The following is a 144,179-nucleotide window of genomic DNA, read 5'->3' on the forward strand; positions in this document are numbered from 1 at the left end:
TTCAGACCTGACCATGTCTGTCCTTGTTTTGCTTTTGCTAATGAAACATGTAAGTTCACACACCTCTCACATCACAAAGAATCAATCAAAATGGATTTCTGGTGCCTGGAGTGTCTTGTGTGGCTTCAGAATGTTGTGATTCTGTCACAAACTGGGAGTCCCAGACACTTAGGGTGAACTCATACTGGTACTTCGTTCTGTGATCGAACATGTTTGTCTACATGTAATCCCCACAAAGTCTTGTTTGACCAGTGTGATCGCTCTGTGCCGGGCCAACCATACCGTACCCGAGGACAGTTCAGTAGCATTCGGGAACAGTGTGAGTGATAAATGTGCCCGAGCATGGAAAACAGACAAGACGTCAACGATGCGACAAGTCAGATAGCGTGATTCTCTGCACTGGCAATCAGAAGGTTGCTGGTTTAAATTCTGTAAATGCCAGGAGTTACTCTACCCTTTTGGGCCCTCAACCTGCAATTGCTCCGTCCTGGGTAGGCCCTCCAACCTGCAAGGAACACTTGGGGGTTGGTGGGCAGAATTGGCCCTCCTGCCGCCATAAATAAACCTCTGTCTGTTCCATAACACCTGAACTAGTGTGGTGTAGTGCTGAGGTGTCACCCTTTACATGGCTGCACTCGGGTCCTAATCTGGGATCCTGAGGTGGTGGGTAGAAGGCGCCTGCTCCTAACCTCTCCTCCTCTTTCTCACCATTTTTAAAGGGAGTATATAAATAAGGCACTGTATGTCTGTAATTCTTAAGGTTCATAACTAACTTTTCATATTATTATTTTGTAATGTTAAAAAAAAAAAGTTAAGTGAAAATACTGTCCTGACTAAAGTGCCACCTGCACCTCACACGACAGCCCTGGCTGGGTACATTCAGATCTTCAACCAAAATCTAGTATTATATAAAAGACAGCTAGCCCGTGTATTTTAATGTCATTTATTGAATGAACCATTAGTTCTCCAGCAATAACCGGCATTGTGTGATAAAGTAATTGCCCCCTACTCGTCATTGTTGCTCCACTTCTTTTAGCTGCATTGACTGCCACCAAACCCTTTGCCCAATTCAGTCATTCATGTCACAGTGGATGTAGTGAGAAGTCAAGCAAAATGACCCCTAAAAAGATTACAATATGCAAGCTTTCGAGGCAAGTCAGGCCCCTTCTTCAGACAAGATGTAATACAGAGACTGGAGTTCCCTGTGTTTATATAGACACCAGGACAGATACAACATTGTGAGACATCTCAGATGCTAAAATTCATTTAGCAAGAGAGGAGACTAATGTATGGTCAAGATCTTTGGATAAGATAACTGTCCAACAAAGTCTTTTGAAGTTTCTGGTGAGTTTTTCAATACAATATGAGTCTGTAGTCAGGTTGTCTGTGTCAGTCCGAGAGATGCAAACAATCCTCATATCTGGCCATAAGACTGCTGTCTCTATTTACACTGTGTTGTAATGTGTTCAATTTTTAGCCTGAGTTTAACTTGCCATTCTCATCTCTCTTGCTGTGTTACCCATAAGCCCTGTGACTTTAAAGTCCCTCTCAAAATGTCCATGGCTGTTGAAGTGGGCTGCTGCAGGAACATCTGTGTTGCCCTGTTTAATGTGGAGGTCGCTGTGGAAATTCATTCTTTGGCGGAGTGTTTGTCCAGTTTCTCCCACAGAGAGTGTAGTGTCAGGACGTTTCATACAGACAATTAGGGATGATCTGCAAGATAATGATCCCTTCCTGCGATGTTCTAGTCGACAGTGTACTTTAACTACACGGTCTGTATTATAAATGTGAACACATGTTTGACAAATCTTTTCTGTAGGCAGGGAGATGTGCCATTTTCTGTTGATTCACTTAGGGAGCTTTGGACAATTAGTGGCTGCATGTTTGGCGGTTGTCTGTTTGCCAGGAGGGGAAGTTCTGGAAATCCATGTTTCAACGTTTTGTCCTTGTTTCGCATTGGCTCAACTTCTTTTATAATTTTTCAGGTTACAGGTGACAACAAGTGGAATGCTGTTCTTGCCGTCTTTGTTTTTATATTCCAGAAGGTGGTCTCTGGGTATGGCAGACACTCCTCTTATTTGAGTGTCTGCTGTTTTGGGGGTATAACCTTGTCTGAAGAAACCTTGGAGGAATTTCAGCCCAGTCATTGTTTCTGATCCGCTTTAATGCAGAAACTTTTAACTTTACTTAAAGAACAAAATGAAGACGAAACAAACTGAACAAAAGATCAAAACACTGACTGGGTGCAGCTGTAGCAGGGGCAGACATCTGATTTGCACTGGCAACTCAGTCTGCTTTCTCTCCCTGCCATACTAAAGAGCAGCTGTTGAGCAATGCAAGATTCACTTCCTTGTCATTCATCCATGTTGAAATCTGCCCCTATTTCTGAATCGGTATCCGTGGATGTCCCAAACTCTTGTCCTCACGTCTGTGGCTCACGACAGCCCCAGTAACCACAGCTTGCTGATCCCAGTGTATTCTGAGAATCGTTCCAGTGTTTGATTTGAAAACCAGTCCTGTGGATGCAGTGGTGCTTTTACAAAACAATCTTACAATTCTTCACACTTGTCCGAGGTTGCGGCTCACTAAAGTAAATGTGTGTGCAGAACTCGTAAAGTGCGCCCCCAGTCTGCTGTCTGCTGACACTTGCACTTCCACATCATCATACAGACAGTGAGTAATAGTTCTGCTGCGTTTCACTCAGCTGGTATGTTATGCCTTAGTTTTAATTATTCAATCTACATGTATTAAAGGCTCTGCTTCTGACGGATGATGTTTTTCATTTGCCTTTGAGTTTTATTTCATTCAAGTGGTAACGTCACACAATACACGACTCAAAGCCACATTTCACATTGACAGAATTTGGCATCGCAAAGTTTGGTGCAAGAAAATTCTGTTCCACACATAGCCTTGTATATGAGAGATGATAGGAAATGCACCAAATAACAGCAGACATATGTGATAAGATACAATAGTGATATGAAAAGAGCAGGATTACAGAATCAGACCCAACCTAGTGGGGGTCATAAACTTGGGTGGACCCATGCATTGATTTTCGGATGTTTCTGTCACCCACACCATTCATTTTATATTACACAGAATCTGAACCTTAACGTATCTGTTATGCACAACACTAGGGCTCAGGTAAAGAGAGCAGCCGCATCAGTGTGGCTCATGAATGGCCAGAAGATCAGAGCTCAGCAGATCTCATTGATCACAAATCGCACTTCCTCTGCTTTATTTCAGTCCGGAAGGCGGACTGTCTCATTGTCTGATTCAGAGTTGCACAATTCATTCCATTAGCTAAATTTATCTACTGAAAAAAAATGTACATAAAATAGCCCCATTAATTTGTAATGTTGGTGGAGCAAAGTGTGACAGAGAGGTGGCGCCACTGAGACCCAAACCCTCAATACAGCTGACAAACAGACAGTCATGGGTTCAAAATAGAGGCTGGTATTATAAAAAAAAATCACATAAGGGTTTCTCTAAGGCTCTACAAACATGAATAGAGACAATATTCTTCTTTCTTTCTTCATTCTATCTCTTCTCAAACCATCCACCTCCCACCAGTGAGTGTTGCCTTCCTTCCTCTCAACTTTGACACTCCGGAGGAGGCTGGATGGCTTCCTCTTATGTTGGACCCCAGAGCACTTCCAGTGCCAGGGCAAAGCCTGAAGGAAGCACTTCCCTAAAAGTCCCAAAATGTAGGGATTGTGAATCCCTGCAGCTCCCCCTGGCCGCAGCCATGGGATAATGCTGGGCAGACTATCGGCACTACAATTCCCATTATGCCCTGTAGGGTTCCAAATGGTTACCGTAGTCCTGGGATGCTGCCATCTAGTGGACATGGGATAAAAGCATACCAAATCAGGAGCTTTCCCCAACTGCTCTTTATCTTGTCGTCCCATCCAGGTAAAGGTCCCATACTCATCCTGGCCAAGATGCCAGATTATCCTGTTTGGCACTTACAAGTGCTTAGTGTTCCTTACTCACAGATCCTGTGATTTCAACTGAAACTCCATTCCCAGTTGTTGTCCTTGCACACTCTCCCCATATCTCAGTTGATGTTCCCTGTCCCTTTCCCAGATGAATGCCAGCTTATTTTAAGGAAAACTCCAGCCAATGACGATACTTACCCCTTGTGTTTTGTACAGATGGCCAAGAAAAATATTTAATCTCACATTTTCATGGAGAATGGAGATGAAAAACATTTATGATATAGTACATGTCAATGGTGACCAATGATGTACAAAAGCAATTGATTTGAAAATGTCCATAGGGGTTCAGGTTGAACGGTCGGGAGACAACGTCAGAGAGGTGAGATGGCATTGGTTTGGACGTGTGCAGAGGAGTGATGCTGAGTATAATGAGAGAAGGGTGCTAAGGATAGAGCTGCCAGGCAAGAGGAGAAGAGGAAGACCTAAGAGAATGTTTATGGATGTGGTGAGAGAGGACATGCAGGTGATGGGAGTGACAGAGCAAGATGACGAGGACAGGAAGAGATGGAAACAGATGATCAGCTGTGGCAACCCCTAACGGGAGCAGCCGAAAGAAGAAGATGATTTTTATATATATATATATATATATATATATATATATATATATATATATATATATATATATATATATATTTGTAGCTGGAGATCCACAAAGGGACAAAATTAATCACATATCATAAAGTAGTTTTTATTCCTGAGGCTTTCAGCCCCTGCCAGGAGCCGTCATCAGAGGATAATGACTAGACATACAAGAATCGAAGGCAATATATAGCAAAATAAGGCGTGTGTGTTTAAGGTAATGAGGTGGGGTTGGGAGGGGTATTGGTCATAATGTTTTATTTATTATGAATATGTTCTTCTTAAGTTTGCATATGCTGGGTTCATGTCCAAATGTCTGTTAATGGCATTTTTGTCTGAAAGCTCAGGAATAAAAAACTACTTTATGATATGTTATTCATTTTTTCCCTTTGTGGATCTCCAGCTACAAATATGCAAACCGTATCACAGACCTTCGCTTTTATATAAATGTGTACATGTGGAAGTGTGTGTGTGTGTGTGTGTGTCTGTCCGGTCCGGAAGTGAGAGGTTGGTGGAGTCGGGGTAAGCGCTCCACCTCTGAAGAAACAGAAACTCGCTTAAGCGAATACACAAGTGAGGCGAGCACATCGGCAAAACAAAACCTTGGAAGAAACAGACACTCGCTTAGCCGCTTAATACACATGCAAGGCGAGCACAACTGGAGCAGCAGAAAGAAGAAGATGATATATATACTATGTGACACACTATGTGACTCTTCAATTCCACCCGGGGGGGTAAATGTTAAAATTATACAAAGTTATTGTCTGTCTGTATACCTGCATTGTTATCACTCTTTAATTTAATAGTGTTCTTTATCAGTATGCTGCTGCTGGAGTATGTGAATTTCCCCTTGGGATTAATAAAGTATCTATCTATCTATCTATCTATCTATCTATCTATCTATCTATCTATCTATCTATCTATCTATCTATCTATCTATCTATCTAACAATGATGAGGCAAAGACATCGTAAAGGTTTGGGCAGCCACCCGTATATTGTTCCACAGCTGAAAAATAGGTTTAAATATGAAGACAGATGTTCACTGATCTGAGTCCAAAACAGAACTCCCTGTATGGAGGAAAGATGGCGACTTTAAAGGCCAGTACAGGAAGTGACATCATCTTTGGGTGCAAAACCAGAAGTGGTGACTTCAGGACTGGAAGTGACATCATCAAAGGTGCCGGGACTGGAAGTGACATCTTCAGAGGTGCCAGAACCTGGCAGGATTTCCCAAGAATGGTCTGCAAGGAACTGAGAGAGCCAGTCAGTGCACCCTACCGCCCCCTGGTTTGTTGTAGAATTACAATTACTCAGGCCTTTTAGCTGCCTCCTACTCGCACGTGTGTGACTATATATATATATATATAGTGGAAACCAGGGGCACTCCAGCTGCCCCAACCCTGACACAGGCAGGCAGAGACACGAGTTCCAGCACAGCCTACATTTATTTACTAACGGGGAAGCCAGTCTCCCTCTCTCTCCTCAACAGCACGGTACACGGAGCATCAAACATACAGTCCCTTCTGTCTTCTTCTTCTTCTCTCCTTTCTGCCTCCACTCCTCCACAGTCAAACTTCGTTCCTCTTCCTCATGACTCTGGCTCAGCTTCTTCTATGCTGGCCCTGGGAGTGTTCCGGGTGGCCCGTTAATCAGGCCTGGAATCACCCCCAAAAGTGGGGAAAGCCCAACGTAGGGCTCTGGTGGCCCCCACAGAACTCAACCGGGCTGTACCAAACTCCTGCTCCCAGCCTGCCCCTTGGGAATCCCTGGTGCCACAGCCCCACCTGGAAGGCTGCGCTCTAGCATCTCTTGGGAGGTAGTGTCTTGTATATGCTCTGTCCCAGTTCCAGGTGGTGTCCCGGCAAGTTAATGCCCGTGGCCACCCGTCACACTGTGTACAGAAGATTTCCTTTACAGGTCCTTCCATCCAGCTATAATAGATAATATATAATATATAATAGGTATAATATATCATTTTCATTTCATATATCATACATATACAGTATATCATTTTCTGACAGGTAAGTGTCTTTGATTTAAGCTGTTCCCAAATGTTGGACATGCACAAAATGACAATTTCTGGTTAAATCACTAAATCCACGGTGTGCCTTTCCACACTCTCTAATTTCCCTTCACCGTTCACATCACAAACATCACACCATAGCATAACACACACAACATCACATCCTGGGGTAGACATCTGGAGCCTATCCCAGCAACCATCGAGTGCAAGGCAGGAACAACCCCTAGACAGGAGGCCAGTCCATCACAGGGCACACACACACACACACACATACACACACATCCGGGGCCAGTTTAGCAGCACCAGTCCACCTAACCTGCCTGCCTTTTGAGGAAACTGGAGCACCTGGAGAAGAACATGCAAATTCCATGCAGGGAGAACTCGGGACATGAACCCTGGTCTCCTTACGGTGAGGAAGCAGCAATGCCACTGTGCTACCGAGTGATTACAGACACATAAACCTCTTATACAGATAAAAAAATAGAGTATGATAATAAACAAAAGTTTCAAACTGCTTCCTGTGGCAACTTCACAAGCATTTTGGAAAGTTTTTAGACGTTTTTGAATCTCACATGAGGCCAACTGCACATTAAGTGCACATCGCTCATCTCTGTTTAGGCTACTTGTGGTCAGTCTTGGTCGCGTCACTAAGACAAGACGGGGCTGTGCCATTAATAAACACAAACCTTGAGGCTTCTTCCTGGAGCAGCTGAGTCTCGTAAAGTTGAACCAGTAAACAGCTCAAGTCTTTTCAGTTGGATTATTTACTTTGGCAAAAAACGTAATAAACGTAAGAAGCTTTAGTGATATGCAGTACATGCTGTGTCTGAGTTTATTTGAAGGAGATTGATAAACAAACCTCCTGACAAGCTGTAAAAATAAAGAAGAGCGAGGGAAATGTCAGCTTAGCGTAACATTCAGGTGCGCTCGGCGTCTCGCTCAGCTGGTTTGAATGTTGGAGCGTTTTGTAAATTTCTTGTCAATTCATATAGCAGCTTGTGCAGTATGTCTGCAGTGGAAGGGTGATGTACCCTGTTAGCTATTATGGATGTAATTAGAAATCAAGCAGAATGACCCCTCTTATTGGATAACTGAACTGATTACAACATGCAAGCTTTGGAGGCAACTGAGGCCTCTTCTTCAGGCAGGATGTAGAAAGCAAGATGACGAAGGGACCTGAGTTGCTCCTTTCATATTGTAATCTGTTCAGTTAGCCATCAAAGCAGGAGACAGAGCTGGAGGTGGCAGAAATAAAGATGTTAAGGTTTGCATTGCTATGAGACCTAACTTAATCTGTACACGTTATTTAGACACAACTTAAAATTTGACTACATGCTTAGAAATAAAATTTAATGACAAATATAAATTTAGTAACAAGGCTTACACGTTATTAGAGTACATGTCAAATGTCAATGCAATGTCCAAGTGCCAGTCCCCTAGTAGCCCAGGAGCTTACACAGTTCGCTGCTTTTAGCAGCCACATCATCAGCAATACTGTTAGTGTCAAGTTTGGCTCTGATGCTTTTCTTCACCGACGTCAACACGAACACCTCAAGATGTTCTTGCGTCATTGTGCTTCTCAGGCGGCTTTTGATTCTCTTCAATGCAGAGACTGATCTTTCACACGGCACTGGCGACACAGGCAGCGTTCGCAGGAGCTTGTAGGCAAACCGAATGCTCTTGTAAGCCTCAGTTAAGAAGTTTAACTGGAGTAGCACCTTGGAGCAGCAGAGAGGATCATCTTTACAAGACTTGCAAGTTGACACAGTTGTCCCATCTTGTTCACAGTCTCTGTCGTCATCATCCTCCACAGTATAAGCGTCTGCTACTGATTGTTTAAGTGTTGACCACTGCTGTCCAAAGCTTTGCAGTTCTGTTCGTAGTTGTTCAGCACTAACGCTATCATCAAATCTGAGCAAATGTCTATGCAGCTCTTCCATAAATGTTCTGTCCTAATATGAAAAATTCCTATCCTGTGCTTTATAACTTTATTTCATTGCAGCTGAAAACCACTAATTATCGCTCATGCTGATGACCAGAGAACAATAAAATGCATAATCCATCCATCCATGTTCCAACCCGCTGAATCCAAACACAGGGTCACGGGGGTCTGCTGTAGCCAATCCCAACCAACACAGGGCACAAGGCAGGAAACAATCCTGGGCAGGGTGCTAACCCACCGCAGAAAATGCATAATACATAATCTATACTAATCATTAGTACCAAATTTAAATACTAGATATGAGATCAAATAAATTGCAATAATGTATATGCTAACTGAAATGCATTGAAACAGAAATCGGCAAAAGGCAGTTTTGACCAAATTTTTCGCTGCAACGTTGTGTACTGACAACTAAAACAACTTGATGATGTAATGTGGTATATTATATTGAACTATAGAAATCGCAGTACCGAGAAGTATAGAAAAGGGCAGAAGGAGTTGCATTGCGTCTTTGTGGACTTGGAGAAAGCAAATGACAGAGTGACAAGAGAGGAGTTGTGGTATTGTATGAGGAAGTCGGGAGTGGCAGAGAAGTACATAAGAGTGGTACAGGATATGAATGAGGGAAGTGTGACCATGGTGAGGTCTGTGGTAGGAGTGATGGAGGTGGGATCACATCAGGGATCGGCTCTGAGCCCTTTCTTATTTGCAATGCTGATGGACAGGTTGACAGACGAGATTAGACAGGAGTCCCCGTGGACTATGATGTTTGCTGATGACATTGTGATCTGTAGTTAAAGAAAGGAGCAGGTTGAGGAGACCCTGGAGAGGTGGAGATATGAGAGAAGAGGATGAAGATCAGTAGGAACAAGACACAATACATGTGTGTGAATGAGAGGGAGGTCAGTGGAATGGTGAGGATGAGGGAGTAGAGTTGGCGAAGGTGGATGAGTTTAAATACTTGGGATCAACAGTGCAGAGTAATGGGAAGTGTGGAAGAGAAGTGAAGAAGAGAGTGCAGGCAGGGTGGAATGGATGGAGAAGAGTGTCAGGAGTGATTTGTGACAGACAGGTATCAACAAAAGTGAAAGGGAATGTCTACAGAACGGTAGTGAGATCAGCTGCGTCATATGAGTTGGCAAAGGAGACAGAGGTGGAGGTGACAGAGTTAAAGATGCTAAGATCTGCATTGGGTGTGACGAGGATGGACAGGATTAGAAATGAGGACATTAGAGGGTCAGTTCAGGTTGGACAGTTGGGAGACAAAGTCAGGGAGACGAGATTGCATTGGTTTGGACATGTGCAGAGGAGAGATGCTGAGTATAATGAGAGAAGGGTGCTAAGGATAGAGCTGCCAGGCAAGAGGAGAAGAGGAAGGCCTAAGAGAAGGTTTATGGATGTGGTGAGAGAGGACATGCAGGTGATGGGGGTGACAGAACAAGATGCAGAGGACAGAAAGATATGGAAGAAGATGATCTGCTGTGGCAACCCCTAACAGGAGCAGCTGAAAGAAGAAGAAGATAAATCGCAGTACCGGACAAATAATGTTTAGTAGTTTAGAAAATTAATTTTAATGTCAAATAGTAACCAGTACATAAAATTTATATCATGACCAGACCAGAGTCCGCGGCCCACTGGACATTGCCCAAATGCTCTAATGGCCAGTCCGCTCCTGTATCCAGGTGCAACATTAAAGGGGCCGCCTCACTCCATTCGGGGATCCAGAATCAGGAGGCAAAGGACCAAGCTTGTGAGTAGAGGAATGAGGCTGGCAGAGAAGAAGAAAGACAAAGGAATAGAGAGAAAAGGACTGAGCTGTGATTGTTTGTGACTGTGCACACTGCTGTGTAGAGAAACAAAAGAGAAATAAATGTGTGCTTTGGGACTCGTGTCTGCGTCTCTGTCTGTATCCTGGCTGATCGGCACACCATGTAGAAACGCTAGTGTGGACGAGGATTCTCTTTGTTTAGAACTCCATTTTTTAAATTAAATGTCTAAATGTTTTTCACCTGATTGTTTGAAAAGCTGGCCAACGCACAGTAAATGCGTGCCAAGTAATCGAAGATGGGAAGGCAATGGTCGATGCTGGTAATTGCTTGACTTAACAAAACGTTATAACATCTGTCCAGTATTGAAAAAGAAAAACAAACGGTACAGAAGACCCTCATCAGAAAACAAGGCACAAGAGGATGTGCTGGCCAATCTGGGGGCCTGAATATACTCTTAGATAAATAGAAACAGTCAAATCAGGATGTCTGATGCCATTTGAAACTGCAGATAGAAGCAGTTGAGCTTCTGGGACAGCGAAAAGAAGAAACTCTCTTTTCCTCTTTTTCATAATGAAAACTAGATTTATTTTGCTTACAGTACTGAAACAGCAAATATAAAACAATTGTGGCCAGATAGTCAATTAACATGCCATATGTGTTTCCATATGAGGACCATTTGTGTTTACCGTTTTTCACTTTAATTCTTACCATTTTAATCAGAGTTGTGCTGGTGCGGCATATTCAGTACTTAACTTCAAGTTAAGCTGCATATCGGAAACCTGACATTCGACTGTAAAGAACAAGCCACCCAGTCAGTCAGTCAGTCAGTCATTTTCAAACCCGCTATATCCTAGCACAGGATCACGGGGTTGTCCATGTCTTTGGACCGTCGGAGGAAACCGGAGCACCGAGAGGAAACCCAGTCCACACAGGGAGGACCCGGTAAGCGAACCCAGGTCTCCTTTCTGCGAGGCAGCAGCGCTACCACTGCGCCACCATGCTGCCCACAAGCCACCCATTTCAGGCCTAAAAGAACCACTTGAGTGTCCGCCTGCTTTTGTGTAATCAGACGTGCAGATGTTCAGTTTCACTGTCCCCTGCTGAATTGGAAGTTGCTTGGATACATTTTTCCATCTGCTCATTTTTTCCATTGTAATATCTTGAGTTATGAAGGATTATATGCATAGCATAGAGCGCTTTTCCTGTTTATTTCAAGTTTAATTTACAAATGCAGAGCTCTGTATTCTGTTGCATGAAGTTCTCCCCTTTCTGTTTTAACAAATTTTGGTAAGTTAATCGCTTCAGATCTTCAACCAAAATCTAATTTTTGATGAAGTGTGAACAGATAACATTTTTTACAATATATGAACAAAGCTGCCCAACTCTAGCTGGCATTGTGTGAAAAAGTAATTGCCCCCTGGTTAAACCAATCTATGTATTATAGTTCCTTTCATTATCTATAATAATTAATAATTTTAATAATTTTTTTGCATTTATATAGCGCTTTTCTCACTACTCAAAGCGCTTAGCAATTGCAGGTTAAGGGCCTTGCTTAAGGGCCCAACAGAGCAGAGTCCTTTTGGCATTTACGGGATTCGAACCGGCAACCTTCCGATTGCCAGTGCAGATCCCTAGCCTCAGAGCCACCACTCCGCCATCTATGCTTATACTATCCTTGTAGAGGGGCATTTTGGTGGCAGCATCATGCTGTGGGTGTCTGGTCAGAACTGAGAGCCAAATAGAGAAAGGTCCATGAAAAAAATCTTCTCCAGAGGGCACATCATCTCAGACTGCAGGCAACATGACAATGACTTGCAGTATAAAGCCAAGACAACGCTGGAGTGGTGTCCATAGGATGACCAGACTTCCCATTTTTTTCTGGTACAGTCTAGTTTTAATGCATTGCATCCCAGAATATAACCAAATGTCCCATTTTTCCTGTTTTTAATCATCCAAGACTCCAAGCCTCCCACCCTTTGATATAAAGTACTTCTATAAAAGACACACAAAACTTCCCACGCTTCGATCTCACCCGCGTCTACCACACTCACTGGAATAATGAGTTGTGTCCCGTTTTGGAGCAATGAAACATCTGGTCAGCCTGCTCAAAGAACACGTGTGGAGAGACCTGAAGATGGTAGTTTAGTCCCGATCTCCCCTTCCAGTCTAATGGAGCTTTAGAAAATCTCTCAGAAGGAATGAAAGAAACTGCCCAAATTCAGGTGTGCAAAGCTTGTAGAGACTTACCAAGAAGACTCAACGCTGGAATGGCTGTCAAGGGGGCTTCTACAAAGTAGAAAATTAAGGGTCTCGATACTTTTCTGAAAGAGATATTTCAGTTTTGGATTTTTAATAAATTTGAAAACCTTTCTGAAAACAGTTTCTCACTTTGTCATTATAGGTTATTGAGTGTAGATTAATGGGGAAAATGACAGATGTCTCTATTTAAAATAAATCTTCAACATCATAAAATGTGCAGAAAGTGAAGGGGTCTGAATACTTTATGAATCGACTTTAAGAATTCCTCCGTCATTCACTATCATGATGGCTACTTTAGAATGCTGAGATGTAGAAGTTTGTCTACTATTTTAACCGAATTGCAAACAATTAAACCATGCATCACTTTAAAGAGCCCAGCATTTAAGGTCCAAGGTGCAACAGAATGGCTGAGACTGCACCTGTGCACACCTGATTGGCGAGAACATTAAAGTAACCAGGAGAACCTGCAAAGACGCTGCACACACACACACACACACACACACACACACACATACACACAACTTTTCTTTCTGCTTAAGAAAATTATTAGATTTCAGATACTTGTAATGGTGATATTTGTGACTAATTTCCAGAGATGCAGTACAATACTTGTCCATGTCTGATCAATTTCAGGGATTAATATAGCGTACCAAGCACCAAATAGATAGATAGATAGATAGATAGATAGATAGATAGATAGATAGATAGATAGATAGATAGATAGATAGATAGATGTGCAAGGCACGATATGATAGATAATAATAGTAATAACAATAATAATAATCCATTACATTTATATAGCGCATTTCTCAGATAGATAGATAGATAGATAGATAGATAGATAGATAGATAGATAGATAGATAGATAGATAAGTGCATTACTGAGTCACATTTGCCACTTATTTAATTTCTGGACAACAGCGCCATCTGCTGGTCCATTGTCTGATTAGTTGCATAGGGACATCACCGACACTTAATCTCATTTCTATTTGTGTGTAAAGGTCCGCTCCTATTGAAGGATATAAAGAAATATATTTATGCAATAAATTATTAGAAATCGTGATATAATGGAATAACCGAAGTAGTAACAAAATACAAGCTACTTATTAGGCAGGTGACTCACTGACCACATTGGATTACTTCGTCTGCAAGCAGAACATGAACGCTTCACTTATGATTATCTACTGTATAGGCTTCAGTCATGACATTGTGTATTCAAAGGGATTTACTAGAAGAACCTTTTTGCTTTTATATAATATTACTCACTGCTGTAGGGGAGTTTTCTAAAGCTTTAATTCATTTGTAATTAACGTGTGGGCAGATTAAACGTTTTCCATGGCAGTCACAGGGAGTTTCTGACTACTTTTATTACAGGCTTAACTGCCTAACAAATAATAACAAATGTAAACAGTAATAATTGTAATATGTTTAAACCTGCCGCTACATTTCATTTGTTTTTTGTGAGAGGAAATTAACTTGCTCTTTTTATTACCAATTTCAATAATGTTCTAACTAAAAGGATCGTGAGGTTGTACCAAGGATCAAAAGAAGAGTATAAATGTTGAAGTAACCAGGCAGTAAATAAGACAGAAATCGAAGTTTAAGTCAGAAGTTTGTAGATCTAAATGCGTTTTTTTTTTCTGCTCTTCCCCTATGCTGGGGTCTTGCGTTTGACTTTTAAAGCGTACCGTTTGTCCTTCCGCAGCCACCGTAGCTCAGCCTCGCGTACCCGCGCTTAGCGGGCTTTTAAAACAGCGCGAAAGTCGAGCCGCGAACCAAACTTCAGACGCGAGGAGGTGAGCTGGTGGCATCGCCAGTCTGTGAATCCGAGGCAACTTAATTCGTCGAGTGTTTATTCATTTATTCGTATTTGAACAGAAGGATGTCTAAAATAAATTTTCGCTGAAGCTTCAAGCCGAACAAGAAGGCTATTCGCTATCAAATCTTCCAAGATTTCCAGAGGTCAGATTTTTGTTTATGTTTGTGAACGCTTTAAATGGTCCATCACAAGGCGCGGCTTTAACAGGTCATTTGCAGTGTTATATTGGTCGCAATCGATTTTTTTTTGCTGTTTAATATTCTTTTGTTTCTGTTTTCTCTTTCTTAATTTGCTGTTGCTGTTGTATTTTATTGTGACGGTTCAGGAGGGCAATGAAGAGCTAAATGTACTTCTTTAATATTATTGTAGCTGCGTTTCTTCAAGGTTTTTAAAATGGTAGAGATACTGAGATGGAATTTTATAATACAAAAAAGGCTAATTTTTATGGTGTTACTGGGTTTGATATCAATTCTTTACATTAGTTATTAGGACAGTGAAACTGTCATCTAGCACAGCGCCTTCAGAAGACATTCAGACCCCTTCACGTTTTAAACATTTCGTTTTGTTGCTTTAGTCTGATGCTAAAATCACTCACATTTTTTCTTCCTTAATCACATCACACAATACTTCAGTATGACAAAGCGAAAAGAGGAATTTAGATTTTATTTGCAAATTTTATAAATATCACAAGTGTAACGCAGAAAGCTGAATGTGTGTGTGCTAATTAATCCACACTGTGGAGTCCTGTCTCGGCTAAATTCCGCACTGATTCCCTATTTGTACAGGCAATGTGCCATTCTAGGATTTAGCTGGTGCCCCCACCCAGGGTAACACCTGTTACCTTTCCTGCCTGTCTCCGGACCGTGGTCGGGGTGACGCAGGGGAGCTTCTCCTTCCTCGTGTTCAGTGGTGTGAAGCTCCAGGGCCAGAGCAACGTGCTCTGGGGTAAAACCCTGGCCCTGAGTTCCCTTGTCCTAATTTTCAGCAAGGAGCGACACAGAAGGCTTGAAGGCTCCATAGTTAACTTTATTAAAAATACTTATTAGGTGCTTGTTTCAAGTTGACAGAGACCAACACTAAGAGAGAGTCCCGCTACAAGCCAACACAACACAAAAACTTCCTCATTTTCATCAATATTCAAAACTCCACCCCTCAAACACCAATAACTCCACCCACATTCAGTATGATCGGGATGTCAGGCTGCTATTTTAAGCTCTGATCCCAACACACCGCGTTCCTGTTAGTTTAGCAGAAAGTGCACTTTGAGGCTGCTCTCCTGGAATTTATTCTCTATTTGGTTTCTCTTAATTTTCTATTGTAGACTTTGGGTGATTAAGCAGTTGGCAGTGCTGTGTCACAATGTCAGTGTCCTGGGCTCCGGTCCCATCTCAATTCCTGGCTGTGTGGCTTTTGTATGTTCTCCCTGTCTCCATCTGCATTTTCTGTAGGTAACTCAGTTGCGTCCCACATCTCAGACATGTAGAGTTTAGGTTGCTTGACTCAAAATTGATACCATAAGATTTGTGTGTGTGTGTGTGTGTGTGTGTGTGTGTGTGTGTGTGTGTGTGTGTGTGTGTTTGTGCATGTGCGCCATGTGGTGGACTGGCCTCTTTTCCAGGGTTGTCTTCTCGTTGCTAATTTGCTGTTGTGTTTAATTGTAATGGCTCAGGAGAATAGAGATGGGGATCTGAATATACTTACATAATATTATTTAGCTACATTTCTTCAAGGTTTTTAAAATTGTACAGATACTGAGTTGGAATTTTATAATACAAAAAGGGTTAATTTCTTATCATATTTGTGGGTTTGATATCAATTCTTTATGTTATGAGAACTGTGAAACTGTCATCTAGCATAGCACCATCAGAAAATATTCAGACCCCTTCACTTTTTACACATTTCATTTTGTTGCTTTAGTCTTATACTAAAATCACTCACATTATTTTTTCCTTAATCACATCACGCAATACCCCAGTATGACAAAGTGAAAAGAGGAATTTAGATTTTTTTTGTAAATTTTATAAATATCACAAAAGTGTAACGCACAAAGCTGAATGTGTGTCTGCCCGGCACACAAATCCACACTGTAGAGTCCTGTCTCAGCTAAATTCTGCACATATTCCCTATTTGTACAGGCAATGTACCATTCTGGGATTTAGTTGGTGTCCCCACCCAGGGTAACACCGGGTACCACTGTTAGTTTAGCAGAAAGTGCACTTTGAGGCTGCTCTCCTGGAATTTATTTTCTATTTGTTTTCTCCTAATTTTCTGTTGTAGACTTTGGGTGATTAAGTAGTTGGAACTGCTGTGTTACAATGTCAGAGTACTGGGCTCCAGTCCCATCTCAGTTCCTGGCTATGTGGCTTTTGTACATTCTCCCTGTCTCCATGTGCATTTTCTGTAGGCAGCTCAGTTGTGTCCCACATCTCAGACATGTACAGTTTAGGTTGCTTGACTCAAAATTGATACCATAGAGCAAGGTTTGGGTTTGTGTGTGTGTGTGTGCGCGCCATATGGCGCACTGGCCTCTTTTCCAGTGTTGTCTTCTCGTTGCTAATTTGCTGTTGTATTTTATTGTGACGGCGCAGGAGAATGGAGATGGGGATCTGAATATACTTACATATTATTATTTTAGCTGCATTTCTTCAAGGTTTTTAAAATTTTACAGCTACTGAGATAGAATCTTATAATGCACAAAACAGTTTCTTTGTTATGATATTTCTGGGTCCTACCCAATGGTGCTAGTATGTTCTCAACTCTGTATTGCATTAAGAGAATTCAGAAGAATCAACAAATAAGCCAATGAACTGATACATAAATAATCCTCTAATGCAGAATTAATTGTGTTCACACATTGCTGAGTATCAAGTAATTTTTTTTTTTGAATTCAGAATGTCCAAATGGACACCTAGATATAAGGTTGAAAAGCTGAGACATGGTACAGTTCCTCAAAAAGCTGTTCCGCTGTGCTATAAGCATCTGTCTACTCTGAGGTCCATTTAAGGTGTTAAACTAATTTTTCAGTCGCTGGATAAAGGATTGTCTAGGCCAGTGCTTCCCAAATTCGGTCATGGGGACCCACTTTGGCTGTAGGTTTTTGTTCCAACCAAATTCATAATCAGTAACAACACCCGCTAACACTGATCTCAATTAATTAGCAGGTCTTTATTTTTTACCTCTTATTCTGCATTCAGAAAATGTAGTAATATTTCTGCTTTTGCTATAGATTTAAACGCTTAACTCTCTTTTGTAGATTTCATTCTATTTTGCCCTTTCCCTGTGCAGTTTCCCCCTATCTTTGTGTCTTATTAATGACAATTAAAAATGAGCAGAGCAGACACCCAGGCAAACAACACTGAATAATCAAAGGCTGCAACTACTTTAGCGTTAGACTCACCAATTACTAAATAATGGAGATATATATATATATATAATTTTTTTTTTTTTTTACCTAAACTTAGTTTTCTAATTTCTATATTGTTCCCAAAACACAGAACTTGGGAAATAACAATTCACTTAATTAGCCCAGGAGTCAAATTAAAAACAGAAGCTAATTGGAACAAAAACCTGCAGCCACAGTGGGTCCCCAGGACTGAGTTTGGGAAGCACTGAGCTAAGCATTTTCTGAATACTTGGTCAATGGGAGATGCAGCATCAGGGTTAATCCAAGGCACACACCATCACACAAGGCCATTCTGGCAATGAGAAAGGTAAGAATAGACTCCACGGAGGTTGTGACCAGGCTACAAAGTGAGCAGTGGTCCTTGGAGCTTGGAGGCCACCAAATAAAAGTTAAAGGTTATCCTCCATACTTGTTTTTCATAGCTTTTTAGAATTTGTAATTAAGGTTTAGTGCTGTGCTGCATAACACAATTTGCTCTCATCATTAGAAAGTCACTGATAGTAAGTCCAAACACACATCAAAGCACACAAGCTTGTTTGAAAAAATGGCAGACTTTTTCCAACAACCTGCTATTTCACTTTGTGTTGAAGAATCATGCAAGCTACAAAGTAATTGAAACAGTAATATCAGCATTAATAGTGTAACAGTTTCAAGTAAAATGAAAAATAGAAAGGTCTAGGGAAGCTGCTTTTCTTTGGATCCAGAAGTTGCTATATCCAGGCATGGCTGCATGCGCCAGCAACAGTGTGGTACAAATTGTGACCTCAGAATCCATCCTTGTCATCTAGTATTTTAAGCATGATTACACACTCAAATACACACATAATGTTCCAGTTAAAGGATAAGTTTGATATTTTTCAAGTCAAAGTTATTTCTATTCAAACATGGTTTACGTGCATTTTCCAAGTGAAATTGTGTTCTAAAGTTAAGCATTTTCTATGCATTTTTAAAAAATATGTTGCTCTCACTGGTGCTTTACAATAGAGGCTAATGGGGCATCACTGAAAAATAAAAGCCTAAAAACTTACAGATGAGGCCAACATGTTTTGATATACAAATCTATTTATTGCATATTCCTGGTAATATTTTTCTCATGGTAAGGATATGTTTTCTATTGGCTTGTGTAAATTCTCACATAAATGTGGAACAACCATGTGGCATGAAATGTTTACTGTGATTTGTTCATTCAGGGAAGTAATGCCCCTTTTTTGAAAGATTATTACAGAAGAAGACAAATGCTGAAATGGCCTGCACACAGGTCTTTTAAAATGGCTGAAACTGTTGAGCCTAAATTGGTTTATGCAGGCATGATAATGTTATTTTAATTATGGACACAAATCCCATCTACCTAATGGTTAATTCAATTACTGGAATCAGTTCTCAAATGAATTAATAAAGTTGATCTGTCAGGTAAATGGTGAAAAGTGCAACAGGTACTCAGAGACACCTAAGTGGAAGTTATGGGGAATTGCATTTTAGGCAAACACACAAGCTGTACACATGAAAGATCACTGGGAATCTGGGACAAATTTTAAAGTTGTGGAGATCCTTTACTAGGGTGGAGGAAAATAATTATGTCACCAAACAAGTTTGACAGACTGTAGAATCTTTGTGTTTGCTAAATTAATTATGCTCTTAGGATTTTGAATCTGTTTGTGTATGTGCACACTGTTGGACTGCAGTTTAATCTGGTGAGGAAAAATGACCCTTGCTCTTGTGCAAAAGGAAAGCTGTTTAGCAGAAGGGGGACAGTATGTTCTCCTGTGAAGACTATGTAGTCACACTAAAAAAATACTATTTGACAATGTATATGCATACTCAGCAATTCTTCCAGGCTATTGCAGTGCCTCTCTGCTCCAGGGACTTGAGCTCAACTCTGGGGCTGTTTATTATCTGTGTATGGGTATCCATTGTAAATGTGGGCTTTGTCCCTGTTTTCTGGATTCCTCCTGGATCTCTGATGAGTGCAGGTAAAGTGTCAAGGCAACTCTGATTCAGCCTGATGTGAGTGTGCCTTGTGATGGACAAATCCTAGATAGTCCAAGGTTGGTTACTACAGCTGAGGTATGCTGCTTTCCTCTGTAAATCAGTTTTTTAATAAGAGGATCACAGAATGATTAAATACCTATTAAATATATACATAGTCGTATCTGCTCTACACTGTTGATCAATCAATCGTCTCTCTTGAGATTGTCTAGGGGCACCTTTAGAAAAACAAAACTTTCCTTAATAATACTAGTACTATTTTTCAAAAGCATTGTGCGATATTGCTCATAAAGTACATTCTAAAGTGACAGATATTTTGCTTGTCCTCTTGTCCTGCTTTTCACCTGTTCCTAACATGGCTTACCTTTAAATGAGCTGAGCTAACTGTAACTCCTGCCAAAGTAATCTTGTGAATACCATCAAATAAGCTGGAAAAACTGGTTTATGGTATAACGTGCTTAAAGATATACAATGTATGTGTGTTTTTGCATTATTTTATTAAGGATTATATTGGTCAGGGTGTGACTTAGTTGATGCTGTTGGTAAAGGCAGGTCTAATTTACATACCATGTCTAAGATGCTGCTGCTTATTAAACTATATAAAGTTGGTGTAATCATAGTATGGGTTGAATTTTAAACATGGCAGGCAGGATATTTTAGTGGTGGGATGCCAAACATGAAATTGTGAGATAGCGGGTTCAAATCCTTGCGCTAAAAGGGAAAGTTTGCAGAGAGTGTCCAAGAATCACATTTTAGAACAGGCACCTGTGCCAAGCAGTGTATATAATGTGTTTCGGAATGGGTTTAGCAAGGAAAGGCCTCATATGGTGTTGAATTAGTAAGAGACCTCCATTCATGAAAGGAGAAATTGTGAAACCCAAAATTCTTATCTTTAAACTGAATTTTTATTGTGCTCATTAAAGTATTTTATTCTCCTCATCATCCATAGTTACTGCTGATATCTGTAGAACTGAAATGTACTTTCACTTTACAAATATAACTTGTTTGCTCCATATAAAATGAGTGAATAATTTCGCATCCACTTAAGCCCTTTTGATGTCACTGAAATAAATTAGCAGTCTCATTTGTAATCCAACTGTCACCAGCTTTGTTTTCTCAGGCATGGTGGACCTTTAATATGCAGACACAGCCTGCATGATCCTGGTTCCACTGTTCTGTAATTCACACGCTCCAGGTTCTTTGTACATCCAAAGTAATCCTGGAAGGAGACATGACGCCATGTCTGGTGGCTCAGGAGGTCACAACACTTGTCGATCCTCCTCCCCGATGACCTGTCTTCTGTTTGCAGAAGGCACAGCAGCACTCTTGTCTGTAACAGTCTGTCCTTTATGGGTTCAGTAGCGCCTGTGCTCATCTGTTGCTGTAACGATTACATCCATCCAAATTCTCATAGCCTCTGGTGTTGGAGCAACCATGAAAAAGAGTCTGTCATAAGTCTTTACGCAAAAGGTCAGTTTGGGGTGGGGGCTCTAGGAGAGAAATGAGACAAAAATTAAACACTAGTAACACAGAGAGTATATAAAGAGCACTGTAGGAGGTAGGCATCATAAATGTAAATAGTATATACAGTAGGAGAATGCACTGTATAACTAATTAGTATAATCTGAACAACACACTCTATACAAAGACAAATGCTATTTTTATTATATACTCACTGGCCCAGTGTTTGAAAAACCGTAAATTCAAAAGAGTGCCACTGCAGTCCACAAGGCATGGTTTGAATGTACTAATTAAATCCATTGCATTATTTATTCCAATGGAAGGTATACACAATCAAAGCCATAACTTAGTAAAGAAAAACTAAATAGAAAAATGATTGGCAATAAAAAGAATGATAGAGGAAGTACAAGGCTCATTGGAGCACATTGACGGTCACACATTGGGAAATAGCTAATGGTCTGACATGTTGGCTGGGTGGAGGTTGAGGTCTCAAGCACTGGTCCTGGGATGTCTGCATGTCCTCTTTAGAACTGTTAACATTATTTATTTACACAATTTATTTCTGCTCTCATTTTATTACATTACTAATGTTGGATCACCAGAATGATTAATGGACTCAAATGAGATAGTGGGTGACATCACTGGGCATGTCCAGGGTTATCTTACAAGACAATTAACTGTTTATGGACTTCTTATTTTTTTTGGAGCACAGGTAGATTAAGTGACACGCTCAGGGCCACACAGTATGAACTAAACAAGCAACCAATGGGTTAAAGTCTAATGCCTTAGCCATTCATGTACAAGATGTTTCAATGGCATTTGCACATCTTAGATGTTAATAACATACACTAAAATAGTGCAGCCTGACAGAATTTGAACTCCTTTCAGTTTATTCTTGTCCAACACTCTGTCTTCACTGCAGAAAGTCTCATAGCTCTGTTTTTAGTTAAAGTCTCCAATGTTCAAGACATAAACCAACTGTGCCATAAGAAACACCAGCAGGCAATGTCTGTTTTAGTATACACAGTTTCCTAGGTACACTAAACTGCTTTCACACAATGGCATTATGAAGTATAAATCGTGAATACCAGCATTTCTGCCATCAGTTAGTGTCCAGTTGAATGTTGGAACAGGCAAAACCAGCGAGCTTAGTGACTTTGAAGGTGGCATTGATTCTTTCATCACTGACTTTTTTTCACACAACTATTTCAAGTGTTTACTGAGAATGGTGTGAAAGGCACACAACTACAACTCCCAAAGATCATGTTGGGTACTGATGTTGTTAGCAAAATGAAAGAGTGTGCACCAAAGCATCAGAACTCAGCTGATGAGGAAAGGCAAACAGTTGTTTGGTCACTTGAATGCGTGACCTCCTTTGCATCATACTAAGGGTTTAAAATTTAATGCAAAGCATAATGCGCCTGTGGAGTCATCTTGTTTGCTGTCAACAGTACAGGTCAGAATTATGTGGCTTTTTGAGTTTTTTCAGCTTTACTTTTTTAATAATACTTCTATTTATCCATTTTGGCCAAATGTTTTGGTCTTTTTGTTTGATTGCTTTTTGGAATAAATGTATTTTGAGCCAGGATCAGAAGATCTCTGAAATTGCACCAACATATTTATAGTAGCTGAGTTTTTACTTTCCCATTTTAAGTTTTGTATATACTTCCTCATCCCCACAAAGTCTCCTTTACTCAAGTTAAAAGGCTTGATTTTGGTGTACATCTGTGTGTTTTTAAAGATTATCTCAAATTTATCCATGTTGTGATCACTGTTGCTTATAGTATCAGTAACGTCTGTTCTTGTTACCCTGTCTTTACTGTCTGACAAGATGGGATCTAGACAAGTGTCACCACGTGTTGGGCTGGAGAGAAACAGAGTGAAACAACAGTCATTTATTTGCCATCTGCACCATTTCAGTTTCCTCTTTTGTATTCCCAATAATAGCTTCCCAATCAATGTTCGAAAAGTTACCTTATTTGGTTAAATAATATATTACAGGAATTTGGCAGCCTGCATGTAACTCCAATAACCAGATCTCTGTCTTTTTACATTACTAGCTTAATCCACACTGATTCTGATTTGTTTGCTTCTTCCGTTTTGAAGATGTTGGCCTGCATATTATTTTTCATGTATAGCGCCACAACCCCTCCTTTCCTTCCTTGTCTATCTCTCCTTAAGCATCTGTTGCCACTAATATTATAGTCCTCTCCGTCACTCTCTTTTAGCTGTGACTGTGTAATTTATACAATATCGTGGCCCAATCATATACATACACACACACACACACAAGGGACCAATTTAGAGTCACTAATTAATCTAATTCAAACATGTCTTTGCAGGAGGAAATGTACATGAAAACCAGTATGTTAATGGAAGAACACCACACAGAAATCTACCAGGCACAGGGTTCAAACGCAAGGCTCCAGATCCATGAGATATTGCCACTGACCACTGCACTGCCATGCTACCCATCACACATACTCATTTACTGATTTAATTTTTTTCAGTCTTCTGAGAGAACAACTCTTTAGACTATAGTAGTGTGTGGTTTTCCATTGTAGGGGTACCACAATAAAGTAAAGTTCATAAATTGAAGGATACCTTTGTGGCACTGCGTAAGTGATCATAGTAAACCTCCTCAATGGCTTGGAAATAGATGACTCCTTTCAGCTTATTTTCTTCTTTGTCTGCAAATTAAATTACAAATATGCAAAAAGCAATTAATAAAATGTGTCTCTGTGTGGCACTGCTCCTGAGATCCAAGTTTCAATATCCCAGTTGGAGCACAGGCAGGTTGAATACAATATAATTTATTTTTGTGTAGCCCAAAATCACACAAGAAGTGCCGTAATGGGCTTTAATAGGCCCTGCCTTTTGACAAGAAAAATCTTTAAGGGAAAAAAACGGAAGAGACCTCAGGAAAGGCAATTCAAAGAGAGAGACCCCTTTTCAGGTAGGCTGGGTGTCAAAAAAGGGGCTCAATACAATACACAAAACAGAGCACAAGTAATCCTCAATACAATATACTAGTGCAATAGAAATATTGCAAGTACAGAGCAGAATTCAACAGTACATGATATTACATAATACAATGTGTTCAGGGTCCCACTAGGAAGTCAGAAAGGAATGGAATTAGCAACCACTGGCTTTGCAGGGCTGTATCTAAATATAAAACATATTTTAAATGATTACAATGATTGTGTGGTCCACACTGTTTGTACTCTTCTCACTGTTTGCTACCACAGTGTAAATATTTCAGTGTGCAGTGTGTGCTTTTCAGTATATGGTGTAACGTCTCACCATATGGTGTATGCACAGTTAAGAATGATTTATATCCTAAACAGAACCTCACATGTGAGCTGAAGATGATGTGGCATTTAAATTGTAATACAGTCTAGACACCGTATGAGGGACAGTTGAGCATGAAGGGTTTAAAACAGCTTTTTGAAAAATTAAATAAATGAATAAATGGCTTCTCACCAGAAAAGTAAGCCAGGCGCTTTTTGTCTCCATCAAATACAAACCACCTCTTCCTCCATGTTTTGATCTTGCCTCCCATCTTAGTGAGAAAACCTTTGCATTTACGATCTGAGACACTGACGTGAGTGCACATTTCTACTCCGTGACCCAGGGACTCCAGGTGGGACCTCAGATTAAATGTTGAAGAGCTAATTAGAGAAGCAGGTGGCTCCATGTCATCCTGAGGGCAGAAGAAAGTAACAAAGATAAGAGAAGCAGAACTGGAGTGGCCATATCCAGCCTCATCAACTCCATTCAGCACCCCAAAGAGGCATGTCAACGTGCTGTTGATCATCTTAAGAGGTGCAGTCAAATCAAGATTGAATTAGGGATGGTACAAGTCCAAATGTCCAAGAACATGTAAATAAACTAAGTTCCCCACCAGGAATGAAAGTTCTACTTATGTATCTTTTTGTTCATCTGCCTGTCATATCTATTTATCTATCATAATAGCTGTGCTGCCAATCTAAGACGGTTTGAAATCTAAGTAATAAACGTAGACCTCAGTGTTAACATTTGCAGTGCACCATGCAATACATGTCTGTTATGTGCCATTTGGTATGGAATTTATAAAAGCAGTGTTAATGTTTGTGATGTGTCATCTGTTGGAATGACAAATGTAATACATTTTATTGCTAAAAATGTTTGAGATACTCCATCTTTTGGAATGGCAGAAACATAGCAACCAAATGGACACAATTACAGTATATTTTTATTAAGGTGGATCATGCTTTTCGTATCCATCTGTTTTACATTTAGTTCCTATTTCGTGTTAATTATATAGTGGATTTTGTATATCTTGTTCTTATAGTACCTTTTCTGTGTATCTGTATAAAACATAAGACCATACCTCAGCATTGAGATCAGGCAAGCCATTTAGAGTCTCTGGCGGAGGACTTGAGATTGGCTCCTCCTTCTTGGCATCTTCTTGGGCTTGACGCCTTGCCTCCTGAGGATGAAGAGACAAGAGACCACAATGACCCATAATTCATGTACGGGGTCTTTGTGCATGTGTGTTGGTTTTCTTTTTTTTTTTTTTACCATATCATTCTGGAAAATGAGCCCTGTGTAACTCTAGGCATCTAATAATTTAAGGAGCAAGGATCACTTTAGACCTCACAGTTTTTGAAAGTCTGAGATTAAATTTGTCCTCTGGAAGCAAATCACACTCCATTTAATTACTTAACATGAGTTAAAGTTCTTTTTACTTATCGTCTCACTAAGCACTTCGACTGAAGCAAAGGAATGACATGTTTTGGTTGATCAGCTATCAGAAAATGTTTCTCCTTTTAACTTCCTTCTTTCACAGTTGTAAAAGGTGCTGTTTATTTTGATTTGTGCCCAAAGCCACACCCAAAGTTCCACCTTCATTGGAGCCTCTGCCAACCAAATTAATCACTGATAAAATCAGCCATGTGCAAACCCATATATTTTTAAAAATTCACATGCTAGACAAAAGCAAGCAAGCAGCTTAAAACATACACACTTATCTCAGTATGAGGTAGCTACAGACTGGCCCTATTTATATGGTAAAAGCTGGGCATATGTATTATGTTTTGCATGGCAACTTACTACACTTAAACCAACCAACTGTAGCATCATCTTTTTAAGAACGCCTTATGAGGGCCAAGATGTTATTCCTATGAGTAGCCCATGGGCTACTCCCACCTGTGCAAGGTTTTGGGCAGCAGTTTGCTCACCCCTGCACTAGGCCATGTTAGGCTTGCCTTCAGGATGAAAGGGACAACCTTGAATGAACATGTAAGCATTACATGAACAGCGCCTGGGCTCCATAGACCTCTTGCCCATCTGCCTTCATTTGTATACAGTATTTTCGCTAGAGCATTTCTGTCAACTAAATAGAATTGGTCCTTCTTTCAAGAAAAATGGACTTGCTGATAACTTACCTTGGCCTTCAGGAGGCGCTCTTTCTCTGCCTTGGCCTCCCGGAGTTTACGCTCCATTTCAGCTATGCTTGGGATGCCAGTGCCATCCCTAAAAGATAATGAATACACTATCAGTACATGGATGTTCAGTGTGTCCACAACACTCCTATTTCTAAACTTTCATCTGTACTTTTGACAAATTGTCATTGTAGTGAGACAAAGGAGAATACAGTTATGAAGGCTTATAAACCCATAATGATTTAAGGCTTTGATTGATGTCTTTTGTCAATGTTTTTATCACACACTTGTTTACTAACACATGTAATTGCTTGATTGATTAGCAAATTGAAGCGTCCTTCTGAGCTGCAAGTGGCTGAATTATAACCAGTTGTCTGGCTTCCTATGCATTGGGTGAAGTTCAATTTGGGTCTCCTATAGAAGCACATTTTGAAGATGTCACCTAGCATTTTTTTCCCAACCAGTTTCACAACTAGTGAGTCATTTTATCGGGTTGTTTAATTGTCCTTTCTCCTTTTCATATTTTGCATGTGGGAATGTGTAGTAGTGTAAGGTTTGCATTTATAAGAAATACTAGACAAAGAGCCCGTTTCGACAACGTAAGATGAAACGGGCACGAGTTTGTGTCAGCAGTGTATAAAGAACAAATGATAAGTAACGAAGAAGTTGTTTTGTAATGATTGTAGTCCGCTTTACTCATTACTGTACAGGCTTGTACAGTTAGTTTATGAATTTTCCAGGACTATAGTAAATTATTGAATGATGAAATTCTAGTACAATATGGAATAGTAATAAGTATAAGCACCACAAACCTGATATAGGTGTATTGAATGAATGTGTAATTGAATCAGAATGCATAATTAGGCCTCGAGCTGTAGTCGAAATCACCTTTCAGGCCTCTAGAGCTTTAATCGAAGTCGCCTTTCTCTTTGAATTTTTGCAGTCATAAATCTGCCGCCTGCCGCGATGTTGGGGTTGGATGTCGGTCTCGTAAGGTTTTTCGGCCAGCTGCGCAGAAGGCGACTGCGCATTTGGCTTCGGACGGACGTGAGTGAGTGAGTGAGGAGGCAGGCGAATTATGTATTAAGATTAATAGTTTTGGTATATCTTTCAATGCTTAACTCTGTTTTGTCCTTTTTCTTTTTTAATTCACTTTTCTGTGTAGTGGGCACTCTTAATTGTATTCATCTAATGGCAATTAACGACCATTTAGGGAAACACCAGTGCAAAAACAGAATGCTAAGAGCAGCTGTTTCAGTATTAACGCTATTGGGTGTTTATTAGTAAATCACAGCTTTATAAAACAACATTAAAAAATGTTAAAAGTAAGTAGAATGGGTTCTTAACTATCTAATACAGCCATTCTTGCTTCATATTACAGATATACTTTGTATTTCCAGTTAAATTTTTGGATTGATACAAAAATTTAAAAATACAAACTGGAAACTGGCAACTTCTTTAATTAAAGTAGAAGTTGAATTAGCAGGAGAAACTGGTTGTCAGGAAAACCTGCAGCCACAAAAGCTCCCGGGATTTAACTTAAGAGCCACTGCTATAAAGTTTAGTGCCAGCACCACATTTAGAATCGCTGTACCTTTCCACTGCTGTTGTCCTGCAGGGGGCTGTCTTGTGTGACATCTCGCCAACGACTGACACTTCAGTGCAGTGAGAATTGCTGGGAGGTGACTTAGAGTGAGGACTTCTCTGTAGATTCTCACACTGTTGCTTCATGGCCACTTGGTTGTGAGGTGGAGAAACAGTGAGTGAAGAACTGCCATTTACAAGCGAGCCTAGAAAATACAGACAAGGTTGTATCGTGATTGGTGTTTTCTCCAAAGCAAAACTGTGAAGCTTCCAAAATTCTGCCAAGAAGCAGGCCGGTATCTTCACTGGTCTTCCCAGTAGAGGCTCACTTAGTTCAGCTGGGCCCCAAATACCAACTGCTAACTTCAGCTGGAGCAGACCCAAAAATGGAGAGCTTGCAAAACAACTACAAATAACACAAAAATCAAGTGAAAACCCCACAATGAGGAGGGTCACCATAAACCTGCGGCTTTATACAAATTGTTTGTTGCTCTTTTTGTAATCAAGTAACTGATTTATTATAAGAAATCATAAATAAAGTACAAAAGCTCAAAAAATTAATAAAAACAGATGCTTAAAGCCAATCCTCTGCTAACAAGTCCCAATACAAGATCCAGAAACCATAAAGCAAAGACAGAGCAGTTATATCTAATCTAATCTAATAATTAAAATAACAAAAACGGGAAATCCAGAGAATAACACTAAATGTAAAGAGGAGAGCACACCAACACCAAGTGCATGCAATGTACCATGAGGGACTGCAACTCCCCTCAGTCTTTTTAAATTGCTGGAAACAGACCCTCAACACAGATTAACAGGTGGCCCTGTCTCTTGGGGAACATGGCAGAACAAGTATCCACACATAACGAATAAATGAATAAATAACATCAACATACAGTAAATGATATAAACCAATGGCATAAAAAGGTATTTAAAAGGTTAACAGATTGCTAATGCAGATAGCCATCAAAAATGAAAAATCTGTTTTACATGGATAAATGAATGCCTTGTGTGGTGTCTGTCATTGCTGAGTTTTGTAATGGGATTTGTAACTCTGGAAAATTAGCCAGGGTGAGAAAATGACAGACTGTTTTTTTGATTAAACAAACAAGATAAGTAAGTAACTGAGGGAGTTGGGGACTCAGAGAGACAGATGTGAAAGGGACTATATAAGAGATAGGTAGTAATTTATTCATCTCTCTTTTTTCTGATATGTTTAATGTCCATTTTCTGGGTTTTCCAAATTTTGGGGATACAAACTCTCACCTAGCCCAGAAATACTAATGGATTACGACAATAGAAGCCCCGAAGTACTTCTGGGCTGATTAAAGAACTTAAATTCTCCGTCTGACCCAGAAGTGCTGGCAAGTCACAAGGACAGAACAGTAGAAGCACTTCTGGGTCAAGAACTATAGAAAGGACTGCTGAAGACCCAGCAAGCGAGACGGATTTGGGAGGTGATGCACAAAGCTTGCTGGGAGGTGTGGAGGAGATATACTGTATATAGAGAGAATTGTGCTGTATTGTGTTGGTTATTGTGTTCATTTGCCTGTTCATGGTGGCTGTAGTGCTTTGGGCACTGTTTTCAAGAAGACAAAATATTAGAATACTTGTACTTGGTGCTTTGAACCCGTGTCCTGTACGTTTATCTGTTGGGTTAAAAGGGGCAACAGCGACCCCTAACGTCCACAGTATGCATTTAAAAAAAAAAAAATGTGGGGCGAACGACAGACCTCACTATGGTGATGGCACATTCTCTTTACTGGAACCCTTCTTTTGGCTTTCAGTTCTCGCATCTATTTCCAGCAACATCACAGGAACCTTCTGTTTGCCAAGGTATCCAAGGTAATGTTGTCTTCAGGACACAGAACTTATTCAGTCACATTAAATTCTCATAACAAGTCTCCATGCCCTGACATGGAGGTTGCTTCCTTATCCACCTCAGGTCCTGCCATAGAGTGCCTGGTCTGGAGAGTTAAGGGCCATACTTACCCTTAATAAAAGGATAAGTGTCTGTGTGTCAGTGTGGTTGCTACTATATGTCTCTGTTATTGCAAAAGATGGCGCATCAAAAACTTTTGTAGTAATAAAATGCATTGCATTTGTGAACCCAATAGATGGCACATTAACAGATATTAATGCTGGTTTCACGACTCCATACCAAATAGCATATAACAGAGACATATGCATGATGCACTGCAAACGTTAATGCTGAAGTCGACGTTGATTACTTAGATTGGTAGCACATCCACTTATAAATAACGACAAATCGGTTCACTGCCTTTAAAGGTTGTGTGCATTGGTGTTACAGCAAGTAAATATCTTTGATATGAATAAGGAAGTGTGGTGCAGTGGTTAAGGCTTTGGACTTCAAACCCTGAGGTTGTTGGTTTCAAATCCTGCTACACCACCACTTCATCTCCCTGTCTAACATTATGAGGCCACTGTGTCTTTATCCCTGATTTGGTTCAGTTTAATTTAAAGCACTTTTGTTTAGTGACTCTAAAGTATTCCTTTGCTATCATTTTATGAACATGTTTGCAATGTTTTGATGTAAAATAAGTAAAAAGTTATACTTTATGATTTCCCATTAATGGACTTTTTTCAGTTCAAGTTCCAGTTTACATGCAAAATCAGGTAACAGAATGTGTTTGTAACCTGAGACCCCCGTGTAATAATAGATTGTTATATTCTTACCATGCAATGACACCGGTCTGTCTGAAGGCCTGCTGTTCTGCTGACTCCGTCTCCTCTGTAAACTGGAAGTGCCATTCATATCAAGCAAAGGACTCTTTATATATATATATATATATATATATTAAAAGAAAAAAAAAAAGAGAGAAACAAGAGTGTCGCTTGTCAGTTGAGTTCTGAGATTTTCACACAATGGCACTGAAGCAATAAACATGATGTGAAAAGAAAAAAAAAAGTTCAGCAATCATCAGATCAAGTGGGCGATGAAAAATTTCCCTTTGGCTTGTCAAATGACATGAAGCAGCAAGTTGAGTGTAGGGTTGGGCTCAAGTGTTGCAACAGAGGGCGGGCGAGTTCAGCTCTTCAGCACGTTGTCTTTAATTTTTATGTAAGAACTGCTGAGATGCGAGTTGCATTTCAAGGTCAGCCATTGCCTATGTAGGTGTAAAAATCCACAGGTGTGATCGCCATGGGTCCTGCTGTAGAGGGGATCTTGTGGAGAGTCACATGGTGAATAATTGAATGATTCGCTTTCTCGGTTTTGCTCTTATTGTTTTGACGAAAGATAGGATTGCTTTCAGGTTAACGAACTGTACACATCTCCCTACATGTTCTCCTCAGGTCCTTTACAAAAGTCTTTCTGTCTAGCTTGGGCAGAACATTTTCTTTTTCTCGTTTCTGAAAATGTTGCTTCATTCTTTGCATTAGGATTCTCAATTAAGGTTTTGGATTTGTAAAGTATATCCAATAGTTTCTCACAGTAAGATAACCTCATAAAGAAGGATAAAATGACAGAGCAGGTATTGAACAATGAACCAGAGCATCCTGTATTTGGTGAAACAAAATCAATGTGCAGCAATAAATTATTAACTGTATAAGAAATACAAAAATAATGAACAACACTAAAGTCTGTATCATAAATGGACTTTTTCATTTCAGAAATAAGCAGTTGTTCATAAGTTTCATTTTCAAAACCCACTTAGTCCTGAGTAGGGTCATTGGAGTGCTGAAGCCTATCTCAGCCAGAATAGGATTTATGCATAATTTTAAAAGTCATACTTGAGCCACGTGACCAGGTTTTATTATGAAAAACATCGACAATTACAACATTTGTGTTTTAGTTATTACTGTGTATTATTTATACCTAAAAAAATGTTATGTTAGAATTAAGAAATTCAGACACTAGTACAAAATACCTTTTATTTTATATATAAAAAAACACCGGCTGTTTTTGATTTGGATTCTTAATTTTGTATTACTCTTTAAAAAATACAAGCATTGTAATCGCACTAGCGGCAAATATGAATTTGTTAATAAATGTAATTTCAAAAATAAACGTCTCTGTCAAGACTGCAGCAAAAGTACAAGAGGAGAGAGCTCATATAAGGAGTCTCTCACATATTCTTGTAGTTCATTAGGGGACCGTGGAGGGGAAAAAAGTCAGAGAGCAACTGCCCTGGAACTTAGTGTCTCATCCAGTGGTCTCCGTTTGCCACCGGTGGGTCACGAATTGATTTTTTTTTTTTTTTTTTTTTTTTTTTTTTTAAGTGGGTCGCGGTAGGTGTTGAGTGCATCGCGGCGAACTCATGAACGTAAGAGTCGCCCCTCTGACGGTCGTTCTCAAATCACTAAGGAACCCCAAAATCCTTCACCCTCCCCCCCCCCCCTGGAAACAGTCTTGTTTGAATCACCAAATAAAAACAGTAAGAGTCGCAAAAAAAATTACATGGGGAAACGTAGGTCGCTGCTCCAAAAGTTCGAGAAACGCTGCCCTAGGCGAGAGTTTGATTTTATCCACGAGATGGCAGCAAAGGCAGAGAGAGGTGAACTGAACGGTGCCATAATGGTAGAAAAATGAGGCTTGAAATACGCGACGAACACAAAAAGTGTTACGTAGTGTTGGTAACTCGGATTCTACACTGTCAGGTAAGGATTTTAATTTAAGAGAAGAAAATGACACCAAGAGTGTGCTGGATTATCCCCAAGTATGTGTGCAGGATCGCGACCATATCACTCAGATGAGCTTTCTGACTTTATGTTCCCGTGCCAGATCTTAAAAGTCGCAGATTTGTTTTTTTTTTTTCCTGATGCGAACCTGAAATGACTCCATACTTTTGAGTTATTTAGTCTTTGACCCTTCACCGTATTTACATACTGCGCCATATCACAAAACTTCGTTAATGTTAATTACTCTTAGGCAATAAAGTGATGTAATATGTAACAAGGCAATCGATTATTATCGACGACTACTATTAGCTGTTGCAGCCCTGGTTCACTGTGTAAAAGAAATAACGATATTAATTGCTCTGGTTTTCCCTTCACTTTCCTACATACGTAAAAAGGAGTTGCGCGAGTACCATGGCTTTTGACTGAAGTGAGTTAGGACAGTTTGGCAGTGTTATGTCTGTTCTGTTTTAAGGTAGCTTAGGTGGTGTTGTGATTACCCAGAGCCTGGTCATAAGCCTGTATGGAGTTTGCATGTTCTCTGTTTATCATAAACTCATCCAAAACCTTAAATATACACCTGCAGGTTAATAGAGGAATCTAAAGTGGCACAAAATGTGCACTTGCCATGTGAAGGAATGGCATCCCCTTTAAGGCTGCTTCCTGCCATACATGCTACCAATGCTAAGAAGAGATTGACTGATCCTAATCAGTCAGGCTTCAAGGGGGGGGGGGGCATTCCACTGAGACAGCTCTACTCGCTGGTTAGAGCTACCAACATGTCATCTGTCCTCATCATTCTATATCCCCCCTCTGCCTTTAACACAGACAACCATCAGATCTTCCTCGCCACCTTCTCTGGGCTTGGCATTCCTGCAGATCCTATTATGCGTAAGGATGATAAGAAATATCAAGGGTGTACCAGGTAAGCACTGGGATGCCCCAAGGAACAATGCTACACCCTCTCCTCTCCTTACATCTTGTATTAGATAGATAGATAGATACTTTATTAATCCCAATGGGAAATTCACATTCTTCAGCAGCAGCATACTGATACAATAAATAATGTTAAATTAAAGAATGATAATAATGCAGGTGAAAAAACAGACAATAACTATGTATAATGTTAAATATTAACATTTACACCCCCGGGTGGAATTAAAGAGTCGCATAGTTTGGGGGAGGAACGATCTCCTCAATCTGTCTGTGGAGCAGGACAGTGACAGCAGTCTGTCGCTGAAGCTGCTCCTCTGTCTGGAGATGATACTATTTAGTGGATGCAGTGGATTCTCCATAATTGATAGGAGCCTGCTGAGCGCCCTTCGCTCTGCCACAGATGTTAAACTGTCCAGCTCCATGCCAACAATAGAGCCTGCATTCCTCACCAGTTTGTCCAGGCGTGAGGCGTCTTTCCTCTTAATGCTGCCTCCCCAGCACACCACTGCGTAGAAGAGGGCGCTCGCCACAACTGTTTGATAGAACATCTGCAGCATCTTATTGCAGATGTTGAAGGAAGCCAGCCTTCTAAGGAAGTATAACCGGCTCTGTCCTTTCTTGCACAGCGCATCAGTATTGGCAGTCCAATCTAATTTATCATCCAGCTGCACTCCCAGATATTTATAGGTCTGCACCATCTGCATCATTCATTCACCTAGCTGAGGTGGGTACATGTCACTCCTCTTATTAGATCACTACATTGGCCCCCTGTATCAGCACAGATTAAGTTCAAATCCTTGATGCTTGCCTATACAGAGTAGTCAGGAGGTCAGCACCTATATATATATATATATATATATATATAATATACCAAGACACTTGTGAGGTCCCCTGCAGCTTCGTGCCCCACTCTGGTCTGCTGATGAATGGGTGATGCTACTTTTGCGTGGTATCAAACCCCACTCCAGACTGTTGTCATGTGTAGCCCCTAGCTGATGGAATGTGCTGCCCACCTCCTTCTGAACTGCTGACTCCCTCAATGTGTTTAAGTAGTCTGAAGACTTTCTTGTTTGGTGAACTGCTGTCTAACTGATGATATCTTTGATAGGATCTTGTAACTACAGAAGTAGATCTCACTACCATTTTTTCTGAGTTGCTCACTTGCGCTGATCAGTTTTGTCGCCTTTGTCCTGTAATGCTTCATTCTAAACAGGCCCCAGACAGACTGATATTTACTCAGTTATATAAGTTGTTTTGCATAAAAGCATCTGCTAAGCAGTTAAAAGGACAGGCTCTGTCAGTTGAGTTCAGTAAATGGACAGATTCGAACGAACCAAAGTGAGTGGGACTTCATTCCATGGCCACTGAAGAAGCAGCATTTCTAGCAGCTTACCAGACGAGACCCACACCAACACAGAGCTCATAGGCGCCTACCTTCAAAGAGCTGGGAACGGACAGGCTGGTGATGGACAGCACACAGGGCGCTGAGCCCGTCAGACTGGTGGTCACTTCAGTCTTCTCCTTGAGTAAATGCTGACAAAGAGAAAGTAACTGAAATCAACAACATGGACCAGCTGGCAGTCGCCTTACACTTGACACCGCCATGAGCCCCGGGGAGATGCAAGAGGCGAAGCACTAATGTGTCAGAACAGGAGAGCCCAACTTCAGCCGAAGTCTCTTGTCGTTTGCAATGCCTCCCGGCACGGGACATTTAGGTGGCAGGCACTTTGAAATGTGACACTCGGCTCAGCCAAAAGCACAGACAGGAACTTGATTTTCCTGTTCTGTTTTCATAATTATTTTTCTTTAATGCAGTGATTCTTTTTAAATGCATTATTTTAGAAAAAATAAGACAAAGGTCTCATTGTTATTGGGGTTGAAGTCTGAAGAGCAGGTCACTGATTATCCCTCACACATACAGTGGACAGGAAAGAGAAAATAAAACCAACTTGCATGTGACAAAGAAAACAACGGCAGCGTTGAGAGCTTATCGCAGCCTCATTCTCTTCACTTCTCCATTTGAACTTGCAGCTGCTGTCACTGTGCCTCACTTCATTAGGTTTCTCTTAAACTTCAAGCTGCATAGAACTTTTTAGATTTATTAGCACCTGATCTGTGGGTGGTGACTGTCTTGGGCACAGTGCTGTCAGGATGGGTTCCAGACAATGTGACCATGGGTTAGATTAAACAAGTGAAAGGCACTATAATTAGAGCTATAGACAAAAAAGTAAAAATTGGCCATATGAATAATAAAATATAAAGGTTTAATATATACAGATACTCCTAGATATGATAGTCATTATATAAACTGGAAAATGTATGAAAAGCATTATGTTTGCATGATGGGAAAAAAAGACTCCGTATGCAAATCAGCCATATCAACAATAAATGGAGAAGGTTCTATATAAACAGATAAATATGAAACAGGGAATAATGGTATAAAAAATATATAAAATTACATTCTCAAACCTGCTTTATCAAATTTAGCATTAGACGCAAACCAGCCCTGGATGGGACACTAGTTCACTGAGGAGCCCAGTCACCAATTTAAGTCTCCCCTGCAATTTAAAATTGCTAAACAAACCAACGTTCACATCTTTATAGGGGTGGAAGAAGAACTGCAGGACCCCCTGGGGGGCAACTGACACAGATATAGGAGAACATGTAAAGGAAGAAAATAAAAGATTGAAAGTCTCTACAAACACAGACAGACAGACATGAAAGATGCGCTATGTGACAGAGGTGGCACAGAATGCATTGTAGTTTGTCCCATATGCAGTATTAATAAAATTCACTTTAATATAAATTGTTGTATATAATCAAGTAATTAATGCAGCATCAGTTCTATAAACGCGTTGTAATTTCCACTCAGATTTAAATGTAGGAGAGAGAGAGAAAGATAAAACAAAGTTTATCACTCTTACACAAATTTAGCAAATAAAGTAAACGTATAAGTTTTTGGAATATGTTGATGTGCTAAGAGTACATTATTAGTTCAAACAGCAGAACCAGTGGGCGCCTTACATGCCGTGCACTACGCCATGCTTACCATGTTGAGCATTTTCACCGCCTCTCTCTTGTCGTGGCTCAGTCGTCGGCTCTCGGCTTCGGCTTGCTGGCTGATTTGGTTCACAAGTTCCTCCAGTTTTAATACGCGCTCCTGGAAACAAAACGAGCTTTAGTGTTTTTGCGCTGTGGGCTTCACGCGTCTCGGTTTCTACGTGGCTTTCTTCTGTCACAAGCAGGCATTTAGTAAACTCGTGACTCGGGCTCCACGGACTCCAAGAGGACTGAGGGTTTGTTGTCATTCACGCAGCAGGACAGGACAGAGTGTCAGCCTAGCGGTAGACGTGTGTGTGTGTGTGTGTGTGTATGTTTAAGGGACGTATGTGTGTGTCAGAGAGACGGTTCAAAGGTGTGTAAGCGTTTACGTGTGTGTATGTGCGAGAGATGAAGAGAAGAGTGTGTGTGTGTATCAGAGAGACGGAGTTTAAGGGGCGTGTGTGTATCGCCGTGTTTAATTAGTGAGTGTGTGCGTGTGTGTGTGTGTGTGTGTGTGCTCGTGCTTGCTTGTTCCTCTTCGATTGCTTCAATGTCTGCCCATGTGACTGTTTCATGATTAATCATGAGCGACCCGCGTCTCTCGGATAATCCATCTTGTAAATCAATTAGTGATATAACGTAATCCAATCTTTGAATTTTACTATAAAGTTTTGAATTTACACTCTAAAATTAAGATAAAAGGGCTGATATTTTAATGTAAACGCATATAAAGCATTGACCCTACATACAGTAAAAGTAAAAAAAGAAACCATTTTTATTTGCTCAGTACACTATGCAGACATTAAAATAATTCAAAATCGTTACAAAGTGTCGTTCAATGCTGACTGTGAGGACATACAACTCCAGTTTGAAATGTCAAACTAAAAGAAATGGGAATTTACAGAAAAGAGGAGAGATGGGCGGATTAAACTCGGAAAACAAAGTGTGCTGGTGAGTGGAGTCTTCTCAGAACTGGCTGTTGTTAAAAGTGGTGTCCCCATGGGGTCAGTGCTGGGGCTGTTGTTCTTTATAATATTCATAGATGATCTTGATAGGAATATAGCAAACAGACTGGTTAAGCTTGCAGATGATTCCAAACCAGGAGGATGGTGGGGTAATGTAGATTTGACGTAGTCATTACAAAGAGTATTGGACAGAGCACAGGTTTGGGCAGATTTGTCGAAGATGAAATTTATTTTAAATTAAGTTTATCCATTCAAGGTGTCTTGACCCCTAGCCTTTGTTTTTCATGCCTCTGATTCTTAGAGAACATTTATAAAGAAAGCCACACTGAGGGCTGATTCAGAACTTTTCCTTTTTTTTCTAAGCTCGTGATTAGCTAAAAATAAATAAGAATGCAGAAGTGAAAAGAAGCTTGATATCCCCCATCAGACAGTTCCACCTACGCCGGCATACTCCCAAAGCGTCTCGACAGAATTTAGTCCATCGGATTTCCCAGCCGATGGTCCACTTTGTTGATGGTATGACAGAAGTGATGAGGGCTGACTCACTGAATTGCGCCTTTCTAGTTGTTGCAGAGTCATATGAAACAGAAAGTCAGCTGAGGGATGACACAGCTTTGAAAAAATCCAAAATCTGGGACAGAATTTAATAAGCAGTGCTTTCTTGGAAATTCAAATTGACTTTGCCGTGGGCATAAAAATCTACTGAGACTAATGCTTGGCACAAACGAGAAAATGTGGGAGACCCTAAACAAGATGTGTGATGCAATAGCTGGGGGTTCATTTCTGGCTCAACTAACTTTTCTTTAAGTGTTTTGTTTTTATTCCTTTAAATATTCTTAAGATAAGCTTGTGTTTTCATTCTGTTTATTTTTTACGTTTCTTAGTAAATAGCATTTGGTTGATTTGTCAACTTTTATTATTATATTATTATTCTAATTAGAGTTATTTTGTTGATGTTTTCAGGTTTCCCTAGACATAATTCAGAGAGGTATATGTCTAATTGGGGGATTTTGGGGTCATAGAATGCAAATATATCATCAGTTTTCAGTTAAAGAGCAATATTGCAAAGTTTAGATTTTTTTAATCATTTTTTTTTTATTTGCTGCTGTGAACGCTGTTTTGGAGGCTGTACTTCAGCTGTTTCTTTAAGCTGTCACGGGCTATGTCAGATTTGCTGATCACAGTCACTGATCTTGTCGCTACACCATGTCAAACTACACAACTGACAATTGAAGCCCATGTTACATTTACCAACACGAATGCTGATTTTTCAGTGCAGTCACACTTCCCCTTTTTTTTGCAGCCCATACCGTGCTGCCTGATGGAGCCAATGATGCGTAAAGGGTTAACAACTGCGGCGAATTCAGGAGCTATCTCTGAGCTTTATTTTTTCTATGCTGTTGTGGTATGTAAAGCACAAAAAATTCTTGTCACTAAACTCCATGCATTGTACTTCTGTTGAATGTTCACTTGTTCCCAACTCTCGCAGGAAAAGTGCCCGTCAGTCCAACCAAAGAGAAATTCAAACCTGCTAGATTTTATCCTAGCCAGTCACACACTATTTGGTCTCAGTCACTGGGTATGTCACATTAGACAGTCAGCTTCATGGAAGCACACCACTGACTGCTTTTGACTGGCCAAGATTATGTAAAGGAAGGCTATGACTGAAAATTGCTGGAAAAGTTGTCTAATGTGGCATAGCCTGTAGCGATCCTTCTCAGAATTCTCCGGGAAGCACAACATGCATGTTGTCTTCATGTGACTGTATTTATATCAGCACAGGGATTGCTGCTGTAACTGAGATTGATAGATAAACCTCTATTCATGTCTGATAAAACTCTTTGTATTTTTGTTTCATGGAATATTGAATTTAGCTTCTGACTTTTTTGGTTTACAATTCTGGTTAACCGTTTCATTTTTGACTGTCTGATCAGTTAGTTTTCTGGTTTTGACCTTGGTTTGTTCTGACTACATTTTGCTTCCTGATTCTTAAATCAAATCCTCCTTGCCTCTCCCCGTGTCAGTATAGTCATGTTGTCTATGTTGAGAAGCGTTCTGTCTCTGCAGCTGTGGGGCTGCCTCCCTCCGTTATTATGGGACTAGCAGGCCATAAGCTACAGGTAGGGGCGCTGACTTTGATTAATGTTTGTTTGGCTCTCCCTTTTGTCTTTTGGGCATTTGGATTTTGACCCCGATTTAGATTATATAAGAGAAGTTTTAGGACTTACAGGTTTCCAAACTCTGCTATTGTTTTTGATTGTGATATTCTTATATCTGCCAAGTTGTTTTCCCCACCTAAGGTTAAGTCATCCCTGATGGAGAATCGCAGGAATTGGCAGGTAGAGGGGTCCTTTCACCGGATTGGCTGGCCCAGTGCTGTCTCAGCTGTGGAATGGCCAATAGGGGGAGGTAGCTTGATGGCTGAGGTCTCCAGGACTCTTACCAAATCCTATTATGTGATATCATCTACTGTTGAATTCTACTCTGTACTTGTAATATTTCTACTGCACTATTGTATTGTATTGAGGATGACTTGTGTTTTGTTCTGTGTATTGTATTGTCCCCCTTTTTTTGACACCCACTATACGCCCAGTCTACCTGGAAAGGGGTCCCTCTTTGAACTGCCTTTCCCAAGATTTCTTCCATTTTTTCCCTACTAAGTTTATTTTTGGGAGTTTTTCCTTGTCTTCTTAGAGAGTTAAGGCTGGGGGGCTGTCAAGAGGCAGGGCCTGTTAAAGCCCATTGTGGCACTTCTTGTGTGACTTTGTGGCTATACAAAAATAAACTATTGTAGTGTATTATGAACTTTGAGTTTACCCCTGTTTGGCAATGTTCCTGTTTATGCCTTTTTAAAGTTTTTGATTCAAACTTTTAAATATATTAAAGAACATTATTTTGGACCAGGAGTTTAACAGATCCTGTCTCCCTTTATTTTGAGGGTGTACTAAGTTTTTTTTTTTTTTTTTCTGCCTGTTCATTTTGGATTTTTGCAGGCTGTGAAACCTGCATTTTAGTTTGGGACGAGGCAGATTTGTACTTTTAGGCCTCACAGGAGTACTTAGAGATACATTTTTGTGTAAAGCCTGATAGCAAATCTTAACAATGACAGCTTTCACTAGTTTTTGTCCTCTAGTCTGTCTTCATTTGCTGTAACACACATAATCAAAGATTACGTCCACAAATGCCATTGCACGTTAGAAAATTTATACACATAATTCGGATGTTTACTGACTCGAACAGGCAGAATATTTTTATCAAAAAAAAAAAAAAAACCAAAAGATATGCAAAGTCAAAAAACTAGCTGAGGTGAAAACCAAGAATCAATAAAGCCAAAACGAGAACAAAAATCAAAGGTCAGGAACAAGAGCCAAAAATTCTAGAATCGGTTATTTAAGGGTCTGCACTTGCCTCTCATTAGAGCTCCTTGAGTAGTGAGAAAAGCACTATATAAATGTAAAGAATTATTATTATTATTATTATTATTAGGTGTCATTCAGAAAAGTTAACACAAAACACCAAGTGCAAGACAAAAATCAGACCAAAAACTTTCTTCACTAGCTAAATTTCCTTTATATAAATACTTAGTTTGTTTGATTTAAATCCGAAAACTTGGGCAACAACTGCTGTGCATTGCCATCTTTTATAATGGTCATATGCCACTCCCACATGACAGGAAACAGACTTTGTTTCCTTAAACAAAAGACAGCTTCAGAGGAAAGTGAACTCAAAAAATGCTGGAATGAGGTCATCAAAAAGATGCACAAAAAATGAACAACGGGAATAATTAAAAATGAAAAATGAAAGTTAAAAAATTGTAAAATTTTAACAAGAGCTGATAAAGACACCTACCTTTCTGGAGTTGAGCCGGTGTTGCTGCTCTGAGACCTCGAGAAGGATGCGTCTTTGAGAAGCCTCTCTTTCCTCCTCCCAGCTGCTCTCCTTCTCCAGTTGTTGAAACTCCAGGTCTTCAAAAGCCTTCACGGCAGCCTCCAGAGTTTCAGTCTCCTAAGAAATAGATCAGTATGGTCACATACAGCGTTGCAAGCGTTGGTGCATAGAGGTATGTAATTGCCCCTCATGGTAAAGCACACACACTTGATACCAACAGTCATCTGCTTACAGATCAGAGATAATTGAGGAAATTCAGAACTGTGGAACAGTGGAGCTGCTGACCAGTCTGCCTCTCTAACATCAGATAACATTCTTAAACCTTCTAATCCTGTTCAGAGTGGTATAAATGTTAGCAATATACAGTCAATTCTTGTTATCCACTGGGGCTACTTTCCTGAAAACCCCAGTGGATACAAAAGTTGCAGATGCTGAAGCTTTGATTATAAGGGAAAAATGGGGTTAGGTTCCAGAGGAATGCCAGCTCGGAGTGGGGGGTGTTTTTTTTTTTTTTTTTTTGCAGATGTACCAGCCGATCACTCTCATTCCTTGAGGCTCGGTAGTGATCTTTCCGCAGATTCATCTATGAAAACCCTGTGACACCTTTTACTTCCTCGATAGTTAAGTTCAATCATATTCTAGGTGCTCCACCAGAAGCCGTGATCGACCACAGGTCGATCGATCTGAAGACTTCACTGAAACGTTTAGTCGGTAGTTGCGATGGACAGTGTGTATAAAGGCTGGTGCACAGAAATGTGCTAGATTGCCCTCTTTTATATACAGCATATTCTCACTACCTGTGGATTCTGTACCCATGGATTTGGTTATACAGTTTTATAAAAGTATAACCCATTTTGCAATACCTGCAGTCTAATCACACCTATCCACAACCATGCGCAGCAGCAAACCGTGAGATGGGCTCTCAAACTAAGAACTCTCAGTAATTGCGGATCATAATCCTCACACTGCTTAAGACTCTGCCCTAGAATCCTGCCTGCCTTGTGCTGTACCCATCTGCTGGTTTGTGTTCAATTCTGTTGTATGTTACATCTCTACTGCCATCTTCACTACTGTGAAAACCTGTGGTCTCTGGGTCTGTACAGTTCTGTTTGGCAGTGTGTACGTTATGTCATTCTTCTACTCATTTATTTATTTATAAATCATCTTTTTGTTTTGTTGCTGGTATATGCTTGCTATATAAATATAATGAATTATTATTATTATTACCTACACCCCACCTGCAACTGCACCACAAGAATTTCACTATAGTCCCACAGTGTATGTGACAAAGATCCAATCTAATCTAAGAGACTAGGAGCTGGCTGTCATACACAAGCGTACAGGATGTGTCCAGCATTCAGCTCCCTTCTTCCACTGTGTGGCACGCATCACCTTTTTCTGAAGTGTAAGGGTTTATCAAACAAAGAAGAAAGAAGAACCTCATTCAGCTTCTTCTGCTTCTGCTTCCTCAGTGCCTCTGGAAGTGTTGCCAGTTGTTTTCTGCTCTCCTTGAGTTGCTGCTTTAGCCCTTCTAGCCTCTGTCGCTCCTCCACCAGCTGGGCTTTCTCCTGTAGTGAAAATAACAGTAACACTTAGGTGACCCGTATCATCTCCTTCTCTCACCAAATACTATGTAGTGCACTCACTGATCTCTAAATACCCATCCATTCATTTTTTCTAATTGCTTTTTCAAGTAACATCGTTATGCCAAAATTGGCAGGGTGGTGTGCTAATCGGTGACGGGGTACACCTACTGGGGTAATTTAGGGTCACCAGTTAATCTCAGAAAGAACATACACATGCCACACAGAGGGCATCTTAGCCTTCACTTGAAAAACAGTTGAAGTGCTCTGCCATGCATGTTCATTTTACACTCAATTCCCAAATGTTCACAACTAGCTCAATTTCTTAACAGTGATCAAGATCCACAGCTGTCGTCGTGGGGGGCCATGTCCTTCCAAGCAGACAGCTACCCTCACCCATTAATTATTTTCTTAATGAGGGAATCAAAACATCATTCTTGTTATAGTATGACCCCCAGGTGACATGAGAGGATTTTACAGAAGTCCTATAATTTAACAATATTTTAGCCCAAAGACACGTGTTTGGGGCTTTGTGGGCATATGAGTGGATATCTGACATATGGTTCATGCAACAAGAGCATACTGAGATTTTTTCAAGGGCGTCATCATTTGATGTTTTTTCAGCCTTGATCTCCATTGAAGCCAATTATGTCAGGAATTTTTATATTAGTTTTCCATAAAAAACTGTTTTCTTGGCCCTGCGTGGAATTTACATGTTCTCCCTGTGTCTACACGAGTTATCTGGTGCTCCAGTGTGGGAGTGTCCGTTTTCTCACCCTGCGATGGACTGGCACCTTGTCCAGGGGTTGTCGATGACTTGCGCCCTATGCTTTCTGGGACAGACTCCAGCACCTCTGCGTCTTTGCACAGGATTAAGCGGGATTAGAAAATGGATGGATGGATGTGTGGAAGATGGATGGACGGGTAAAAAAATGCGAACGACTCCATGCACTTGCAATTATATTTTCTCTCCTGTAGATGGCTCCCTCTTCCCATAAACGATGTCACATTGCTGGTCGGCTTCGCTTCATTTAACATGGCTTTGTATTTAAAGTTCTTGCTACTGGCGCCTTTGTCTCATTTCACAGCTTTACAACGGAAAATACGTTGCAGAAATGTAACCACTGAAAACGGATGGAAGAGTATTGCTGTATAACTAATTTAAGAAAACAAATTTGAGAATATAAAATAAAACACACCAAATTTAAATGTTACAATGAAATGTTACTGACTGAAAGGGGAAACGTGAATGGGTTTGTACAGTAGTGTGCAGTTAGTGCTGTAAGTTAAAAGTTATATTAAGAGAAAAACTGCTCACGCACAGACCACCCTCCTGGTTTATATTCCTGAAGACACGAGCTGTGTTGACGTTACATTGTTTTTTCGAAATCCCACTCGTCACTTCTCACCTTCCCACTACGTTGTTTTCACAGGAAATTTCCAATCGGCATATTGGGAGAAGCACGTGGTCGGTGTTGATTGGCTGCTTGGTCCGCACAAAGCAGCAGATCAAATATTAAACGTATTTATAAAAGCAGACTAAAGGTGATTAGCATACAATTCGTCTGCCATATCCTGTTGACTTGGTTATTTGGTTTTTATCTGTTGTGTTCAAATAAAATGCAAAGCACGTCTTGTAGTAGTTAAGTGTCCTTGTGCCACCATGAAACAACGCAGCTCCCAGCTGAATTGTTTCATTGAAATTTACTACCCTTCTTCAATTACATTTCTCGGGAAAATTCCACTATCGTTACTATAAATAAAATAGAGCGCGATGCACGCCTTTTAGAATTTTGAAAAAGTCCAATACCAAAAAAAAAAAAAAAAGATACCCAAGTGCCCCAGCTGGCCCCGCCCCTTACGGACACCTAGCAGCGGATCTCTTGCAGGTCCGGATCGCGGACTTTACATTAAGATTACATTTACATTTATTCACTTAGCAGATGCTTTTATCAAAAGCGACTGACAGAAGAGGTCGGCACAGTCAAAGTAACATCAGTCTGGGTAGGAGTGCAAGTAGGGGGGCATGTAGAGCATGCATTGCATAAAGGACTCCCAAGAACACCATGGAAGTTGTAATGGTAATAATGAGTTGGCTTATATCTGACTTTTTCTTTCTTTGACTGTTTGAATTAATTTTGCAAGCAATTCAAATCCAATATGACTGTGTTTCGATATCTATGCTGATATTTCAGTATTAATTAAATTTCAATTTATTAGCCAGAAATGACCTACAAGACAAAAAACTACATGCTGATTTCAAATAGAAACCCGAGGACACTAGCGGGAACAAGAAGTGGAGGAGTTTCATACAAAATAAGGGTTTCACAGTATTTAGGGGGTATTCGATTATGGCAACATCTGTCTGGAAGACTTGCTAGGAAAAATACACAACAGAATACAAGTAGCAATTTGGCTTATGCTCCATAAAGTCTGTGTTATGTACACAGAGGGGTGCCAATTATGTACAAAAAATGGGCAAGCATTCTGAACACAGAGAGGGGCAAAGGTCATCAATGTCCAGTAGTACTGTGTGTGCTGTCACCCAAAGGGTCACCATTTATAAAAGCTAAGGAGCGCATGTCCCATACATTTTGTGGTATGTACACAGAGCAGTGGCATTTTTGTAACTGAAGGGGTGTGCGCTCCAGACACTGTGAGGGACAGGGACATCAAAGTCTAATACTGACTACTGAGTGGGCAAGGGGTGGCCCTCCCCGCAGGGCTCCAAGTGGTCTTTGACTGGCGCTGAACCCTTTTGAGATTTGCTTGTACTTTGAATGAAATCAACCTTTAGCAGCGCAATCAGCAAGGCCTGCAGTCGTGTTGCTGTACTGGCGGTTTATTGTGCCGTGTCTGTCTGTACAGATTCTCTCCCGTTATTAAAATACTGAAAGGATATTTGGGTGTCTCCCTTGTGATTTCCAACTGATTAATTTTATATTAATTTCGAAACCAAAATCTAAGACAGTAATGATGGATTACTTTTTGCAGAAAACTGAGTAACTTTGAGAGAAGGGTTTTACTAAGCTGATGAGTTCAGACATCCAGCACTGTGGAAAATTGTCACTTTGTCCACACAGGCAACCTTGGATTTGCATGTGGAGAATTGTGCATTATGCTGTAAAGCAGGGCTTTGCCATCTCCACGTTTACATGTCTTCACTTTTAGAGAGAAGGTGATGAAGAGACAGTAGAGTGAATAGTACTTCATACTTTAGGTGAATAAATACATCTGTAGATCTATATTAACACAGCCCTGCCATCCTGAACTGGACATGTGCCATAACTCTGCAGAAAGCTGCACTGCCTGGCTGGTATGTCTCAGCCGATATGAGGTCCTACCGTCCATCCATTCATGCCAGAGCAATGGGGGTAGAGCAGGAGGAACATTCTGGATGGAACGCCAGGCTGTCAGAGACCCTCTCACTCACACATGACAAGCCCACTCATACATGAGAAAAAATAGACAGGCTCTGCACAGAAGGTGACCAGGTTGGTTATCAAAGCCGGAGAAAGAAGTGCTAACTACTGTGCCACCACACTGCAGTCAATGTGTAACATTAAAGGCAAAACCTGAATGAAACAAAATTTCACATATAGAATACATTTTGAAATAAGTAACTCATGAAATACAAGGCTCCCCCTACAATCTGTTTCTTGGGTATCATCTGGGTGGATAAAGGACGTGGTTGACCAGCAATGAGCTGGTAAGCCAGCATCAACTAGGACAGCATTTCCCAAACTCGGTCCTGGGAACCCAGTGTGGCTGCAGGTTTTTGTTCCAACCACATTCCTAATCAGCAAAAATACCTGATACCACTGATCTCATTTAATTAGCTGTTTTTTTTTCTTTTATTCGACATTCAGAAAAGCATAGCAGAATGATTTTTACATTTATAAGGCATTTAGAAATATTTTTATTTTTGCTATAGATTTAAATGCTTAACTCTCTTTTGTTGATTTCATTATATTTTGCCCTTTCTCTGTGTTATTGAAAACAATTAAAAACGAGCAGAGCAGACACGCAGGCAAACCACACTAAATAATCAAAGGTTGCAACTACTTTAGTGTCAGACCGAATAATTAATAAATAATGGATTAATTAAACAATTAGAACACCTTGAAAAGTAGAATGAAAATCAGGATGAAAATACTGTTAAAAAGAAAAAAATAAATCCTTCCCATATAACTGCTTGGTACATTTTAATGTTTTTTTAACAAACTTAGTTTTCTAATTTCTATATTGTTCCCAAAACACAAAACTTGGGAAATAACAGTTTACTTAATTAGCCCAGGAGTCCAATTAAAAACAGAAGCTGGTTGAAACAAAAACCCGCAGCCACACTGGGTCTCCAGGATTGAGTTTGGGAAACACTGAACTAGGATGTTGAAATGAAGGGGATAACATGGGAGGAAGCTGCTCAACTGACAAGGGACCCGACACAACGGAGGAGTCTTGAGACCCCATGTACCTCAATCATCACAGGAAGGACCAACTAAGTAACCAAGTCATTCATAAAAGGCAAGTGTGGTCCTCACACTAGGTATTTCTGCCCCAGGCTCACCTTCTCCCACTCGACTCTGTAGCGCTCCTCTATGTCTGCCAGCTTCTTCTGCAGCATTTCCAGTCTCTCCGACTCCTTCTTGAGCTCAGTTGTCTCAGCATGCAGCTCGGCCTCCAGCAGCGCTTGTTCCATCTCCATCTGTGGGAACACGAATGGGGTGCAGATCCAGGGTCAAGTCAAGCCTGATGTCTGTTACTCGGATTGATCTTTTTATAATAATTCAGCTGGCATCTTTACCAAGAAAGCAAACACAATGAAGTGTGAGGTGTAAATGGACCAATGGGGAAAACATGGAGTGGCATCTGGCCATTTGATCTCAAGAGGCTTTACAGCATAAGTGAGATTACAACTGGGCATTGAATATTTAAATTAATAAGAGAAAACTGAAGCCTCTCTAAAGAGCCGGTGCCAATCCCAAACACTCTAGGGCACTAATTAGAATGGCACACTTGGGCACAATCTTGAGAACGTAATCCAGCACACCTGCATGCCGTTTTAGTTGTGTGAGGAGATCCCAAGTAAAAGCCCACAGGTACAGGGGCTGAACATAAAAAAATCAATTTGAACCCATAGCTCTGTGCCACCTACCCCTGCTCTACCCTGATTTCTATACAGCCATTCATTTCTTTAAAGGGGCACAAGGCAGAAACCTTCAGGGGGTCACCACCGAAGGGCACATATATGAGGCTAGCCTTTTATGACCAGATTTGAGAGAAAACACACCAATGCACAAAGGGAACATGCCAACCTGAGACCAGAATTTAAACCTGGGCTTTGAAACTATGAGGCAGCAGTCCAGACCACTGACCCACCTGGCAAAAGTTATAGAGAATCCTAATAGGAATGAGAGGCCAGGATGAAAATGTATGAAACATAAGTTTCTAGGGTCATTACTTTCATATAAATACATAAAAGCGTAATTTATTTATTCATTTTTAAGTATAAACAGACATTTCCCCTGCAGTCTCCATAGACCCTTTCCCAGGCATTAAAGTTCACTGCCTGGTGGTCTCTCAAGACGGCACACAAATAAACACCATGTTACTAAATTTAAAAAGAAAGGAAAAAAAAAACAAACTTGGAACAAGGCAGAGAAGTCCAGCAAAACCAACGTCCAGTAAACTGGGGTCTGCCTCGGCTTTCACTCTATCTTTGAGTCCAAGAAAATGAACATTTGTGTTTATGTGCTTAAGACAAGGCAAGCACACTGAGCATCCTGTGTGGAATGGAGCAAGAAGAGAGGAAATCACTGGAGTGTTACATGCTGGGAAAACCTCTTTGTGGAAAAGGCGCTATATAAGGTCACAGCCTTCATGCTTCTCTTCCCTACTTTACTCATTCAAATTCAAACAATGGGTAGTGTGTAATCAGTTGTACTGTAAAGGACTTGTAAGGCACTGTAGTGCATTTATTAGGGAAAGGCGCTATATAGAGTCAAAAGGTGTTCAGTTTAGTCAGACTGACTGAGAGACTCTGATCCTGTAACTTACTGGGACAAATAGGTCTCTGTAAATATTTGAAAACTATTATCAAAACTTATTCTGTTACAAAGGCGCTACATAAAGTCCGAAGGTTCCCAGTTCAGTCTAGAGCTCCAACTCACCAAGAAGTCAGTAAGGCATTTAAACTGCCACGACTTGAATTTTTGAAATCTGCATTCCTCCATACTTTACTGGTCTTATTAAAGATGCTTAAGTGTGCAGTTCATGGAAAGGCGCCACATAAAGACCCATGAGTCACTGCTGATTCATGAGCTTTGACTCACTGAGTGACCCTGAGCGATTTCTGAAAGTTGGAATCCATTATTGACTTTAGAAAGGCACTATATAAAGTCACATGATTTGATGTTTGACTCCCCAAGTAACTAAACGAATCACTTAATCTGCCATGATTTGAATTTTTGAAATTTGAATTCCATTGTAGTCTGCTGTTTAAATAAAGTGCTTTGAGGTTTTATTAATTCTGTAAGGGCGCTATATAAAGTCACTTGTATTACAATTGCCTCACTACCAATGAATCACTTAGTGACCCTGAGTGAATCTGCCAGAATATGATTTTTGAAATTTGAATTCCATTGTAGTCTACTATTTTCATAAATTGCTTTGAGGCTTCATAAATTATGGAAAGGCACTATATAAAGTCACATGGTTTACTGTTTGACTCCCCAAATCACCTGAGCAAGTCACTTAATCTGCCATCATTTGGATTATTGAAATTTGAATTCCATTGTAATCTGCTGTTTTCATGAAACACTTTGAGGTTTCACTAATTATTGAAAGGTGCTATATAAAGTCACATGCGGTACAATTCCCTCACTACCATTGAGTCGCTTAGTGGCCCTGAGTGAATCTGTTTAATCAGCAAGGATTTGGTTTTTGAAATTTGGAATTCCATCACATTCTATGTTTACAAACTTCTGCTCTGATTATTTCATTATGGAAAAAGCGCTATATAAAATGATGAATCACCAAGGCTCCCAGAGTGAATCACTTGATCTGCCAGGATTTAGATTTTTGATATTTCAATTCCATTGTAGTCCTCTATTCTCAAGTGCCTTGAGGTTTCATTAATTCTGGAAAGGTGCTATATAAAGTTCCCTGTGCACTACCTTTGACTCACTGAAGGGTCTCTGAGTAAGCCCCTCTGTCTGCCGAGACTATATTTTCAGACTTTACTAACAGTCTGATACGTAGCGTTGGGTAGACGTTACCTGTAGCTGTTTTTATTCCCTGTTATTTTCCATTTAACGGCCGTCCTTTGCAGATTTCTCACTTGGCCGCTTTTCACTTTAGTGCCCATCCCACACATTTTGATGCACTGACACGTTGTGCCTGCTGTTCAATGAACATTTCTGGTAACTGCCTGCTTAATTTGGAAACCGTCCTAAGAGCTCTGATAAGCAGATAAGCCAAGACCTCTCCGTCGCCTTCACTTCTATTTTTAAACGGCTCATTTTTCCACAGTTGGGAATGTTCGTTCCAAGAAAGAAAGAAACAAAGAAACAAATGCAGGACAAGAATGAAGCGGAGAAATACAGAGAAGAGAGAAACGACTGGAAAAAACAGATTGTGGAAAAGAAGCCAAAATAGTAGGAACCAAAGGCCATGAGAGGCTAACGAAGAAGCCACTGGTCTGGTCACAGAAGCAAACTACTGGGATACCCTGGGGAGTTACGGGAGACAGAGCACTGTGCCTGCCAGGGTGGGTGTCTGGGGTTCAACTACAACATCATGTCCTCCACTGTCTGCCTGTGTGCATTCTTTAACTCTCCACAAGTTGTGTGTGCATTTGATTAACTGGCAGATCAATGTACACCTTGTGGGTGTGTGCCTGAGCGCACCCTGTGAGAGACTGGTACCACATTCAGGGTTACAGAAGGGCACTTCAAGTGCAGAGTCAGCAGTGACAATTTCTGTGCCACCTTCTCAAACACATCCAAACAAAACAAGCCTGATGTATTAAATGTAATGGACATCAAAACCAAGGACTGTAACTGTAACTGGAGCCGGGCATGTTGATTTACCGGGAAGGCCAGTGCCAGCAGCTGAACTGGCATCCTTGAAACCCTGTGCCACTCCTCAGACAGGAGTCCATATTAGTGGTTAATGACTAATCAGCCCCCCTATACCAAAGCCCATCCAAGTGATGCGACTCTGTGGTGCCATCTTCTCTGCCACCTTCTCAAGACCAATTTTCTGATTAGAATGAGCATCGTGCCAAGGTGTGTAACTGGAGTCCAGAAATGTTGATTGACTGGGAGGGCCAGTGGCAGCAACTGAACCTGGCATGCATGTAACCCAGTGCCTTAACCACTATGGCCCCCTTCTCAGATAGGTGTCTCTATTAGCAGTCAATGACCACCATGCCCTCAGACAGACTCCAGGTTGGCCAAGTGCTGTGAGTGAGCGGTGCCATTTTTGTGCCACCTTCTCCAACACATTTGATTGAATATAGTTATTTTCTTTACTGTACACTGTGCCAATATCTCTTTACTGGAGTTGAGCATATTCAGTGGGTGGGCAGACAGTTACCCATAGCTAAACTGGCATTCTTGTGGCATATAACCCAGCACTTTAACCAACAGGCCAGGAGTTCATATTCACTGTTAAGGACCCCCAAACAGTTGTTGTGTAGGAGGTTGATGACGCTGGGTGGCTATCTGGATTGTCCTCCTCATCCTCCAGTTGATATCCCACATCCCAAACATACCCACCCTGGGTTAGCTGGCAGTGCCACATTCACTGTGTTGGGGGAGTCAGAGGGTTTGTGTGAGTGAGCCCTCTGATGGACTGGCACCCTCTTCAGGGTCATTTCCTCCCACAACTGCAAAGATAAACTGGGCCCTGTGATGGACTGGTATCCAGGGCAGGCTCCCGCCTTGTGCCCATGCTAGGCTCTGGTACTACATGACCCTACCCGGGATAAGCCAGTTTGGGAATGTTGTCATTTTTTTTTTTTTAAATGGTGCAGCTCAGGAATTTGCACTGCTGCATCCCAGCTGAGAACCTTCTAGAAGTTCCCACCTTACATTCCTTACATTTAATGGCTGCTGGGAAAGTCGGCCTCTTTCCGTCTTCTATCTTCCCATAAGCCGCCACAATTCTTTTTTTTTTTTCTTTTCTAATATTTTTTTTGAGCAGCAGACAAGCTGCTGTGATTAAGAGCATTTGGAATAAACAAGCCTGGCCAGTGATGGGCAAGTCCAAGCACGCTGCACCGGGTGTCCTCCAGCAGTTCCTAACGAATCCTCCTGGCAATATGACAGCTAAGACACAAACAGCCACGCCAACCCATCAAATGACAGAGGAATCATTGAAAACAGAAACCCAACGCACCATCATCAGCAAAGGGGCACAAAACAGCAGCCCACCCTGAACAAGGTGCCACTCCATCCCAAAAAAAGAGACCACCGCCATTCAGGGGGACAGTGCTAGAAGTCTACATGAACACTGGGAAAGCATGCAGCCCCATACAAAAGGGCAGAGATGTAGCAGTGCCAACTGCTGTGGCACCTAATCAGATGTACCCAAAGCAAAGCAAACACAACTGATTGAATAAAGCAGCTTTCCTTAGTGCATACCATGCCAATGTCTGTCAGCATGGAGCAGGAGCCCAAATATGTGTGCCAAGAGTTCAGCTGGCATCCTTGTTTCTAAAACTGGGTTCCTTAACCATTAGGCCACCCTTCCTAGACAGTAGTGCCAATGTCTGTAACTGTGACAGAAGCTCAGGCTTGTTGATTGCCAGGGAAGCCCAATTCCAACAATTGAACTGTCATCTTTGTGGCATACAACCCATCACCTTCACCACAATGCCACCCTGCTTGGACAGGAGTTTATATTTGCTGTTAATGACTAACGAGCTCCCAAATAGAATCCAAGCAAAGGGCAGTCAAAGTGTTGGAAGTCAGCGGGGCATTGCCTGCAGTGCCACCTTTTCAAAAGTGTTCAAAAACAGTGAACTCATTGAAAATAGTGCCTTTCTTTAGGGCATAGTATGCCAATGATAGATGTCTGCTTACGTAGCATGGAGCTCAAGCATGTTGAGTGACTGGACAGCCCAGTGCTAATAGTTAAAATGGCATCCTTGTGGCACATATTCCAGCTCCTTAACCCTTAGGCCTTCCGTTTTGGGCATATGTGCTGTTAATGACCAATGAGCCCCCAAACACAGTCCATGCAAAAGGCAGACCAGGCTCTGTGAGCCAGCAGTGCCATCTTCTCGGGCACCTCCTAACACGATGTATGTAATGATATAGTGCATTTCCTTGGTTTTCATGTAAGTGGATCCCAAGCATGTTGATTGACTTGGACGCCCAGTGCCAACAGTTGAACTGGCATCCAAGTGGGATACTGTATAACCCATCCCCTTAACCACTAACCCACACTTCTCCAGTAGGAGATCATATTAGCTGTTAATGCCTGACAAGCCCCTAGACACCAATACAAAGGGTAGTTGGTGCCATCTTATGTGGGACTTATTCAAATGCCCTCAAACACAATAAGCCTTTATTTAAATACAATGAAGTCTTTAACAAAGCGTGTTGCTGTAACTGGAGCTTGGGCATTTTGCATGACTGGACAGGCCAGTGCCATCAGATGAACTGGCATCCTTACGGCATATGACCACTTGGACACACTTCTCAGTCAGGAGTTCATATTAGCCATTAACGACCAGCAAGCTGTCAAACAGACTCCTTACAAAACCAGAACAGAGTGCTATGAGATAGCAGTGCCAACTGCTGCGCCACCTTCTTAAACATGTCCAAATGCAATTTGTTTAATAAAGTGCCCTTCTTAAGTGTACACCATGCCATTGCCTGTTCATATCTCTCAAAGCCCTTATTAGCCATTCATGACCAACAAGTCCCCAAAAGGCTGCTTTCAAGACGGGCAATGACCACGTTCGGCGGGTACCTCAATTCTGTTCTCGGTCCTCTGCTGCTCCAGGTCAGCAATGTGCCGCTCCAGCTTGGCTGCCAGGGTGGTCACCGGGGGATGCTGAGTTAGCTTGTGGCTGCTGGGCTGCTTGTGTCCAGTCGTCTTTTCTGGCTGCAAGGGGACAGCAGACAGTCACCGTCACTGGAAACTTATGAGTGGACCAGGTGTGATGGGCATCATATGCTAACTGGCAGCTTTATACGTGTTTTCAATTGAAGAAAAATAATGAATGTGGTCACTTGTAGGTTTGAGACACAGGAAGTGCTGGCCATATGAGACAAGTCTTCTCCTCAACTAGGGGCCTGGATATTTTAGGTAATGTCATGGGGGTCACGCATGGTTAGCATTCTTAAGCTTGTAGACTCTCGAGTCACTGATACAAACAGCAGCCTTGGAGTGAACAGGCGGGCAATCAGCGCCAGGGCCAAACACCAGCCATGTGAACTCTGTCAGAACAGCTGAAACTGTTTTGGGTGAGCCAGCCATTAGGACCGAGAATCACAAGCTACTCATTAGAAGAGAATTTAATGACTGGGCACTGGGCACTGGGCAGCATGATCTGCTGGTGGGCTGTGAGTAAGTAAGTGAGTTAGAGGGGCCCATTGTGGCATACTAATGGCCTCAGGACAGGAAGGGCAAAATAGATGGCTGGTCAATATTTAGGTAAAGCACAAAATGGCAGAATATAATCAAGTGCCCCTCGAGTGTCACCCTGTTCTAGTGCAGACAAAACAGCCACTTACTGGTGCCCTGCTGCGGGCGCTCTCCGTGCTGCTCGTCTCCTCGTTGTCGGTGTCCTCTCCGGAACTGGACTGAAAGCTCACGCTGGATTGGGAGGTGGGGCTGGACTCGGAGCTCAAGACCACACCTGGCGGACTTGGCAGAGGCTCCCTGACGGCCACATCTGCACGTTTGTCCCACTGGCTCTGCCTTGATGGGGACGGTAGAGGGCTGAGTCCAGACGTGATGACGGTCATCTCTGTGGCCTGCACTGCCATCTCCCAGAGCACCATAGACTCAACTGGCCCGGCTGGGCTGAGAAGCGATCTCAGTGTGGAAAATGGAGGACCCTGGGGAAAAAAAAAAACATAACATGGTCAGTTGTTCTTTGCATGTCGTTCTCTTTACATCCCCAGATGGTTTCCAGCGTATTTCACAATGTCAATATAAAACAGAATGCCACTATGATGGATGGATGGATAGATAGACAGATAGATAGATTTAAAAGGTATTGGAGAAGGCAGATGGTAAAGGCCCAATATTTGACAGACAGATGGATGGTATCTTTTACATCTGCCTATCTCATCTCATCTGAGACCACTTCTCATGGTGGGGATCATGGGGGTACCTGGCCATGCAGGTCAGCCCAGTGTTCTCTGTCCCCATCCTCAGTTTCTAGCTGTCGAGATAATTGACAAAATGTAGATTGTAACTAGATGTGCAAGGTGCAACATGTATAATAAATAGATATGAAAAGTATTATATATTAAACAAAGAGAAAACCCCCAGTATGTGACAGATTAATAGGTGAAAGGCACTGTATAATTTATTACCAAGCATTATCTCTCTCTCTCTCTCATATATTATATATATATATATATATATAATACATACATACTAGGGGGCTTCACTCGCCAACCCCTGTGTTTGGTTTACCGGATATACAATTTATTTTTTGTATAGCCCAAAATCACACAAGAAGTGCCGCAATGGGCTTTAACAGGCCCTGCCTCTTGACAGCCCCCCAGCCTAGACCCTCTAAGAAGACCAGAAAAAACTCCCAAAAAAAAAACCCTTGTAGGGGAAAAAATGGAAGAAACCTCGGGAAAGGCAGTTCAAAGAGAGACCCCTTTCCAGGTAGGTTGGGTGTGCAGTGGGTGTCAAAAAGAAGGGGGTCAATACAATACAGTACAGTACAATACATAGAACAGAATAAATCCTCAATACAGTATAAAAATAATTCTTGAAGTACGGAGTAGAATTTCACATTAGATGATATCACATAATATTATTTGGATTTGTTTTAATTCCTGGAGACCTCCTTCATCAAGCTGCCTCCCCCATTTTGCCATTCAACATCTGAAATAGCGCTAATCCAATGAATGGACCCCTCATTCCCACGTCCCCATTCATCAGGGATGACTTTACTTTAGGCAGGCAATCTACAATTTAAAGAGATTGTTATTTTCTTGTGACTTGTTACATATGCATTATTTTCACTTTTACTTTAAAAACTTTTGTAAAAACAATACTTGTTTCTTAATTTCGTGCCCCGCATGTGGTCACATCTCTTTCTTCCCAGACGTATAATACTGCTTGTGTTGTGAAGGGCGTTGCGGCTGAACGTACGTTAAGAATATGCCTTTGGATCATCTGCTGTCTTTTTGCTGCTTGCTAGCTGCCTCTTCTGCCTGTCGCATGTCGTTGTTTTAAGAGTACATGATGCTTGCCAGCCAAAAGCAATCCAACAACTGCTAGCTTAGAGGTATGTTGACTTGTTTTAAATGATGGCTCACTGCCTGGTCTCGCGTGATGTTGTAAAAGCAATACCTGTCTTTTATTTCTGGCCCCAGGCGTGGTTGAATTCTTTCTTGCAGGATGTATAACGCTGCCGCGCTGCCCTTCGATCTTTTAAAGCCTGTACAGCCGTTGTCCTTTTTGCTACGACCCTGGGACAATCTCTTGGCAACAAGTCTCATGTTTACGGTCCCCGCGAGACGCACCGTGGCAAGTCTCCTTGGTCTCGCGGGTCTTTAAAATGTCTTTAGAGATTATCACGTATTGTAGCCTTGCATTTGCTTTCCATTCCAGGATTTTCTTTTATATATAGAGAGATAGATATATATATATATATATATATCCATCCATTATCCAACATGCTATATACTAACTACAGGGTCACGGGGGTCTGCTGGAGCCAATCCCAGCCAACACAGGGCGCAAGGCAGGAAACAAACCCCGTGCCGGGCGCCATCCCACCACAGGGCACCCACGCACCAAGCACACACTAGGGACAGTTTAGGATCGCCAATACACCTAACCTGCATGTCTTTGGACTGTGGGTGGAAACCCACGCAGACACGGGGAGAACATGCAAACTCCACGCAGGGAGGACCCAGGAAGCGAACCCGGGTTTCTTAACTGCGAGACAGCAGCGCAACCCACTGCGCTACCCATTCTCTCTCTCCCCCCCCCCCCCCCCCTCCTTTTGCTTGAACATTCCAGTTGATTTTGCGACTTCCCTCACTGCGCTAAGTATCAGTTCGCTTGCAGCACCGATTTATTTGTACGAATCCAAGAGAGAGGGCGGGGCCCTCCTGACTCCCGCGCCAGCCTGCGTTCAAGTCGCTCTGCCTCTCGCCACCTCGCCTCCGCTTAGCTAGCAGTATCTGTTTGTTCAGCAGACATTATCACCACGAGATTGTTAAGGAGTAACGTTTGACGTTTTTGGGAGAGAGATCAGAGCTCCGTGTGTTTTAGAGGGTAGCTGCAGTTTGGCAGAGATATCACAACCACGTGCTTTCTTCCCCACGCCGGTGACGCTTTCCCTCAGAGCTGAACACCATCAGACACAGTGCCAACGTTTGACGTTAGAGCATACCTACCTTCCGCTTGGCCAGAATTACTTTGCCAACTTTTTACATTTTTGGCAAAGAGATCACAGCTACATTCTCGCGCCTGATAGCAAAACCAAAAATATTACATATCAAGAGTTCCTCGTAGTACTAGGGTGTTGTACCGTGTTAGCCATTATGAATGTAGAGAAAAGCCAAGCAAAATGACACCTTTTATTGGCTAACTAGAAAGATTACAATATGCAAGCTTTCGAGGCAACTCAGGCCCCTTCTTCAGGCAAGGCCTGAGTTGCCTCGAAAGCTTGCATATTGTAATCTTTCTAGTTAGCCAATAAAAGGTGTCATTTTGCTTGGCTTTTCTCTACAAGAGTTCCTCGGAAATGAAAGCTTTCAATATAAATTATTCTTAATACAATTTTATTAATTGTTTTTATTGATTTTTGAGTTTGCCCTGTTTCACGACAACGCGGGCGGAACTGGAGGGGACAGCAAGTATATACTATATAAAAGACAATGATAAAGAACTATGTAAAAAAGTGGTAGATAGATATCAAAGGCACCATTTGTATTTTTTTATTTAATAATATCTATCAATAATTAATCCTCCTATTAATCATATAAAAAACAATACATGACAGTATCTTTCACATCTGTCTATTCTTGTAATATGTAATATTATGTAAGAAACTTGTAAAAAGCACTACATAAAATAGATAGATATAAAAGACATGATATACAGTATATTAGATTGGCAGGTAAAAAAGGCATCATACAGTATATAACAGCATTATATAAACGACTGGCAGACACATTCAAGGCACTATATATCACAGAGAGACTTGGAATGGCACTATGCATAATTGATGTGAAAGACACTATATGACAAATTGTATATTTTTATATGATACATGATAAGAAATACTATATAAAAGACTTTTAAACATACAGTAAGTGAAAGGCACAACGTATCATAGATGTGAAAGGCATTATACAGTACATAACTGACAGACTGGAAGTGAGAGACACCACATGTCATTTGGACCAGCACTGTATAAATCTGATACCCTAGGCATTTTATATTAACTATCCATCCTGTAAAAGGCACTGAATGTTGATTAGCACATGCAAGTAAGAATTTCACTCTACACTGTAAAGCTTATATGATGTATTGACATGAAAGGCACTATATAATGTATTTGATAGGCAAATAGCAGCGGATGTGAATGACAGTATCTGTAATGCGTAGATATGTTGGGCACTACATATGGCAGTTGTGCCAGCGTGTAACTTGTGTCTTACACTCTCTAAGCTCCTCTGGATGTCACTAACAATCATACGCCAGCCGGACACCTGAGCGCCATGTGGCTGACTTCAAGCACCTCTGCTCTTTCTTTCAGTCTGCTTGTTTAGTTCCCCCTTCTTTTAAATTTCAGCAAGGTCTTCCTTTGTTCAGGTCTCTCATGGCTGTCATCCCTGGCAGAAAAGGCCTTCATCATGTGTCTCTTTTTAGTTTGTATATCGTCGCCTCAGTCAGGACTCTCTGCTTGCCAGGGGGACCCGACAAGATTAAAACAAAAAAACGACAAAAAAAAAGAAAGAAACCCAAGCGGCACCTCGGACAAAGGAGGGCATAAAATATTCAAAAGTGAAAGGAAGATGACAAAGTGTCATAAAGGAAGGAGTCATAGAATATTCTAGTTTGTAGTTTCCAGCCCCACAGTTGTTGTTTACGACAGATGGACAGCATGAGAACATGACACTGTGCTGTGTGTGTGTGTTGAGTGTGAGGACCCCAGGCGTCACTCGCTTTTATCAGAGCCTCTTTTATGGCGCCTGCCTGGTGTTCAGCTGTCCAACCAAGGGACCAGAACACCACTGACATGCTTACACTGAGGTCAGATCTTCAATTTCACTACATATTTAAAGTTATCCACCTGACATTCAAAAAAAATAAAAATACCGCCGTTCATTTATTGCATTTCACAAAGCGACATGGTAGGTGCCCGCACATCACAGATCAGGGGTCCAGGGTGGCCATCCTGGGTCCACGCTGTCTCTATGTGGAGTTTGCACATTCTCTCTGTGTCTTTGTTAGCAGAGCTGATGATGTCAAACTGGCCCTTGTGGGTGTTTGCTTTAGTGGACACTGTGATGGACCGGCACCCCCTCTAGGGCTGTTTTCTGCCTTGCAGCCAGTGCTGCTGGGATGTGCTCCAGCGTCCCACACCCCTGATATGCTACGCACTTACACCTTCAGCCCAAGTTAAATGACAAATGTCAGGCAGTTGTCACCGCATTGCCCGCCAAGTCATTCAGGCTTTAATACATTAAATGTACCCCACAGAAGTTCGGCTACAGACGGCAGTGGTCGACAGTCCCATCAGAGGTCGTGCAAAAGTAAAAAGCCCCCCCCCCCTTATCATTCAACTTCATATTAAAATGTTGAGAACATTTCAAGTGCGGTTTGCGCTTGTGGTCCGTTCGATCGGCGCATTGATAGTCTCCTAGTCAGTAAGTGACAGTGTTTGGTCAGTGTCGCATAGCTACCAGTGTCACAGCAGAGGATGTGAGAGTCATTGCTGGTGGAAGACGAGGTGTGACTGCTAATACCGATTTACAGATTAGAAAAGGAGAAGGTGCGTGGAGTGTCAGACACTCTGACCAAAAGCGGTGAAGGAAGGGCGGGCGTAATATTCTCGTTAGTGTGGGACCAACACGATCAGCAGATTGCTTTCAAACGCTTCTGTTGGTCTCCCTTGACTGTTTAGGTCATGATAATTCATATTAAGCCCTTCGTTTATTACTATGGCACCCACGGAAAGTTTGGATATACGGCCGCCTCGCCGGTTATTTTCGATCGTCCGACAGCGGCCAGTAGGGGCGGGGCTCCCAGAATTCTTCAACCAATCACTTAAGCCTTCGTGTATTGATAGGTGAAAGTGACATCTTAAATTTAAAGGCTAATTTCATTTTGCGTATGCTGTAATTGCATTAAAAACATAAAAATAAGGGATAGAATAATGCATTTCGTGATATGTTACATAATTAAATAAAATGAAAAGTAAAAATAAAGCATTGTGAAACGTGAATATATAATTACATGAAATGTGAGTATAAATGATTAAATGTGTCATAAAATATGTTTTTATTACTAATTTCTTAATTTATTTCTTTAATGATTTCTTCATTCGGGCAGTGTGGTGTAGTGGCTAAGGCTTTGGACTGCAAACCCTAAGGTTGTGATTTCAAATCCCACTATTCATGCGGTGTGACCCTAAACAAGTCACTTCACCTGCCTGGGCTCCAACTGGAAAAACGAAAGAAAGAAATGTCACCAATCTGAGATACCTTAAGTCGCCATGGGCAAAGGCGTCCAAATGAACACAATGTGAAAACGTTCGATGTATAACAGCGTGGCCAAGAGTCCGGAGTGACACGCAGTAACATGACTTTCTGAAATCGGCGTCATCCAAATGAGGACCGGGGGGGGGGCAACATCATTAAGTTCAAGGGAGAGACCAACCCTGGACGGGATGACCGCCCATCATTAGGTACACACACAAACAGGAACGATAAAGGCAGACAGGCACTGGAGGTAAAACGCACGCAGTCACAGGGAGCGTGAATGCCACAGAAATTGTTTGGGTTCAATAACTTATTAGAACAAGAAAAAAAAAAAGAAAATGAGTAGTAATAACCGGTTTGGGATTGTTGCAGGTTTCACTCACCAGAAGAGCTGCATGTGAACGCTGCGAAGCCCTCGGCGCTGACACCGCTTTCGTTTTCACGAGATGGACGGCCGGCTGGTGCTCCGCTCCAAACTGTCCGTTTTAAAGTGGAGAGGGCTGAAATCTCAACACACCCTACAGACACACAAGCACACACACACGGTGCAGCTGGCCGAGATGATAACGCGCCGGCTTGCTTTCTACTGCTGCTTCTGCTCCACGACTGACTGCTTTGCATGCACACGCTCGAGTTTTGCTTTGCTTTGTTTTGCAAATGTTCCGCTCGTCGAGTTCCTATTTTCAGTTCTCACACTTCTTGTTTGGACAGTTTAGCCGTCTGCTCCGTGCGAAGAGTAAAAGCGAAACTTGTCGTGGCAAAGCAGGGGTCCAAAATCCAGGGGATTTCCAATGGGATTTCGAAGCTTAATTTCAAAACAGTCCTACATTCTGCAAAAATTACATTTGCAAAGTTTTTTGAAAAAACGAACAGTTCCAGTAAGTAGAGAGGGTCATCGCTGCGGGGGGTATACGTGAGGAAGAGCCGATGGGCCTGTAGCAGCTGAGAAATTCCTGCCGTGCTGACATCGCGATTAAACAAGATGAAGGGCGCACTGAGGAGACCCACCATGCCGTGACAGTGGCCTCTCACTTTTTATCTTATCGCTGACTACAGATCAACCATCATGCTCTGCTTCGTTATCAAAGTCCAGCTGACCTCCAATGGAAACCAATCAACTGCCATACAAATCAATTAGCGGACTTTCAGAATTAGTATTGTTTGATGTACAATAACGGGGATGAAGAGAAAATGACGTATGCGTATCTAAAAAGGGTTGAAATCTAAATAATCAACGTTGACCTTTTGCAGTGCACCATATATTAGAATATATTTTGTAATGCATGTAGTAATAGAATGCATTGCATTTGTCAATCCAACAGAATGCAGCTACGTTATACTTGCTAATATAATGGTAGAAATAAAAACTAAGAAAGTCGTAGCCTTTTCAGAGGTTTTTGCTTTTCATCGATCGGGACTTTCGTGATCTCTCCAGCTTCATCTTAAGCAATCTTCGACAAGCCGCTCATTTTGCCTGCCCAGATACTCTTTGACGGAACCGTAACGAACTGAGGAGACTTACTCGCTGTTGTCAGGTCCTCTGACTTTACCATCCTAAAAGTGAATGTGAAAATCCAAACTGGCGCAAAATCAGCATCAGCAGTAGACCACCGAGCTGAGGACGGAATGAGCGCCGGGCGCCTTTCCCTTTTCAGGTTTTCTGGTTTATCACCAGTCCAAACGGTTTGTGTTAACAGGCAGTCCGTGTTTAAGCAGATCATCCAAGTGGACGGCAGGTACGGCTCAGCGCTGCAGGGCAAACTGGCCAAAGTCAGGTAGTGTGAGGTGTGCCATCAGGACAGACGAACAGCCGACCAGCCGCACGTCTGACGGCCATTGTGTACGACGAACACTGACTTGTCCTGGGGGGGTTATGAAGGGGCAGCGCACTCCGACAGCGGGTGTCTTTGAGTATCAAGTATTTAACTATAAATGGAGGCCAAGATGAATGAGGAATTTGAACTTGATGAGCACAACGTTTTTTTTTATTTTGTTTTTTTCATTAAACCCAAATCACCAAATCAAGTCAAGTCAAGTGGCTTTGTTATCGTGCCATCCACACACCGCATTGCAGCATCCAGTGGCACGAAAAAAACAAAACCAACGTGGTGCAGCATACACATAAACACAGGGCAAGTTCAATACAGGTGAAGAACTGTGCTATACTCTAAATAAATATAAACATGAATAATAGGTGAATGAATAGATATTAATACATTGAAATAGATAATAATAAATAAACAAGAACAACAAGTAATAATGCAAAGTAGAAACAGATGATCTGTATTTAGATACTAGGAGCAGAACTTCAAAGACCTGCATGAGCTCAAAGCTAGAGAGGTTAAGACAAGAGGCTCTCTAAATGTCCACGAGTCCTTGAGGAGTTCAAGTTCAGATGAGACAGCAGGTCTACACTGCCTGATTACAGATTTGTGTTGCCTCTTACACGGGGGCACCTGGACGGCAGTACTTTGGAATGATCTGCTTGATTATATTGTCCAAGTCATATTCATTATGGGGCATTTTACATCTATCTAACATTATACAGTGCCCTTCATATCTGTTATATAGAGCCTTTCACATCTGTTTACCTCTAGATATCTAAGGTAGAATATATATAGTGTCTTTCATATCTATATTCATGCATCCATCCATTTTAAAAATCTGCTTATCAAGGGCAGGATTGCAGGCAAAATGTAGCCCATGACAGCAGGCGTCAGGTACAAGGCATGTGCTTGGACTGCGGTAGGAAACCCAGGCGTACATGAGAAGAACAGGCAAACATCTTGCAGAGAGCAGATAGGACTTGAACCCCGGACTCCTTGTTGTGAGGTAGCAGCGCCAACATGCCACCCTCCTATCCATGTATTATTGATAATTATACAGTACCTTCTCATAACCATTACACAGTACCTTTCACAGTTACCTATGTATAGTAATTATATAGTGCCTTTTTATCTATGTCTATTATATAGTGTCTTTTACAGCTGTCTGTTTATAAAAGCTATGTAATTATTTTCATATCTATCTACTGCACAGTACATTTGCACATCTGTTTATAGTGGTCGTTTATATATTTTTCTATTATATAGCACCTTTCAAAGCTATCTATTTATGAGAATGATATAAAGCTTTTCATATCTATAACATCTAGAGTACTTTATAGATCCATCTACAGTGATATTATAGCAAATTACATATCAATTTTTATTTACAGCACCTTTCACAGCTGTATATTTATAGTAATGATATAAAGCTTTTCACATGTATGCATTATGGAGTATATTTTCACATTCATTTGTGGTTATTATGTAGTGCCTTTCATATCTATGTCTATTGTATAGTGTCTTTCCCAGCTATTTATTTGTAAAAATTATATAATGCTTTCATATTTTAATCAATTATAGAGTAGTGTTCACATCTGTGTATGGTGACATATATAGTGCCTTTCACAGCTTCTTTGCTAGTGATATAATGCTTTTCATGCTTATCTGTTAATGAGTACACTTTTTTATGTCTGTGTACAGTGTTTACACAGTGCCTTTCATATCCATGTCATTTATATAGAGCACAGCTATTTATAACCAGAGCACACAGGCCTGGATTTGAACCCATGTCCCTGGAAGTGTGAGGGCAGAAACACTAACCTCTGTGCCACTTGTCTGTTGAGTAGCCACTGAATGAGCATGAGAGTGTGATCCACCAGACCGGGTTATAAATAGATGTCTTGTACCGTCATGCAGCTTGATATTTTGACTATCATGTCGGCAGCACCAGACAGTGCCAATTAAGAGTGAGAAGAAGTAGTGGTGCTGCCAACCTGTGTTGAAAACAAAACGCACATCTGAGGAGATCAAAATGATCGCTGCCATTGAGAAACTGTAAATAAAACACGGGGGCCCTCACATGCCTCAAACTGTTCTCCGTGCGGGCATGTGAACAGCAGCCAGTAACAAGCATACAGCTGGCATCACGGGGGGCATCGAGCTTCACCAAAAATACGCTTTTAGGGAACAATGGAGGTAAGACAGCAGGACAGGGATAAGATGAAGATGTGAATGAGTTCTGCGATCAGATACTGAACAGAGATTAATAATAAGGATTAGTGTCTGTCTGTGTCTGTCCAGTTGCTTTTTCTCTGTCATTCCAGCAGATGGCGCATCACAATCATTTTTAGTACTAAAATGCATTGTCTTTGTGTTTTCAACAAATGGTGCACCACAAACATTAAACACTGCTTTTACAAATCCCATACCAAATGGCATATGACAGAGACAAATTATGTTTTCCATTCCAACAGATGGTGCATCACAAACATTTGTAGTAATAAAATGCACTCCTACAACTGTCTTTGATGCACTATCTGTTGGAATGACAAATGCAATGAATTTTATTATACATGAAATGCAAAATTAATTCCAATTGATGGTGCACTGCAAATGCTAACACTGCAGGTTTACGTTGACTACGTAGACTTCAGCTCGTCTTAGACGGGTAGCACAGCTAGTTCTGACTTTAATATGTCAGTCATTCTCCAACCCGCTATATCCTAACACAGGGTCATGGGGGTCTGCTGGAGCCAATCCCAGCCAACACAGGGCGCAAGGCAGGAAACAAACACCGGGCAGGGCGCCAGCCCACCGCAGGGCACACACACACCAACACACACTAGGGACAATTTAGCATCGCCAATGCACCTAACCTGCATGTCTTTGGACTGTGGGAGGAAGCCCACACAGACACGGGGAGGACCTGGGAAGTGAACCCAGATGGGTCTCTTTACTGCGAGGCAGCAGTGCTACCACTGTGCAAAATAAAAAGTACAAAATGCTTGCCTTCAAAGAACAGTTATGTTTCCCTTCTAAAAGCCGCTCTGCTTGCTCAGCGTATTTTAATCCGAGTGCCAGCGCTGTTGACCCAAACAAGTCACCCAGCAGGTCAGTCATCTGCGGTTAAATTTTAACTCGAATGGAGTTTAATCACTCAGGCGGGTCTCCTGCCAAAATTCCAGCGTGATCCTCTGAAAAGCCGAATGCACTCATGAAAGCCGAGGTGAGGGAGCACAGGGCATGTCCTCACCACTCAATTGTCCCCTCCATCTTCTCGACGCTCTTTTCAACTTCCTAAGCAGACTGGGGTACACCCAGGCACATAACTGATGATGCCAACCTCCTGTTATTTTTTTTATATTTTAGTGACTAAAAGTTAAACTCAATTCCCATTCAGGGTGGGCTCCTGCCCTTCACCCTGTGCTGTTGAGAGAGGTGCCAGCTCCTCTTACCCTGAAGTAGATAGGCTGGCTAGAAAACTGATGGCCCCTTTGCATTGACCTGCATGTGCACATTTACCATAAAGATTTACTTGCATTTTATTTTTCATAAGACATTTACTTCACATAGAACGGTGTGACAAGAGTCTAATTGCTCAAACGACGATAATGGGTATTAAAGTTGGGTGCCAAGTGCCCAAAGTTCAGTTCAGAGTGCCAGATGGTTCTGGCTTTTATGTTGGCCTCAATCAGTGACTTGATCTCATGAAACATTTTGGGAATATGAACTCTTAAATATCCCTGATTTTGTACTCTTTGGAAAAGCTGACCTCGGCTGAGACCACCTTGATGCAGTGACACTGTTGGGGACAGACCTCAGACGACCTGGCCGTGTATGTGACGTATGAACTGTTTTATTAGAATTTGCATGCTGCGCCATTCCCCAGAATGCTTGAGTCAAGGGACTGAGGCCGAGATGCCTTCTGCATGACATTTGCATATTCTCCTCATGTCCATCTGGAATTTTTCAACATGCGCTGCCTGCATGTCTTCACTCAACTCCAGCTTTACCTGGTTAAGTCTGGGCATTTGTGATGGATTGGCATCCCATTCAAGTCTGCTCCCTGCCTTGACCACAATACTGCAAGTTCCTCAAGTCAGTAACGGACCCAGAGGGGTCAGAAAATCCAATTGTGGATCGATAAGCAAACAAACTGGCAATAACTAAAGCAGCCACACGGCTTAGCCACTAGAGGGCAACACTGAGTACACAACCCACTCTGGTGATGCCACTATGATAATAACTTAAACCCTGCACTGGTATAGCACCTTAAAATGGTACTCACTGGAGAAGAGCCCACCATCTCAGGAACTGAAATGGCATTTGTTTTTTGATTTTTTTTTCTTTGTGGGCTTGTGACTCAGCGATGTGGCCAAGTTGGCAATAATCTTACAGTAGGCATGCATGGAAGTTCTGCGCATGGCTTCTGCTGCTCTGTGATGTGAAGCTGGTCTCACAAAGCATCAAATGTTTAGCCGCATTCTGAATTTCCAGGGAAGTACTCGGTGAACAAGTTCAATGGCGAACACAACCTAATCGCTGTGAAAAACTCTGGGGTCAATTCACTGATCAACACTCAGTGGGCTCCATTTCTCAGGATCCATTTCTGTGTGCTGTTGTCATTTAAACAGTTGTGGCTTTGCAGTAGTTGTTCTGTGGGAATTAATATGTTTTTGTTTTGAAGAGTTTAGTGTAACTAAAAATTCTGTATTGATATATTTTTTTTTTAAATATTATCTTTATGAAAAAATCTGTTATAATTGGTATTGTTTGTGCATGTGTGACTTGTGATGGGCTGGTATGTCATCCATATCATCAAAAGGTAGATGGATTTAAATTGGTGTTCAGAATAGACATGCACATTAAACAAACAAAAAAGTTCACGTTGGTATGACTGGACTTCTAAAATGTTTTTTTTTAATGAATATATATTTAACACTAATAAAAATAAAGTTAAACCCACTCATAACAAATTTAGACCCACCTGTTTATGAAAATCCTGGCGCTGCTACTGCTTGGCAATGAGGCAGTTCACGCTATGAAGTGTTTTTTGTATATGAAACGAGTTCTTTTGGTTTTGAAATGGCTCCTAATAAGTGGAGAAAACTGAAATCTTTAAAGCGTAGTAGGCAGGATACATAGAGATCTGAACTCAGCCTGTGTGACTGTAAACAGCATTAGTCCTTCTAAAATCAGGAAACTCACTGGCATTTCACAGATCTGTGATCTCCTCATCAGCTCCTGGTTATTTAATGAATGAATCTAAATAAATAAATAAGGGATCTTTCTGGAACCTTCATATGGATGCTTCTCTAGGGAAACAAACTGTTTGCCCCTTGGCAATGCTCCAAGGGGAAAAAAAAAACACTTTTGGTTCTAATTGGCACCTTTCTCGTCCTGTGGTTTTCCATGCAGTTCCCAAAGATCATCACGTTATCTGATGACTCACGTGGTGTTACCATTTAATCTCATCTCGTACTCGTGTGTTTCGCATACTTGGGGAAAAGTCAGGAGAAGTTACTCCCCCGTTATCCGTTATGCCTGCAGTGGCCAACTCAGGGTCACGTGGGCTACAGCCTCATCTGGCCCACCCTACTAGCATCACACAGCCAAACTGGTGGTAAAGAGTTTTAAGTGTTAATATAATTCTTAATGTTGGGGAAGAGCCGGGGGGTTACAAGCATGAGAAAAATATAAAGTTGAAGGACACCATCGTCGGCAACTGAATTCTGGAAACGAGCTTCCACAACTGACTACCAACCTCCACCCCCACACCCCCCCACCCTCGCCATCAGAAACCAACTTCTGCACACCCACCCCCACCCCACACACACAATCAACCACCTCACCAGTCCAGAAAAAACATCCTTCTCAACCAAAACTAAAGGCCAAAACACCCCAGGGAACAAACTTCTGCAGTCGACCACCGCCTTACATTAATGTAGCACCTTGGTCTGAAAATTCATGGACGCTCCTTTTGTACCATGGAGCAGGGGCGTCAGTCAATCACCTGAGGGGTAAGGGGCGCGCACTCCACACACCGTTCATGTAACTCACGCGGTGCGCACTCTGCAATCCACACAAAGTGACACTATGGATCTCTAGGGGCACGTAGTACAGACACCGGGGGGACAGCACCCCTCAGTCCTCAAAGTATAACTATAACAACATTTATTTCTGTGGTACATTTTCATACAAGTGCTGTAACTCAAAGTGCTTTACAAGATGAAGAACGAAAAAAGACAAATCTAAAACTAAGATTAGGCAATGCTAAGTAACAAAATGGCCACAATAAACACCAAGGGTCACCGTTTATGTAAGTCAAGTGGCACATGTGCCGGACCTTCATGAACCCGTCCACACTGCAGACACCGAGGGGACTTAGCCCCCCTTGTGGCCTTCGACAGTCACTGGGTGTCAGACTCAGGTCCTGAATGGTCCCTGTCCTAATTAGTAAACTGCTGCTAAGTTACTAAAGTCAAATTGACTTTAGAGCTGGTCAATCCATAAGGTGACATAGGCGGCTACCAAGGGTGCCATTGTCTGAGGGGGGCCATTTATGAAAGTTAGGAGTCAAACTCTGATGATCTTCTGGGCACCATTTATGAATGTAAAAGTACGAAAGTGCAGACACTTTGTACCTCAAGGGCCGCACATGCCCTAAAGTCCAAAGGGGTTGCTGAAGTCTAATAATACTGACTACCCACTATGGACGTCAACGTCTATCCAGCTGGCCCAGGGCTCCAAATGGGCTTCAGCTGGCACTGATGGACTTGCTTATTTACTTTCTTCCTCATCCAGTAGCCAAAGGATAAAAAGATACAAGGCAAGTCAACAGATGACCATCTAACTCCGGGGTCTCAAAGAGTCTGTGGTCACTCCAGTGAACCTCCTACAGAACTGAGAATAAAACTCGTTATTTAATTCAATGGCCTCACTCTGCCATATCAGGCATTTTCAAAACCTTTTGGTTTTCTTTTTGCTGTGATCGCCAGCACAATGTTTTATGGACCAAAGCACATCTGTTATTTATTTATTTTTTAGATATTCACTTTTTCTTTTCAAATATTTTATTGTCGTGGATGTCTTATGATGGCCACTTAGATGCCAGTGGGATCATTTCAGCCTCTATCGGCTCGCTTTGCAGCTCATTATTGTGGGGCTGCTTTTTAATGAAAAATAAAATAAATTAATTAATAAAATGCAAGTGAATTTTTGGTGGCAGGATTGGCACACCAGCCACTGTAAAAAAATAAATAATAAAAAGTACACTGCTCCGTCCCATCTGAACACAGTATGTGTGGAGGAATATTTCAGATAAAATTAAAGAAAGAGAGAGAGAATATTTTGGAAAATGTGTCAACGAACAAAAACACAATCATATGTGAGCAATGGATAATTACACGTTTTATTCAATAAGTTTTTCTTACAGGTGGCGCAGTGGTAGCCATGTCTGGGGTCTCCCTGAATGGAGTTTGCAGTTTTTCGCGTGCCCACGTTGGCGTCCTCCCACTGTCCAAATCGTCCCACCGTGTGTGTGTGTGTTCACTCTGTGGTGGTCTCGTGTCCTGTCCAGGGGTTATTCCTGCCTTGCGCCCTGTGCTTGATCGACTCCAGCCTCCTCGCGACGATGGTTTCGATTAAACGGTTTTAAAAATGACATTACATACAGCAATTCGGATACAGCGGGTTGGAAAATGGATGGATGGATGAATAAGCAACAACGTTATGCAACTAATTATTGATGCTCAAAACTTCATTGTGTTTCTACAATTGTTTCGTACTTACGTATGTATTTATTTAATTTTGCCTGAAATATCCATTCCTAAGTACGCTCCATTAGCAATAGTAATCGGTTATTAATAAGGATAATGGCTGAATGAGGCCGCTGCCCAGGAACTGAGTGTGACGCCCGTTTTCTAAAAGAATTAGTCACTCAAGTAATAAATAAGTAATGTGTTTGGGGGGTTTTGTTGGGGGTAACTTAAGCACCTGATTTTTGGCCCCATCTGCTGATCTTCGGCAGCCCACACCCAATAGATCCCCACTCCGCCGTGTCCCCTCGCTTTTCTATATGTCATGCATGTACGACTCGCGCGATAGTGTTACAAGTTTGGTGGTCGTTCGTTACAACTAACGACGCGCCTGGTTGCTCGTACAGTTTTACTTGAAGCATTCCTGTCGTTTTCCTCATCAGTGACGTCACCCCGCCGCCGTGCGCAGGTAGGTCGCGCAGGGTGGGCCGTCCGCTCACACCCACAGACACAAGGCAGACAAGCGTCCGCTGGCCGCGGGCTAAGCGCGCTGCTGTTTCTCAGTTCCTCCTTATTCGAGCAGCTCTGCGACCTGATCGTTGTTAAGCTTCCCACGTTTATTTTGTTCTCTAACGTTATTATAAGCCCCAAGAGTTCACACCGCTAGTGCTTCGTGGCTCTTTTTTTTTTTTTGAAATGAGCACCTACCATATCGCCTCAGAAGGCAGAAGCGCACGCTGGGGCAAAGCCGGGCAGGCTTACACAGAAAAAAGCCCCATTGAGACAAATGACAGGATCCAAGAAACCCCTGTGAACGTGGAAAGGTTCCCACGGCTGACGTGCTGAGCGAAAACTAAACAAGCAATTGTTCCAAGCGAATAGAGTGAAATAGTAACAATCCTAACCACAAAACCAGGCTTTCATTAACCATAACCCCTACAGCTTTATTAAACTTCCGTAAATAAAGTGTCCTGTTGCAACTGGCAAGGCTTGTTTTCTCTTTCTGATGCTACTTTCTTTTCTGGGTGGTTGGCACTGCTGCTTCCTATAGAGACTGGCAGCGGTCCCCAGCCTGGAGTTTGCATGTTCTCCTCTTGTTCAGTGGGTACCTCGGTTTTCCCCTCAGACAAATGGCATCACATTTGCAAGATGCAAGTGTGCCTTGTGATGGCCTGATGCCCCATTTATGCCAGTATTGCTGCCACCTGCGAGTATATTGCGACTGTATGCTTCTTTATAGACAAATATAAAATAAAATTGCATCGCCAAACTACTGTATATGCAATACGCTATATCATGGATGTTGTACTGAAACATTTAGGAATTATTTTTAAAAGCAAAAATATCCTTAACAGTGATATCTATCTATATTATTATTCATCACTCCAGATCATGGGCATTCATACAAACCATAAGTGATGCAATATCATTGTTGTCCCTGACGCCTTTTGTCCAAGGTGACTTACAAAACCTGTGAAACACTTTGCTCCGTTTTTCCAACTGCAGTAGAGCCATGCAGGTGAAGTGCCTTGGTCAGGGTGACACAGTGGTGTTAGCTGGGGGATTTAAACCCACAGCCTCGGGGTTTGAAATCTAAAAGCCTTACCCACTACACCAATCATGCCTGCCAAAAATCCTTACCAGTGATATCAAAGCTCACATTTATTATATTGAGTACAGTATTATTCGTCACTACAGATAATGAGCATTTGTTCGAGCAATATGTGATATGATGGGGCAACAGGGGGGCACAGCGGTTACCACTGAGATCCACGAGGCTGGGTCCAAAATCTGTATCCGTGTGTTTAGAGACTATGGGAGAAACGCATAAAATAAAGACATTTGGGTTTGGCTAACTGGCGATTTTGATTGGCACGACTCTGCTGGGGCTTTGTATGTGCGGGGCCTGCCATGAACTTGCGGTCTGTCCTGCGGGTATAGACCCCTGTCCCCCACGACCTCAATTTAGACTAAGCTGGTTTAAATATGTACGTACCATATATCACATGAGACCCCACTAATCTTAATAATTTAGATCGGACCCGGTTCCAGGGAATCATTTAACAACCTCCCCAAAACTATCACGTCAAGTGCCCCCCACCCCCAGGCCATCGTGCGTAATGTTATCTGGTGGAGTTTGGGACTTCATCAAATTAAACACCCCCAGTATTTCAAACGCCTTCTTGATATTTTGCTCCGATTTATGGTTACTGTGCAGATAGAATGTAAAAATCAAGTTAACTTGTAACTGCTTTTCATTTCTCCCTGAAGACACGTCTGCGATCTCCGGACTTTCCGAGTGACCGATCGCCTTTCCTCCCTCCTGTTCAGCCCTGCTCCGCTAAAGCCGCGCTACTCACCTCACCGAGGGTGTCGTTGTGTCTGTAGTCGTTAACGCCGCCGATGGCTTTTCAGTTTTCAGCGAGATTGAACTCCTTTCTTTGGCGCAGCTCTTCACGTCCTTGACTTTTTTCCGACTTGAACTTTTGCGCCTGTGTCGAATTTCCAAAACCTGCGCGCTTAGCCACGCCTTACGTCGCCCCCAACACACACACACACACAGAAAAAAAACTCCACGTCATGTGAAGCGAAACTCTGACAGCCTGACGCGCCGCACCGTCTCAATCTGTCACTTGGGTGGCTTTTATTTGACTGCTTCCTCTTGCGAGTCCGGGGCAAAGCAGGTGGATTAGGCTGTAGAAAAAGGGGCGGGGCTGGAAAAGGAAAAAGAGCGCGCATGCTCGGGCTGCTGCAAGTCCGCCGATAAGCCGAGTCGCTCGGGGCTCCTGTTTAGTTCAAGCGCGCGTTACTTTATTGTTAATATTACCTACAACATTTGTTTCCATCTCTTTATGCAATTGGCGCACAGGCAGATAAAGCGCATCGGTTACAGAAGCGGGATTTGAATCAACAGCCTCAAGTTATGAAGTCCAGTGACTTAACCACTACGAAACACGCCCTGCTTTCTTTTAACAGAAAACTCCAAGAAAGTATCCTTACATTGATCTACACCGGATTCAGCAAGTCTTCAGACCACTTCACTACCTGTACACCGTATTATGTTGTAAATTTAATTTGAAATGGAGACATTTGCAATTTTTGCCTATCGATTTGTATTCAATAATCCATAATCACAAAGTGACATGTTTTCAGAAATGTTTGTAAATTTGTTAAACAATCAAAAACTGACACCTCTCCTCCATAGAAGTATCTAGACCGTTCATTCATTACATTGCAGAAGACCCTTTGGCAGCAGTCTCTACAAGCTTGGCACACCCGGATTTGGGCAGTTGATCCCATTCTTCCTGGCAGATCCTCATGTTATCAGAATGGTTTGCAAATGAATTAAAAGTCAAAAACTAAAATCTTGTTATTCCTATAAATATTCAGATCTTTTTGCTGTGGCACTTCAAGCTGTGCTCAGGTGTATCCTGCTCGATCCTTGAGACATGTCCAGGACTTAACTGGAGTCCACCTTTGGCACGTTGAATTCATTAGACATTGTGCAGAAAAACACAAAACAGTTTTATACCTATTTATAGAAGGTCCACAATTCACACTGCATGTCAGGACAAAAACCAAGCCGTGATGTCCAAGGAACTCTCCGTAGATCACCACAATCAAACTGTGGTAAGGCAGAGATCAAGACAAGGGGATCAAAGGCTTTCTAAAGCTTTGAGAGCTCAACAGTTTTGAAATGGATGAAGTTTAGAACCACCAGGACTTCTTCTTAAAATTGTCTGTCCAGCCAAACTGAGTACCACGGTTAGAGGAGCTTTGGTAAGGGGCTTTTGTTGGGGGTAGGGGGAATCCAATGGTCACTCTAACAAAGCTTCAAAAGTCCTCAGCTGAGATGGGGAACCTGTTGGAAAGACCACCATCTCCACAGCACTCTATATATCAGACGTTTGTGGCAGATGGAGGCCATTCTTTAGGCATATAAGAGCTGAAAGCACTCTGAGAGCATGAGGGGACACAAGATTCTCTGATGTGATAAGACTAAAATTTAAATTTCTGTGCAGAACTTCAAGCATGATGTCTAAGACCAGGAACTGCTCATCACCTGCCTGGTATCATCCCAGGGTGACGCGTGGTGGTGGTGGTGGTGGTAGCATCATGCTATGGAGGTGCAGTCAGTGACAGGGAGACTGGTCAGAACTGAAAGAAAAATGAGAACTCCTTGAAGAAAACCTGCTCCAGAGTGCACACCACCTCAGACTGGGCTGACCCAAAGCATACAATCAGGACAATGCTGGAATGGACTGGAGACAAGTCTCAGAGCATCCTTGAGTGGTCCAGCCAAAAGCCCAGACTTAAACATGAGTGGAGAGACCTGAAGATGGCAGTTCACAGACGCTTCTCACCCAATCTAATGGTGGATCTACTCAGGAAGATTGGGATCAACTGTCCAAATCCAGGTGTGCAAAGCTTGTCGAGAGTTCCTAAAAAGACTCAAAGCTCAAATTACTGCCAAAGGGGCTTCTACAGAGTACTGAATGAAGGGTCTGAATACTTCTAGGAAAGAGATTTCAGTTTTTATTTTTTTTAAAAATTGCAAACCTTTCTGATCATATGTCGTCACTTTGTTATTATGGGTTATTGAGTGTAGATTGATGGGCAAAAATGGGATATTGTATCCATTTAAAAATTAAATCTACAGCACCATAAAGTGTGCAGAGAGTGAAGGGGTTTTAAAACTTGTTAGACGTCTTCTCTACTAACGTTCTCATGAAGGTGTCACAGTGTGATGAAATGTCACAGTGCAGGTCATGATGGCATCATCACCAGCAGTTTGCCATCATCAGACGTCTTTAACTGGCCAGGGACTGACTGAATCCAGAATGTGAACCCTATAGAGTTAGCTCTACCATTTAAAAACAAAGCCATGTTGTTTTTGGTGCCCATCTCCGTATTCATCACATTGCAAATGTTAGTCCAGTTGATTTGCTTTTTTTAACATGTCTGACATTTTTATAGCTAAAAAAAGACGGAATTCAAACTTACTTCTTATTTTGAACAGGATGTCCGTTGAGTTGCGTTTTAAATTCTGTGAGCAAACTGGAGGTCCTAAACATTCACAGTGTGTCCGTCTTCGGGATTTGATTCACTTTAAATGATTTCCAGATCTCGTTCTAATTGGATATTTGAATGCATCAACGCACAGAGAGATTGCAGTTAACCAACACCGGGACCCACGTTCTAGAAAATGGGTTTAGTATCATTTTGTTTTCTTTGTCCCCCCCGCAAACCCATAAGAAAGGCAGAACTCAATGATGAAAGAGCAGACTGGTTGCACATTACTTGGGGTGATGGCCACCTCATGGAGGCTGGATTTGTGTTCAGCTTTCAGCCACAGTGCTCTCACTTTTAGATCTCCACATTCTTCTTCTTCTTACCATCTGCAGTGTGGATTTCCTCAAACAAGTGGAATAGCATGTGTGGGCATGCCATGCAGTAGGATGGCACCCTGTCCATCGTGCTCAACTCTGCCATGATGTTAAACCCGACTCAGTGGGCATAGAGAGAGAGAGAGAGAGAGAGAAAGAGAGACATTGAGGCTCCACAGTCTTTGGAGGGTCTGAAGGGTGAGGCGTTGGCGTCTTTCTGGTAGGCAGACTACTCAAGGGTTTAGTTTTGTAAGCTGGGATAGACTGTCCATCTGTCCATCCTTTCCTAAACCCACTTAAACCAGAGTTGGGTCATGGGGAGTTGGAGCCAATGGACACAAGGTTTTAGGGTGCCAGTTCCTCACAGGGTACACATTTGCACATAATGAGCTTGTTAAGAGATGCCTGAAGCACATTCATTCTCCACCCACCTCTGCCTTGACACAAAATAAAATGGGTCTCCATTTATTGATAATGTAACACCAAACTGATTCTTTTATGTGAAGATCAAAGCTTGGTAAATCCCCATAAGTACGTTAAGAAAGAAACCACATTTCCGGGGTGCACTTACTTTTGCACATGGCTGTTCTGTTTGCTTGTGCCTCTGCAAATTCCCCCCCCCCCCCCCCTTGTCTCCATTCCTAAAAAAAAAATTTGAATATGTGGCAATCCATTCGAGCGCAATCAAAATTGGCAGAAAAAAAACAAAACGTCCTTATCTGGCTGTGGAGCAGCTGACTAAAGGCCTGGCGCACGCCCTGCTGACTCACCTTGGCACTCAAGTCTCCTGGGTGTCCTCCTGCCAGTCTGTGCTTATCCTTATCTGCCCAACCCGTGGCTCAGTCAAAGAAATGGAGGCCTCTCTTTAATACTCCACTAAGGCGTCTTTTGTTTATAGACTTGGGGACTGGGAGAAAGGGGACTGGGGTGGGCTGAGAAGGTAATAAGGTGGCTCAGTGGTTAGAAGTGATGCCACCCAGCTCCAGGAGACTTGAGTTCAGTTGCTGCCCTTACACTGTGGATATGTGGCATCTGCACATTTTCCACGAGTCTTTGTGGGTTTGTGGTGGGCACTCCAGTTTCCAGGACCCCAGTTTGGATAAAAAGAAAATCCCAATTAAACATCTTAAGATTGTTTGTACTGGTAACAGGAGTTGAGTTCCAGCCTAATGTGCCACTTGTCCCATGTTGCTCTTCATCCCAGGAGGTCCTCTGCTTGCTGTATACTGTGCACAGTTTACAAGTCACCGTACCCCAAGTAAAGCCCATCTGTATTCTTAAGTCATGTATTAGGGATGAGAGGCCCCAGTCACTCAAAGAAAATGCTTTTCTGTATTTGGAGTAGGGCTGCACGATAACAGAAAAAATGATTATCACGATTATTTTGCTCAAATTTTTATCACGATTAATAATGACGATTATTCCTTTGGTAAATGAAGTCTATGACCAAAGCAGTGTAGCCTCGGCCAGTTATTCACAGATGCTGCCCTAATCATATTAGCTGCGTTGTCCGTTGTGATGCACACAAGTCTTTCTTCCACCAAGCCCCAAGCGGACATCGCTTCTTTGAGGCCCACTGCAATAAACTCCGCTGTATGGTCCTTGTGGGAAAAACGAAGTTTGCAAAAGCTTGCTTTTCATCTCAAACTCGCTGTCAATAAAATGAACTGTCAAGCTCAAATACGGTTCCGCAGTTCTGCTTGACCATAAGTCGGTCGTGGCAGCAAAATATTCAAGGCTGAGCCTGAGAATTTCTCTTTCTATTTCTTTTCGGCATTTCGCATACAGCGAGGGCAGCACAACATTGGAAAAATGGTTGCGTGAGGGAATGCTATATCTTTTATCAAGTGTTGCGATCATTTTGTTAAACCCCTCACTGCTCACGGTGTTTATTGGACACACATCCTTGGCTATATGGTACATGATCGCCTCTGTTATTTCCCGGTGTCTTTGCGAGCTAGGCAGATATGGTATTGCGTTGAACAATGTCCCTGATATTGTTGTCTGTGTTGTGGATGGCTGGTAATTTTTTGTTGTTGCTGTTTGTGCCTTCAGTCGTTGAAATTCTTGATAGTGTACTTTGTGGTGGCTTTTAAGGTGGTTGATGAGGTTTGTTGTGTTACCTTGGGACGTTTGGACGGAACAGGAGCAAAGTTTGCACAAGACTCGTACCTGATCAACATCACATTCCTCGAAATCGAAATAGTTCCAGACAACTGAGTATGACCCCTTTTTTAGGAACTAACGATCGCACTTCTGCACCTTCCTTACGTTGCTCCGCCATCGTATGTTTATTCTGACTGACTGTTATTGCTGCTATTGACTTCTACTGCTTCAGAAAGCGCTTGCAATCTAGACGCAGTAACGTCATAGTGACGCAGTCCAATCCGTAAACTCAGCCCATAAAAAACAGTTTGGTCTTTATACTGTAAAATCGCAACGAAATTTATTAACTGATCGTGGGTCATAAATATCGTTATCATGAGAAAAAAAAAGATTAATCGTGCAGCCCTAATTTGGAGTTTGGCACACTATGCCACCTGGGTTAGATTTTTATGCCATTTATTTTGCTGTTTCTTCCACTTTCTCAGGTGTGTGTGTGTGTCGACTCCCCATGCCAGGCTGGGAAAGAAACCCACGTCCATGGAGCTGTGACTGCCATGATCATCTCCTGGCAGCCCCAGTAATGCCACGTGAAGGAGCTTTAAAGAATGATGATGACGAATCGCTAATCTAACAACCCCTGCTCAAGTGGGCACAACAACAGTCAGCAGCCCATGAGCTCACCAGATAAGCTCTTAGGAAGCCATGGCTTCTAGAAATGTGCAACGTCACTGAGCCCTGACTCACCATCAAGACAAAAGGTCATTGAACCAACAGGAGTTCATCATTACGCTGTCCCCCCCCAACCCCCCATCCTCAAAGTGTCCTCCACAGGTCCGTTTTCTGACCCTCATTATCTAGGACGAGGTCACGGAGAGTCTACACATGAAGGGTGACGCATGGCGCTTTATAACACGTCAAGAGTCAAACTGGAGGGTGACAAAGACACTCAGAGAAAGAGACTGAGCTGTCTTCCACGCAATCAAGGCCACCACAAGCTTCAGTTGAACCTCACGTCACTTTATTTATTTTTTAATACACTAGGGAACATGGGGATCTTTGGTATAGCACTGCTTTTCATTCTGCCATGTCACTGTGTCCAGCACTGCACTTTCCAATTACAGACTTGTTCATCACTAGCCATGTCACTTTGTCGATCAGAAACCCAATAATGGGGTGAAGGTGCCTGCATTCCCATCGCTTCGGCCACATATGACTTTCAGTCGGCCTGTGCAAATGTCCCTCACTGGCACAGCCATCCCTGTCCGCAACCCTGCTCGCTGTGAGAAGGATCTAAAGCCTCCGCTGTGCTTCTCCTGTCTGCATCAACGCATGTCTTGTGAAGGGTCCAAGGGTGAATTCTGTGGCCGAGGTAGCCTGTCTGACCGATTCATGGGAGCATGAGCTCTCGATTGAGACCAAGGCCAAAAATCAGGCCTCAAAGCCAAGGGTGTGCGAGGTTTTGTGTGACAGACAGACCACCCTTGGTATAGTGGATAAATAGATAGAGAAGGCACTACCTGCATATAATAGACAGTGTGATAGATAGTTGTGAAAGGCACTATAATAGAAGGAAAGACACTAATAGATAAATAGTGAAAGGTGCAATGTAATAGATAAGGCACTATAGAATGGATAGACAAACACATAGATAATTGTGAGAGGCACTATATTATAGATGGATAATGGTGAGAGGTACTATAGAATAGATAGATAGATAGATGTGAACAGCACTACATAACACATAGATAAAGGTACTCTATGATAGTTGGATAAGGTGCAAAATAATAATTGTGAAAGGCATTATATAATAAATGGATAAATAGATAAAGATCCGGCACCTTCACTTCACTTCTTTTCATTTGTGCAGTTTTCCCACTGATAACGGATTCGTTTTCAAGATGACTTTGGCTCTGCTGCTGTTGCCACACCTCAAGCCTTCACCGTCACTTCCACCTCATTTCTGTGCTTATTATTTCCTGCTTTCATCTTTTTCTTGCTCCTCTAGTGTTTTTGGTGTTGTGTTTTCTTTTTGTAATTCCCATATGTTCTTCTCTTCTTTTGCTGGCCATTCTTCATCCCACGTTTGGTCCTTTTTTTCTTCCTTCCTCTCATCATGTCCCCCCACTATTGCTCTTTAAATCAATGAAGACACCCTGCCCTTACTTATTACTGCCTTCATGTTTCACCCACTTAGTGCTCTCCTGGTGCGCTAACAGGACGATGTAGGTATTTGAATATGTAGAAAGGGACAACTAAATGCCAAAATAGGTTAAAGTTTTATGTTTTTTTTTTTGCGTTCTTTAATTAGATAGACATAAAACTCACCCACCCTTCTTTATAGCCATAGCCCTGTTGCACCTTCCTACCTGTACCCTCAAAGCCTCTGATTGTTCCTTCACACGTTTGTGTGTTACTGGAGTTCTCAAAGCTCCAACTTGTGATGTTTCCACTTCTTACTTCAGTGCACTCACATGAGTTTCAGGTCCGAGTCTGGGGAGAAACGTGTGGTGCTGTTTAGGACATAAATCCTACTTTGACAGCACACACATGTATACACACACACACACATACACACACAGACTCTACTGGATACTGAACCAGATACACTTTGCCCTGACGTGTATACACTGCATACTGAAATGCTTTCATTCCATACTGAGGCACATTAACACCGTATACTGAGATGAATGTACTCTGCCCTGAAACGCTGACTATACTGACATTGAAATGTACATGTAATGTTGCAGATAATACTCAATAAATAAAGAAGAGTCTTAGACCATCATTATATATGGACTCCAAATGCCGACTTTCTTTATTGACACCTATAAGTTCTTGTTGATGAATCATGGCAGACTGAAGAAATTTAACAGAGAGCTTCATTTAATCCTGTGGTGGGCTGGCGCCCTGCCCGGGGTTTTGTTTCTTGCCTTGCGCCCTGTGTTGGCTGGGATTGCTCCAGCAGACCCCCGTGACCCTGTAGTTAGGATATAGCGGGTTGGATAATGGATGGATGGATGGCTTCATTTAATCAGCTAGGCTCATTTACATAACACATTTGAAAATATGTTAATTTTCACCAGATGGAACGGTCCTTATGGGTGACACTGCAGTTGTGACCCGCTGGGCTGGCTACTTTGAGCAGCTGTGTAAAAGTGACCCTCCCTCTAGGATGTTGGATATCTCTGAGTCCATGGTTCTTCAGGCTGATTCCCAGTCTCACTGAGATGGCACAGGTGGTGAACCAGCTGAGGACAGGGAAGGCTTCAGGGATCTGTGGTGTCCGGGGTGAACTTCTCCAGGCTGGAGGCAATAGCTGTACTCTTGGCATTGCAAGCAATCTTTGCTTCCATTTGGGAGATGGGCTTCATTCCAACCAACTGGAAAATGACTCATTGTCCAAACTGGAAAGGGAAGGGAGATCGCCTGGATTGCCACAATTTCAGTAGGCAACACTGCTTTTGGGTCCAAGTCTTTAGAGTCCTGGTGCTCCGTTTGTGAGAATGTTGCTCATGGAGTCCCAAATGAGGCACATGACCTGCATTGTGATGGAGTGTTAGTTACGGCACTACAGCCATGCGGCGCCATTAACTGAGGTTAATCCGGCTCATTGTTGAGGACCTGAGTGGCTGGACCAGGCCAAGGGATGCCCATGTAACACCTGGCTGTGGCAGATAGATGACCATTTCCGGAGGGTGGGGACTGGACTGTGCGTCTGCCTGCAGGGTTGCTAACCAGGATCCCAAGCTGTTTTGTTGTGTGGCGGGTGTGCCGGCGTGCGGTACCAGTGCAGGTTCCCCAACCTGACCTGCCTTAGATACAAGGTGTGTACTCCATAAACAGACCTCTGAATGAAGTGTTATGTAAAATCTCAAACAAGTTACACATAGAAAAAGTCCTCCAAGTACAAGAAATACAACTTCTCATGTACATCATCTTGTTTGTTTGTCCTGGGACACATGTCAGGATGTCCGAGTTTAACAAGCACATAGTTTCAAGTATATTTTACTCTTACTTTTCAAATGCACAGCATTATGGGAATGCGTCTTTCCTGTTTATCTTCTACACTGAGTTCTCCAGAAGTTAAGTATTAATAATATTTTAAGAAAAAAGCAGGCAGTTTGCACGTTTTGAGCACACGAGTGGCTAACGGACATATGGATTATGTGACATGAGTTACACAAGGATTTTTTGCTTTTTTCACATTGTTTCCCGTTGGTTGCCATTATGTTCACTACACCATAAGCATTTTTCTCTTGTTTTGCCTGAAATTACGTGATTAAAATTTTGGCCACCACTACAAACTAAATGGGGTACAAGTAACTGGCACACCAAACCCGCACATTTTGGAAGAAGGAAGGAAAACTGGACTGTTGGCGCTGCATAAATGCAAGGAAAACAGAAGTAAAGATTTAGCTGACACTTGACGTCTTGACAGGGAACAAACAGGCCATCACTCCTGACGGCGTGGCTTACTTGTGTTTGCAGACTAAACACCATTGTTTTACTGGGCCTGTCCTGACATGAGCTGTAATGCCACATTACCATTTAATAATCACAGCTGACAAGCAGAAAATGTTTATTAGTGTATGGTGGCTCAGACAGCTCCACCAATCCAGTATCACATGTTCATCTTGCACACCAATTCAAATGATTTTTGTTCATCACAACTTCACTGACTGCAACTCCGAGCCACAAACGAAAACCCTTCCAATGTCCACCTCAAGTCAATGTGGCTTTTCCTTCTTCCACATCTCAAGATACTTAGTGATTCCATATTGGACCACATGTGGACACAGATGGACTGGCACCCTTAACCAGGCTCTTTCCTGCCTTGTGGACATTGCTGCTATGATAAGGTCCTGCCCTGCTCATCCCTGAATTGGACTGAGTGGCTTTGAGAAAGAGTTTGGTTTAATATTCCACCTACACTTTCACCCAAAGGCACTGAGGAATGCCAAGCACCATGCAGTACCTTCTATGTTGCTGCCATACTGTAGGTCAGGAATGCCACTCAGTTTTCATAGAAGCAGAACTTCCCTTTGAATTTTTCCAATCACTGAGTTATGCAGCTTTGGTCAACGGACATCTCTGAATGTTCCAAATATGAGCGAGTGCGTGTCCCCTCAAACATGCAGTCCTGCATTGCACACAATTCTCCCAGGACTAAGGCTAGTGGCCAAGCTAGGGTTAGTAACTAATGTTTTAGTGCTGGGTACCTTGGTGGCATTGGGGCTCTGGTTACAGTCACTGTAATGTAGGGTGGAAAAAACGTAAAGACCAGAAAGAGCAACAGATAAAAATACTGGAGGCTATGGGGATGAAGTGCCTAAGAGTAATACGATTAGGAGTCTGAAGTCTTAATGAAGAATACAGGCAGCAGGTGAAAATAAGGACTATTAGAGACAAAATTGAAGAATTGAGATGGTATGGGCACATGCAAAGAGTGGAGGATGGATATTTAGGGCAAAGAGCAGGAAAAAAAACAAGGAAGAGATGGACAGAGTAAATCAACCAACATCGTCAAGACATAAATATATGCTTAGAAACAAACGGAGAGGCAATGAGAGCAACACTAAGACATGCTGACCCCTCACAGAGAAAGGGAAAGAGAAGAAGTTGCAGTGGAGACCTTCGTTTAGGTGTGTGCTGTGAATTTAGAAAGCTTTCTGAAACATAACAGGCGAACCTTCAAGGATGAATGGCATAATGACATGCTGAATAAAATATCACTATTATTATTATTATTATTATTGTGTATTTGGCAGACACCTTTGCCCACAGCAACTTACAAGATCAGCTTTCATTACAATTGTTTCTGGAAGACTTTTTTTAATACAATGCAAGCACAAGCACGTTAAGAAGTTGTCATTTTGTTATTTATTTATTGTCATATTTCATGATACATTTATTTATTTGTGTATTTGTTTAATTTTTCAGAAAACATTCCCCCAAAGTCCCAGAATATAAAACCGATTGGTGATTATTACGTGGCTAGCTCACCTGAAAACACTAACAATGTGATCGTTGTCATTTCATGAGATGTGTCTTTTGTTGAGCTCAGCGGGTTTTCTCTTCATGCTGCTGTGTGTTCTTAACTGCACTCATCTACTGGGATGTCTCCCATAATTGGTCACATTTTATAATAACGCCTTCATGAGACAATAAACAATTCACATAAATTCACTTCATGTACCCAAGAGCTGTGATTTGCTTGAACGATGGGACTTTAATTGTATAAATACATTTTAGACTCCTAAGGCATTGCTGTGCTCCAGTGAAATGCTGTGACGTGTTAATTCACCCCATAATCATTGCCAGATGAATAATATTTAAAATACTAATCATGGCCAGATTAGACTTTGTAATATTTTCAGAATTCCTCAGTGATTTTGTGTAACGATTAGTGAACTAGTGATGCTTCTTACTTAATCAGCAGCATTGTGGCAAGTGAAACCCCTTAATGCCTGAACAGCAAAGCTAAGACCCCATCAGTCCCGGGGACAGCAAGCTGCTTGTTTTCTGCACATAAAACCAAAGCTGCCCCCATGAAGGCAGAATTTAGTTAAGCTAGTCTTTAGAACAAAAACTGAACAAGAACTGCTTCAAATGGCACACAGATACAGAAAGAAAATTGTGCCAGCTTCTGAACTCTGTTTTTAAAAAGGCTTTTTTTCTAGTGAAAGAGAATAAGAAACAAATTTTTTTTTAAAGTATAGAACCGATTAAACAAAATGATTTCCCCATTTTCTCTCTGGCACCACATACTTAAAAATGTGTTCACTTTAAATTGCTGTTGAAGAAACTTGGCCCATTACTTGTCCTGGACACCACACATGAGATTGGCTGGAACTGCAAAGTCTGTAAAGAAGAAAACCACAAGATCTTTACTGTAGGCATCAGGGTGGACAATCCCACAACATGTAGTGACAACAACCATTCAGTTCTGTGGCCCATGCTTAGCCCACCTATCCCCTTTTTCTGAATTTGCTTCCTGTGTTAAAAGGCTGTTAAGAGCTCAACACTATTTGGCCAGCAGAAACAAAACCTGGATGCTATGCCACTCCACTGCAGGTGAAACACCTAAGTGCCCAAATAGAGGGCAAAGTAATGCAGCATTTACATCATCAGAAAGGGGTTGGAGAATTAGAGAAAATGCAATCTCCACACCACTAGAGGACTGGGAGTCAAACCCAAACCCAGACTCAAACACTCACTGGCAGCTTCCTCCTTTACCATTTAGGTGGAATCTCATCATGACTTTACTATAGTTGCTATATTTCACCTTCTCTACATTTAATATACCATTTAATCTAACCTGCACTATCCATCTTCCTAACCTGCTTATCCACAGCAGGGTTGCAGTGCAGTCATATGAAAGATTGAAATATTTTGTGTAGTTAAAAAGGTGGCATATGATCAATAGCCACAATATGATCAGTACAAAGAATGAAAGACAGACAGACAGACAGAGAGACTGACTCACCGACAGACAGACAGACAGGCAGACAGACACACACACACACGTACATCCTTAGTAGTCCCTGTTACCTTGGGGTTATCAACTTCCTCACAAGTATAAACTTCAATGAAGTTCAAAGCATTTGCTGTTTCACTGTCTGTATATTTCAGCTCACCTTCACCATTCCTAATTCTCTATGCCTCCTCCTTGACTTTACAACTAAAGTATTGAAAGAATCTTTTTGGGTGGTCTTTCGCCTTTTCTGTAATATTTCTCTCCAACCGCCCGTTAGCCTTCCTAATGTCCTTTTTACTGTTGCCCTCGTGCTCTCAAACGCCTTACAATCAGCAATGAAGTTAGTGGTCTTATACGCCTCGTCTATCCGTTCTTTCCTTTGAAACTCATCCTGCTTCATACATAAAACACTTTTATATCTGACCCATATCTCATCAGCTGTGTCAACATGTAAAAGGCTATCAGATCACAAATTTAAGGGTACATTTTCCACAAACATTAATATGTTTTTCTTTACATAGAAAACTACAGACAAATGGAGTAAATAACGAAGCAGTGCGGTGGACAGTGGGACTTTAGGGACTTTCAGAGCTCGACTTGATTAAATTTTCGAAGATTTAGGTGGATAAGACTGGCGAGCTTTGTTGGGCAGAATGGCCTGTTCTCGTTCAGATTGTTCTAATGTTCCGGCACAGTTTATTTTACTTAGGCTTTGCTAAAGTTTTTCCCTACCAAAGTTAAATTTAACTGTTTTATTACTGAATATGAGCTCTGCCGAAACACAGAATCGTAATCAGTAGATTTGCCAGGTAGGTACTGTATAATCTGCTTGATCGAAAGACAGACAGACATGAATTATTTGATCAACAGATAGGCACCATGTGATTAACAGTGTTGGGGTCATGCATTAAAAGTAATGCATGTTACGTAGTCAGATTACTTTTCAAAGTAACTGCACACTAAACTTTATTGAACAAATACATTACTGCAGTACTATTGAAACTTGTATCTGACACTCCAAAAAAAAAACCACTGAGTTATATAGCAGAAATATTTGGGGACATCCTGCACACGTGTGCTCTGGCAATCTGGTGACATCTACTGGGGAAAAAGTGAAGCACAAGTGTAGCATGCAATCATGTAACAAGAACAGAACGGCCTTTCTATTCATATACATTTAATCCTGCATGTGCTGAGGGGTAAATTGAACCAACCCAGTTCAGGGTACCAGGGAGCCACCGATTATCACAGCAGCACTGATGTAAGGCAAGAAGCAAATGTGCTGGACACGTCTGGTGGTCGTCCTCTGCAGAGTCAATTGCACAGTCAAGAAGAAAAGAGTGTGCTGCGTGCAATTCAGTAAGAGAAGCCTATAAATAGTCAGAGTTTTAAGGTAGCTATTTCCTAAAGATTTGTTGAAACAGTGTGATCGGGTGGCACCCCTATATCAAATCTTGGGAAAAGGGGATGGGTATTATTTACTTCACGCTAAATGAAGAACTACAATTTTTTATAAAACACAAGAAAATGATTAAGTGTAGCTGTGTTTCTGGTCAGTTTCATTAAGGTTCATGTGTGGGCTTAGGACTTAATAACAAATATTGGCCATGAAAAAAAATCAGGAGTGGTCTCCCCTTGACTTTCTAATATACTCAGATATGGGGATGGATATTTGAGGAGTAAACAAGGCAATGATTCTATTTTTATATTATGTACATTAAAGGACCATCAACAACAAATCAAATCAAATTAATAATATATTGAACAATTATTATAAAAGTAATGTTGAATAAAAGGTAAAGTACCACTTCCGGTTAACGGAAATACCCCAAAAGTTGATCGAAATCTACGTTTTGTACTTAATACCTGTATACAAAATTTGGTTGACCTAAGTGAAAGCATACTCAAGTTATTGTGTTTACACACACACAGTTCCAAAAATGGTATTTTCAGACTCAGGGAGGTCTAAAACGTTGAGATTCATTTAAATCTCAAGATCGAATTTTTGGAGGATTCCAATACTTTCCCTATACTTTGTATACGAGAAAATTGGAAAAAAATCAAATTGTCACTTAGAGGATCTGTACAAAACTTTTTCAAAACTTGGCAGGATTTCATCGATAACATTTTAGAATAAGCATTTCAATTGAGGAGGCAGATTCTCTCCCCTCATTTTTTATTCATTTATTTATGTACATATTTTTACTATTATTAAAGTTTTACTCTGTTGGCCCAGGTCTCTTTCTCGTGGGTGGGGGTTGACTTGTTTCAAACCTAGTTTTGTTAAACTTGACTTGCTTGTATGGAATGTTATTTGATTGTAATAAAATTAATAAAATTTTTTGTTTTGTTTTGTTTTTTGTGTTTTAAAGTCAGGGAGGTTTAAAACGCTGAGGTTCATCAAAATCTCAACATCGAATCTTTGGTCGATTACAATACTTTCCCTATATTTCGTATACGAGAAAGTAATGCAAATGTAGCACAATGTAATAATTTACATTTCATAAGTAGCTATGTAACATATTTAGTTACATTTTTTTTGTAAGTATCAAGTAATTTAACAAAGGTACTTCTAAAAGTAACATTCCCCAACACTGGTGATCAATAGACAGATGGTATATATAAATAAAATGTATTATTACACTGCAAAAAAATGCATATACAAAATCTAGACAAGGAAGATTTTAAATGGGAGCTGTTTTGCTTTTATTTAGCAAAAATATCTGCCTATGGGGTAAGCAAAATTTACTTGACAAAACTTCTTAAAGTAAGCTAAAAAATTGTAAATGCAAATTTTTTAATAGCTCAATAGTTCTTAGAAGTACTTTTCACTTACTTTAATTTTTTTCAGTGTTATTATTCCCTAATCTGTAGACAGATTGTCACTATATGATCAGTATGGAGGCAGATTAGACAGACAGACAGGCAGGTCCAAGGCACAGTGTGATCAATAGACAGACAAACTCAGACATGAAAGGCACCACATGACAGACAGACAGACAGACAGACAGACAGATGAGCACAAGTACTGCAGTATTTCCAAGAATATGGCGAGTGTTACCTATTTGGTCTGGCTTAGGAAGATTCAAATTATTCATGACATAGACAAATTCCTTCTCTTTCAAGATAAGACGTGGATTTAGTCTTTTTTCCTCATCTACTGTTGAGACAGTGCTACCTGAAGAACAAACAAATGGCTGTTAATTATTATGCTAAATTATGAAAAGTCAAAAATTAATTGTAAATGGCAAAAATCTCTTGGTTTCCTTCCTTTTTACCTGTATAGTCATGAGCAGGATATACCAGGCATTCACCAGGGAGCGTGAAAATCTTTTGATGGATTGACTGGTACAATTTATTTGGTGAACCTAAAAAGAAAAGAAAAGAAAAGAGATTAAACCTGTTGACAAGTTACTAGGTTTGAAATCCAAGATGTTTAATCACACTGAGAAAAAAAATGCAGAACACATGTATAAAACGGGAGCAACGCAGCGAGAAAAGCCACCTGACAGTAATTAACTGACTTGAGACCACTTGGCTATCTACTGTATCAGTTTACCCAACAAGCTTGAAGGACTGAAGGATCTTCTCTTCTGTCAAATTTTATGTAAGCTTACAGACAATAACATTGCTCTAAACAAATGTAAATGTTAATGCTGAGGATACACAGCAGGTCTTCATTGCAGTTTTCTTCTTAGTTCCTGTACTGGCACACCAGCCTCCTGTCAGACACACAACCATCTGGAAAAAGTTGCCATTAATTTGCTCTGTAAAGCTGTCAACACTCACAATTCTGAGTCCTCATCATTGTTACATTCACATACAGATCGATAAGAAGATGCCATAATGAAAGACACTTGCCTTGCAGTCCTGAGTCTCGCTTCAAACTATTCATCGACATATGCAAAGATGGAGAGCAGAATCCACAAAAGTCTCTCTCTGGGTTTGCTTTCCAATTTCCTTTGATAAAATCAATCAAATTGAGGATGATGGGCTGCCTCTTACTATGTCCACTTCTCTGCTGTTCTTCCTGTGTTCACGCCTTGAAGTTCACGATGGTGCTTTGTTTTTGTCCTCACTGAGCTTTACATCAAGTTGTTTACTCTCCCGGTTGGCTCCCTGCAGTGTTCTCTATTCTTGAGGTCAGGTCTTCCTCATCTCCAAGTTTCTCTTCACGTGTGTCAACATTGGTTTTGCTGATTTTCTTGTAGCTGTTTTTATTAAATGTCAATTCTGTTCTCAAGTTTCAGTCTCTCATCAAACAGTCATCTTACTTCTTTTGTAAAGTGTCTTGTGATGGTACATGGGTCATTGTCTATGCCTCCTTTCTCCTTCTTCCTCTTTCGAAAATGCGCGGTCTTGGCTTATAATGTACACAAACCGGAACTAAACAGGAAAGCCCACCTCCTAAAGGGTCAACTGCTGTGTTTGGCGACGTCCTTGCCAAAGCAGTGAGGGAACTCTTTTTTAAGTAAATATACATTTTATACACAACAAAAGGTCAGACAAATGCAACACTTACAAAGACTAAACAAACACTATTGACATTTTATGTAGCCCGCTACAACCTTAATGGAAACTCTGAATCTGAATGTCAAACATCAAGCTAACTTGACCTCGGTATTCTATGTGACACGTTCCAGGTGACCTTCTGCGGGGCACGCAACTCAATTGACCTTAAACTAGTGATAAACTCTTTTATCAACTTTATTTTCAAGATCTCTTATCTACCAATCCATGAATTTGTCTCAAAAGAAATATTTTGGCCGACAGACTGCTCATCGGATTGGCGGGGTTAAATGCTTGAATGACAGGGACCCGATAGAAGGGGATGGGGCAGGTGCCTCTGCTCTCTACAAGCCTCAAGAACATTCAAGATGACAGGTAGAGATTGTCAGACAGAGGATACAGAGCTCTGAGCAGGAGATAAGAGTTGTTGTTGCTGAATCAGGGAGAGTGAAAGAGACAGCAGATAAAACAACAGTGTGAAGGGGCGGACGATCAGATACACCAGCAGTAGTAGGGGGAGAGCAGGAGAGTAACAGGGTCTTCTTTTACCATCATTTGTAACAGTGAGAAATGCACAGCGACAATATGTTAACTTATCTCTGTATATTTCGTCTGCAAAATGAATAATCGCAACTCTTGCTGTCTCGATACTTTTCTGGTTTAAATAAATGTGAGAAAGATAGTGCTAAAAGATCTTTAGTAGCCTACCAGCTTTAAATCAGGCAAAAGTCATCAACAGCAAAGGATTAAGCAATAGGAAAAGGTTCAGCCTGTTGGTCTTGATTGACAAGTGAAGAAATCACCATGAAAAGAGGCATTCAGAAATAAATAGGGCTGGCTTTAAAAGAGCCACTCAGAAAAGTCGCTTCATGAAATAAAATTTGTCTTTAAAAATATGATTATTTTGATATAAAACATGTAATAAGTTTCAAATAATGACACCGTATTTCACATGCTGGGGACAAATACACTTCTGTCTATCTGTCTCTATATGTCAAACCCGTGTGTTTGGGAGTCATGTTGTTTAATGGCAATCCCACCCCGAGTTGAGGGCTGGCGCTGCTGCAGAAGACCTCTTCTCCTTTCCTTTCTTCCACAGACATGATAACCAGCAATGGAAACGTGGATGATGTCACTTCCAGGTCCGGTCCCTTGAGCCCACCTCTTCCACCTTGCATACCTCTTAACCAGCTTATCCGCCACCTTGACTTAAGTTTAGTAGTAGACTTGCGACTATCGATACACTTCTAAAATACACATTAAACATTGCGTTTGTTATTTTCATTTATTCAGTTATATGGGGGGGGGGGGCCCAAATCTTGTTTGTGCTTTCATTTACACATAATAATTACATAACTTTTTAAAAAATAATTAGCTGACTTTTATTTAATTACGTGTTTTTCTACATTTTGACTCAGGCACATCTAGAACAGTACTTTTTCATGTGATTTTTTTTTTTTTTTTTTTAATTTCATAATTGCCATTTTATTTATTTCATTTTGGCATAAATGGTATTTCATATTTTTCCTCCCACGTCCCTCAAGACATTATTTTTGGTTAACTGGCCATTTTAAACTGGTCCTGAGTAAGAGTGTGCAGTATGCGTGTGCCTTTGTGTACAACGCGCTAAGCCGGCCTTCCTTACATCCAGTCTTACTGCCCTGTGACCATGAACGGGATTAAGAGGGTTTGAGAATGCCATGTTATGTTAGTTACGGGTGCTCAGACCTCCAGCTTTGGATCCTTCTCAGGTGGGTCTAATATTGATGAATTATTATTGTTACATGGTAGAACTATAAAGAATTGAGCAGTGGAGTGATGCACTGCTCCAACATGACACCAAGTTATCTTCAAGTCCCTGTCTCCTGTTTTATCAGGTGTTCACTTGATTCTATGAGGACAGTTTTGGATGAGGCAGAGTTGGAATGTTTTTGTGTTACAAACGGCTTTATGATTGCAGTATAATTACAGGAAAAACATTATGCTGACACCTGCTGGCAAATGATGGAATTGCATAACACCAGCAGGTGGAAATAAAGAGCGAGAATCATTAGCAGTTCTTTCAGACTCTGTAAGTGTGTCTGAACACCAGCAGGTGACGTTCTCTTTAGCTATAGCGTTGGGGTACTGATCCTACCTTGCTGAAAATCTGTCCGACCACAACCCCTAATCAGCAGCGCATCTCCAGTAAAAGCCATGCTCTTGTCGTTCAGCACAAATGTCAGGCACCCATCTGTGTGTCCTGGAGTAGAAAGTGAATCCAGGTACTATGAAAAGAAAAAAGGAGCAAAAAATCAAAGAGACGTCAAGCTAAACCAAGAATAAAAAAAAAAAAAAACAAAAACACATTCAATCTCAAGCAGTAATCCTGCTCTCAAAGGCCTTGATAGAAACACATGGCACACAAGACACAGCATTTTGTAACATTGCACTTGGGTGTATGAAAACAGTAGAATGAGGTGGCATTGAGTAGCACATTGAATTAGAGGTTATATGTAGTCATTAGCATGGGTCCAGAGTCCTGGCTTGTCCAGCTCAGCATGTTGCCATCGTGATCCTCAACAGATTAAGCAGGGTGAATGTCAAGTGAACCTCTCTGATGATAAAGTTTTGCTTAAAATAAAGCTAATTTTACTTTTAAGGCTCCCATAGCTGTTAACATAGCATTGTGATGCAATCTAATTGCATTTACTGTTAGATATTTAATCCCATTCAGTTTCTTTTTGCCCACAAATTACATGGGAGAGCAGAACCAGCATCTCCTGTCGGACCAAATCTGACATATAGTCATGCAGCTCATGAGCTCACCCTTATGAAACTATTTAATACACTGACATTGTAAAAGCTTTTTGTCACATTGGCTGCTGATTCCTCCCTTCTTAGACTCAAAATCTTTGTGCCACACAGCAGATGTTGAGTACAGGTCACATCCACCATGGTATCCATCTACGACTGGCAGTCTCCATGTTACAATCAGTACTAGTGTACATTCTTAACGGGGTCATCAAGGGCGGAGAGCACAGGTGGTCACTGCACATCCCTGCCTCTGAAGCATCTGCACTTTCATGGCTGCTTGGGTACTGCAGTATTGCACTCACATACCAAAGATCTTCAAAATGGCTGGCGATTTTAGCATAACCAGATGTGAGGAAGTGTGGTTGTGTAAGTCATGCATCCCATCCAAGATTTATTACTGCCTGGCACTGTATGTGGAAGGAAAGGGCATTTACGTTCAAGCAACCCTAAATTTGAACTAAGTTTATTTGGAGAATGGATGGATAGAACAGCACCTTGTGCATTGTGGGAGAATGTGCTGGTGTGATGGTTATTCACCACCTCTTTTAAAGTAGATATCAACGTAGTGCTGGTTCCACTAATGCATTAGGATGACATTTATATTGGTGAAACATGATAAGGCATAGCGAGATGAACATTTGCACACAGGTGCAGAGGAAGCTGCTGCCTTCTCCTCACAATGGCATACTAGACCTCGGTGAAATGCAGGCCTGCTGTACTCGCAAAGATTTCATCCTACTTCATCCACGGGATTACCTCAAGGCTGCTGTCTGCCTGCCCATCTCCTCTTTGGTTTATTTTGTGCAACGGTGACTGCAGGAGTTCACATCAGCAGAGCCACATCTTAAAATCTGCAGATGATTTTGGTTATGTCCACTGTACCACAGTTTCATTTAAAATGTGGACACCAGTCTCCATTTTTGTGTTTCTTCCACACCACCCCCCAGTGTTTTTAACCCCTGAAAATGTTCTACAGAGCCATACATTCCGAAAAATGCTGGCTTGGTGTCGCAATGAGGAATGGCAAAAACGTAGACGTATGGAAATGCAGACTCCAACCCCACTGTGATTTGTTTGTGTTTATTACGTAGCTCTTCCCAGACTCAATTCCTGATTGGATTCTGCTCCTTCCCTAATTAGCCACCCTTCACAGAGGAAACGATATTCCAACATGGCAGAAACAGAGGAGTTGCTTACCTGTATGCATCTAAATTGTGTTAAGTTTTAAATGCTGCACACATGAATAAAAGGCAAAATCTTTATCGGTCACTACCGTTTGGTGATCAATCTCGTGGCTGGTGGCATAGCCATCCCTTCAAGGACGTTCCTGGCAATGCTAAGCGAATGGCTGTCATATACATTTTCTGTCATGTTATGGTCGACTGAGATATTTTTGTAAACGATATGAAGAGGCTGGTGCGGACGTTATTTTTAAATGAGAACTTGGCTGTGTGGATGTGGCCTCTGTCGCTCGGAGTCTTTGATAAGTTAAGGAGGACAGCCATGGACCAATGGCTGAGGAGTTTATTCAGTGGCTCAATTGTTCCTTTTCACAAGTAAACATCTCTAAGGCTGTTGCTTTTAGACATTCCATTCCTATCTGTGTCTCAACGTAACAACTGGGGAGACTGTGGACATGGCGGGGTACCACAGACACACCGGGAGAATCCTTGATAACAAGCTGACCTTTGATTACGGAACAAATCTGAAAGAAGGGACAACACAGGTGGCACAGTGGTAGTGCTGCTGCTTTGCAGTAAGGAGACTGTGGAAGATTGTGGGTTCGCTTCCCGGTTCCTCCCTGTGTGGATAGCGCTTTGAGTACTGAGAAAAGCGCTATATACAGTGGTGTGAAAAACTATTTGCCCCCTTCCTGATTTCTTATTCTTTTGCATGTTTGTCACACAAAATGTTTCTGATCATCAAACACATTTAACCATTAGTCAAATATAACACAAGTAAACACAAAATGCAGTTTGTAAATGGTGGTTTTTATTATTTAGGGAGAAAAAAAAAATCCAAACCTACATGGCCCTGTGTGAAAAAGTAATTGCCCCCTAAACCTAATAACTGGTTGGGCCACCCTTAGCAGCAATAACTGCAATCAAGCGTTTGCGATAACTTGCAATGAGTCTTTTACAGCGCTCTGGAGGAATTTTGGCCCACTCATCTTTGCAAAATTGTTGTAATTCAGCTTTATTTGAGGGTTTTCTAGCATGAACCGCCTTTTTAAGGTCATGCCATAGCATCTCAATTGGATTCAGGTCAGGACTTTGACTAGGCCACTCCAAAGTCTTCATTTTGTTTTTCTTCAGCCATTCAGAGGTGGATTTGCTGGTGTGTTTTGGGTCATTGTCCTGTTGCAGCACCCAAGATCGCTTCAGCTTGAGTTGACGAACAGATGGCCGGACATTCTCCTTCAGGATTTTTTGGTAGACAGTAGAATTCATGGTTCCATCTATCACAGCAAGCCTTCCAGGTCCTGAAGCAGCAAAACAACCCCAGACCATCACACTACCACCACCATATTTTACTGTTGGTATGATGTTCTTTTTCTGAAATGCTGTGTTCCTTTTACGCCAGATGTAACGGGACATTTGCCTTCCAAAAAGTTCAACTTTTGACTCATCAGTCCACAAGGTATTTTCCCAAAAGTCTTGGCAATCATTGAGATGTTTCTTAGCAAAATTGAGACGAGCCCTAATGTTCTTTTTGCTTAACAGTGGTTTGCGTCTTGGAAATCTGCCATGCAGGCTGTTTTTGCCCAGTCTCTTTCTTATGGTGGAGTCGTGAACACTGACCTTAATTGAGGCAAGTGAGGCCTGCAGTTCTTTAGACGTTGTCCTGGGGTCTTTTGTGACCTCTCGGATGAGTCGTCTCTGCGCTCTTGGGGTAATTTTGGTCGGCCGGCCACTCCTGGGAAGGTTCACCACTGTTCCATGTTTTTGCCATTTGTGGATAATGGCTCTCACTGTGGTTCGCTGGAGTCCCAAAGCTTTAGAAATGGCTTTATAACCTTTACCAGACTGATAGATCTCAATTACTTCTGTTCTCATTTGTTCCTGAATTTCTTTGGATCTTGGCATGATGTCTAGCTTTTGAGGTGCTTTTGGTCTACTTCTCTGTGTCAGGCAGCTCCTATTTAAGTGATTTCTTGATTGAAACAGGTGTGGCAGTAATCAGGCCTGGGGGTGGCTACGGAAATTGAACTCAGGTGTGATACACCACAGTTAGGTTATTTTTTAACAAGGGGGCAATTACTTTTTCACACAGGGCCATGTAGGTTTGGATTTTTTTTCTCCCTAAATAATAAACACCATCATTTAAAAACTGCATTTTGTGTTTACTTGTGTTATATTTGACTAATGGTTAAATGTGTTTGATGATCAGAAACATTTTGTGTGACAAACATGCAAAAGAATAAGAAATCAGGAAGGGGGCAAATAGTTTTTCACACCACTGTAAATGTAATGAATTATTATTATTATAACAAATGGTTGTCCTTTCTAAGGAAATTCAGTTGTTTTAAAACAAACAAAATGATAATGATGCCTTTTTTTTTGTTTTAATGAATCTTTCAAAAAGTTTTTGAACAAGATTGTTAAAATTAGTAGTAAAATTATTGGCTTGCAGCAGCCATCTCTCACTGCGAGTATCACAGGCAAGTCAGAAAACAGGCCGATTCGATTCAGTGAGACCACCGCCACACTCTGTTTCTGAAGTTTCATTTGTTGCCATCACACTGTAGATTTAGGTTGTCAAGGTTCAAGAACAACAGACTTAAGAACACCTTTATTCTTGTGCCAAATAGGATGAATTCTAGTTCCTGCTGAGTTATTACGGAATACGGTTAGAGATCATTATTACTTTTTGAGTTTAGGAATCTTATGGGAGTGTGCACCGAGTGCAACAATAACTGTCATGTGTTGTCTTTTGGTTTATTTATGATTATCTGTTTGTAACATTTGTGCTTTCATACGTCCTTAACCTGCTTTATATGTAAAGTGTTTACAATCTGCCATCTAGTGGCCAAATCTGGAAATATTCCATTGTTTTGATTGCCATCTAGTGGTCAGCATTGTAATTACTAAATATCAAGTAATGCAGACATGTCTTCAGAGCAGTGGTTCTCCGAGTGTGATGGCCTGTAAGCATACACCACATAATCCACAGGCTCACCTCGTCATCTCTCTTAAATGAACCCCCTTGCTGTCAGAGCCGTTTGGAAGGACTCTGAAATAACCGATAAGGACGACTCTGTCTGTCTTTATTACAGACGACGACATCTTTTACTTCTACACCACTCCTGACTGCTTGAGTGACTTTTTTCTTCTAGCAAAACTCCACCACTACGCGGGACTCTTTTCTTAAATCCACACTGTCATATGCTTGTAGTGCTGAACCCCTGGCAAGCGACAGCAATCCCTTAACTCCATGTTGGTGGCTGTATTAATTCTCTGTCTGCCTGCCATGGCACCACATTTTATAATGGATCATTGGCTGAAATCTAGGACTTAGGGATGTTACTCCGGCAATGTTAGGTTTAAATTAGACCATCATAAGGCCCCTACCATAGACTTGTCTTCCAGCGGGTTTAGAACACCAAGTGATGCCAATAGGAACACTGCATGCTAACTGGACTTATGAGGAGACTGCAGGGAAGAGGTGGAGACTAGCAGGTAAAACCAAATAAAAGTGAGCTTGTGAGGTTGATTGGGGTCTTTTCCTGGCTTGGAGTGACTGAGGGGCTATAAACATTTGACAGTGTGCTGTTCATGTTGAGGATTGTGTTGCTTTTTTCAGGGAGCAATACAGGCATTGAAATTACTGCCATGAACTAATCAGCTATTTGTGTAAAAGTTATTCATCTCTGCACCTCTGGTGTTAGCAAAGGTGCCAATAATATCATAATTACTACGTTATTATGCATGTAATATTTTTATATTAATTACAAGCATAATAATAATGAGAGTAACTGTAATGAAGAAATTTACACTCGTATCACACTGTTGGCTGTAAATGGTCCACTGTAACTTTAGCAAAGTTGTCATCGGTAGAAACACTTTGAGAACCAAACACAACCCCACTAATTACCTTGAATGACCTTGTCTGAATGTTCACAGACATCGCACAAGTTAACCACATAGAATCATGGAACAGGTTAACCTGCACGCTCTTAACCGACCAGGGCTTTGTGCAGTTCCTTAAAGGTGTACCAAGTTCAACTTCCAGGTCAAGTGCCCCCAGTACAAAGATTCTTAGTCGGGTCTCTCCCACAGCCCAGTGGCACAGATGCTCTACCAATGAAAGCGAATACAAGCACAGGCAGAGAACTTCAGGTGATCGATATAAAGAAGCACACATCAGGTCCACACATCCAGTGGCCAATATGAGCGGCTCTTGAACAGCCTTATGACCTGTGGGTAAAAACTGAGCAACCCAGTAATTCAAGGGTTAATGGTCCTAAAATGCCAAGTGGGGGCTGGGTGGTCTTGTGGCCCTGGTACCCCTGCAGATTTTGTTGTTTTTTTCTCCAGCCATCTGGAGTTTTTTTTGTTTCTTCCGTCCTCCTGACCATCGGACCTGACTTTATTTTTTGTTAATTAGTATTGCCTGATTTTATTTTTATATTTTTTCTTTTTTCATCTTGTAAAGCACTTTGAGCTCATCATTTGCATCAAAATGTGCTCTAGACATAAATGTTGTTGTTGTAAAATGTGATTGGGCAGGAGGGTTGAGGTCTTTGATAAGTGCTGTTTGTCATTCTAAGGCAGCGTACCAAAGGAAATGTTTTGAAATTTCCTTGCTGCCCTCATCGGAGTGCAAATCTGACAGGTCATTCTGCTGTTCTATTTGAATGTGCAGCGACTCAATACGGGAACCAAAAAACGACAATACTGACTGAAAGCCAATGTCTGCCTTTTTATGTCTTTCTTTTAAACAATAAAGAATGGGAAACAAACTCTGGAAATAGATTTGTTACTGGGTAAAAATAAAACAGCTGGACATTTAGATATCCAACAAAACATCTTACTCTTCTACAATATAATCTTATGACAATACAATAATAATAATAAATATCAAGAATTGCCCATACTTTTACTCTGCTCCCTACTATTTATATTGTTGATTACAGATTTCTCTTCTTTAAAATGGCAGGATGATGTAGCTCTTTCCACATGTGCCCATCACCCTTTTCCCCTTTTAAGTGGGGTGCCAAGTAAACCCTGAAGTAGTTAGCGCAGAGCGGTCTGATTCTAGACAGTCTTTCAATTCTGTGACACTTCTTACTGTTCTTATTCCAGGATACACAAGTCTGCTCTGCCCATCTCTCATAGTTCTGTTAAGGAGAGCAAAACAGGAAGCCGTGTCTCCTAAGCCAACATATGGAGTGCCCTTGTGTTCAACAGTGATGAGGTAACGTGTGGTAACCTGGGGTTGAGCAAGTTGGCTGAGCTATTAGAGAGGTGCAGGGTGGTGACAAATAACACTTAAGAACTCCATTGGCCAGACTTTGTTTTTGTTAAACACGGTGAGACTCGAACAAAAGCAGCAGCTGGGATGTTGCAGTCAGTGCTCACCTCCGGGAGAGCTTGGGAGTTGAGGGTTGTTATTTATTATTCCGACATTTTTCTTATTTGAGCCATTGCTGCTTTTGTGTTGAGTTCACTAGACCCGTCTCGTCACCAATTTATATATATAATTCACTAAGCCGACAGAACAGGCAAGACAACCATGGGATACGCACAATATAGCCACGCCCGCCAACTCACAGAGACCCGCCCACCAACACTAAGACGATGGGATATGCCGACAACTCACAGAGCCACGCCCGCCGACAACACAGAGCCACGCCTACCAACTCTAAGACCATGGGACGAGAACGCCAGCCCGCCCGCCCGCCTGACTGTTACCAGCGTGTAAAACCATTGCAGCTTTTAACTCACAAACTGCAACAACTCGCCAAACAAGGACACCCTGTCTCTTGAGGCATTCACACTGCCGGAAGACAACCATGGGACACGCAAAAAATAGCCATATCAGTCAACTCACAAAGCCCAGCCCACCAACTCAAGCACACGTCCACCCACGCTCTCAAGGCATTCACAGTGCCTGCTCATGTGCCCGGACACAACAACTCACCAACTCGCTTTCGTCTCTGCTACAATACACATGCACCACTGAGCCACATTGACTTTTCATTATTCTTTTCGGTTTCAGCTGCATTTCTATATATAATCCACCAAGTCGTCCGACCATGGGATACAAACGACAGAGCACCGCCCAACAACTTGAACCGATACAGAGACACGGCCACCAACTCTAAGAGCATGGGATGAGAACGCCTGCCCGCCTGACTGTTACCAGCGTTCACCGCAACGTACTGGAGTGTAACTCACAAACTACAACAATTCACCAAACACTGCATCTGACACTGTCTATATCTAAGAAGATATATAGATACTCATTATTCCCCGGCACGCATCCACCCACGCTCTCAAGGCATTCACAGTGCCTGCTCATGTGCCCAGACGCAACAACTCACCACACACAAATTTTGCTTAATTTGACTCAACACAGGAAACCTCACCCGGCCCGGACGCGGAGAGGATTGACAGATTGATAGCTCTTTCTCGATTCTGTGCGTGGTGTTGCATGGCCGTACTTAGTTGATAGAGCGATTTGTCTGGTTAATTCCGAAAACGAACGAGACTCCCTACTGCTAAATAGTTACGCAATCGCCAGGCGGTCGGCGTCCAACTTCTTAGAGGAACAAGTGGCTTTCAGCCACGTGAGATTGAGCATTAACAGGTCTGTGATGCCCTTGGATGTCCGGTACTGCACGCGCGCTACACTGAATGGATCAACGTGTGTCTACCCGGCGCCGACAGGTGTGTGTAAGCTGTTGAACCCCATTCGTGATGGGGACCGGGGCTTGCAATTGTTCCCCACGATCGAGGAATACCCAGTAAGTGCAGGTCATACACTCGCACTGATTACGTCCCTGCCCTTTGTACACCACCCCCCCGCTACTACCATGGTCAGGTGACTTGGTGGATTATATATAGAAAAGCAGCCGGAACCGCAAAGAACAATGAAAAGACAACATGGCTCAGAGGTGCACAGACAGCGACTCAGGTTAGGAGTTGGGGGCGGACACATGAGCAGGCAGTGTGTACTGAACGATGATTGTAAGTTGGTTCGTAGCGTGCATTGTTGCAATGTTACTTTTCTTGGTGGTTTATTAAATTACGGATTTTGCAAATGTTCTTTTTTTTCCATGTGCTTAAAAATCATTAAAAAAGCGGTGTGATTATGTGGTGCTAGTTTGTTATATACTCTTATCTTCTGTATACGTCTAAATACAACCAATTCCACAGGGTGCTGAACAACAGGAACACTTTATTTGACGAAACTGAAACAACTACAAACGCTTACATCTTTCTCAGACACTGGTCTCTCTAGCGCTCATTCTATACACACGGTTTGCTCTAAAGTCCACACTCCCTTTTCATATTACACCTGTGCACACAACCATACCCTTTACCATATAAGAAATAACAGGATACCCCTTGACATTTACAAATCAAGATGAATACATAACAAGGGTGGACTTGGATAAGCAGCTGGTTTATCCATCAGAAACCACTTAAACACCATTAGGACCAGATGCTGTAATACGGTCTACAGCTGCCAGGAAGGTCCTCCTCATTGAACTTACCATCCCCCTGGGAGGAAGGGCTGCCAGTACTGCATGAGAACATGCGCCTCAAGGATTCTGAGGACTCAGGCTGGGTGACTTCCCTACCCATTAGTGGTTGGGTGCTGGGGCTTTGTGGGTAAATCAGTAATCTGGCTCCTGCCAGCTACAGGTATGACTGGTACCAACTTACAGAAGGCCATTAAAGAGCTGGCAGAGGAGGTGGAGAAGGCCAGTTACTGGTTGTGGGTGCGGAGGAAAGATAGTTTTTGGGGCTTAACCCCACAGTAAGGCCAGCTGTAGGGAGTGGTGGAGAGACGTCCCCATTTGGCCATTGCCCGCCCAACAGGAGACATACTGGTTAGGAGGTGAAATATCAGTGAATGGTGGCATCAGCTGACCTAATGGGCACTGGTGGAGGGCCATCAGGCAAATGCCGAGCAGGAATAACACCACCTGTACAACAAACTGAACTGGAAAAAGGTCTCCGGCACAGAGTGCAAGTCTGTGGTTTGTGGGACTTGGCCACTATCAGGTTTATCTGCAAATGAGTAAAGGAATGGTAGGACATTCTGTGCTTAATTATACAGTATTCATCAGACTGGTTAAAGCTATCCAAATGTTGGTTGAAGATATAGAAATCTTCTTGATTGTGTTATTTTTTTTCTGTTTACTGCATTATACACGTTTGTTTAAATTCACTCAACACAAAGCAGGGCGTAACTCTGGATGAGGCACAAGTTCGTCTTAGGGCTCACTCACACCACACTCGCTAAGGCAGTGCAGTTTAATATCCTATACGTCATATGTGAGGGTCTGGCTTGATAAAAGTCCAATTAGCACTCAGTCAAAAGCATCCCATATGATGCTGAAAATAAGCCACTGTCCATAAAGGTGGTAGGTAACGGTTATTACAGTATATGCACACATACATGTGTTTAGGGTGAAGAAACGGCCATTACAAGTTACAGTCTTCCAAAGATCACAGAGCTCTGAGGGTCTGGGTGCTGACCTCTACTCCCACTTCCACTCACTGAATGCTCCTGGTACATTTCTCCACATTTTTTGGTACTTTTACCCATTTAACCCTTCTGATGCCCTGTCCCTGAACCTCTCTCCTCAATCCTCTCTACTGATATCCATCTTTTACATCTTATTCTTCTCCTGCTGGACCGCTTTGCTCTCCTTCTCACCATTATAAAGTGGAGAATTTTCTCCTGGTATAGTATTGCAGCCTAGCTAATACTAACTTCTCTTTTTTATAATTTCTGGAGGTGCTCTTTCCATAACCTGGTCCTTCCCTCTCTCGTTGTATTGTGGATTAATAAGTCATCCATTTTAAAACATCAGGAAGTGACTACCTGCAGCTCCGCTGACTGGGAGCTGGGAGGCTGTTGATATGTGAAACATTTCATCTTCTCTGCCTTTTTTCTTGCACTTGTCCTGGCACCTCTCTCCTCCCTTTTTTTCCTGTTCTTACAAGGTTGGCATATGGAATTGGACAGGACGATAGTAGGAGTTCTCAAATTATACTTTTGTTTTTAATACCAGCTGTAAGTAAGTGACGGTCATAGTATTATTACATTTCCACAGACCACAATGAAACCCAGCATCTGACACAGGAGAACAAATGTTATAAAAATCTAAACATTTTTTTCTCTTTAACATCGGTCCATCTATCCATTCATTTATCGATCCAATTATTCTAATTCAGGGTCACGGATATGGTCGTGCCAGAGCTTATCCAAGCAGGAAGTAACTCTGGATGGGCCACAAGTTTGTTTTAGGGCCCACTCACACCACGGTGCTCACTAAGGCAGTGCAGTGGTTAGGATTAATTAGATCTCTGAATGTTGTAAGTCACCTTGGATAAAGACATCAGCCAAATAAGTAAATAAATAAATAATAAAACAATAGGAGATCAATTTGGAGTCCCACGTGCCTATAGGATGCAGAGGGTGAAACTGGAACAGAAGGGGATTAAAAAAATAAATTAACAAAACAACAACACAGCTATAGTGATAATGTGCAGACAGTGAGTGACCAGGCCAAGATCTGAGCCAGGTCTCCTGGAGCTGTGATGTAGGACTACTCACCACTGCAGTACCGTGCCATCTTGTGTGTAATTGTGTACAAATAAATTATTAATGTAAAAGAATGCTTACAAATTTTCCAAACTTGATGGTGTCCCCCTCGTCAATGGTGATGTCTGCCTTAGCTCCACTATGCTTAGAGATAATGCTTTTGCAACCGGGCAGCATTTTCTTAAGGAGCCCTGTGCCAGTAATATGGTCAGCGTGGCAGTGGGTGTTTGCTGGGGACAAAAGAGAAGAGATCACAGATTGGCTTGGTGCATTGCAAGTGCTTTATGGACTGTTAAACCATCACACCAATGGCAACCCCACATTAGCACTCAACTTAAAACATATTAATCCCACTGTCCTGCAAAAGGTATTACTATGAAAACAAAATATAAAATTGGTTAAAAGGTTAACAAGGAGAGTTACAGAATACACAGCATAAACTAGCAACATCCCTCAAAGCATTTCAGGAATGTATTTTCTTTCTTTCAAGGTGTAAAGGCCAATGTGCACAGTAAAACCTGTGCAATAATCAGTCTGGCCATTTTGATAAGCCTGTCCTTGGAAGCCTGCGCTATACGCCAACCACTTTGCATCTCTGCCGCTTGCATTGTGAAGAGGGGGGCTGAATGCACCCCAAGGAGACGCGGTCGCTCCTTCAAACCCCCTCTTAAATGGTGATACAATGAGAAACAAATACAGTTTCGTTTTTTTTTTTTTTTACCTCCTCCTTGCTTGATCAGCTGCAGGTTGTCTTTGTCATCTACTCTTTGTCTTTGAACACAGATAGGATGTTGGATAGATGGATGAGGTGGGATAACAAGAAAGTCCGTCTTTGTCAGGTTGAGCAGGAGATGTTATTCCTTCCTTCATGTTGCAATATCAGTGCGACATGCAAAGATTCTAGTAGATACCGTGTGGTCTTCTGGAGGGAGCAACAGGTAGAGCTACTGTACATGTCACCAGCATTGCATGTGTAAGACAAACCATGGAACCAGATGATTGTGGATGATACTAAGCGAAGAGGACAGGGCTTGCACAAGGGGTGATCAAAAGGTATTGAACCTGAACCTGAATGTCCTTTTTTATGATGACATTACATTGGTATACTGGGGGAAAAAACGTATATTATAATCCAACTTGTCAACAGTTCTTCTTACCATTCAACCCTAAACATTACTGAGTGACTAAAAGCTCAGATGTAGCGAAACCCAACAGTTGAGCTGGGCCATGGTGACCTGAGCTGCACTCATTAGTTAGCTAATGGCTGTAGATTATGAACTTGCTATGTTAATGTACATACTAACCTGCATACTTCAATTTGAGGCCAAGTTCCTTTACCAACTGAGCATCCCTTTCAGCCGTTTCTAGAACTGGGTCAATCAGAACTGCTTCCTTAGTCTTGACATCGGCCAACAGGTAGGTGTAGGTACAGCTTACAGGCTCAAACAGCTAAGGAATAAAAGCATTTTCAATTATGAAGGCAAGCACAAACATCAAGCATTGAGCACTCTGCTCAGATAAATAAAGGTACCAAGAGTAAACACTTCAAAAGTGATAAAGATATAAAATAATTGACTAACAGCACTACAAATGTTGAAAACTGTTGTCTGATATTTTTAAGGTAAGGAAGGCAGCCATTTTGATGTAAGGCAGTTCTACACATTGATCCTGGTGGCAGATTGCATGTTCAATAGCACATGAAAAAAGTTTCATGTGACAATAAGGACGTTAGAAACATGCTGCAGATGAAATGAAACTTGTAGTTCAGATCGCTGCACTGTGCAGTTACATTTGAAGACGTCGAGACATCCATAGCTCACAGCTAAGTAAAGAAAATACGGAACAACTTTGACCAGCCATTCAGCCCAACATAGCCTGTCAATTTCTGTTCAGATAACTTTTGTGAAATATCAACAAGACAGCCTTTTATATAAAGTGATTTGAACCATAACTCTGAAACATGGACAATGAAAAGATGTAAAGAACAGATGCTGGGAAAAGCAGAAAAGGAATGATGAAGTGGAAACGTAAGTCTGATAGGCAGAGAGGAAAACCAAGACATCAGACAGAAAGCAGGAGTAACGGGTGTAACTGATAAAGCCAGAGAGGTGGTCGAACAAGTACAGAGAATGGATAAAAAGTGTATTCCACAAAGGGTGTTGAATACTGAAGTTATTGGAAGAAGAATGGCCAGAGCAAACTGACAACAAGTTCAAAGTATCAGGACTGTGGAAGGAGGGTGCAGAAGACAGGAATCTCTGGCAAAGGAGAATCCAAGTAGCTGACCCCTGTGGAAGAAACTCCCCCCCCCCCAGGGAGGACAGGACAAGTTCAATCAATTAGGTTTTTATTCAGTCATAGAGGAGTACCTGGATTCTACATTGCAAGGCAGAAGAGCAAAGTTACATTTTTTTGATTGGCTTTTAATAATTTCTTCTTCCTCCCCCTTACTTAATCTAAAAAGCATGATATCGTTTACTTAAGCATTTTATTTTATTCACTTGTCAGATAGACCCTAAAGAAGGAAGGCTCATCTTTCCTGTGTCAAATAGACGCGTCCCTAAAGAAACTGGCAATTGTCCTTGGTCAGCTTACTGCACCCTGTCTTATGACAGACGCCTGTATGAACAACCTGCTGTTATAGCAAAATGGCTTTGTCGGCTATTAACCCTAAGTAGCTTGCAAGCTGTTAATTTTTCTTTCACACCCCGAACAGGGAATAACAACCTGAGAGGGACAAAAGAGAAAGAGAAAGAGAATGATAAAAGGCTGAGAAGGAGATCCAGTCATTTTTTTGTACTCCTATACACTCCACAACTTGAGAATTTATTCCACACTAGCCATAGGTAACAGAATACATTTTAAAATACTTGATATCTCTCGCCCAGCACCTTTCAGCGCGTATCCTCGTGTGTCTGAGCCTCTCTTGCCCAGTGCATTCCCGTACAGCCTGCTTCTGGGCTCTGTCATTTGTGAGGTGCCATGCTCACCTCCTGTCTGCTTCAGTGTGGCTCCTCCTTGAATTTCTTACACTTGCACTTCCTGTTTCAATTGGATCACCAAAGCCAAACTGACTAATCACACTAAAGCCCAAATGACCAATCAGATTGCTCGGAGGAACCAGACACAGACTTTCCCATTTTATTATACAGTAGATATATGTGGTTCTTCAGGTTTAGAAAACCTTTCTAACATTTGTGTAAAATTTTCTTTTAATCAGCTTCCATCTCTGCACCAGTATGTTCTTGTTCTTGAACTCATTTTAAAGTAAAAGCTATCATCCGCTGCCTAATTCCCCTGATAATTCTGAACACTTCTATTATATATCATCTTAACAGCAGTTTGCATAAAGTGGGAAGATTCAACTTTTTCAGTTTTTCTTCGTAGCTCAGCTTCCATTGTCCTGGAATCAGACCGGTCACTCTTTCTGGACTTTCTGTACTGCTGTTATGCCTTTTTTGTAACATACAGTTCAGTAGTGCACCTATTATTCTACATGGGGCTTCATCAGTCCATTACCTAGCTTATGAATGACCTTCCTCAATTTGTACATAACATCATCACTGTTTGTTAACCTAACATCTTACTGGCCTTTGTTAGTGGTCAGCCTTAGTTGCCCTATTGTCCTCAGTCTAAATATGGACAGCGACGCGTCTACTATGACTTTCAGTTCCATCTCACAGGATGCACTTTCAAGCTTCACTGTGTATTCAAAACTAATGCTTACTTCTTATGTTACTAAACCCTCCTTATCAATGACCTTCCATTTGCACAAATGATTTCCTCATATTACACCTGCGTCTATCACACTTTCACCAATAAAGGTAAACATCCACATGGATTTAATTTCAGGGTTGAAGACGCTCTGTTTGCTTCAGTAGATAATACGAATCAGCCAGGTGTAGGAGAGTGATTGAGTGCAACCAGCAATAAACGGATGCCTCATTCAGGGTGGCTTTTTCACTTGTGCTGCTTTTAACAACTTTGCATTAGGAAAAGTAAATAAAAAATATAACAGGGGAACATAACCTTTGAAACCTAAGTTTACCAGGATTGTACAGTTACAGAATATAACATCATATAAATTATTAACAGAGTACATGATAAATTAAAGGATAGTGCAGACGGTGAAATGATAACCAAATACATAATGCTGGACGGGTGTTTGTCCAGCATACAAATCCACACTGCTGGGCCCATCTCCACCAAATGGAATGATTTACTATTTTATTATGCTCTTTATGTTGTCAAACTATAGATGTAAATTACATGAGGCTCACCTGTATGATACATTGTTTGGAAATCGTTAGACAGCACATGAGCACAACCTCTATGGCTGGCTTATTTCATATTGTAGTGTTAGGCCACTACGGTGGTTGCCAGCACAGATCTGCTGTTGATTCCTGCTCCTTTAGGAAGCTCACGGTCCTTTGTAAGGCGATTTGCTTTTGCTACGAGTTTGGCAGGCTTGTTGTTTTATAGGCTGCCCTCTATGACATCCCCAGGCTGATGCAGCTTGACACCACTATTATAATATTTTGTACAGTGCAATGACAGCCAATCACTGGTCACTGGTGTTCATTTCAGCACCGGTTGTAATTCTTCTAAAATGGCCAAGAAACAACAAACTTTAAAAACCTTTTTTAGGGCTGGAACTTCCAATATCCAGCGAAAAAAATGATAAAATGTAGGAAAGAAAGGAATTGGAAATATGACGATTCTTACATAAAAGCTGAATTGTCACCGATGACTACTATAAAAATAAAATTAAGAAGAGACCTGGATGTGAACAACGCACTGAGGGTGTCATTCAGTAACGTGACTCCTCACTATGACTGTCGTGTCAAAGAAAGAAGCCCATTGCTCTCAGTGGATTTCGTATTTTGGTCAATTACAATGGTTTTATTATTCCTATCTTTTAATCATCTTTTAAACTTTACATTGTGTGTGTTTGTGTGTGTCTGTTTTTTCCCCCCACATGTTTGGTCAGCAGAAATGTCACACATGCACTGCTTGGTCTGCAGCTAAAAAAAGTTTGGGACCCGCGGCTTTGGGCCGTGTTTTGTTCTGAACATTTTCCCCCATGGGCAGCTTTATTTAGCAACTGCACCTGTGCTTTGATCAGGGAGGTGCCCCTTGGAGGAATTTTTCAGACTTGGCACAAGTACGCAAGGTTGTTCATCATAGCCAGCATAGTCATTGAAACTTCAGTTTGGGGCCAAAACTTGTGCCCTTTAGAAATTTGATTTCGTTACCCCACCTGCACTTTATTCCTCCTTGGGCAGCACAGAGAACCCCTGCTAGTCTCGGATATACTTGGTGCCGCTGCTCTACTTTCAAGCTGTTTTCCTGCTCTTGGTAAAGAAAATGGGAGACCCTGTATCCAATCACGAAAAGTCTTCTTAAGCCGCAGAACACAAACCTATTCTGTAACATGGCCAAGAGGGGACAGGTGGCCAGATGACAGCCAGACTGTGACATTGTCCACCTTTATCTGTTATAGTTGGCCTTGGGAAAACTCAGCGTTTTGAAATTTTTTTCTGCCTTTTTTGCACTGCTATCTTCCATTATTAACTGGACATATCTCAACGATAATATGAATGGTCAGATATTGTTAGGATTGTTTCACAGCACACAGTTTGAAATGGTTTTGTTTTACTGTTTATTTTAACTCTCTGTATCTTCATATGTGTTCATTATGCAAATTAGTATTTTTTAAAGTTGACTTTTCCTGTGAGCTTATTACAGTACCTTGAGTGTGCACTGAGTGAAAATGCTAAACAATGTGAGGAACCAAACGAGGACCCTGCCGGGATTAATTCTGTTCCTTTGCCTGGCTACAACGCCACGGGAAAGAAAAGTTAGCAGAGTAGTGGTGCTGTACCCCTTCTGTGCCAGGACATGGACACAGAAAGACACTGCGCCAGCAGCAGCTACACTGGAGTTGGTGTCCCAGCAACCACGGAGGGACGCTCTGGTTGGACTTGGATACCTGGAAGGCCAGGCCTGTGGGTGACTGCCATAGAGCATACTCTTGTACACAGGGTGGCAGGATCCCATCTGGCAAGCGTCAGTACAGATGTTCACTGGGCAGTATGAGAGTTGAGGACTGCCCTGATGGGTTCTGTGGGTGCCGTCAGGGGGACCTGACGGATATTGATGGCACAGGGACTGTTGATCTCCTGCCTGGCCTGGAGGCAATGAACTTAAAAAATAAAAAATAAAAATGTAACCACTACACGTGCAGATTTAAAAAAAAACCCTTCTCGCAGTGTTAAAATTTTTAAGCAATGTGCACTAAAGGCACTTCTGGAGACCCTCCAGGATTAGGAGCACCGTTAAGTTTCATAATGAAACCGCTCCCGAGTATGACTTACGGCTCATTACCGGTCTCTGAATATACGGGTGCGAGTGCCAGTGGTCATGCACCGCTTGGTAGAAGGGAGTGAGAAAAACGACTGTGCAGGACGAGCTGAAGGCATCAGAGCTGCGCAGCGCTGCACAAGCAGACTACAGCGATGACGTCAAGACTGCGCAGCTATTTCTGTGCTCGGTGTGGATTAGCAGAACGCTGCACCAGGCGCGCAATACTGAAAGTTCCGTGTGCTTTATACCCAAGTTCTCCTGCTGTATCTGACAAGTTTGAATTTATCCTGTTCGCATTCCGTTACACGCTATTTACATTACAGATTTCGTAATCGAACTCTGCAGACGCCTACGACAAAGCAGCCTTAATGTTGTCGTTCAAACGCGAGCTTTGTCATAAGCTGCTCACACTTTTTGTGTGTTTTCGGCCGGGCTCTGCATTGAAGCTTTACTGCATCCCGGCGTAAACACAACAGATTTCGACGGAGCCCCCTGCCCAGCCGAGTCTCTGCTTAGCGATCTTTAACCGTCAAAGTCACTTTGCCAGAACTCGTCAACTGAATCCCCGAGAACAGCGTCATACCTGCCTGAAGACGAGACCGGAGAGCTGCGACATTCGCTGACAGTACGTCCGAAGCCCCGTACAAGCGGGGGCCCCGCCGCTGCCTCCCAACCTGGCGGCGACCCCGATGGCACGGACGGGTAGAGTCCTGAGTGGTGCGAGCAGAGAGGCGCTCATGTCGACGACTGCACTGGCAGACTACAACGCCACTCGAGTCCACGAGCCGCGCTGCAAGGGGCGGAAGCGAGCGGCAGTGGAAAGCCGGCGAGGGGAGGTGCCAATGCCAGCGGCTTGTAGGCCGACACGCGGAAACGAAAAGCATTTTAACAACAAAAGAGCTACGTGCTTCGTGAGGCGTGCAATCAGGATGACGGGGCAGATTTGTAAGCATTTCAGTGTTTATTTTAATTTATAATTCATACCTGTTGGACTGGACGGTTTAACGACTAGGAAGCTTTAAAGATTCTTGGATGCCCGCCAGTCCAGAAGCTCATTAAAATGTTAAATGCACGTGAATTCCGGGAAGGTGTAAGTTGAAGTTATTTGGTAATTCATATTTCAGTTTATCCAAATTATAATTAATTTGCCCAGTTCCGCGTCACAAATATTCTAGCAGCAATGAGGGAACCTGCCCTGGACGGGATGCCAGGCCATTACTGGGCACACCCACTGTAAGTTCCACCTCGCCGGTTTAGAGTTGAAATTTACCCAGCTTGCAAGTCTTTTGGGATGTGCTAATTCCATACATGCTACTTATTACTCCGAGCACATATTCCATGCAGCTCTATTTGCTATTCATTATAGCCTGTTGGAAAATGACTGACTGATTTTGTGGTGTTATCTTTATGACAAGTATTATCTCAAGATAGTGTTGGCACCCCTCCTTTAACCGTCACCTTATCGTGGTGTAGGGGTTTGCGTGTCCCAATGATCCTAGGAGCTCTGTTGTCCGGGGCTTTATGCCCCTGGTAGGGCCACCCAAGGCAAACTGGTCCTAGGTGAGGGATGAGACAAAGAGCGGTTAAACAAACCTCCTATGAAGAAAAACAATTTTGGACGGCGTTTTCCCTTGCCCGGACGCGGGTCACCGGGGCCCCACTCTGGAGCCAGGCCTGGAGGTGGGGCTCGATGGCGAGCGCCTGGTGGCCGGGCCTGCACCCGTGGGGCTCGGCCGGGCACAGCCCGAAGAGGCAACGTGGGTCCCCCTTCCCATGGGCTCACCACCTATGGGAGGGGCCAAGGAGGTCGGGTGCAGTGTGAGTTGGGTGGTGGCCGAAGGTGGGGACCTTGGCGGTCCGATCCTCGGCTACAGAAACTAGCTCTTGGGACGTGGAATGTCACCTCTCTGAAGGGGAAGGAGCCTGAGCTAGTGCGCGAAGTTGAGAGGTTCCGGCTAGATATAGTCGGACTCACCTCGACGCACAGCTTGGACTCTGGAACCAATCTCCTTGAGAGGGGCTGGACTCTCTACCACTCTGGAGTTGCCCCCGGTGAGAGGCGCTGAGCAGGTGTGGGTATACTTATTGCCCCCCAACTTGGAGCCTGTACATTGGGGTTTACCCCGGTGGACGAGAGGGTAGCCTCCCTTCGCCTTCGGGTGGGGGGACGGGTCCTAACTGTTGTTTGTGCATATGCACCAAACAGCAGTTCGGAGTACCCACCCTTTTTGGAGTCCCTGGAGGGGGTGCTAGAGGGCATACCTTCTGGGGACTCCCTTGTTCTGCTGGGAGACTTCAATGCTCACGTGGGCAATGACAGTGAGACCTGGAAGGGCGTGATTGGGAGGAATGGCCCCCCTGATCTGAACCCGAGCGGTGTTTTGTTATTGGACTTCTGTGCTTGTCACGGATTGTCCATAACGAGCACCATGTTCAAGCATAGGGGTGTTCATATGTGCACTTGGCACCAGGACACCCTAGGCCTCAGTTCGATGATCGACTTTGTGGTCGTGTCGTCGGACTTGCGGCCACATGTCTTGGACACTCGGGTGAAGAGAGGGGCGGAGCTGTCAACTGATCACCACCTGGTGGTGAGTTGGCTTCGATGGTGGGGGAGGATGCCGGTCAGGCGTGGTAGGCCCAAACGTGTTGTGAGGGTCTGCTGGGAACGTCTGGCAGAGCCCCCTGTCAGAAGTAGCTTCAACTCCCACCTCCGGCAGAACTTCGACCACATCCCGAGGGAGGTGGGGGACATTGAGTCCAAATGGGCCATGTTCCGTGCCTCTATTGTTGAGGCAGCTGACCGGAGCTGTGGCTGTAAGGTGGTCGATGCCTGTCGTGGCGGCAATCCCCGAACCCGCTGGTGGACACCGGCGGTGAAGGATGCCGTCAAGCTGAAGAAGGAGTCCTACAGGACCCTTTTGTCCTGTGGGACCCCGGAGGCAGCTGATAGGTACCGGCAGGCCAAGCGGAATGCGGCTTTGGTGGTTGCTGAGGCAAAAACTCGGGCGTGGGAGGAGTTTGGGGAGGCCATGGAGAATGACTTTCGGACGGCTTCGAGGAGATTCAACACTGTATATGGTGGGGATGGTGCGCTGCTGACCTCGACTTGGGATGTTGTGGGTCGGTGGGGGGAATACTTCGAAGACCTCCTCAATCCCATTAACATGCCTTCCAATGAGGAAGCAGAGCCTGGGGACTCAGAGGTGGACTCCCCCATCTCTGGGACTGAGGTCACCGAGGTGGTCAAAAAACTCCTTGGTGGTAGGGCCCCGGGGGTGGATGAGATACGCCCAGAGTTCCTCAAGGCTCTGGATGTTGTAGGACTGTCTTGGCTGACACGCCTCTGCAACATCGCATGGACATCAGGGACAGTGCCTCTGGATTGGCAGACCGGGGTGGTGGTCCCCCTCTTTAAGAAGGGGGATCGGAGGGTGTGTTCCAACTACAGAGGGATCACACTCCTCAGCCTCCCTGGAAAAGTCTATTCAGGGGTCCTGGAGAGGAGGGTCCGTCGGATAGTCGAGCCTCGGATTCAGGAGGAACAGTGTGGTTTTCGTCCTGGTCGCGGAACAGTGGACCAGCTCTATACCCTTAGCAGGGTCCTGGAGGGTGCATGGAGTTTGCCCAACCAGTCTACATGTGTTTTGTGGACTTAGAAAAGGCATTCGACCGTGTCCCTCGGGGAATCCTGTGGGGGGTACTCCGAGAGTATGGGGTACCGGCCCCCCTGATAAGGGCTGTTCAGTCCCTGTACGATCGGTGCCAGAGCTTGGTCCGCATTGCCGGCAGTAAGTCGAACCCGTTTCCAGTGAGAGTTGGACTCCGCCAGGGCTGCCCTTTGTCACCGATTCTGTTCATAACTTTTATGGACAGAATTTCTAGGCGCAGCCAGGGTGTTGAGGGGGTCCGGTTTGGTGGGCTCAGGATTGGGTCACTGCTTTTTGCAGATGATGTTGTCCTGTTTGCTTCATCAGGCCGTGATCTTCAGCTCTCTCTGGATCGGTTCGCAGCCGAGTGTGAAGCGGCTGGGATGAGAATCAGCACCTCCAAATCCGAGACCATGGTCCTCAACCGGAAAAGGGTGGAGTGCCCTCTCAGGGTTGGTAGCGAGATCCTGCCCCAAGTGGAGGAGTTCAAGTATCTCGGGGTCTTGTTCACGAGTGAGGGAAGAATGGAGCGTGAGATCGACAGGCGGATCGGTGCGGCGTCCACAGTAATGAGGGCTCTGCATCGGTCTGTCGTGGTGAAAAAGGAGCTGAGCCGCAAGGCGAAGCTCTCAATTTACCAGTCGATCTATGTTCCTACCCTCACCTATGGTCATGAGCTATGGGCAGTGACCGAAAGAACGAGATCGCGAATACAAGCGGCTGAAATGAGTTTCCTCCGCAGGGTGTTTGGGCTTTCCCTTAAAGATAGGGTGAGAAGCTCAGTCATCCGGGAGGGGCTCAGAGTAGAGCCGCTGCTCCTCCGCATCGAGAGGAGTCAGATGAGGTGGCTCGGGCATCTGATCAGGATGCCTCCTGGACGCCTCCCTGGTGAGGTGTTCCGGGCACGTCCAACCGGGAGGAGGCCCCGGGGAAGACCCAGGACACGCTGGAGGGACTATGTCTCTCGACTGGCCTGGGAACACCTTGGGATTCTCCCGGAAGAGCTAGAAGAAGTGGCCGGGGAGAGGGAAGTCTGGGCATCTCTGCTCAAGCTGCTGCCCCCGCGACCCGACCTCGGATAAGCGGGAGACAATGGATGGATAGTGTTGGCAGATACACCACAACCTGATAATGATGTGAGTTAGGAGATTTGATCCATTGGTGCATTTTATGAGCCTGCTTTATCAAGATCATGATTCTTAAAACTCTTACAAAATGTGGGTAGACCCTGTTAAAGGATACGTTTGGTATCTTTCAAGTCAAAGCTGTTTCTTCACAAACATAGATAGATAGATAGATAGATACTTTATTAATCCCAATGAAAATTCACATTCTCCAGCAGCAGCATAATGATACAATAAATAATATTAAATTAAAGAATGATAATAATGCAGGTGAAAAACGGACAATAACTTTGTATAATGTTAAATGTTAACGTTTACCCCCTGGGTGGAACTGAAGAGTCGCATAGTTTGGGGGAGGAACGATCTCCTCAATCTGTCAGTGGAGCAGGACGGTGACAGCAGTCTGTCGCTGAAGCTGCTCCTCTGTCTGGAGATGACACTGTTTAGTGGATGCAGTGGATTCTCCATAATTGATAGGAGCCTGCTGAGCGCCCTTCGCTCTGCCACAGATGTCAAACTATCCAGCTCCATGCCAACAATAGAGCCTGCCTTCCTCACCAGTATGTCAAGGCGTGAGGCGTCTTTCCTCTTAATATACATGGCGTATATTCATATGGTATATATATTTCAGTATTTTAGTAGTAAAAGAATAGTCAAGGAGAAGGTGAAGTGCATCAGGAATAGTGAAGAGGAATTTAAAAATACAGACAGTGAAACAGCAGATGCTCTAAACTTGCATATTTCTGCACACTGCGAAACATCCTGTCACTGTGCAATGGGAAAATTCTGAAGGACTAGCAAATATTATGTTAGCTTAACATGCATCACAGGTAAATTAATCGGAGTTTTTAAAGAAAAGATTAAGCAACACATGGCAAGTACAGGAGTGTTACTGAACAGTCAGCATGGGTTTGGAAGAGGGAGGTCATGTTTTACTAACATGCGGGAATTCAATGGGGAAGCAGCAAAGGATACGCTCAAAGTGGAGCTTGCAGTATGATGTTATTTATCTTGACTTTCAGAAGGTATTCAATAAGGTGCCACATGAGACATTGGGCATCATACTAAAAGAAGGGGGAGTTTAGGGTGTGGAGCGTAGCTGGATGCAGAATTAGCTCAGACAAAAGAAGCAGAGGGTGATGGTGCGAGGAACCTCATCAGAATGGGGTGATGTTAAGAGTTGTGTCCAGCAGGGGGCAGTGCTGGGGCCGCTATATATTATTTATATATATATATATATATATATATATATATATATATATATATATATATATATATATATATATATATACACATGATTTGGATAGGAATGTAAGTAACAATTTGGTTAAGTTTGCAGATAATCACGAATCAGTTGAATCATCACAGAAGGACTTGGACAGCAGACAAGTGTGGACAGATTTGTGGCAGATGAAATTTAATGTCAGTTAATATAAAGTATTACACGTCGGAGAAAAATGTGAGGTTTGATTACACAAAGGGCAGTCTGAAAATCAAGAATACACCTTATGAGAAGGATTTAGGCGTCATAGTGGACTCTACACTATCAAGTGCCAGACAGTGTGCAGAAGCCATGAAGAAGGCAGAATATCAGGTTATATAGCGCCTTGATGTGTGGAGTACAAGTCACAGGAGGTTCTGCTCAAGCTTTATAACACAGTGGTGAGGCCTCATCTGGAATCCTTTGAGCAGTTTTGGTCCCCAGGCTACAAAAAGGACAAAGCAGCACTAGAAAAGGTCCAAGGAAGAGCTACTAGGCTGATTCAGAGGTACAGGGGATGAGTTATGAAGAAAGATTAAAAGAGCTGAGCCTTTACAGTCTTAAAGGTGACCTGATTGAAGTGTTTAAAAGTATTAAAGGAATTAGTCCAGTGGATCGAGACTGGGACTTTAAAATGAGTTCGTCAAGAACACGGGAGAACTCTTTAAGGATTAATTTTGCACAAACTTGGTTGAGCTGAATGGCCTGCTCTCGTCTTGATCGTTCTAATGTTCTAAAAGTGTGCATTTGCCATTGTGTTGTGAAGTTAAACACTTTCTATGAATATAAAGATATATCTTGCTTGTACTGGTGCTTTACAATGGAGGGTGTGGGGTACGGTGGAAAAGAATTAAAACAGTTGCCAAATGCATCCATTTTTCAAGCCAAGATAGTTGTCATGCAAGTCTTTTGGTTTTTGAGTTTATGAACCAAAGGTCTGCCTCTCCCTCTTATTCAGCTTGTGCTTCCTCTCCATGTTCCTTAATACTTTTATTTTTGAGTAACACTTCCTTTTTCGCGTATTGTGAGGCGCCTGAAACGATACAGGAGGTGCCGCGCACTTTCCAAGCAGATTTGTGTTTTGCCCTTTTGAGTCCAAATTAAACCCTCTAAGGGTGCTGCTGATGGTCTGTTTTGAGTTTATTTTTTTTGTATGTTTGCTGCTGGACTCATCCCCCTTCTTGATGATACAATGAGAATGTCCTCCCATGTGGTTGATCTTCATGTAGGCCGGGATGTCCTGCTCCAATTTTCAATTTTCTAAGGTTCCAACCCAGTGTGATTAGTCTCACTCAAGTGCATCTTAATTATTCTGCTTTACTCTTTATTATTACAAATTTTCAAAGAACATACAACTTGTAAGATACAAAAAAGAAGTTTCTGAGTGTTCTGGGTCTCTGGCAGTATCAGGGAGCATCTTTGTCAGCCTACAGAAGACAAACAGACATTTTAACTCAAATCAGTTTATTCCTATTTTTATTTCCTATTACGAAGCATCAGCTCCTTTTGATTTTTTTTATTCTCTTTTTAATTTCCAAGGGCAGATTTCTAGGATCACCTCAGCTATTGCCAGGCACAGACTGAGTGAGTGTCCAGAATTTGCTCTCCATTTGGTTCTCACTTTTTATTTTTAATAAAAACAGACCTGCTTTAGCAATCTGATATTAGAACTCACCTGTAACTTCTGGTAAACCCAGTCTAGCAGGTCACTGACATTGGTGTAGACTCCAGGTCGGTTTTGACGGCCACAGCCATCACCCCAGCTTACGATCCCCACAAGCCACCAGGTGTCTTTTGATTGACAGACCAAAGGTCCCCCACTGTCACCCTAAAAAAATAAAAAAAGTAGGCATGAGAGCGAGCAGAGTACTTCCTGTAAGTCTCAAATGTAAATGAATGTGTTTGTTAGATAGATAGATAGATAGATAGATAGATAGATAGATAGATAGATAGATAGATAGATACTTTATTAATCCCAGGGGGAAATATTATTTGGTCTCATTCAGTGCCCCGTGTTGACTTCAATGTTTTTAATTGTCTCTTACGGACCTTTAGTGTGATGAGCTCCTTCTGTCTCCTCTCATAGGTGCTCGATTCGATTGGGTTCTAATTACAGAGGAGTCCGTAGTAATAACCTCGGTGCAGCGTTGCTGCCATGACAGGATGCACCCGACCAACAGTGAAGTTCAGATGTCCCCTGGCAGACACGCCTGATCTTATTTATAGTAATAACAGCAGTAACAATATCATGTATGCTGTGTAAGCAACATACACGATGTCACTACTCTCCAACACCAGGATAAACATAACCTTATTTTCATTAATTGTTATAGATAGAAAAACACAAGATAGATATGAAAGACACTATATAATACACAGATAGATAGATGGCAGTGACATTGAGCCATGTACTGAGTAGCGTGAAGCTCTTACTCACATGTCTGACCAACATACAACATGTCGTAACTCTGTTTCTGTATTAAGATGTATCACGAAAAACATCTACACCATTACTGTTAGGAAGCAGCCAAGTTTTCTTTTTAATCTTTCAATAAATCTGTTAAATTAATGTTCAGTCTTTCTTGTCCTTAATAATTCTGTCCATTGATTTACCTATGATGTATGTTTAACAAATTAGTCAATTATCTGAATCAGCCTGATCTCATCTCATCTTCCTAAACCTCTTCTCCTGGTGAGGGTTGTGGTGACAGGCCATCAGCCCAGACTTCCCTGACCGCAGCTGCAGATTCCAAGTCTTCCTCAGGAGTTCCCTGGCATTCCCAAGCCAACTAAGAGATAGAATCCCTCCAGCATGTCCTGGGTTAGCAGCAGGGTCTCAACCCAGTGGGACGTGCCTTGAGCAGCTCTAGGGGTCAGCTGCCCGAGGGTCATTCCCAAAGCACCCCAGGGGATGTTCTTGTTCCAGAGAAGCAGCAACTCGACTCTGAGGCTCTCCAGAACTGTTGAGCTTCTTTCCCCATAACAGAGTTTTAACCCAGCCACCCTATGACAAAACTTCATTTCTGTCTCTTTTTCTTGAGATCTTCTTCTTCGTTCGGTCAGTACCCTCAACTCATGACCAGTCATGAGAACAGGAATGTTGCTTGTTTGGTAAACTGAATTATGACTTTAGACTCCGCACTCACTTTACCATCATGGACTGGTAGAGCATCTGTAGAACCGCGGCCACCGCTCCAATCTGTTTGTCGATTTCATGTTCTCCTTTTTTCCATCACTTATGAATAAGATCTTGAGATACTTGAGCTGCTTCACTAAAAGCAGTTGTACTCAACCCCTGGAGAGACCAAGCCGCTCTTTTCCAAGAGAAAGCCATGACCTCAGACTTAATGTAATGTGTTGATCCTCATCCCAGCCTCTTCACACTCGGCCATGAATCACTCAATTATGTGTTGGAGATCAGAGTCCGATGAGGCAAAGAGGGCAACATTATCTGCATAAAGCAGCAGTGCTACCCCTGGCCTCCCCACATAGACGCCCTCACCTTACATCCTTGATATCCAGTCAGTGAAAACCACAAATGGGATTGGTGACGAGACACCACGTCAAAGAAGCCCAACACCCATAATAAATAATAAGAAGAAGAAGAAATGGATATTAACAGGATATTTTTTTCTTTATATATTCCAATCCCATTTGCTGTCTTCTAAACACTAAATATGCTCAGTAATTTCAGAGTTCAGCTCTTAGGGGCGAGTACCCAAAAGTAACACAACCATCCTTACTTGGCACGAGTCCACCCTGCCATCCAAGTAACCGGCACACAGCATGCGAGGCGTTATCTCGTTGGGGTAAATCTCAATATCATTGCATACGCTGCTATCGATAAGTTGTACCTGGCCATCTCTGAGCACATGGGAGACTTGAGGTCCTGCAATAAGATATCAGGAGTCATTACAGGCCAGGCACGATTAAAATGTGTGCACTGGGTCGACACATCTAGTGGTCATGAAAGATGCTCAATACAGTAAGGAAAGACTGCTTGATGGTTACATCTCGGCATTTTGATTTTCCATACCTCCCTCTGATGTATAACCCCATCCGGATATCCAGCAGTTCGAATTGGGCGAGAACGTCTGTTCGTAGCTCGGGAGACACACTGGCCGCACCGTATCTACAACAGAAGAAGAAGAAGGACCTTTGATGTTGTCATCGCCTGACTCTTGACTGATTGCTCCAGCCCAGCACAGTTCAAGCACACCACATTGAGAAAGATGAGCAGGGGAAGCTTCAGTGGACAACATAAAAAGAAGACTTGTGGAGCCTCCTGGTGCCTGTTATTGAACATTACACTTCATAATTTATCTATAAGATTGAAGTACAGTATTTTGTAGTCCTTGTGTATGCAATGCTGCCAGACCAATAAGGCCTTTAATACACTCTCATACACCGTGGGATTCAGACAGACTGATTAAAATGTCTGTTTGCTTTGCTCAGTCATTCTTTCTCTTTATCTGCACACAGGTCTCTAATTTGTCATAATGAAATTATTCTGGAGGAGGAGGAGGGTCTTCACAAGGCTTCAGAAAATGTTAATGACAGCTTTTATTCTGGAAGCAAAATATTATTGATGGCTCAGGAGTAATGAAATTCTTTACCACCTTTGGATTCAGAGAGTATTCAGTCCCCTTCACTTTGTGCACATAGTGTTACAGATTTCATTTTAAATGGGTAAATTTACCATTTTTGGCCATCGATCTCCAGTTGAAAAGGCATCGTGAAAGCATGTTTCCAGAAGGGTTTGCAAATTTATTAAAAATATCAAAACCTGAAGTCCCTCCTTCATAGAAGCATTCAGACCCTTGATTCAGTACATCATAATAATAATAATAATTCATTACATTTATATAGCGCTTTTCTCAGTACTCAAAGAAGCCCCTTTGGCAGCATTTCCAGCTTTGAGTCTTCTTGGGTAAGTCTTACCAAGCTCTGCACACCTGGATTTCCCAGTTGATCCCATTCCTCCTGCTCCATTAGATTGAATGGGGAGTATCTAAACTTCCATCTTCGGGCCTATCTGCACATGCTCTGTGAGGTTCAAGTCTGGGCCATTCAAGGACTCTCTGAGACTTGTCCTGAAGCCACTCCAGTATTGTCTTGGCTTTATGCTTTACGTCATTGAACCATCACCCCAGTCTGAGTTGTTGTGCACTATTGAGCAGGTTTTTTACAAGGACTTCTCCGTATTTGGCTGCATTCATCCTTCCCTCAATTCTGACCAATTTCTCTGTCCCTGCTGCTGAGGAGCAGTCCCACAGCATAATGTTGGCACCACCATGCATCACCATAGGAGTGTTCTTAAGTAGGTGATGAACAGTGCCTGGTCTGTGCCAGACATAGAGTAACTTCCTTCTAGCTGCTCTACCATAAACCCCTCATTGATGGAGAGCTGCAGAGATGGTTGTCCTTCTGACAGGTTCTTCCATCTCAGCAGAGGACTTATGGTGCCCTGTTAGGTCAGGGAGGTGGTCACTCTAAGGCCCTTCTTGCCCACTTACTCAGTTTGGCCTGGCAGCCAACTCTGGGAAGAGTTCATTTGGTTCCAAGTGTCTTCCGTTTCCCAATTCTTGTAGTGAACCGAGCTCCTAGGAATACTCAAACCTTTACAAATGGTTATGTCCCCGTGCCCTGGTCTGTGCCTCACCACAATTTGATCCTGAGAGTTTCTTGGACCTGATGGCTTGGTGTTTTGTCCTGCCATGTGGTGTGGCTTTTCTATACACAGCTGCCTTTCTTTATGACACCATATCATTTCAGTTTGTCACAGGGGGACTTCAATGAAGTTCTAGATGCATCTCAATGAGAATTAAAGCAAACCAGAGGTGCCTGAGCACAACGTGGAGTGCCTGAATACTTATGGGAATGAGAGATTTCAGTTTGTGATATTCAATGAATTTGCAAACCTTCCTAAAATCATATTTTTTTAGTATTAGGATTTATTGAGTATACTGTAGATTGATGAGCAAAAATTTTAAATATAACACAATAAAGTGTGCAGAACGTAAAGCAGTTTGAATACTTTTTGAATCGGCTACAGCATAGAGAGACCAGTGATCTGAGGTGAGTCACAAGTACTGGAGCTCAGGTCTCATGTCACAGTGTGAAGAAACAATAGGGGCAAAGAAAATGACAGAATGAATTAACAGTACAAAACATACAGAGTGTGCATAGAAAATATGACAAAGACAAAAAATAGAAATCAATCTAAAGGCAAGAGAAGACATTAGACATCCCAGTTTGTCTTACCAGTAAAGCTGATGGCAGTGGTAGTCCTGAGCATGGCAATGTCGTAGTCGATGTTGTTCTTGGAGAACTGCTGATGGTTATAGATTTTCTGAACGTTATATCGCCCCCCAGTGGGAAATCCTCCCCAGTTCAGAGTGCCCACAATTATTGCCCAGTCCCCTGGTTTCAGCATGTCATATCTGTAAGAAAGGTGTGCAACCAGCAGGAGCAAGGAATTGGCGGGGGGTAGGGGGGGGATATTGTAAATGACCAATGAGACAGGAATGTGAAGAGAGGAAATGAAAAACCACAGCGTAGATAAATAATCACATGGATAGATTTGAAAGGCACTGCATGTCACATATGTACAGTAGATAGAAATGAAAGGCTTGATAAGAGGGGTTCTCAAACTCCACCCTGGGGACCCCCTATGGCTGCAGGCTTTTGTTCCAATCAGCTTATGTTTTTAATTGGACTCCTGGGGTAATTAAGTGATTTGTTATTGTGGAGATTCTGTGTTTTGTGAACAATATAGAAATTAGAAAACTAAGTTTAGTAAAAAAAAAATATATATATTTATTGTGGTACCCGGCGGGGGTTCATGCCCGGCCGGGATGCCCAGGAGGACCGGAGGAGGGCTTGTGCCTCCTCCAGAACACGAGGGGGCGTCCTCCCTGGTTGCTGTGGGGGCCACGGATACAGAGCTTGGAAGCTCAACCCTGTAGGGGCCCTTGGTCACCACCAGGGGGCGCCCCGATGCCTTGGGAGCCCTGGACCTCAGCACTTCTGCCACACCCGGAAGTACTGGGGGGGAAGAGGATCGGGGACACCCGGAGTCCGTCCGGGTGCACAGCTGGCACTTCCGCCACACAGGGGAGTGTCAGCGGAGGAGTGTCGGGAAGCACCTGGAGCCCATCCGGGTGTGCATAAAAGGGGCCGCCTCCCACTGTTCGATGGCTGGAGTTGGGTGGAAGAGGACAGAGCTCGGAGGAGAGGAGTGGAGTGGAGTGGAGTGGAGTGGAGGCGGACCAAAGACAGTGAAAGGCATTGAGAAAGGCCAGGACTGAAAGGGTGATTGGTGCTGCAGCACTGGTATTGTGCACTTTACTTATTGTAAATAAACGTGTGTGCGGTGAATGGGGAGTTTCTAAACTTCCATCTTCAGGCCTATCTGCACATGCTCTATGAGGTTCAAGTCTGGGCCATTCAAGGACTTATCCGGGTGTTCTGATTGTTTAATTCATACTAATTAGGGGGTTTGACGCTAAAGTAGTTGCAGCTTTCACAATTCACTGCCAATGTCTGCTCTGCTCTTGTTTAATTGTCATTATTAAAATACAGAGAAAGGGCAAAATAGAATGAAATTAAATCTATAGCAAAAATAGACATATTTCTAAATGTCTTATTGTAAAAATCATGCTGCCGTGCTTTTCTGAATTTAGAATAAGAGAAGAGAAAAAAAATACCAGCTAATTAAATGAGACGAGTGTTATCAGTTGTTGTGACTGATTGTGAATCTGCTTGGAACAAAAACCTGCAGCCACAGTGGACCCCCAGGACCAAGTTTGAGAACCCCCTGCTCTGTAATAATAATAGATTGGTAGAAACGGGGGTAGATATGAAAGGCATTATATAAACTCTCTCTGAAAATAAAGCTACACGGGGTCCATGCCCTTTGTCATCTGGGAGGCACATGCCTGGCATATGATAGTAGACCGTATGGAGTACATGCAGAACAGCGCTGGATTGTCTGATGAAGAAAGGCAATGAGAGGCACAAATAGGAATGCAAGGGCTAGAATGTCTGATAAAAGAGAGAAAGGGCTGCTATACCTGTCCGATGAGCAGAGGTTCATAAGCGCATGTCGCGATCAAGCAGACGGACTTAACCGCTAAGCCCATTTTATCAAACAGACGTTTCGCTGTGCTAGTAGATAAATAATATGAAAGACATCACAAAAAGTCTGCAGCAGATTGGGAGTTCAAACACGATGGGCTGCAGGTCTCACGGCTCGGCCGGTACACATCAGTGGGAGTCTGATTGGGTTTCCGTCCCTTTTGCCTTTTTCTCCCACTCCCTGAGACCTTCAGTCAAACAGGCAAGTAATAGAAATGCAGGGAAAAAAGTGGAATTGTAGACCTGGAGAAATGGCCCAGGGGGATAAACGTCTGCCCTGCTCATTTGAACATTTCCTGCTATATTTCTACAGTGTGATTCACTCGTGTGCCAATGAAAGTCTTTTTTTTTTTTTTTTCAAAATTTTTTAGTTCAATGCCAAGCTGGGGGGGTGACTCTTTCTAGTTGGACACCACAAAATCAGACGAGTCACACACAGCCTGATACTTACATAACAAAGCAGTGGGCAGCTGTCACCACCCACCGCTTGGACACCACCGATCCACCGCACGTATGCCGGCCAACCCACTGCAAACTTGCCTGCCAGGGCCATCTTCCTAAAATAGAGGGGCTGCCTCCCAGAATACGGTTGATGGGTACTGATTGACGACCACAGTCTGGAGAAGCAAAAACGTAAATGTTCATATTCTGCTAAAAACATTTGAAGTTGTAACTCAACAATATTATTTCTTTTGTTAATTTAATAATTGGCTTTGTAGCAAATTCTATGTGGCGGTTGTACCATGGAGTGCAGTAAAAGACGTTTCTTTCAGTGGCTTCATTGAGGGATGTGGTACAGCATGTTGGTGGTCCGTGGAGTTGTAAGAACAGTGGAGCTCCAGCTCTGTGGGTGTGTGTGTTCGTGTGGCCCCAGGCTGTTTAATGGGGCTGATTGTGATTGAACATGAGGGTGCAGTTGGCTCTCCATGGCTCGTGATTGGGGTGCCATGCCCATGGGAGCATAAATGGAGACTGAGTAGACCTGAGGGGATGATCAAAAAAGAGAGACGAAGAGTCTGGAGGTTAAAAGCAAAAGGAAAGAGGCAGGATCATGACAGAGTTGACAACGTGAGGGGGAGGCAAGCAGATGGCACTCGAGGGGCAGGAGCAACAAAGCACTCCGTGTGTGCTATCACAGACACCGAAAAGAGCAGGGCTTGCGGGGGTCCTGCTGAAGGTCAGGGGACGGTGACGAGGGACACAAGCCCACTGCACCCCATGCTGAGGAGACATCAGTTTTGAAAGGAAGCACAAGAGGCTCATGTTGGTTTTAATGAAATGAATCCTGTTTGGGGTTTACTTATTAGTGCTTGATCTCCATTCGTATCTTTGTTTTTATCAAAAATGATCTATCGACTTATTTATTAATAAAGGTTACTGCACTGCACTCTATTGGATTTTCTTGTACCCTTTGTGAAATTAAAGCACTGAGCGCACTTGTACCTGCTCTTCTGTGTCCTCGATGACCCGGGTTCAGGGGAGTATGGCAGCTGCAGGAACCCGGGCCATACCAGGTGGGGGGACTTTAATACCCGATTTCTGGTGTTTGTCACTTGGTCTTCCCGAGATGCCCCTCCCACTGTTGAACTTGACAGACCTGAACAACTCAAGTGAAAACCCCAGGGGGATATGAGAGTAAGACTGCACACAACATTCTGTGGAGGGGCTGAGAACCTAATATCTTCACTGATGAGCCTGATCTCTTTAATATATGCTGTCTTGTAGTGTTAATTCTGTTTTTTAATTTCCATTTATTTTTACAATTGTAACAAGTCTCATTACCATTACTTATTAAGTGAAAGGCTGAAAATCATATGGGATGTCCGCTGTGGTAAGTTGGAACTGCTCAGTCCGTGAGAACTTCGTCCATTTTGTAAACTCACCTGAGCAGTGGAGAGAAATGACTTCATTCTTGGGGCACTCCGAGCTGAAAGACATAACAACATGGACAGATGGATTAGAAATAAACATCCATTCTGTTATTTACTGCTCCAGTGACCTGCACTTATGCCAGTGACTCACATCTATAACACCAAAGTATTCTGCCCTCATGGATGACTACCCCATTCTAGTGATGGTCGACTCACAAACGATTTGTTCTTTTTGATTGACTCTTTTCAGTGAGACATATGAATGAGTCGATTCCATGGAGCGCAACGGGACTTATGAGGTGCACGCATGTCCTGTGTGATGTCTGTTAGGCTCCACCCCTTCTGACAGCACCCCTCCCTCTCTCTCTCTCTCTCTCTCTCTCAGGTCCACTGATCGTTAGTCATCAGGAAGCCCTGAGTGTTTGCCATGACAGTCAGAGTTGCATTTCACATTACTAACACTTTCTAAATGATCTCTGAGATGCTCATTCCCAGTATTCAGACCCCAATCTGTCTCTCCTCTAAGAGTATCTGGTTTTCTGTCACTGTTTTTTATCCCCTGGTTGGGCACACACTGTAATTTTTTTTTTGCTGTCTCTCAGATCAACAGTATTATCAAATTGTGATTGTGGTGCTGTGGCTCCAAACCCTGATAAAAAATTTGCACATGCCAAAGAAAAATCTATTAAGCCTATCATAGGCTGACATAACTGCTGACCGCTGTCATTTATAGCCCTGCTAATGCCCGCCCTCCTCATTTAATGTAAATGTCACCAAGCAAGACGTCAAAAACTAGTGTAACTCAAGGTGTAGTGGCATCAAAGATGTAAGCAGACATCAGATTCTGTGGTGTTAACTGAGTTTCTTTGCTGTGAATTTAAGAACGTCCATGCAGCAGGACAGGCCTCCCTCTGACTGCCAACACCCCATTCAGTGTGCGAGAGGACGCGTGTCTCTCACCAATTCAACCAACCCTGGAGGAGCTCACATTGGCCTGAGGAGCCCTTCGGTGCTTTGGACTGAGTTGCTGGCATTGATGATGGCAACTTTGCCCACATTCTTCTTCTGCAGTATTCTGAAGTTCACCATCACCTCCTCCGGGATGTTGCTGAAGGAAAATAACAAAGAATGTCTAAATGAAGCTTCCTGTGTACCTGCTAGCTCAGTCATACAGACAGGTCCATATATGACAAGCCGCTGCTCCCACGTAAAGGCCTCAAATTCAACATCACAGCTAGCAAAATGGTGTTAGGATCAACCAGATTACAATACTGATTTGAGCGGGAGGGTGAGTGGACAAACAGGAGAGTGCGTCAAGGGAAAGAAAGAAAGAAAGAAAGAGAAAGAGAGAAAGAAAGAAAGAAAAGTGATTAGAATGAGTGTGCAAGCCACTGAGTGAGCTTGGGGATTAGCAAGAGCGCAAGCACATAAATGAGAATGTAAGCTGACAGGTGATTAGATGAGTGACTAAGTATGAAAAAGAAAGAGTGTGCAACAGGACAAGCGAGTCAACCACTGAATGAGAGAGATGGAGAGCAAGTGAATAAATAAGAGAGATCAATGTGGTTAATAAGAGTGAGTTAACACATAAGTGAGTCAGATTGTGTGTGTATAAAAGAGAGAGAGTAAATGAGTGATACAGTAAGTGACTGGGTGACAAAATGAATGACGAAGCATGCAGAAGAGTAAGTAAGTGAGTGGATGTGTGAAAAAAAAGTGATTGAGTGAAGGAGGGAGAAGGTGATATAACCAGTGAGTGACTGAGTATACAAGAGATGGAATAAATGAAAGGGAGAGAGAACAGAGGAGTGAGAAAGTGAGTGACTAGCCGGCTGCGTGAGCAAGAGAACACGAGAGTGAACAAGCAACAGAGTGAGGAAGTGAGTTGGAAAATGAGTGAATAAGACCACAGGAGTGAGTGATTGGATAAGAGATGGAGTGAGTAAGACAGTGCGTTAGTCAGTCAGTGAGTTAAAGAGTGAGCCAGCAAACACATGAAGTCAGGGAGTGTGTGATTGAGAATCCGCCAGTCTTTGCTCTAAAGTACTATGCCTGGAGGAGCCCGGTGTGGACCCCACCATATCACCCCTGACTCCCTCGTCTCTGTTTTAGTGATTGACACCTTTACCTGGTCATGCCGAGCTCCTGGCAGAAGAGCAGTGCCATGCTCGCACTGAAGCCTTGGTGGCACACGCCGTAGTACTGCTGATCGGATTGTCTGTACAGCCTCAGGAGTGAGTCGCTCCCCCACAGCATCACTGGATTCCAATATTCTGGAATTAAGAGGCACAGAAGATGTGGATTATAAACGGTAAAGGTGCTCAGAGTGGCAGGACTCTGTCCCATAAACAGCAGTACTTAAGTGCAATTCATTGGCATGACCAGTCCATTCTGGGGGTCTGGCACTAACCCACTCGGTGTCCTGTACTCTGTCATCTCAGAGCACGAGATCATGTAAAGCTCGTCTGCAACTCAATGCGCTAGCTGTGCTCAGCCTGTGATTTCGACTACATAGCCACTTGAGTTCAAAGACAAAACACGTGTGGGTTAAACGTCAGTCATAAGACACTGGTCAACAGAACCTACTGGCAGAATACTGGAACAGCGTACTGGAAATGTCTGTTTATAACTTGAAGTGATCAGCCACTGGCTGACACTCTGCTCTCGATTGTGACGTATAAAGGGCCGACCTCGGTCAGCATTTGTTTAGTTTTTATAAAACATTTTTCTTTACAGATAATGGAAGGGTCTTTCTTGTGCCACCCAAGCTGACATACGGCAGACTCAGAAAGGCTTCAGATTTCTTTTTAAATGTGTACATTTGACATGTTTTGCTCATCCATCTACACACAGTAAGCCATAATGACAAAGTGAAGACGTGTTTTCAGAAGGGTTTGATGTTTATTAAAAATCAAAACGTGAAATCTCTCATTGCTGTGTGCTTATGCTTTACTTCTGCTACTGGAGTCCACCTGTGGCAAACTGAATTGGCTGGACATCACTTAGGAAGGTCGCACAGTTCACACTGCATGTCAGGACAAAAAATAAAGCCATGAAGTCCAAGGGGCTTCCTGTAGACCCCCATTACCAAATTGTGGTAAGGCACAAATTAGGGCAGGGTAACAAAACCATTTCTAAAGCTTTGGGTGCTCCCAGAAGCACAGCGGCCTCAAGAAAGAAAGAATGAAATATATTATTTATCTACTAGCATAGTGAATCGTCTGTTTGATAAAATGGAAATTGAAAGAAGTTTGGGACCACCAGGACCCTGCCTAGAGTTGGCCATACAGCCAGGCAAGAAGTGCCCTGGTCAAGGAAGTGATTGTGAGGTCACTCTGACAGATGTTCAGAAGTTCTCTGCTGCAGTGGGAGAACCTGTCAGAATGATGACCATCTCAGCAGCACTCCATCAGTCAGGTGTTTGTTTATGTTGGAGTAGCTAGAAGGAAGCAACTCTTGAGTTAAAAGGCATTTAAAGAAGACCGAGGACAAAGATGATCAGGTCTGATAGGACCAGACGCTGCTCATCACCTGCATGATACCATTCTTACAGTAAAACCTGGTGGTGGTAGCATCATGCTATGAAGGCTCAGAGACATGGAGAGACTGCTAAGAATGAAGGGAAGGATGAATGCAGCCAAATACAAAGAGGTCCTTGAAGAAGGCCTGCTCAGTACTGCACGTGACCTCAGACTGGACCGATGGGTCAATGACCTGAGTTGTACAGCCAAGACAATGCTGGAGTGTCTCTTGAGTGGGCAAACCAAAGCCCAGATGTAAGCCCCACCGAACAAGTGTGGAGAGAGCTAAAGATGGCATTCAGCCTAACACAGCTTAAGAGGAAGAAAGGGATCAGCGGCCCAAATCCAAGTGTGTCAAAGCCATTAGAGACTTACCAAGGTGACTTCAAGCTGAAATCACCATCAAAGGGGCTTCTGCAAAGTCCTCAATTATGGGTCTAAGTGCTTCTGTGAAGGTGACATTTCACGTTTTTGATTTTTAATAAATTTGCAAACCTTCATGAAAACGCGTTTGAACTTTCTCATTATGGGCAGTGCAGACTGTTGAGCAAAAATTGACAAAGTTATCCATTTAAAACTAAATGTACACAAACACAAAAATGTGTGCAGTGAAGGGGTCTGAAGACCTGCTGCTGAATCCTCTGTAAAGTTGTTTACCAGAAGTCACGCTGGAGGACTCCATGAGGGTCACAGCGTTTAAGCTGGCACTACACTGTCAGTAACCATCCAGGATCATTTTTGAAAAGACTTGCCTGCTGCTTCTTAGCAATCATCAGCTGGACTTAATGGATTTGATTTCAACTTTTCTGTCTTGACTTTGATTTTTTTTATTATATCTTAGCTTGATCTCTGACATTAATATTTGTGTCATTCGTTTTCCAAGTCCTTCTCTTTCTTATTTATTGTCAATTCTGTCATTCTGTACAGCCAGCAGTGAATTACTAACAGGACCCCTGATTGCCACACTAGATTACATTTCCAGGCGCTGCCAAATGATCGATTTTTTTTTTTATTCCTAGCGAGGCGCTACATTCACCATTTGAGGTCAGTGTGGTGCTGTTGATCTCCTTCTTGACCACGCATGCAGCAGCGGTGGACGACAAGCTGCAGTTTTTTTCCTCCTTGCATGAAAGGCTTGAATTCCAGCAGGGAAACTTGTGATGCTTTGGCAAGTAGATGAGCTTCACTGCAGGAAAAGAAATGGAGATAGAAAAGAATGGGAAAGGGAAAACCATCCATAAAAAATGACACTTCTTTCCATATCAGAAGGCATTGTAGTTGCTATTTTTAGGCTCATTAATTCATTCTTCCTTCCACATAAAAAGTTCATAACTCTGTTCACATCCTCCAGGACTAGCATGTATCTCACAAAACTCAAAATGAGACTTCAAACTCAATATCAGCCCCCTCTGGGAAAACTGTAAGGCAGTCCTCACTATGGAAGCCTGGTACTCCAAATTCAACTAGCAGGCTCTGCAGATGTGAAAAGTGGCCAAAGCTTATAATTCTCAAAATGGGAGAGGGGATCTGCAAAATAAAAAGAAAACCAAAACCCAAGCTTGTTAAGGTTGACCGTGAAATGCAACAAAAATTAATGGGAAGAGCAGGAGAAAAGTTCGTAAAATAAGCAATGACTCATAACCAGAAGACTGTTAGAAAACAGGGTCAAACCCAAACTGTAACCAATAAATCGTAGGAGAAAAAAGTACCGCAGAAGTCAGAAACCAAGGGATTTTTAAAATACATTTTTTAAGGAAGAAAACGTATTTGAAATCCAACAATCTTGGATATTTATAGTTCTGTGGCTCCAGTCTCTAAAAAGTCGTGTTGATGACAGTTGTGACCTGCAATGTCAGAGTAGGCCCTCTGTAGTAACCGGAGACATGAGATGTTTACCACACCACAAAACAACGGTGACCGTAATTAAGCAAAATGAATGAGGGACTGTTACAAAGATAAATAATGTGCATATTCAGACAAGAAAAAAATTAGAATAACATGAGCCTGATAAAGCTGATCTGTTTATCTAAGCCAAAATGTGAAACAAGTGCCAAAAACAACAGTTCTAGGTCTGTTACCAGAAAAACAAAGTACACAATTGTGAGAAAGGTTTTGAAATAATCCACAATCTCGGACAAAAATCTACCCACAGTTCCCATGTATATATTGTGATGTGGCAACTTCTGGAAACCACAGCCCCGTAATTGTAGTCACATCATAGCAAGCATGTCACAAAATGAAAAACAAAATGGCATTGTGGTAAATTAATAAATAAATAAGTGGGGAAATAAAGAAAGAGTCAAAAATGCATACTGTAATCATCGCAAAAGTAAAAGTGAATATTCCATTTTACAAAAGCATCATAGAAAGCCTCCAGGGAAAGATATGAAACATAACAATAACAAGTCCAAAATCCAAAAAAAATGAAAACCAAAGACAACATCCAAATTTTGAAGAAACCAAAGAATCAAAAATGCAAAACATACAAAATCTACAAGCAGGAAATGAGAGTGAGCAACATGAGCAGGGGGCTCAGCAATGGCGCCGAGGCAACTCAGGTCTTATGTAGGCTGGGGGCAGTCCAAATGCTGACGTATCAAGGGGACCCACCCCCTTTGGCTTAATATGAAGAAGACAAGGAAAATTACTAACAATTCATAAAAATAAATAAATAAAAAAGTAAAGGAACTAAAGGCAGTAAAGGAGTCCAAGTGATCCCATAACACTTGATTGTGAAGCACGTCTAAGGTTAGGGGTGCTACAGACAGACAGCCTCCCTGGCAGAGCACTGTATGCCGGTGTCAGTATATGGTTACCGCCGGCAGTCACAGAGACCACTGTGTGCCACAGGCACCCCAGAGGGTGTGGTTGTGATGGCCTGCCAGACGGTCAAACAAAAAATCAAAACCTCCTACCAAAGAGGCAGACGCTGAGGGAGATGACAATCAGAAATATCAGGATTAACATCAGGATCTTAAATCTGCAGGCGGCATCAGTGGGTGGGCTAGCGACAGGCTCAACAGCACCTAATATGTCAAGAAATGAAAGGGAGAGGTTAACAGCAGGGTGGTATGTGAAACATTTGGTAAGTTTCAAACAGCAGCAAACTAAGACGTGGCGATGCTCATTTCATTAGTTCTGAACTCTGTGTGCTTGAAATAACTTTTAGAGGAAGGAATGAATGAGTGGTTGATTACCTTCTCTCCCCTGTGGCTCCTTATTGGCATCGATTTGAACCTCAATGTCAAGTGGGCTGGTCGTGGGCTGGGAGTCACTGGGGAGTTCAGCCCTGGAACTGATGGAGTGGAGCTTCGCTACCAAGTCCTGATATGGAGAGGGGTTTGGTGGAAGTGGCTGTTTTTTCAGGAAACAGAAAAGTTCAACACATTAACACAAATCAATTGGAGCATTTCTCAGGTATCTGTTTGAAGTTAGGGGCATTTTATGTTTTTTTGTTGATTTTGTAAATTATTATTTCTCATGTCTTTATGTTATTTCTGTTCATTATTTATCTAATGTGATTGTTATAATATGCTGGGTTTATCCTATAAGGTCTGAGTATGTCTTGTACATGAAATGTGAAGTTTAGGACCCCAAGGATTATGATTATTTCACATTAATTTCTTGCGTTATGCAATATTTAGAAAGTTTAATTTTGATGATGTCTTATTGCAACATCATATCGTGTATAGTTTTTTGAGAATTCCTAAGCACAAAGTCCTGAAAATGACTCAAAATGCCTACTAGAGGGGGAAAAACTGTCAAAACCTGGCTAGTCATATAAAGGGCAATGAAGAATCCTTACTAATAAAAAGGTTTTATTTTTACAAGCAGCTCTGTTAATGAAAAATAAGCTCTGAGGAGCACAGAAGTTGATGCCTTGAAAACAGGCCATCCTTAAAGCAGGCATACCCCAATACGAAATCTAAAGAGTAGTTGAAAAGCAGAGCACAGAGGTCAAAATATCCAGAAATTCACAAAAGCTCAAAGATGGTCAAAAATCCATCAAAACCCACCAACGCCAGCTCATTCACAATGAACCGCAAGAGACTGGTTGTCTTCCTCAGTCTTTATGGAGTTGAGGGCCGTCCCTTGCAGTGATGGGCAGGAGGCCCCACCTCTGGGGGAACCACCCACAGAACACGAGGAACATACAGAAAGTAAATAATCAACACTGTTCACATAAAAAATGAACAAAATAGACAAAAAATATAACATAGGAACCCCAGCCAGGGGAAGACCTTTTTTATTAATAAGATGTAGTGCTGTATGTCATGCTGATTTGTAATCCATGTATTCTAATGTTTCCTTATTTTGATTTCCCCCTGTCACCCCCCAGGTTGTCGTCACAAATCCCGTCATGACAAGTCAGCGTTACCTCATGTGTTGTGGATGTGACTTCACTTCAAAGGGCCGCGTTTCTGCCTGGGTGTTGTCCAGGAGGTGCCACAGGTAAGTGCAGACACAACAGCCCTTTATAAATGGCAGCAGTCAGGGCAGCTCTAATTCCACCTGAAATTTTAATAAACCCAGATGGCTTTGTTCCACTGTGGTCCCCATCTGCAGTCATTGGGCGTACTGCCCCCTGGTGGCCCCCGTCCACCATTAAGTGTACTTGGGGGGCCTGTACAAATATTTGTGTGTGTTTATTTGTTGATATATGATACTGAGGCAAGCCTGTCAGCAGTCCCATGCAGGTGCCCCCTGCAAGTCGGACCCTACTTCAGAATGCATATCCAAGATGGGGGCCACAGCTGTCCCTGTGCTACAGACTGACCTTTGAATTGTGATCTGTGATTCATAAATGTAAATTGAGTTTATACAATAAATGAGGTTAGTCCAGTGAATCATTTGCCACCTTTATATCACTGTTAGTACTGTAAACCATCTTTAATGCTACCGCCATGTGGACCAGGATGGAGTTAAAGAGTAACATCTACTGTATCTGAGTGAAGGTTTAATTGATCAACCGCCAGAAGAGTTGGAAAAAATCCAGCAGCTCAATGGTTTGGGTGGTTGGACTTTTGATCATGGAAGGACTGAAAGCAATTCATAGAAACCCAAGATAAGGCCAGAACTCTTAGCCTGAGGGGCAGCAGGGGAAAGCAAGTGGACAACGCAATAATTGTAAATGAGTTGGACCCATTCTTCATCTGAGTTATGCATTCACAGCCTGGCAATGCCCTCTTACTGCACCTCCTGCATGTAAAAGCCCACCTCATCCAGTTCAGGTAAACCCTAAATGGGGTGCCAGTCCATGGCAGGGTCCACTCACTCACACACACACAGGGCCAGTGTGGACTTGCCAGTGGCTTAGGGGATGTGAGAGCTAAAGTAAGGTACAGTACAATCTCAATTTTCCTTCGGGGGTCGGGACTGAGGCCATGATGGATAAGAGAAAAGACGGATAACAGAACAGCTACTGTAAAATTGATTTACTGTAAATTAGCGAATAGTCATATTTATTTACAAAACAAGACATAATATAGTATTAACAACATTTATTCATTCATATAATATTGTAACGACCACCGTAATAAGGAAACACAACTCAGAGGTACGTTTTACTTGGAATCTTTGTTCTGTAAAAAATTGTGCCCTGTCTTATACGCCATTATCTGTGTTACGGAGCCCACCTCCAAATCAATAAAAGAAAGCTTTCCCTACCAATAATTATCTCCTGCCTCTCACGTTCCTTTTTATTCATTCTTATTGTCCCCTGACTCTGTGCACAAACCTTCCTTCCGCCGCACCTTCCTTTTTCTCCTCACTTCACCTGTCACTCCTGTCAGCCCCTCACAGAACAGAAGCCCCTCAGCCAGTCCTATCACTTGCTGCACTCGTTACTCACTTTCTGCTTCCCAACGGTAAGCTGCCTGCACCTCACAGCATATTAACAAAATGTGATATAACAGAATTTAAAAAGAAACTTACAATACAGGAGAGCATTAACATTAATACATTAAAATTACTGTCAGTGGTTTCCATTTTCAACACGTTTTTTAATTTTGTCAGCAACTGTTGTTCTTCCTTCTGTGTAAATTGAAGCAATCCTTGAAGCACTTTTGCCGTTTGGTAAACGTTTAACTATTTCAGTTTTTTGTAACAACTCCAACACCACATACATACGTTTATCGGCCATAACAATGTATAGTAGATTAATTATAATAAAAGAGAAAGGCCGCTATACACTATTAAAATTGAAGGTGCGTCACTGACACTGAGATTTCAAAATGCGGCCTGGCATGTGGTGCTGGAGATGTACAGAGGGGAGAGTTATTCCAATGTGCAGATCTCTTAGCGTACCACACAGCAGTAGTAGTAGTACAGTCATAGTTTTTATTTTTATTTTTTGGCCCCAATGGATAACAGAGACTGACGGATAATTGAGTGACTGATAATCGAGATTTTACGGTACCTGAAAAAAATAACACAGACACGGGGAGAACTGCAAACTCTACATGGATGAGGATTCAACCCCAGGACGCTAAATAAGTGAGGCAGCAGCACAAACCACAGTGCCAGCCACGTTATTAAAAATACAAAGAGGTTGTTGATTTAATCGATCTGGCAAAATTGTGGTGGGTAAAAGTAATTAGACATCCATCCATTCATCCATCCATCTTCCAAACCTGCTTACCCTGAGCAGGGCCACATTAATAAATATCCAGATTAGCATTAAATTATGAAAACACGCACACTTACCACCTCCATATTGGTCTTTGCAGAATTGTATTGTAAACCAAATAATCCCTGAGAAACCTGGTATCTAGCGCTGAGATGAATGCTTCAGATGTGTGGAATCATCACTGCTTTTAAATGGAAATTCTGCAGATCCCATAGATGATCAAAATGCAGCTTCTAGGCCAAAAAACATAGAATGGCTTGTTAGATTTGAAGAAATAAAGTGTATTATGACATGTTGAATATTTGTAGGACATGCAAGTAAGAATTGTACTGGACTGTAAACATGACCATAGTAATACTATTAATACTACTAAATGATGTACCCCACCATTCCTCCAAGATGGCTCAGCTTATAGGCAGCTGTACCTGTCATTTCTACCGGTGAAGGGCAACACTGCATCAGCTAGAATAGCTAGAATCTCTGCACGCCTCACTGATATAGCAACCTGGACGAAGGAATATAATCTCCAGCTCAACCTGGCAAAGACGGACCATCTGTCTCTTCAGCAATCCACCTCTGTTTAGCTTTTCTCACTATCACTAAGTCCCACCAAGACAGTAACACAAATTTTGGGGTGTTCATCAATGACCAAGTATCCTTCACTGACCATGTTACAACTATCTTTTGGTCTGGTGGATTCACTCCATACAACATCTGCAGGAGTATTGGCATCTGTCACCAAGCCACTGTAGATGATCCAAAATTCAGTGAGGCATCTGGGATTCCACCAGCCGAGACGGGCACATGTCACTCCTCTGTTCAGATCACTGCATTGGTTTTCTGTGGTGGCATGGATTAAGTTCAAGGCCTTGGTGCTCAGCTACAGAGTAGTCGGTGGGTCAGCACTTACAGTACATATGGAGACACTACTTGTGAGGTCCTGAGCTCCCTCTCGACCACTTGGGTCTGCTGATGAAAGGAGACACCACCACTGCATGGCAACATATCTCTGCTATGCAAATTAATGACTTCCTCAATGTCTTTAAGAAGCCTTTGAGGGCCGTCTTTGTACTTAAGCAATTTCTGTGCAAGTTAGGTTTTTATTATCTAGGAATCGGAACTTGATTGTGTTTTGTTCTGAGCGCTTCACTTGTGATGCTCAATCTTGCTCACCTTATCCTGTCACGCTTGTTCCCAAAACTGTCCCCCAGACTGATGTTGACCTCTTTTGTAAGATGTTTTGGATAAAAGCATCTGCTAAGTAAATAAATGTAGATGTAATGTAAATGACCGTCCAAGTATATCCCTCCTGGCACTAACAAATAAAACTTGTAATAAAGTGGAAAGTGAAATTTTAAAAAACTATTAAATTCATAGTGAAATTCACAGTAAGTGCTGGAGTTTTACCTACGCGGTAGTTACCTCCTGAATGCTGTCCACTAGCCTCAGCGCCCAAACAGGCCCTTCTAGCACATCGCCACAAGTCATTAACTACATTGGCCACCGGGGGCATCAGCGAGTTGATTTAACATGAATGCCGGCGTTTCAGGCAGCCAGCCTCCCACGCCGGCTTCACTTCATTCTGACTCAAGCTGACGTGGAGAACATCACTGATGTTCTATCTGCCAGATAGAAAGTGGGGCATCTGCAGAAGTGCCAAAGCAGGGGATTAACCAGGTGTTTGTTTTTATTAAAACATCAGCTTGTCACCCATGTTGAAAACGCATTATATAAATTAGCAACTTCCTGACAAAACAGGCACAGCAGTGAAGTGTTCCATTAACATTCAGTTTACTTTTGTAATTATTTTTAGTTTATGAATAAAATATTTCTGGGCAGGAAACATTGTTCGTTTGGGATTCCTTTGTGTAAAAGGAAATGTGGGAGAAAAACTGATAACAACTTGCGTTTGCAGTCATTTTAATGATGGGGACTGTGTGGTATATTGTGAATTAAGGTTTTAAATAAAGTTGTTGTGAACCAGATAACCAAGGAAAATATATGAATAAATAAGGGGGAGTAGTTAGGAACGGAGAGTAATGGAGACGGGTGTCTTTTGTAAAGTCCTGTTTCATGTGCTCTAATAAATTAAACGCTTTTCTGAGTTAACCATCTACCTTGCGCTGAATCATTTACAGAAGCTTCCAGAGCCAATAAAGAATACTACAGACTGGAGCGCCGTCTTCTTATTTATTATATACGTGTATGTAACTCACTTGATACATTCACATCTTTCCGTTTAGTTAAAAGGCTGAAACTTAGAAAGATGGTACATCTAAGTCAGTAGGAATCTGCCAAGAATGGGCATTTAGATAAACTGTATCAATGTTTAGGGGTCAACCAGCCCCCCCTCCAAATCTCAAAAACACTTTGACTGATTTGATTCAAATTTGGTGACATTATAGAAAAAAGAAAATTCGCCGACACTTATTTATTAAATTTCTTTTTTTATTTGTCGATATTTATTAATATTGTAATTTACACGCTCTTCACTGTGTGAAGTGTGTTATGCAAATGAAGGGCGTAGCAGAAGTGATAGACGGGCTACTCCTAACCAATAGGGTGGACGGACGGCTTAAGATGGGGTGTCCTGAACAGAAATAAACAGACTTGATCACATTATGAAATACAATAAAGAAAGGAAAATACAAAGTTGAGTGGTTACGAATTGCTGTTTATCTGTAATTGACTGCCAGCAACTCATAGATGTGTAGCGCCTCTTATCGTGGTTATCCGACAAGGTTCGTTGATCTACTGGTCTGACATTATGAGGGGCCAAACAGGCCATAAATCATATATTTCTGTGTGTAATCTATTGGTTTACGTATCAACACTATTGGTTTATGAATATTTACTATCGGTTTGCGTGCATACTTAATTGGTTTGCGTGCGTATAATACTGGTTTCATTCATATGAACCATATTGGTTCGTGTCCGTATATTATTGGTTTGTGCGTGAACTATATCCGTTTGTATATGCATAGCACTGGTTTGCATATGAACTATATTGATTCGCGTGTGTATATCAGTGGTTCCAGTACGTTTGTTATTGGTTTGTGAGTGAACTGCATTGGTTTTCGGTTGTATGTTATCGGTTTGCGTGTGAACTATATTGGCTTGCGTCTGTGCCGGTCTAACGATGGATTTGTGTATGCACTATATTGGTTTCATGCTCGTCTTATACTGGTTTCATGTGGGTAACATATCGGTTTTGCGCTTGAACTCTATTGGTTGTATGTGTGTTCCATATCGGTTTCTCGTACGAAACATACTGGTTTGCGAACGAACACTATTGAACTCTGTGTATGAACTATATCGGTTCTGCGTGCGAACTATATTGGTTGTTCACGTGATCTTCAGTGAAAATGGGCAGGGCAAGAAACAGGAACTCAGGGGCCGGTAGTGTCATGGAGCGTGTAGAGAAGCTGACAGATCTGGGTTTACTTTAAACAGTGCAGTATTTTTTTCCACACAATAGGTTTGGGAAAGGACTTGGTGGTAATTATTACTATTTAATAGAATCTGCCATTGAGTGTGTAATGAACACAAAGCTGAAGTTAAGTACGTATTTGGTCGTCTTTTTATTCGCTTCCAGCTACATGCTCGCTTGCAACCCGCGACTGTACTTTTTCACACAGCTTTTGCAAGCTAGTTACTTATTCTAAAGGCAAAATATTCTACATTTACGACTGACGCCTTTATCCAGTATAACATTTAGTTACTACTGGTTACATTTCTTATGCCCAGCGATCCCGCACCGTGCCGCCTATTCAGATGAAGTGACATGCTCATGGTCACACAGTGTCACTATCAGGACTTTAACCGAGAAATGTAGGATTTAGAGGGCAAAGCCCTTACCACAATGCCCCACTGCTTGCACATCTGCAATGTGTATATTATTTGACATAATATAATCTTGTCCAGGACAGATTCCTTTGTTAATGTTGAGTGTAACATTTTCAACCCGTTCAAGAGCTAAATCTGGGATATTTATTCTTTCAAATAATGTATCAGTTTGCAGATTAATGTACACGCTGTATAATATGGTTTGTGAATAAGTAGCTGACTACAAGCATATGTGTAGCTAGGAGTGAATAAAAAGCCACCTGAATGTGTACCTAACTTAAGTCCCGTGATCATTTCAGATGTTAAACGTTAATCATCACCAAGCCCTTTCACAAACATTATGCGGCATACAAAAGTATTCAATCCCCTTGAAAGTCATAATTTTCTGCAAGACAAAAGATTTATACACATTTATTCATTCAGTATTTTTCTTATGCTGTGACAAAACATTTCCAAAGACAAAATAAACCATTTTCTGTAGACATTTAACTGAAGAAGAAAAACTCCAAAGTTAATGTTTGCATAGGTATTTAAACCTCTGTGCTTTGGAAGCTCCATCATTACACCAATGACAAATTAATTACAAAGGTGACAGTCGTTTAACAGTCATAATTAAACATGATGAGGTGCTACTTGTGAGTCCTTTCTGTCTCTCTGGATATAAACAGCCCCCTTTGTAAAGGCCATAATCTTTGGTGGACAGTAACTGCAAAAATGAAAACAAAGGAGCATTCTACTGATGTGAGAAACAAAGTTATTGAAATGCACAAGACTGGGAATGACTATAAAAATATCAAAAGAGTTTGAATGTCCCATTTGCACTGTTGCATTCATCACCAGAAAGTGGAAGGTTCATCAAAGTACACAGACTCTGACTAGAACAGGCTGTCCCTCAAAACTCAACATCAGAGTGAGACATCAACTGGTGAGAGAGGCGACTAGAAATCCAACTGTCACTCTCAGACGTCTGCGATGATCTTTAGCTGGAGTAAAGGTGCTGGGGTGTACAATTTCAAGAGTTCTCCATAAAACAGGCTTCTATGGGAGGGTAGCATGAAAGAAGCCATTCCTTAAGAAGGTCCACATAAAACAATGTATGGCGTTTGCCAAAAAGCATGAGAAAGACCCAGTTAAAATGTGGGAGAAGGTTTTATGGTCATATGAGACCAAAATAGAAGTTTTTGGACAGACGTAAGAGGTATGTGAAGTGTAACACTAACATTGCCCAGGCCTCAAGAAACAACATTCCTACAGTGGAATATGGTGGTGGCAGTCTCATGCTATGGGGATGTTTTTCATGTGCTGGGTCTGAGAATCTTGTCAGAGTTGAAGGGACAATGGATGGACACATATACTCCACAATTTTGCAAGAGAACTTGTTCCAGTCTGCTATGAAAGCTCAGGAGAAGATTCATCTTTCAACATGATAATGACCCTAAGCATTAGGCCAATGTGACACTGGGATAGCTCAAAAACAGAGAGGTGAATGTTTTGGAGAGGCCAAGTCAAAGCCCTAAGCTTAACCCTGTTGAGAATCTGTGGCACTGTTTGAAAACTGCTGTTCAGAGGTGCCATCTCACCAACATAGAGGGTCTCTAGAAATCCTGCCAAGAAGAAAGGGGCAGAATCACTCCTGAGCAGTGTGCAGAACTGGGTCCTACTTACAAAAGAACGAAGGCTGTTACGGCAGCAAAAGGGTTCTTGACAAAGTATGAATGTGTTGGGCTTGAATACTTAATGCAAACATCAACTTTGGAGTTTTTCTTCTTCAGTTAAATATCTACAGAAAATGGTTTATTTAGAAATGTATTGTTACAGCACAAGAGTTCACATTAAAAAGAATGAATAAATAAACGTGGAAAAATCTTTTGTCATACAGAAAATTAGGATGACTTTTAAAGTGATTGAATACTTTTGCATGTCACTGTTTCTGAAAGGGCTTGGTGGTTATTATTTTTAACAGTATTTTCCCGTAATTCTGAAATATTCACGGGGCTGACGTGAGGTGCACATTCTGCTGGCTTTTTATTCAGTCCTAGCTACATCCAGTATATGCTTGCAGTCAGCTACTTATTCATACAGCTTTTGCACACCAGCTTCTTATTCTAACAGCATGGCAAAATATTCTACAGCATGTACATTAATCAGAATCATTACAAACTGATCAATTATTTGAAAAAATAAATATTCCACATTTTGGTTCTGCACAGGTCAAAAATGTTAAACACAACTTTAATTTAACAAAGGAATCTGTCTTGTCACAAAACTGTGAAAATTAAGGTGGCTGAACGTGATTTAACACTTTACAGTGCCCATGATAGCACAGTAAATCCTATTTATTAGATATTGGAGTGGAAATACGCAGGTACTCGTACCTGGCAGGGCAAAAATCGGCTGCATCTTAAAAAACGCATATGCCTCGTCACAAAACTGTGAAAGGTAAGGTGGCCCAATATGATGTAACTCACATATACTGGTCCTAAATATGGAACATTTAGCTTTTCAAAGAATGGACACGATCATATCATGTCAAATAATATGCACGTTGCAGATGTGCAAGCAGTGGGGCATTGTGGTTAGGACTTTGTCCTCTAAACCCTACATTTGTCGGTTCAAGTCCTAATAGTGACACTGTGTGACCATGAGCATGTCACATCACCTGTCTAGGCGGCATGGTGCGGGATCGCTGGGCATAAGAAATGTAACCAGTAGTAAGTTACTAGTAACTAAATGTTATACTGGATAAAGGCGTCAGTCGTAAATGTAGAATATTTTGCCTTTAGAATAAGTAACTACTTTGCAAAAGCTGTGTGAAAAAGTACAGTCGCGGGTTGCAAGCGAGCATGTAGCTGGAAGTGAATAAAAAGACGACCAAATACGTACTTAACTTCAACTTTGTGTTCATTACACACTCAATGGCTGATTCTATTAAATAGTAATAATTACCACCAAGTCCTTTCCCAAACCTATCGTGTGGAAAAAAATACGGCGCTGTTTAAAGTAAACCCAGATCCGTCTCCTGTCAGCTTCTCTACACGCTCCATGACACTACCGGCCCCTGAGTTCCTGTTTCTTGCCCCGCCCATTTCCACTGAAGATCACGTGAACAACCAATATAGTTCGCACGCAGAACCGATATAGTTCATACACAACATTCCAATAGTGTGCGTTCGCAAACCAGTATGTTTCATACGCAAAACCGATATAGTGCACACATAAATCCAGCATGTTACTTTCACAAAGCCGGCATAGTACGCACACATAAAACCGGTAGAAGACTGACAAGGACTCAATGTAGTGCATACACAAAACCAATAGCGTTCATATGCGAAACCGATATATTACCCACGTGAAACCAGTATAGTGCATATGAAAAACCAGTGCTATACGTAAGCAAACCAGTAGTATACGAACACAAACCAATATAGTTGATACGCAAACCGATTGCATACGCACGCAAACCAATGCAATTCCCTCACAAACCGATAGCAAACGCACGTGAACCAGTAATAAAGTTCAATTCAATATAGTTCATATGCAAACCAGTGCTATGCATATACAAACGGATATAGTTCACGCACAAACCGATAATATACGGACACGAACCAATATGGTTCATATGAAGGAAACCAGTATTGTTCGCACGCAAACCAATTAAGTATGCACGCAAACCGATAGTAATCATCCATAAACCAATAATGTTAATGCGTAAACCAATACTTTACATACAAAAATATATGATTTTTGGCCTGTTTGGCCCCTCATAGTATGAGGTACATACAAAAATATATGATTTTTGGCCTGTTTGGCCCCTCATAGACTTATCGAGCGCCGCAAATTAAGCATTCTTACATGAACGTCGAATGGGCGGCTATCAAACGCTGTGAAGCACCAACAC

General features: G+C 42.2%; 3 protein-coding genes and 1 long non-coding RNA gene across 7 annotated transcripts; all 4 read right to left on the reverse strand.

Annotated features, from left to right (window-relative positions):
• Positions 1-20,696: 20,696 nt before the first annotated feature.
• Positions 20,697-73,431, reverse strand: LOC114667523 (pleckstrin homology-like domain family B member 3). 3 transcript variants are annotated; one of them, XM_028822843.2, is made up of 15 exons: positions 73,176-73,431; positions 55,056-55,382; positions 54,289-54,423; positions 47,873-48,010; positions 43,162-43,290; positions 41,684-41,839; positions 36,877-36,987; positions 35,262-35,360; positions 30,951-31,044; positions 28,264-28,459; positions 26,673-26,760; positions 25,616-25,714; positions 24,727-24,946; positions 23,848-23,933; positions 20,697-21,272 (listed from the first exon to the last, which is right to left on the reverse strand). In XM_028822843.2, the coding sequence occupies exons 2-15, from the start codon at positions 55,323-55,325 to the stop codon at positions 21,138-21,140; spliced, it is 1,956 nt and encodes a 651-aa protein (XP_028678676.2). In that variant the 5' UTR covers positions 55,326-55,382; positions 73,176-73,431; the 3' UTR covers positions 20,697-21,137. The 3 variants fall into 3 exon arrangements, with proteins under 3 accessions (XP_028678676.2, XP_028678677.2, XP_028678680.2); XM_028822844.2 differs by lacking the exon at positions 73,176-73,431 and adding an exon at positions 61,616-61,879; XM_028822847.2 differs by lacking the exon at positions 54,289-54,423.
• Positions 73,432-84,181: 10,750 nt separating this feature from the next.
• On the reverse strand, positions 84,182-111,062 carry ethe1 (ETHE1 persulfide dioxygenase). The gene is made up of 7 exons (XM_028822859.2): positions 110,825-111,062; positions 105,180-105,324; positions 103,957-104,105; positions 92,432-92,561; positions 89,064-89,153; positions 88,847-88,963; positions 84,182-85,169 (listed from the first exon to the last, which is right to left on the reverse strand). Exons 1-7 carry the CDS (start codon positions 110,978-110,980, stop codon positions 85,123-85,125), a joined length of 834 nt encoding a protein of 277 aa, XP_028678692.1. The 5' UTR covers positions 110,981-111,062; the 3' UTR covers positions 84,182-85,122.
• Positions 111,063-117,591: 6,529 nt separating this feature from the next.
• Positions 117,592-127,537, reverse strand: LOC114667528 (transmembrane protease serine 5-like). Of its 2 annotated transcripts, XM_028822852.2 has the most exons (8): positions 127,275-127,537; positions 126,299-126,342; positions 124,867-125,032; positions 122,541-122,719; positions 120,313-120,408; positions 120,020-120,165; positions 117,952-118,104; positions 117,592-117,703 (listed from the first exon to the last, which is right to left on the reverse strand). In XM_028822852.2, exons 1-8 carry the CDS (start codon positions 127,454-127,456, stop codon positions 117,683-117,685), a joined length of 987 nt encoding a protein of 328 aa, XP_028678685.2. In that variant the 5' UTR covers positions 127,457-127,537; the 3' UTR covers positions 117,592-117,682. The 2 variants fall into 2 exon arrangements, with proteins under 2 accessions (XP_028678685.2, XP_051776481.1); XM_051920521.1 differs by having other exon boundaries at positions 117,617-118,104.
• Positions 127,538-130,828: 3,291 nt separating this feature from the next.
• LOC127526136 (uncharacterized) lies at positions 130,829-133,149 on the reverse strand. Its single transcript, XR_007933759.1, has 3 exons — positions 133,005-133,149; positions 132,723-132,833; positions 130,829-130,993 (listed from the first exon to the last, which is right to left on the reverse strand). It is a non-coding gene; the product is annotated as an uncharacterized LOC127526136 (long non-coding RNA).
• Positions 133,150-144,179: the final 11,030 nt, after the last annotated feature.

The sequence above is a fragment of the Erpetoichthys calabaricus genome, chromosome 17, assembly GCF_900747795.2.
Source record: "Erpetoichthys calabaricus chromosome 17, fErpCal1.3, whole genome shotgun sequence".
NCBI classification, from domain to species: domain Eukaryota; kingdom Metazoa; phylum Chordata; class Cladistia; order Polypteriformes; family Polypteridae; genus Erpetoichthys; species Erpetoichthys calabaricus.

What these genes read in the sequence shown, in the direction of transcription:
- LOC114667523 (XM_028822843.2), bottom strand. Translation starts at nt 55,325, where the DNA reads ATGGTGCTCTGGGAGATGGCAGTGCAGGCCACAGAGATGACCGTCATC. An exon ending in CAGACCGGTGTCATTGCATG is followed by an intron (nt 28,460 to 30,950) that starts GTAAGAATATAA and finishes TGTATTTTCTAG; the next exon opens with GCTCGCTTGTAAATGGCAGT. An exon ending in AGGACAACAGCAGTGGAAAG is followed by an intron (nt 26,761 to 28,263) that starts GTACAGCGATTC and finishes ATTATCTTTTAG; the next exon opens with GGATGGCACTGGCATCCCAA.
- ethe1 (XM_028822859.2), bottom strand. Translation starts at nt 110,980, where the DNA reads ATGAGCGCCTCTCTGCTCGCACCACTCAGGACTCTACCCGTCCGTGCC. An exon ending in CCGGTCTCGTCTTCAGGCAG is followed by an intron (nt 105,325 to 110,824) that starts GTATGACGCTGT and finishes TTTATTCCTTAG; the next exon opens with CTGTTTGAGCCTGTAAGCTG. An exon ending in CCTCAAATTGAAGTATGCAG is followed by an intron (nt 104,106 to 105,179) that starts GTTAGTATGTAC and finishes TTTTGTCCCCAG; the next exon opens with CAAACACCCACTGCCACGCT.
- LOC114667528 (XM_051920521.1), bottom strand. Translation starts at nt 127,456, where the DNA reads ATGACTGAGCTAGCAGGTACACAGGAAGCTTCATTTAGACATTCTTTG. An exon ending in GAAGGGCTCCTCAGGCCAAT is followed by an intron (nt 126,343 to 127,274) that starts GTGAGCTCCTCC and finishes TATGTCTTTCAG; the next exon opens with CTCGGAGTGCCCCAAGAATG. An exon ending in CATTTCTCTCCACTGCTCAG is followed by an intron (nt 125,033 to 126,298) that starts GTGAGTTTACAA and finishes TTGCTTCTCCAG; the next exon opens with ACTGTGGTCGTCAATCAGTA.